Source organism: Carcharhinus amblyrhynchos, unplaced genomic scaffold (assembly GCF_965287045.1).
Source record: "Carcharhinus amblyrhynchos unplaced genomic scaffold, sCarAmb.v2.hapA scaffold_593, whole genome shotgun sequence".
Classification (NCBI taxonomy): Eukaryota; Metazoa; Chordata; class Chondrichthyes; order Carcharhiniformes; family Carcharhinidae; genus Carcharhinus; species Carcharhinus amblyrhynchos.
In genome coordinates, this window is record NW_027650333.1 from 1 (window position 1) to 105,180 (window position 105,180).

Here is a 105,180-nt window from a genome sequence, read left to right on the forward strand (position 1 = left end):
AAACAGGCCCTTCGGCCCAACGAACCCACGCCACCATTTTAACATTGTGAGTCCCCCTCTTCCACCCCTGACCCTTGTCTACGCTTATGGCACTCCACATTGGAAACCAGATTGAGGGGAGACTAATTTAGGGATAATTTGTTACACCAATCAGCCTAACAGCACATCTTTGGGGTGTGGGAGGAAACCAGAGCACCCGGAGAAAACCCACGCAAGCACGGGGAGAATGCGCAAACTCCCACAGACACCGGCCCAAATCCATGTGTCTGCACAGCAAACAGTGATAGTCACTGAGCTGTCGTCTTGCCCGTCAGATGGTCCAGTTTAGGCACACACTAACGACATGAAGCACTAGGCAACTCTCGAAGAAACATCCAAGGGCAGCCCTCGCACGACCCACCGCGTGTACGCCCCTCGTTGGACAACAAGGCGGACAGAGCTGCGTGCAGTTTGAAGAGGATGTGAATGTGAAGCTGGGGTCGGGGCAAAGGAGGCGAAGGGGAGACGTGAAGAAGGTGGACAAGGTAGCTACTTGGAGTACTGTGCGCAGTTCTGGTTGCCTCACTACAGGAAGGATGTGGAAGCTATTGAGAGGGAGCAGAGGAGATTTACAAGGATGTTGCCTGGATTGGGAGGCATGCCTTATGAAGATAGGTTGAGGGAGCTGGGTCTCTTCTCCCTGGAGAGACGAAGGATGAGAGGCGACCTGATAGGGGTTTGTAAAACGTTGAGAGGAATAGATAGGGCAGATTCTTGGAGGCTATTTCCCAGGTCGCTACGAGAGGACACAGGTTTGAGGTTAGATGGCCTACTCCTGCTGCTATTTCTTATGTTCTTATATCCACTTCAGATCAGCCATGATCTTATTGAATGGCGGGGCAGGCTCGAAGGGCTAGATGGCCGACTCCTGCTCCTGTTTCTTATGCTCTTAGGTGCTGGGGAGCAGGTACAGAGGAGATGTCAGGGGTAAGTTTTTCACTCAGAGGGTGGTGAGTGAGCTGCCATCGATGGTGGTAGAGCGCTGGGGGGTCTTTTTAAAGACTTCTGAATGAGTATATGGGATCTAACGGGAGTGGGAGTTACGGATATGGCCCTGGTAGGTATGGATGTGATCGGCACAACTCGTGGGCCGAAGGGCCTGTTTGTGCTGTAGTGTTCTACGATATCGACGAGGTACAGCTCGGTCAGAGACAGCTGGAGTCTCTCCTCACCGTCTCCATCTTCATCCAGTTCCACAAAGACATGGTCCATGACAAAGCTCAGGAGCTCAGAGACCAGAGCAACATCAGCGGTGAAGACCAGGGGCTGCAACTCATCATGGCCGTCTTTCGTCATCTGCGAGCTGAAGACCACCAGCAGGTCGCAGAGCAGGACAAAGGACTGTGGCAGAATCGGACAGAACAGGATGGTTAACGAGTTACAACCCCCACCGACCTCCCCCACCCCTGTATCAGCGCTCTGCGCGCAGCATCATCACCCCTCGACCAGAGAACACAACGGTAACTGATCCCAGCACACACAGTGTCCCAGTGTGCACACAACCATTCCACCCAGCGAGAGAAACCGCAACCCCCCCCCGCCCAGTGTCCCGAGCCACCCAGCGCCCCCCTCCAGCCTGCCGCACTGAGACCCCTCCCCCGACCGCCCGAGGCCACCACCCACTCCCCCCCCCCACCATCCGGAGGCTTCCCCCGACCGCCCCGAGGCCCCCACCCCACCCATCCCGAGCTTCCTGCTGTCCCAAACCCCTCCCAGCCGCCCCATGCACCTCCCCTCCGTCGCCCTGAGGCCTCCCACCTTCTGTCCTCAGCACCCTACCCCACCCACCCCCCCCCATCCCAAGGCTCACCCCACAGTCACCTTGCAGATTTTCAGGCTGGCACTGACCGTCCCCTACTCGCCGCCTGACCATCCTCACTCACAGGGTACACAGTCTCCTGGACGGGCTTTAATTCCCCCTCTCTCTTGTGCTCACCTCCGCTGAAGGCACTGACTCTTGGGGAACGGTTCCACAGCTGTGTGTTCCCCGAGGGTATGTGGTGGGTGGAGGGGCAGTCAGTGGGGGAGCTGACGGGTTGCGGGGAGAGGGGTGGGTGCGGTTGGTGCTGGTCAGCGGAGGTGGCTGGAATTCCGCCGGCGCACTGGGCTCACGCTCACTCACCTGCTCCCTCACACTCCTGCTGGCGTTAGACAGGCCGTGCTGACACATGGCCAGCACCGTGTTCCTCTGCTTCCTCAGTCTGATCAGCTGCTCCTGCACACGTCAAAGAGTCAGAGTGAGTCAAATCGCCACCAATCCCAATGGCATCCCTTCACAGCACCCCCCCACACTTCCAGGACAGGTACAGCACGGGGTTAGATACAGAGTAAAGCTCCCTCTACACTGTCCCCCCATCAAACACTCCCAGGACAGGTACAGCACAGGGTTAGATACAGAGTAAAGCTCCCTCTACACTGTCCCCCCATCAAACACTCCCAGGACAGGTACAGCACAGGGTTAGATACAGAGTAAAGTTCCCTCTACACTGTCCCCCCATCAAACACTCCCAGGACAGGTACAGCACGGGGTTAGATACAGAGTAAAACTCCCTCTACACACTCCAAGGACAGGTACAGCACACAGTTAAGTGCTGGTGTGCCAAAGGGTGATAATGTCTCTCCCATTCAGCACCCAGCCAGCTGACAGCTCTGCTGGCACACAATCCCAAACTGTGCGGCAGGAAACCCCTGTTCAGAAACTCCTTCGCTTTGCACCCCACCAGCAGTTTAACCGAGGCTGCCGTGTGGCATGGAGTGTTTGCAGCCATTCCGGAGGCCCCAGCCAACAGGATCCACCCACATTACCTTGGTTCCTGGATACTCGGAGATGACGGCCAGTCTCCAGAGAATATGAAAGTGAACACAGAGCAGTGCTTGAATAACAATCTGAGGATCAAGAGGAAAGGAATGAGGGTTACACACAACGTCTTCACAAAGCACCCTTTCCACTTGTGTCACAGCTTGGTATGGCTCCAGCCCTGCCCAAGACTGCAAGAAAATGCAAAGGGGCACGAACGAAGCCAAGTCCATTTTGCACACCAGCTTCCCGTCCATTGACTCTGTCTGCATTCTCTCCTGCCTTGGAAAAGCAGTCAACATAATTAAGGATACAATGCAGCCTTGGCATACTCTCTTCCACTTTCTTCGGCTCAACGAAAGAAATAGGAGCAGGAGTCGGCCATCTAGCCCTTCGAGCCTGCCCCGCCATTCAATAAGATCATGGCTGATCTGAGAGTGGATCAGTTCCACTTTCCCGCTTTCTCCCCTTAATTCCCCTGTCTATCAGAAACCTATCTACCCGTGACTTCAATATATTCAGCGAGGCAGCCTCCACCACTTCAACGGGCAGAGAATTCCAGAGACTCACCACCCTTTGAGTGAAGAAGTTCCTCCTCAACTCCGATCTAAACTGCACCCCCCCACTATCTTGAGGCTGTGCCCTCTAGTCCTGCTGTCCTTTCTAAGCGGGAAGAATCTCTCTCTACCTCGAGAACAGCTTCTTCCCTGCTGCCATCAGACTTCTGAAAGACTCATATATAAAGGACCTACCTTACAATAAATTGACCTTTCTCTACACCCTCGCCACGACTGTAACATCCTCAGCACTTTCTCCTTCTCTTCTGTGTGGGGAATACGCATTGCCCGAACAGCGCGCAGGAGACAATGCTTTTCACTCTATATTAATAGGGTGGCATGGTGACACTGCTGGCCCACAGTGCCAGGGACCCGGCTCGGGTCACTGTGTGTGCGGAGTTTGCACGTTCTCCCCGTGTCGGCATGGGTTCCCCCCCTCCCCCGGGTGGTCCGGTTTCCTCCCATAGTCTGAAAGACGTGCTATCTGACTACCTAAATACTTGAAGCAGTTTGTAGATAGTCCAAACAGGGAAGGGGCAGCACTGGACCTGGTACTGGGGAATGAGCCCAGTCAGGTGGTCCATGTTTCAGTAGGGGAGCAGTTCGGGAACAGTGACCACAACTCAGTAAATTTTAAGGTACTGATGGATAAGTGTAAGGTGTTAAATCGGGGGAAGGCTGATTACAACAATATTAGGCAGGAACTGAAGAACGTAGATTGGGGGCAGATGTTTGAGGACAAATCAACATCTGGCATGTGGGAGGCTTTCAAGTGTAAGCTGATAGGGATTCAGGAACAGCACATTCCTATAAGGACGAAGGATAAGTATGGCAAGTTTGGGGAATGTTGGATCACGAAAGATATTGTGAGCTTGGTCAAAGAGAAAAAGGAAGCATTTGTCAAAGCTAGGAGGCTGGAAACACATGAAGCAAGTGTGGAATACAAGGAAAGTGGAAAGAAACTTAAGCAAGGAGTAAAAAGGGGGGTCATGAAAAAGCATTGGCCAGCAGGATTCAGGAAAATCCCAAGGCTTTTTATCCATATATAGAGAGAGCAAGAAGGTAGCCAGGGAGAAGGTCAGCCCACTCGAGGACAAGGGAGGGAAATCGATGCGTGGGGGGATTTCCTTCACTAAAGGAACCACATGGGTTTTTCCGACAATGGTTTCACGGTCATCAGTAGATTGTGAATTCTGGATATAATTATTTATTTACTAATTATTTATCTATCCCTACTTATGGAATTCAAATTCCACCATCTGCCACAGCAGGATTCGAACCCAGGTCCCCAGAGTTTCTGGATTAATAACCTGGCGATAATATCATTAGGCCATCGCTCCCCCCACTCCCAAAACCGGGTTACCCCTGATCTACCTGTTCCGGGATCTCTCCTGTGTCAATCCCTCGTTCCAGGATACGGCAGCAATTGTCGAATAACTCCCACCTGGTGAGGTCGTGGGCACTGTGCAGGAGAGAAGACAAGGCAGCTGATGATACCAGGCCTCACCTGGGCAGCCAACACCAACTTACTGTTAAATATTACCACACCCCCGACACCCTCCCCCCACCTCCGCCCCAGGGATCAGGATAGATGAATGGCTTGATCGTCTAGGAAGCGTGAAGGAGCTCTGGGAAGGAGACAAGACCAGGGTGAGGGCTGAGGGAGGGAAATCGCAGAGCTCAAGGATCCAGGCAGCTGAAGGCACGGCCACCAACGGCGGAATGATTTAAATCGGGTCGGCACAGGGTCTTCTGGACGTTCGTGAGCAAGGGGAGGGGGGGCTGAGGGGGCGTAGCAGGGGTGGTGCTGGAGGTGAGGGAAGGGGCTTGCCTCGGGGACAGTTGGGGGTGGGGGGGGGGGGAAGGGGCTTGCCTCGGGGACAGTCGTTGGTGGGGGGCGGTGGGGGCTTGCCTCAGGGACATTCAGTGTTGATGATAGCCAGGTGAGGGGACACTGAATGGTGACACTCACTTGTACAGGGCAGCCAGTCTCTTCAGTGATGTGGCCACGGTGTACAAATTATTCTCATCTGTCTCTCCCACCTGTAACCACAGAGAAACATCAACCAAAGCCATCGGAGCACAGTGACTCAAACCAACCCCAATTCTCCCCTCCCCGAGACAGCCCCTCCCTTCCCGAACGTCCCCCCCTCCGCCACCCCGCAACTCCCCGAGCCCCCTCCGTGGCCCCCACTCCCTCCCCGAGCACCCCCCCACTCCCCTCAAAGAGCACACGGCTCCCTAACCCCGACATGCCCTCTCACAGCTCCCAGCGCCAACCTCGCGACTCCCCAGCCCACAGCTTCCCCAGTGTAAAGCTCTTGTGGGTGGTGAACAGGAGGAGGTTGTAGAGACGCGGTAGGGAGGTGAAGTCTCTGTCAGACTCTGGGGAAACTCTCCTCCCTGTGTGTGTGTGTGTGTGTGTGTGTGTGTGTGTGTGTATATATATATATATATATATATATACATACATACAGTGTGTGAGAGAGACAGTGTGGGTGTTTGTGTGTCTGTATGCATGTTTGAGGGCTGAGAGAGTTGGTCTGTTCTGTGTGCATGTGAGAGAGACAAAGTGTGTGTGTATCTGAGTGCGCGCGCGAGCGTCTGAGTGCGCGCACGAGCGAGCGTGTGTCTGTGTAGTCGTGGGCAGACTGACCTCGTGCAGCAGCTCCTCCACAGACTGAGTGAATATCTCCACCAGCGTGTCGACGAACTGGCTGCGGGCAATGTCCACCCGGTTACGGATGGTGTAGTCCTCGTTACACAGGGTGTAGTAGGCCCGGCTACAGGCCTCCAAAACCTCCATTTCCGTGTGCTTCTCCACAATATCCCGGATCTGCTTCAGGAGGAGGTCCAAATACTGCCAACACACACCAGAGAGAGAGAGAGATGAGGGAGAGGGACACAAGAGAGAGTCTGAGAGAGAGAGAGGCCAGCTTGGGAGGGGAGGGGTGGTCACAGGGCCCAAACAGAGAATCATAGAGAATCACTAATCCCTCTAACCTACACATCCCTGGACACTAAGGGGCAATTTCTTAACACGGCCAATCAACCTAACCCGCACGTCTCTGGACTGTGGGAGGAAACTGGAGGAAACCCACGCAGACACGAGGAGAATGTGCAAACTCCACACAGACAGTGACCCGAGGCCGGGAATCGAACCCAGGACCCTGGAGCTGTGAAGCAGCAGTGCTAACCACTGTGCCACCGTGAGGTGGGGGAAGGAGGACCACCACAGGGGGGAGTGTGGGCCTGGGGAGGAGCACACACGCAAAAAATAGCGCGGGGAGGGGACAGAGAGGGTCGAGAGAAACTGGACTTGCCACATAAACACAATGGCTACAGGAGTAGGTCAGAGGGGAGGAATACTCCAGCGAGCTCACCTCAGCAGGTGATCAAGAAGGCGAATGGGATGCTGGCCTTCACAGCGAGGGGGATAGAATATAAAAGCAGGGAGGTCTTGCTGCAACTGTACAGGGCACTGGTGAGGCCGCAGCTGGAGTACTGTGTGCAGTTTTGGTTGCCGCACTTACGCAAGGATATATTGGCCTTGGAGAGAGTACAGAGGAGGTTCACTAGGCTGATACCAGAGATGAGGGGGTTGGACTATGAAGAGAGGCTGAATAGACTGGGTCTGTACTCGTTGGAGTTTAGAAGGATGAGGGGGGGGATCTTATAGAGACGTATAAGATAATGAAGGGGATGGATAGGGTAGAACATAGAATAGAACATAGAACATTACAGCGCAGAACAGGCCCTTCGGCCCACGATGTTGCGCCGACCAGTTAAAAAAAACAATGACCCACTAACCTAAACCAATCCCTTTTCGTCCATAAACCTATCCACAGATCTCTTAAACGCCCCCAAACTAGGCGCATTTACAACCTCAGAAGGCAGGGCATTCCAATCCCTCACCACCCTCTGGGTAAAGAACCTACCCCTGACATCCGTCCTATAACTACCCCCCCCTTAATTTAAAGCCATGCCCCCTCATGCTAGATTTCTCCATCAGAGGAAAAAGGCTATCACTGTCCACCCTATCTAAACCTCTAATCATCTTATATGTTTCAATAAGATCCCCTCTTAGCCACCTTCTTTCTAGCGAAAACAATCCCAAATCCCTCAGTCTCTCCTCAAAAGACCTCCCCTCCATACCAGGCAACATCCTGGTAAACCTCCTCCGCACCCTCTCCAAAGCCTCCACATCCTTCCTGTAATGTGGGGACCAGAACTGCACACAGTACTCCAAGTGCGGCCGCACCAGAGTTGTGTACAGTTGCAACATGACGCTGCGACTCCCAAATTCAATCCCCCTACCAATAAACGCCAAGACACCGTATGCCTCCTTAACAACCCTATCTACTTGATTCCCAACTTTCAGGGATCTATGTACACATACACCTAGATCCCTCTGTTCATCCACACTATTCAAAGAGGTAGAGAGATTCTTCCCGCTTAGAAAGGACAGCAGGACTAGAGGGCACAGCCTCAAGATAAGTGGGGGGGGCAGTTTAGATCGGAGTTGAGGAGGAACTTCTTCACTCAAAGGGTGGTGAATCTCTGGAATTCTCTGCCCGTTGAAGTGGTGGAGGCTACCTCGCTGAATATATTTAAGTCACGGGTAGATAGGTTTCTGATAGACAGGGGAATTAAGGGGAGAAAGTGGGAAAGTGGAACTGATCCACTATCAGATCAGCCATGATCTTATTGAATGGGGGGGCAGGCTCGAAGGGCTAGATGGCCAACTCCTGCTCCTATTTCTTATGTTACGTTCCTGACTCCCCCCCGCCAAAGCCTGTCCACTATCTTCAAGACACAAGTTAGGGGTGTGATGGAATACTTGCCCTGGATGGGGGCAGCTCCAACAGCACTCAAGAAGCTCAAGACCACCCAGGACAAAGCAGCCCCCACTTGATTGGCCCCCCATCCACAAACATCCACTCCCTCCACCGCCAACGCTCAGTAGCAGCCGTCTGTACCATCTACAAGATGCACCAAAGATCGTTAGACAGCACCTTCCAAACCCACGACCGTTTCCATCCAGAAGGACAAGGGCAGCAGATACATGGGGAACACCACCCCATGCAAGTTCCCCTCACCACCCCGACTTGGAAATATAATCGGCCGTTCCTTCACAGTCTCTGGGTCAAAATCCTGGAATTCCCTCCCTCACGGCATTGTGGGTCAGCACGCGGACTGCAGCCATTCAGGAAGGCAGCTCATCACCACCTTCTCAAGGGGCAACCAGGGATGGGCAATAAATACTGACATAGCCAGCGCTGCTCAGGTCCCACAAATGAATAAATAAAAAAATAGGGAGCGAGAGAGCCAGAGGGCGAGGGAGAGCCAGAGGGCGAGGGAGAGCCAGAGGGCGAGGGAGAGCCAGAGGGCGAGGGAGAAGTAGAGAGAGAGCGCCAGAGGGCGAGGGAGAAGTAGAGAGAGAGCGCCAGAGGGCGAGGGAGAAGTAGAGAGAGAGCGCCAGAGGGCGAGGGAGAAGTAGAGAGAGAGCGCCAGAGGGCGAGGGAGAAGTAGAGAGAGAGCCAGAGGACGAGGGGGTGGCGTGAGGAGAGAGAGAGAGCCAGAGGGCGAGGGGGTGGGGTGGAGGGGAGAGACAGAGAGAGAGCCAGAGGGTGAGGGAGGAAAGGGGAGGGAGGGAGGGAGAGACAGACAGACAGACAGACAGACAGACAGACAGAGGGCAAGGGGAGGAGCGGAGATAGAGCGAGAGAAAGACACAGAGACCCGAAGGACAAGGTTGGGGGGAGGGAGAGAGAGAGACAGACAGACAGACAGACAGACAGACAGAGAGAGAGACACACACAGAGGGCGAGGTAGATAGAGAGAGAGAGAGAGAGAGAGAGAGAGAGAGAGAGAAAAAGAGACCGACCCAGAGGGCAAGGTATATAGAGAGAGAGAGAGAGAGAGAGAGAGAGGTGGGGGGGGGGAGAGAGAGAGAATGATGGGGTCAGAGAGAGAGAGACCCAGAGGGCGAGGGAGACAGAGAGAGAGGAGAGACCCAGGTTGCATGTTGTGTGGACAGGATCGCTAAGAGTAGAGGGATACATGGGAGGTGTGAAAGCGCCTGGGATGAGAGGGCTATCCTACTCTCCATCCCTCCCACACCCAGTCTCACCTTCTCCAGCCGCCTGCTGCAATAGATGTCCAGGTCGAAGAAAGTGGGAATCTGCAGCAGGTTCGAGACTTTCTCAGCATCCGCAGAGTACTGGAAAAGAACAAGGAGAGGCAGCAGCAGTCAGTGTCTCCACAGTGCTTCAGCAAGCAAGTAATGTCTTCTGTAACTTTACCCTGGCCACCTCCTTACTTCACCCACCCACCAATCCATATATACCCTGCACTCGCCTCGAGACAAACATAACCAATTCTTGGGAGGGGCCCAAAGCAGTGGGGAAACAGAAGAGCAGTTTGAGGGCAGCACAGGAGTTAAAGAGACCACATTAAGAACATAAGAAATAGGTGCAGGAGTCGGCCATCTAGCCCTTCGAGTCTACCCCGCCATTCAATAAGATCATGGCTGATCCGATAGTGGATCAGTTCCACTTTCCCGCTTTCTCCCCTTAATTCCCCTGTCTATCAGAAACCTATCTACCCGTGACTTAAATATATTTAGCGAGGCAGCCTCCACCACTTCAATGGGCAGAGAATTCCAGAGATTCACCACCCTTTGAGTGAAGAAGTTCCTCCTCAACTCTGATATAAACCCCCCTTATCCTGAGGCTGTGCCCTCTAGTCCTGCTGTCCTTTCTAAGCAGGAAGAATCTCTCTACCTCTACCCTATCCATCCCCTTCATTATCTTATACTTTATCTTTAAGTAGTAAAGGCAATGTTTAAACCTAATACCAGACAGGTCAGGCAAAAGCAAGACAGAGAGCAAGGGAAGCCCAGATTAAACTGGTGAGAGGGCATGGGGATCCAAGGGGCCTTGTGGATCCAGAACTGGCTTGCCTGCAGAAGGCAGAGAGTGATTGTGGATGGGTCTTTTTCTGCATGGAGGTCGTTCACCAGTGGAGTGCCCCAGGGATCTGTTCTAGGACCCTTGCTGTTTGTCATTTTCATAAATGACCTAGATGAGGAAGTGGAGGGATGGGTTAGTAAGTTCACCGACGATACGAAGGTTGGTGGTGGTGTGGTCTGGAGGGATGTCAGAAGTTGCAGCGTGACATAGATAGATAGACTGGGCGGAGAAGTGGCAGATGGACTTCAACGCGGATAAATGTGTCGTGGTCCATTTTGGCAGGAAGGAATACAATATCAAGGGTAGGAGTGTTAGCTGTGCTGAGGAGCAGAAGGATCTTGGGGTCCAGGTCCACAGGACTCTTAAATCAGCCTCACAGGTGGAGGATGTGATCAAGAAGGCGTATGGTGTACTGGCCTTCATTAATCGAGGGACTGAGTTTAGGAGTCGGGAGGTAATGCTGCAACTTTATAAGACCCTTGTCAGGCCCCACTTGGAGTACTGTGCGCAGTTCTGGTCGCCTCATTACAGGAAGGATGTGGAAGCTATTGAAAGGGTACAAAGGAGATTTACAAGGATGTTGCCTGGATTGGGAGGCATGCCTTATGAAGATAGGTCGAGGGAGCTCAGTCTCTTCTCCCTGGAGAGACGAAGGTTGAGAGGCGACCTGGTAGCAAGAGGCCTGACGGGCAAGGCAGGTGAACTCAGGGCATGGATGGGTACATGGGACTGGGATATTATAGCAATTACTGAAACATGGCTAAGGGAGGGATAGGACTGGCAGCTCAATGTTCCAGAGTACAGATGCTGTAGGAAAGAAAGGACAGGAGGTAAGAGAAGAGGGGAGAATTGCATTTTTGATTAGGGAAAACATCATGGCTGTACGAGAGGGGATAAATCTGAGGGTTCGCCCACTGAGTGTATATGGGCAGAACTGAGAAATAAGGAGGAGGAAATAAGAACATAAGAAATAGGAGCAGGAGTAGGCCATCTAGCCCTTCGAGCCTGCCCCGCCATTCAATAAGATCATGGCTGATCTGTCGTGGATCAGTTCCACATTCCCGCCCTCTCCCCATAACCCTTAATCCCCTTGCCTATCAAAAACCTATCTGCCTGTGACTTAAAAATATTTAGCAAGGTAGCCCCCACCACTTCAACGGGCAGAGAATTCCAGAGATTCACCACCCTTTGAGTGAAGAAGTTCCTCCTCAACTCCGTTCTAAACTGCCCCCCCCCCCTTTATCTTGAGGCTGTGCCCTCTAGTCCTGCTGTCCTTTCTGATCGCGAAGAATCTCTCTACCTCTACCCTATCCATCCCCTTCATTATCTTATAAGTCTCAATGAGATCTCCCCTCAATGAAATCACTTTTATAGGGTTGTACTATAGGCTCCCAAATAGTCAGCGGGAAATTGAGGAGCAAATATGTAAGGAGATTATAGACAGCTCCAAGAAAAATAGGGTGGTGATAGTCGGGGATTTTAACTTTCCCAACATTGACTGGGACAGCCATAGTATTAGAGGGTCGGATGGAGAGAAATTTGTTGAGTGTATTCAGGAGGAATTTCTCATTCCGTATGTGGATGGCCCGACTAGACAGGGGACAAAACCTGACCTCCTCTTGGGAAATCAGGAAGAGGCAGGGTGAGAGAAGTGTTAGTGAGGGATCACTCTGGACCATTAGTTTTAAGATAGCAATGGAGATTGATAGGTCTAGCCCAAAAGTTAAAATTCTAAATTGGGACAAGGCCAATTTTGATGGGATCAGGCAGGAACTTTCAAACGTTAACTGGGGGAGTCTGTGGGAAGGTAAAGGAACATCTGGTAAGTGGGAGGCTTTCAAAAGTGTGTTAACCAGGGTTCAGGGTAAACACATCCCTCTTAGAGTGAAGGGCAAGGCTGGCAGAAGTAGGAACCCTGGAAGACTCGGGATATTGAGGCCCGGGTCAAGAAGAAGCAGGAGGCACATGACATGTATAGGCAACTGGGATCAAGTGGATCCCTTGAAGAGTAGGGAATGTTGGAGTACTTCTGATGGCGGATCGCGATCCCGGCTTTTAACGGTAAGAGTCCTGCTGGGACAGCCGCGATCGCACGAGTAACTTCAAAGACAGGGATGCCGGTACTGCTGCAGAAGGGTTAGGAATCGTGACCGTGTGTCACGACTGCAGCTGCCAGCTGGACTGTGAATCCTGATTAAATCTGGGGCTGTATCACGACCAAGGAAGGAAGACCCGGAGCTCTGTCAGGAACTGGAACTTGGAATCGTAATTGAGACTAAGACTCACGATGGATAAATGCCCACTTGTGTTCTATGAGCAGTCTGGTAGTCCCAGCTTCTCCCCAAATTCTGGAAGAGAGAGAGATCTGGACAGGCTGAGCGAGTGGGCGAGGAGCTGGCAGATGGAGTATAACGTTAGCAAGTGCGAGGTTATCCACTTTGGTAGAAATAATAGTAGGAGGGATTACTATTTTAAAAGGCGAAAAGCTGCAGCATGCTATGGTGCAGAGGGACCTGGGCATCCTTGTGCACGAGTCGCAAAAACCCAGTCTGCAGGTGCAGCAGGTGATCAAGAAGGCGAATGGGATGCTGGCCTTTATAGCGAGGGGGATAGAATATAAAAGCAGGGAGGTCTTGCTGCAACTGTACAGGGCACTGGTGAGGCCGCAGCTGGAGTACTGTGTGCAGTTTTGGTCGCCGCACTTACGCAAGGATATATTGGCCTTGGAGGGAGTGCAGAGGAGGTTCACTTGGCTGATACCGGAGATGAGGGGGTTGGACTATGAAGAGAGACTAAATAGACTGGGTCTGTACTCGTTGGAGTTTAGAAGGATGAGGGGGAGATCTTATAGAGACGTATAAGATAATGAAGGGGATGGATAGGGTAGAGGTAGAGAGATTCTTCCCCTTTAGAAAGGACAGCAGGGCTAGGACTAGGGGGCACAGCCTCAAGATAAGTGGGGGGGGGGGGGTGCAGTTTAGATCAGAGTTGAGGAAGAACTTCTTCACTCAAAGGGTGGTGAATCTCTGGAATTCTCTGCCCGTTGAAGTGGTGGAGGCTGCCTCGCTGAATATATTTAAGTCACGGGTAGATAGGTTTCTGATAGACAGGGGAATTAAGGGGAGAAAGCGGGAAAGTGGAACTGATCCACTATCAGATCAGCCATGATCTTTTTGAATGGCGGGGCAGGCTCAAAGGGCTAGATGGCCGACTCCTGCTCCTATTTCTTATGTTCTTATGAAAAGATGCGAGAGTTTTGAAATAAAATCCACTCTATTTAACAGTCTGAGGTATTATTTTACTTACAACAGTAGGGGAGTCTAAAACGAGAGTGCACATGTTTAAGGTGAGAGGGGAGAGATACAAAAGTGCCCAGAGGGGCACTTTTTTTTTCCCCACACAGACGGAGGTGAGTGTCTGGGATAGGCAGCCAGAAGTGGTAGTGGACGGGGGGATACAATTTTGTCTTTTAAAAAGCATTTAAGGGTAAGATGGGAATTGAGCCAAATGCGGGCAACTGGGATTAGTTTAGTGGTTAAAGGAAAAGTTGAACGTTGGACCCTTAGAGGATGAGGGGGGATTTAGTGGTGGGGGATGAGGAAATGGCTGAGGCCTTGAATAACTTTTTTGTTTTGGTCTTCACGGAGGAGGACGTGAATAGTTTGCCGGGTGTTAGCGATGGAAAGATGGTAGGAGTGGAGGGCCTGAATGACATTATTGTTACTAGAGAGGCAGTGCTCGACAGACTGGAGGGACTGATTGTGGACAAGTCCCCAGGACCGGATGGAATGCATCCGAGGGTTCTGAAAGAAATGGCGGAGGTGATAGTGGATGCCTTGGTGGTTATTTTCCAAACGTCGCTGGATTCCGGGGAAGTGCCGGAAGATTGGAAAACGGCTAATGTTATGCTGTTGCTTAAGAAGGGTGGCAGGCAAAAGGCAGGGAATTATAAGCCGGTTAGTTTAATGTCTGTTGTAGGTAAAACGTTAGAATCCGTGATCAAGGAGGAAATAGCGAGGCATCTTGAGGGGAATTGCTTGATAGAGCAGACGCAGCATGGTTTCGTTAAGGGGAAGTCGTGTCTGACAAATTTATTGGAGTTCTATGAGGATGTGTCTAGGGTGGTGGATAGAGGAGAGCCGGTGGATGTGGTCTTTCTTGATTTTCAGAAGGTGTTTGATAAGGTGCCGCACAAGAGGTTGTTACATAAGGTTGGGGGGCATGGAGTTGGGGGTAGGGTGTTAGCGTGGATAGGGGATTGGCTGTCAAATAGGAGGCAGAGAGTGGGGGTCAATGGGTGCTATTCGGATTGGCGGTTGGTGACTAGTGGAGTGCCCCAGGGGTCGGTGCTGGGGCCTCAGCTATTTACCATTTATATAGATGATCTGGAGGAGGGAGCTGAGTGTAGGGTGTCGAAATTTGCTGATGACACCAAGATTGGTGGAACGGCAAATTGTGCGGAGGGTGTGGAGAGTCTGCAGAGGGATCTAGATAGGCTGGGCGAATGGGCCAAGAAATGGCAAATGGAATTTAATGTTGGCAAGTGTGAAGTTGTCCACTTTGGTAGGAATAATGGTAGGAAGGACTATTACTTACACGGCGAAAAACTGCAGCAGGCAACGGTGCAGAGGGACCTCGGGGTCCTTGTGCATGAGTCGCAAAAACCCATCCTGCAGGTGTAGCAGGTGGTCAGGAAGGCAAATGGGATGCTGGCCTTCATAGCGAGGGGGATTGAATATAAAAGTAGGGAAGTCTTGCTGCAACTGTATAGGGCACTGGTGAGGCCGCAGCTGGAGTACTGTGTGCAGTTTTGGTTGCCGCACTTACGCAAGGATATTTTGGCCTTGGAGGGAGTGCAGAGGAGGTTCACTAGGCTGATTCCGGAGTTGAGGGGGTTGAGCTATGAGGAGAGGCTGAATAAACTAGGCTTGTACTCGTTAGAGTTTAGAAGAATGAGGGGAGATCTCATTGAGACGTATAAGATGATGAATGGGATGGATAGGATAGAGGTGGAGAGGCTCTTCCCGCTCAGAAAGGACAGTAGGACTAGAGGGCACAGCCTCAAGATAAAGGGGGGACGGTTTAGAACGGAGTTGAGGAGGAACTTCTTCACTCAAAGGGTGGTGAATCTCTGGAATTCTCTGCCCGTTGAAGTGGTGGAGGCTGCCTCGCTAAATATATTTAAGACACGTGTTATTGGGTTTTTGATAGGCAAGGGGATTAAGGGTTATGGGGAGAGGGCGGGAATGTGGAACTGAGACAGGACAGATCAGCCATGATCTTATTGAATGGCGGGGCAGGCTCGAGGGGCTGGATGGCCGACTCCTGCTCCTATTTCTTATGTAAAAGGAAGTTGGGCCGAAAGGCCTGTTTCCATGCTGTAAACCTCTCTGACTCTTATTAATCAGTAACTGTGGAAAATACCCCCATGCCCCTGGCAAGGAGCTGTGGGTAATGCCCCCTCCTCCCCGTACCTTGGCCAGGAGCTGTGGGTAATGTTCCCCCCCCCCCCACCCCGGCCAGCAGCTGTGGGTAATGCCCCGCCCCCCCCCCCCCCCCCCCCGTACCTTGGCCAGGAGCTGTGGGTAATGCCCCCCCCTCCCCGTACCTTGGCCAGGAGCTGTGGGTAATGCCCCCCCCGTCCCCGTACCTTGGCCAGGAGCTGTGGGATGATAACGATGAAATGTTCCGACAGTTTGACCCTGTCGTCCATTTGTTGCTTTCGTTCTTTTGCCGTCAGCAGCTGTTTTAACACAAGACAAAGATTTCAGCGTCACCCCTGACCCTTCAAGGCCAGTAACCTGACCCCACCCCACCCCCAATCACCTGACCCCATCACACTGACCTCTCACCCCCAATCACCTGACCCATCACACTGAGCTCACCCCCAGTCACCTGACCCCCTCACACTGACCTCTCACCCCCAATCACCTGATCCCCTCACACTGCGCTCACCCCCAGTCACCTGACCCATCATACTGACCTCTCACCCCCAAATTGCCTGACCCATCATACTGACCTCTCACCCCAGCATTACCTGACCTTCACCCTTTATCCACAGGGTCACCTGATCCAAATGACCCTGACCTCTCACCCCAGGGTGGCCCTGACCCACACTCTTGACCCCCTTGCCTCTAATCCACAGGGTTACCTGACTCCTTACCCTCAGAGCTACCTGACCCACATAACACTGACACGTTACCCTCAGGGTTAACTGACCGCTCACCTGAAGGTTACCTGATACACATCACTGTTCCACCTCAGACGCTGTTGCCTCTTTTCACCTCCCCCCCCCCCCCCCACCCCTGCAACCCCATCCCCACCATTGACCGCCGAGGTTCCTGGACCAACCTGCCCCCCCAACACCCCCCGAAAGCTCTAACTCTTCCAGCCCAAGTCTCCTGCTGTTCCCAGACTGGGAGGGAATTGCGGGATACCTGGGGAATGTGGAATTACCTTCTTCCCGGAAACCCTGCCAACGGGTGGGTAACCCTCCACTGCCTGCCTCATCGAACACACTATCAGTTCAATCAGAGCACTCTCCTCTTGGTCACTGAGTCCTACAACACAGAAAGCACACAGTGAGGAAGCAGCTTCCCATCCACACAACAGCCTGTCCCACATTCCCACACACGCCACCCTCCTGGGCATTGAAGGGTATCGATAGAGTAAACAGTGGTAAGCTTTTTCCTAGGTTGGAAACGCACATTACGAGGGGCCACGGGATTAGGGTTGGGGGGGTGGTGGGGAGCGAGGTATAATTCGGATATTAGAGGGAGGTTTTTCACACAGAGGGTAGTGGGGGTATGGAATGCTCTGCCAAGCAAGGTGGTGGAGGCAGGCACACTGGAGTTGTTTAAGAGTTACTTAGACAGGCACACGAGCAGGATGGAGATGGAGGGATATAGGAGAATGTTTTAAATAAAGGTTCAGGAGCCTTGGGACGTCCCTGGGAATGTGTAAGTATGTGGAACGATACTGACGTTTTTCTCTTTTAATCCACAGGTGATTCAGTCTGCCTTGTTGTCCAACGAGGGGCATACACGCAATGGGTCGTACAAGGGCTGCTCTTGGATATTTCAAGAATAGCCGAGTACTTCACGTCATTAGTGTACGCTTAAACTGGACAAGATGCTGGGCACCACGACAGCTCAGTGACTATCACTGTTTGCTGTGCAGACACATGGATTTGGGCCAGTGTCTGTGGGAGTTTGCGCATTCTCCCCGTGCTTGCGTGGGTTTTCTCCGGGTGCTCCGGTTTCCTCCCACACCCCAAAGATGTGCTGTTAGGCTGATTGGTGTAACAAATTGTCCCTAAATTAGTTTTCCCGCAATGTGGAGTGCCGTAAGAATAGACAAGAGTCATGGGTGGAGAGAGGACTCAATGTTAAAAGGGGCGGCACGGGCTCGTTGGGCCGAAGGGCCTGTTTCACGGGCTGTTTTGTTCTTTGTATCCACCCTAACTCTGTGTAGCCCAGAAGCACTAACGGCTGAAATGGGGCAGAGTGGTTCGCACTGAGGCCTCAGCGCCAGGGACTCGTTCGATCCCCGACTTAGGCTGCTGTCTGTGTGGAGTCTACACGTTCTCCCTGTGTCTGCGTGGGTTTCCTCCGGGTGCCTCCAGTTTCCTCCCACAGTCCGAAAGACGTGCATTGGTCATGTTAAATTCTCCCTCAAGGTAGCCAAACAGGTGCCAGAGTGTGCCCACTAGGGGATTTTCACAGTAACTTCATCGCAGTGTTAATGCAAGCCTATTTGTGATGGTAATAAATAAATTTAAAATAGATGTTTTGGGCCGTGAGGTTTGCCCAGTCACGGGTCTCATTCCCGCTGCGGTACACAAACGGAAAAGCAGGCTGCACCATGACACCAGCGAGGTCCCACCCTGTGCCCACGCGGGGAACTCACCCTCCTCATCTTCTCCAATCTCTTCCAGAAGCAACTCTGTCATCCCTTCCCAATCCTTCAGCACCGAGCCAGCATGGTCCCACAGACTGTCCACCAGATACGCACAGTGCTCGTGGAGCTGGGGAGAAAAAAAAACAAAATCGGAGAACCAAAACAGAAATGGGAACAGTGTTCAAGGCAAGGAGGCGGAGGGAGACCGAGAGGGAGGGGGACCGAGAGGGGAAAGGGGGACATGCGTGTGAGACACAGAAGGGGGAAGAGAGAGAGAGTGTGAGTGAGAGTGTGGGGGGTCAAGGTGGCACAGTGGTCAGCACTGTACATAATCTGCATGTTCTCCCTGCGTCTGTGTGGGTTTCCTCTGGGTGTCCCAGTTTCCTCCCACCATCCAAAAGATGTGCAGGTTAGATGGATTGGACTGGACGTGGCAAATTATCCCCTATCGTCCAAAGATGTGTAGGTTGGGCGGATTATCGCGGGAGAACGAGAGAGAGAGCAGGTTAGGTGGTATGTGCGGTGGAATCTGGAGCTCAGTGCCTGGAAGAGTGGTGGAGGCGGGAACCCTCACAACATTTTGACGTGCATTAGAAACACGGCAGCACACAGGGCCACGGACCAAGTGCTGGAAAACGGTAAGATGCTTGATGGGCCAAGCAGCCTGTGCTGTGAAACACAATGACTCTGATCAAGACCCACCTCACTCTCTAAGAAAAAGGTGAGCAGCAGCTTAATGAACTCTCCATTCACACTGCGCTTCCCCCGCTCCTTCGCCACAGCCTCCTCACGTTCGGCATCATAATGTCTCAGCAACCTGACAGAGAGAGAGAGAAACAACAGCGGGTCACAACACACTGACACACACACAGGCATCAGGGGTTAGCACAGCACAAATCACTTCAGATCCAACAGTCGATCCAGCCACTATCATCATCATCATGAGGAGGAGGAGGAGGAGGAGGAGGAGGAGAAGAATCACACACACCGCCCCCCCACTCCCCCACCAAATCCTGCCACTGCTGCCGTTCAACAAGTTCATGGTAATCTGACTGCGGCCCTCAGCTCCACTTTCCTTCCTACGTCTCTGGGCCAGCAGTGAGCAAGCAGCAGCAGCAGCACCCCTCGGGGGGGGGGGGTTCCGTGCACGGCCTGGCCAGGCGTTTTGTTTACCGCTGGCCACGTGCGGGGTGCCGCGTTCCGCCGAATCCCGCCCCGTGTCTTTCCTCCTCCTCCTTATGTTCTCCCGTCCCTGGCTGAAGTGATTCGCGCCAACAATCGAGGGCGAGTGAAGTGAGGTGCGAGCTGATTGCTCACAGCATTGGAGTGCAAGAACCGCACGCGCTCCCTCTGTGTCCAAAGCCTCAACATTTCTCGTCTCTTTCCCGGCAGAAGTTGACGGCGGTTCTATTAATATATGGAAATGACCCCACGTTGTCTAATTCTGAAATACTCAGCGTGTATTAAACGTATTTAATCTTATTCGTGGGGTCCTGGTCAGCGAACAAACCCAATTTCCATCACTGAGATGAAGAAGGGTCGCTTACGCGGCCTCCCCCCCCGCTCACTGACCGAGATTGCCGTTTGACTCAGATCAATCAAACTCTGTCTGCCCGCGTCTGGAAACTGCTCAACAACTCTGCCTCTGGGGTAAAAAAAGAGAGAGATCTACAGTCTCACAACCCTCCAAAAATAAACATCTCCTCATCTCAGTCTTCAGTGGAAACCCATCCTTTCTAAACAGCTTCCCCGGCTCGAGGTGAAACGTCCTCTCGACATCAGGAGCTCGCTAGGTTGGGCCTGTACTCAGCGGAGATTAGAAGAACGAGAGGTGACCTTATCGAGACACTCTGGCAGAAATAATAGTAGGAGGGATTATTATTTTAAAAGGGTGAAAAGCTGCAGCATGCTACGGTGCAGAGGGACCTGGGCGTCCTTGTGCCTTGGTCACTGAGACAGTGGGACGGCGGCGCGGGCTCGTTGGGCTGAGGGGCCTGTTTCCCGTGCTGTGTTGTTCTTTGTCTTTGTTAGTCGCAAAAACCCAGTCTGCAGGTGCAGCAGGTGATCAGGAAGGCGAATGGGATGCTGGCCTTTATAGCGAGGGGGTTAGAATATAAAAGCAGGGAGGTCTTGCTGCAACATGTTCGCCTCCACCACCACCGACAGCAGCCGATTCCACTCACTCCCCACCCTCAGTGAAAAACTTACCCCTGACATCTCCTCTGTCCCTGCTCCCCAGCACCTTAAACCTGTGTCCTCCCATAGCGACCATTTCAGCCCTGGGAAATAGCCTCTGAGAATCCACCCTATCCCTTTCAATGTTTTATAAACCCCTATCAGGTCGTCTCTCAACCTTCGTCTCTCCAGGGAAAAGAGACCGAGCTCCCTCAACCTAAGGCATGCCTCCTAATCCAGGCAACACCCTTGTAAATCTCCTCTGCACCCTCTCAATAGCTTCCACATCCTTCCTGTAGTGAGGCGACCAGAACTGCGCACAGTACTCCAAGTGGGGTCTGACAAGGGTCTTATAAAGTTGTACAGTCTGAAAGACGTGCTGGTTAGCTGCATTGGGCCGCGCTGAATTCACCCTCAGCGTAACCCAAACAGGCGCCAGAGTGTGGGCGACGGTGGGGGGGGCTTTTCACAGTAACTTCATTGCGGCATTAATGTAAGCCGACTTATGACAAATACACTTCAAGACTTCGAGCGAACTGCCTCTCACGGGCACCGAACCAGCGAGTTAACAAAGAGCTCGGTTCCTACTTACTTGACGTGGACAAAATGTCCGGCAGCCGCTGCGGTAGGCCGGTGAGAGGCGTAGACCAGGGGGTAGACACACTCGCACTCTTCGCTGCCCAACACGTCCTCAGAATTCCTACAGAGGGAGGGAGTCACACAAAGAACGACCGGTATTTACACGGCACCTTCAAAGACCCCAGAGCGTCTCGAACCACCGTCCCTCCCCCTGCCTCGACGAGCCACAAGCCCCTTATGAGAAACAGGAGCAGGAGTCGGCCATCTAGCCCCTCGAGCCTGCCCCGCCATTCAATAAGATCATGGCTGATCTGATAGTGGATCAGTTCCACTTTCCCGCTTTCTCCCCTTAATTCCCCTGTCTATCAGAAACCTATCTACCCGGGACTTCAATATATTCAGCGAGGCAGCCTCCACCACTTCAACGGGCAGAGAATTCCAGAGACTCACCACCCTTTGAGTGAAGAAGTTCCTCCTCAACTCCGATCTAAACTGACACCCCCCACCCCGCTTATCAAGGGGCAGCTGCTTCCGTGACTCAGGAAGCGAGGGGCAGCCAATTCGCGCACAGCAAGATCCCGCTAACAAGCAGGTCGCCCGTACCTCGGGGTGCGGCTGGAGGGCTCAGTAGTATATCCAGGCTGGGGTCTGCACCTTCACGTAAAGGCCCTGTGGGATACCAAACCAAACAAACACAGGAGGCGAGGACCCGCATCGCCTCTCCCCACAGACGGCCTCCTCCCACAAGAGCAGTACACCGCACCGGGAGCGTGGGCCGAGACTGCGCTCTCAGGTCTCCGAGAGGGACTTGAACCCACCTCCGTCGGACGGGAGGGAGTATCAGAAAGATACCCTGGAACTCCCCTCCCTAACGGCCCTGTGGCGGTACCTACACCAGTGCCTTGTGGGAAATTTTGGTCTTGGCAATGCACGCTGGTCTCGCCAGTGCTGCCCACCCCCCCAACAAGGCCCCCGTAAAGCCGTAAAACTAAAAAGAGCTCACTGCAAAATGAGAGTCAGAAGGGTGACGGCTTCCACGGCGACATCGTAATCCACGTCTAGGACCATGGAGACCATTCGATCCTGAACGCAGGGCACAAACACCAGATGTCAAACGAGATGTCACAGCACAGCAGGTCACAACCCTGACTGGCACACAGTCAACATCCTCCACCACCCTCCCCCCAACCCAAACCAGTGTGCCCAGGCACCCACCCAATTCCCCTCCTCCTGTCCCCCCAAACTGGCACGCAGACACCTGCCCCAACTGGTACGCAGTCACTCCCCTCCCCCCTCCGCTGGCATGCAGGCACCCACCCCGACTGACACGCAGTCCACCAACCCCCAACACGGCACGCAGACACTCGCCCTGTCTGGCACACAGGGGCAACCTCACCCCCCACCTCCCCCACCCCCCACCACAAAACTGTCATGCAGCCACACTCCTCCCACACCACCCCCCCACCCCACCCTGCAAACCAGCACGCAGAAACCGCGCCCCCCCCACGACCCCCCCCCCCCCAAATCCCCACACGAAAAATTGGCAGGCAGACACTGACCCTGACCAGCGATCGCGTTCCTGATGAAAGGGGCTAAGCTGCAATGGTCCGGGCATTACTGTTTTGCCAGCGGGGAGGCAGGCGCAGAGAGAGGGAGGCAGGCAGGCGCAGAGAGAGGGAGGCAGGCAGGCGCAGAGAGAGGGAGGCAGGCAGGCGCAGAGAGAGGGAGGCAGGCAGGCGCAGAGAGAGGGAGGCAGGCAGGCGCAGAGAGAGGGAGGCAGGCAGGCGCAGAGAGAGGGAGGCAGGCAGGCGCAGAGAGAGGGAGGCAGGCAGGCGCAGAGAGAGGGAGGCAGGCAGGCGCAGAGAGAGGGAGGCAGGCAGGCGCAGAGAGAGGGAGGCAGGCAGGCGCAGAGAGAGGGAGGCAGGCAGGCGCAGAGAGAGGGAGGCAGGCAGGCGCAGAGAGAGGGAGGCAGGCAGGCGCAGAGAGAGGGAGGCAGGCAGGCGCAGAGAGAGGGAGGCAGGCAGGCGCAGAGAGAGGGAGGCAGGCAGGCGCAGAGAGAGGGAGGCAGGCAGGCGCAGAGAGAGGGAGGCAGGCAGGCGCAGAGAGAGGGAGGCAGGCAGGCGCAGAGAGAGGGAGGCAGGCAGGCGCAGAGAGAGGGAGGCAGGCAGGCGCAGAGAGAGGGAGGCAGGCAGGCGCAGAGAGAGGGAGGCAGGCAGGCGCAGAGAGAGGGAGGCAGGCAGGCGCAGAGAGAGGGAGGCAGGCAGGCGCAGAGAGAGGGAGGCAGGCAGGCGCAGAGAGAGGGAGGCAGGCAGGCGCAGAGAGAGGGAGGCAGGCAGGCGCAGAGAGAGGGAGGCAGGCAGGCGCAGAGAGAGGGAGGCAGGCAGGCGCAGAGAGAGGGAGGCAGGCAGGCGCAGAGAGAGGGAGGCAGGCAGGCGCAGAGAGAGGGAGGCAGGCAGGCGCAGAGAGAGGGAGGCAGGCAGGCGCAGAGAGAGGGAGGCAGGCAGGCGCAGAGAGAGGGAGGCAGGCAGGCGCAGAGAGAGGGAGGCAGGCAGGCGCAGAGAGAGGGAGGCAGGCAGGCGCAGAGAGAGGGAGGCAGGCAGGCGCAGAGAGAGGGAGGCAGGCAGGCGCAGAGAGAGGGAGGCAGGCAGGCGCAGAGAGAGGGAGGCAGGCAGGCGCAGAGAGAGGGAGGCAGGCAGGCGCAGAGAGAGGGAGGCAGGCAGGCGCAGAGAGAGGGAGGCAGGCAGGCGCAGAGAGAGGGAGGCAGGCAGGCGCAGAGAGAGGGAGGCAGGCAGGCGCAGAGAGAGGGAGGCAGGCAGGCGCAGAGAGAGGGAGGCAGGCAGGCGCAGAGAGAGGGAGGCAGGCAGGCGCAGAGAGAGGGAGGCAGGCAGGCGCAGAGAGAGGGAGGCAGGCAGGCGCAGAGAGAGGGAGGCAGGCAGGCGCAGAGAGAGGGAGGCAGGCAGGCGCAGAGAGAGGGAGGCAGGCAGGCGCAGAGAGAGGGAGGCAGGCAGGCGCAGAGAGAGGGAGGCAGGCAGGCGCAGAGAGAGGGAGGCAGGCAGGCGCAGAGAGAGGGAGGCAGGCAGGCGCAGAGAGAGGGAGGCAGGCAGGCGCAGAGAGAGGGAGGCAGGCAGGCGCAGAGAGAGGGAGGCAGGCAGGCGCAGAGAGAGGGAGGCAGGCAGGCGCAGAGAGAGGGAGGCAGGCAGGCGCAGAGAGAGGGAGGCAGGCAGGCGCAGAGAGAGGGAGGCAGGCAGGCGCAGAGAGAGGGAGGCAGGCAGGCGCAGAGAGAGGGAGGCAGGCAGGCGCAGAGAGAGGGAGGCAGGCAGGCGCAGAGAGAGGGAGGCAGGCAGGCGCAGAGAGAGGGAGGCAGGCAGGCGCAGAGAGAGGGAGGCAGGCAGGCGCAGAGAGAGGGAGGCAGGCAGGCGCAGAGAGAGGGAGGCAGGCAGGCGCAGAGAGAGGGAGGCAGGCAGGCGCAGAGAGAGGGAGGCAGGCAGGCGCAGAGAGAGGGAGGCAGGCAGGCGCAGAGAGAGGGAGGCAGGCAGGCGCAGAGAGAGGGAGGCAGGCAGGCGCAGAGAGAGGGAGGCAGGCAGGCGCAGAGAGAGGGAGGCAGGCGCAGAGAGAGGGAGGCAGGCGCAGAGAGAGGGAGACACATTTACCTTGAATCGGTTGGTGAAAAGCTCTAGCTTCTGGACGATCTCTTTGCTTTCGTACAGGCGTTGAAGAGACTTCAAACATTTCAGCCTCACTTCCCGTTGCTGAAAGAGAGAGACAGGGGGGTGGTCAATTGTGGGGGGGGGGGGGGAGGGGAGGGGATGGTTAAAACTAGAATTCAATTCTCAGTCAGTGTGCGTTTCCCCCACCAACTTCCTAATGCAGACAGGAGAGAGGGTGGTGAGAAAAGTTGTGGCGTTTCACTGAAGGGGGTCACACACGACAAATGGGATTTAATGGGATTGGGATTCCATGATCTCCAGCTGCGGCCTCACCAGCACCCTGTACAGTTGCAGCAAGACCTCCCTGCTTTTATATTCTATCCCCCTATAAAGGCCAGCGTCCCATTCGCCTTCTTGATCACCTGCTGCACCTGCAGACTGGGTTTTTGTGACTCGTGCACAAGGACGCCCAGGTCCCTCTGCACCATAGCATGCTGCAGCTTTTCACCCTTTAAATAGTAATCCCTCCTACTATTATTCCTGCCAAAGTGGATAACCTCAGACTTGCTAACCCACACAGTCCCTCTCCCCGGTGTGTGTGTGTGTGTGTGTGTGTGTGTGCGATCATCCCCGCGGTGTCAGTACCTTGTCATGTAGCATCCAGCCGACGTACTTCAGATAGCTGTCGTTGAGGAAGGAGTCGCTGTAGCTCTTCATCCACACACCAATCTCCTCCATACAGAGAGCCCGGATCTCCGCAATCAAATCCCTGCCGACAGCGTGAAAGATCAGACCGGTGGGAAGGCACAGCTCGGCACACACTCCTCACCGAGGCTTTGCCCGGGAGGGCGTCACCGGCACACACACCCACGACAGTGAGACATGAGCATTCACACGAGAAGGCACAACGAGGCTCGCATGCACTCCTCACCGACACTTCACCCGGGAGGGCGTCACCGGCACACACTCGCGACATGGGAAGGCACAGCGAGGCTCAGCTCGGCACGAGCTCCTCACCGGCACATCGCCCTGCACACACTCGCCGCAGTGTCAAACACACGCACGTGACACACACGCACGCACGCACGACAGCTCCCTACCCCAGGATCACAATCCCATGCGCGGGACTCACCGATAACGGTGGACAAACACTCCTTTGAAGATCGCGTTCATCATGTTCTCGATCTCTTCCTGGTTCTGTTGGAGCTGCGTTGGGAAACAAGTGGTTTAAAAATTTTTAAAAAACAAGGAGGAGGAGCTCAAACCACCAGGCAACGAGGGCAGGGAGTTAGGGTTAGGGTCCTGCAGCCTGTCAATCCAAAGAGAACCACCCCCCCCCCGTCCCCCAACTCCCTCCTCCCCTCACGTCCCCTTGGGGCGATGTCACTGCCCGAGTTACAAAGAACAAAGAATAACACAGCACGGGAAACAGGCCCTTCGGCCCAACGAGCCCACGCCGCCATTTTAACATTGTGAGTTCCCTCTTCCACCCCTGACCCTTGCCTACGCTTATGGCACTCCACATTGGAAACCAGATTGAGGGGAGAATAATTTAGGGACAATTTGTTACACCAATCAGCCTAACAGCACATCTTTGGGGTGTGGGAGGAAACCGGAGCACCCGGAGAAAACCCACGTAAGCACGGGGAGAATGCGCAAACTCCCACAGACACCGGCCCAAATCCATGTGTCTGCACAGCAATCAGCGATAGTCACTGAGCTGTCGTGTTGCCCGTCAGCTGGTCCAGTTTAAGCGTACACTAACGACATGAAGTACTAGGCTACTCTTGAAACATCCAAGAGCAGCCCTCGCACGACCCATCGCGTGTGTGCCCCTCGTTGGACAACAAGGCGGGCCGAAGCACCTGTGGATTAAAAGAGAAATTTTAATTCAAAGACATGTAGATTTGCCATGGTTTATTTGAGATTTTTGTGAGTAAAGTATATTTTTGGAAAAAAGGTGGTTCGGGAAAGGCCACGCTGTAAGGCCTTTTAACAGAGGCAGAGCGAGGGCCCGGGAGCTGCAGAACACCCTCGACCTGCGTAACCATGCGCCAATCTGAGAAATAACGGCACACAGTAAATTTTCGAGGCACGTATATAGTTTTAAGTTTTGAAATGTTATGACTGTAATTTGTATAGAACTGTAAAAAGGTTTAATTCTGCACTGTTTGCAATTCATAGACATGTAGATTTGCAATGGTTTATTTGAGATTTTTTTGAATAAAGTTTCTAAGATGTAGGTTTATAAGAAGTTGTCTACCTGATATGTTGCAGGAAAGGATGTCCCGAAGCATGGTACATTGGGGAGACCATGCAGACGCTACGACAACGGATGAATGAACATCGCTCGACAATCACCAGGCAAGACTGTTCCCTTCCTGTCGGCGAACACTTCAGCGGTCACGGGCATTCAGCCTCTGACCTCTGGGTAAGCATTCTCCAAGGTGGCCTTCATGACACACGACAGCGCAGAGTCGCTGAGCAGAGACTGATAGCCAAGTTCCACACACACCAGGACGGCCTCACCCGGGGCCTTGGGTTCATGTCGCACTATCTGTAACCCCCCGTGACTTGCCTGGGTTTGTAAAACCTCACTTACTGTCCTGTCTGGAGACAATACACATCTCTTTAACCTGTGCTGAGTGCTCCTTCCACTCACACTGTAGGTATCTTTAAGACTTGAACAGCAGGTTAGGTGTAAACATTCACATTCTAATCAGTAATCTGTAAACTCTCTGTGCTGTTATATGCTCTGGCTGAGGCCAGAACTCTCCATTCACCTGACGAAGGGACAGAGCCCTGAAAGCTTGTGAGTTTACTATCAAATAAACCGGTTGGACTTAAACCTGGTGTTGTCAGACTTCTTACTGTATTTACCCCAGTCCAACACCGGCATCTCCGCATTGTAAGTTTTTCACTCAGGGGGTGGTGGGTAAGTGGAATCAGATGCCGTCGGTGGTGGTAGAGGCACTGGGGGTCTTTTAAAAGACTTCTGGATGAGTATATGGGATCTAACGGGATTGGGAGTTACAGATGGTTCTATGGCCCTGGTAGGTATGGATGTGATCAGTACAACTTGTGGGCCGAAGGGCCTGTTTGTGCTGAAGTGTTTTACGGTCTAAAGTATATTTTTGGGAAAACAAAAATTGCTGTGGAGGGAACACGCAGGCAGGCAGTGGCCCACAGAGTACCCACGCACACCCCACAGCCCACACGGTCACACCAGGCCTCCCCCCACCACCCCCCCCTCACCTCCTTGCGTTTGTGCAGCAACATCTCCAACCGATCATTGGCACGTTTCCCCGCCGCTTTGTTCCGCTCAGTGTCGTACTGACGCTGGAGGTTCTCCTGATGCACGTTCAGGTTCAAGGCCACGTCCACCAGGGCAGTCATCAGTTTCATCGCTGCAGACACCAAAAAACATAACCAGGCGTCAAGACAGAGGAGAGCAGGACAACCGAGAAAATCCCCACTACGAGAGAGAGAGAGAGAGAGAGAGAGAGAAAAAGAGAGAGAGAGAGAGAAAAAGAGAGAGAGAGAGAGAAAAAGAGAGAGAGAGAGAGAGAAAAGAGAGAGAGAGAGAGAGAAAAAGAGAGAGAGAAAAAAAGAGAGAGAGAGAGAAAAAAAGAGAGAGAGAGAGAAAAAAAGAGAGAGAGAGAGAAAAAAAGAGAGAGAGAGAAAAAAAGAGAGAAAAAAAGAGAGAGAGAGAAAAAAAGAGAGAGAGAGAGAGCGCGCGCCCAGGAACCGGCCTCCCTCCTCACCCCCCCAAGAAAGTAGCATCCAGGAAAGCCACACTCAGCACCTGCGCTTCCGCTGAGATTACCAGACAAAAGTTTAAAGCTTAAGCGTATTTATTAGTGTCACAAGTAGGCTTGCATTAACACTGCAATGAAGTTACTGTGAAAAGCCCCTAACCGCCACACTCCGGCGCCTAACGCTGCGGGGGAGAATTTAGCACGGCCAATGCACCCTAACCCACACGTCTTTCATAGACTCATAGAACCCTACAGAGCAGAAAGAGGCCCTTCAGCCCATCGAGTCTGTACCGAACACAATCCCACCCAGGCCCTACCCCACCCCATATCCCTACATATTATACCCACTAATCCCTCTAACCTATGCATTCCCGGAAACTAAGGGACAATTTCATCGCACGGCCAATCAACCCTAACCCGCACATCTTTTGGACTGTGGGAGGAAACCAGAGCACCCGGAGGAAACCCACGCAGAGACAAGGAGAATGTGCAGACTCCGCACAGGCAGCGGCCCTGAGCTGGGAACCGAACCCGGGTCCCCGGTGCTGCGAAGCAGCAGCGCTAACCCACCGTGTCGCTCAACCCAGACATCAGAGGACGCCGTTAGACTCACCGGCCAGTGTGCTGGTGTGTCTGAATGCTCGCACTTGGGAATCAGAGAGCCCAGTCAGCAGGGAGATCAACGTGTCCATCATGTATTCATCGTAGATGATGTTGTACTGACACTGACGCACCAGCACGGCAACAAACTCGCAGAAATTCTGCCGGAACTTCTTCCACACGGGCCCCGTCATCGACAGAGGGTAGTCGCCACTGTCCTGAAGGAGGGCAGAAGAAATTACATCAGAGAACGCACTTGGCAAGTTCGTTATGCAGTTTAAAAACAAACTATACTCGTCCCTTCCCAACCATGGAACGTAAGACTGGAAACACGACACAAATGAAACATCCCCCCCACCTCAAACCTGTGACATCCTTTGTAATTGACACTTCCACCCTGGGGGGGGCACCCTCTGACTATTCTCCCTGTCTGTGCCTCTCACCATTTTGTAGACCAGGTCGCCCCCTCAGCCTCCGTCTTTCCGGTGAAAACAATCCCAGTTTGTCCAACCTCTCCTCATGGCCAACACCCTCCAAACCAGACAACATCCCGGGGAACCTTCTCCGCACTCTCTCTCTCCAAAGGTTCCAAGTCCTTCTGGTCGTCTGGTGACCAGAACTGCAGGCAATACTCCCAATGCGGTCTAACCAGGGTTTTATACAGCTGCAACCTGATTTCCCAACTCTTGTACTCAACACCCTGGCCAATGAAGACAAGCGTGCCATCTGCCTACTTAATTACCTTGGCCACCTGAACTACGGACCTGCATGCCCAGATCCCTCTGTATCATGTTCCTAAGGGTTCTGCCATTTACAGTATAATTCACACCTAAATTTGATCTTCCAAAATGCATCACCTCTCATTTGTTTGGATTAAACTCCATCTTCCACTTGTGCCCAAGTCTCCAATCTATCTATATAAGAACATAAGAAATAGGAGCAGGAGTCGGCCATCTAGTCCCTCGAGCCTGCCCCGCCATTCAATAAGATCATGGCTGATCTGATAGTGGATCAGTTCTACTTTCCCGCTTTGTCCCCTTAATTCCCCTGTCTGTCAGAAACCTATCTACCCGTGTCTTAAATATATTCAGCGAGGTAGCCTCCACCACTTCAACGGGCAGAGGATTCCAGAGACTCACCACCCTTTGAGTGACCTCTAGTCCTGCTGTCCTTTCTAAGCAGGAAGAATCTCTCTACCTCTACCCTATCTATCCCCTTCATTATCTTATACATCTCTATAAGATCCCCCCTCATCCTTCTAAACTCCAACGAGTACAGCCCCAGTCTATTTAGTCTCTCTTCATAGTCCAATCGCCTCATCTCTGGTATGCAGTGAACCTCCTCTGCACTCCCTCCAAGGCCAAAATATCCTTCCACAAGTGCGGCGGCCAAAACTGCACACAGCACTCCAGCTGCGGCCTCACCAGTGCCCTGTACAGTTGCAGCAAGACCACCCTGCTTTTATATTCTATCCCCCTCGCTATAAAGGCCAGCATGCCATTCGCACATCCTGTTGCATCCTCTGACAATCCATGGTGCTATCAGCAACTCTACCAATCCTTGTGTCATCCGCAAATTTACTAATCAGACCATCTATATTTTCCTCCAGATCGTTCATATAAACACTACAAATAACAGAGGTCCCAGCACTGATCCCTGTGGAACACCACTAGCAAAAAGTCTGACAACACCAGGTTTTAGTCCAACCTATTTATTTGATAATATACTCGCAAGCTAAACTAAAACCTGGTGTTGTCAGACTTTTTACTGTGTTTACACCAGTCCAACGCCGGCATACCCACATCATGAACACCACTAGCTACAGACCTCCGTTCTGAAAAACACCCTTCCACTGCTACTCTTGTCTTCTATGACCAAGTCTCACAACACCAGGTTAAAGTCTAACAGGTTTATTTGGTAGCAAACGCCACAAGTTTTCAGAGTGCTGCTCGTCCGAGCACTGCTCCTTAACTGCCAGTTTCCAGGTGCAATTTTACAACTCACCTGTTTCGTCCTGGACCACAATGTCCCTAAACATGTTAAACAAACATCCCCTCCGGACAAGCTCTCCGTACACACAGGATCTGCTCAGATGAGGAGGATTGTGACAGACGCTGAAAGATGTCCTCATAAGAACAGGATATGGCGCTCTACTCATCGGTCAACAGTTCCGACGCGCCACAGAGAAAAACCGCACTGATCTCGTTGGAAGACAAACTCAGGACACAGTGGACAGAGTACCCTTCGTCGTCCAGTACTTCCCCAGAGTGGAGAAGCTACGACATCTTCTCCGGAGTCTTCAACATGTCATTGATGAAGATGAATGTCTCGCCAAGGGCATTCCCACACCCCCACTTCTTGCCTTCAAACAACCGTGCAACCTCAAACAGACCGTTGTCCACAGCAAACTACCCAGTCTTCAGGAGAACAGTGACCACGACACCACACAACCCTGCCACAGCAACCTCTGCAAGACATGCCAGATCATCGACATGGATGCCATCATCTCACGTGAGAACACCATCCACCAGGTACAAGGTACATGCTCTTGCAACTCGGCCAACATTGTCTACCTGATACACTGCAGGAAAGGATGTCCCGAGGCATGGTACATTGGGGAGACCGTGCAGATGCTACAACAATAGATGAATGAACACCGCTCGACAATCACCAGGCAAGACTGTTCCCTTCCTGTTGGGGAACACTTCAGCGGTCACAGGCGTTCGGCCTCTGATCTTCGGGTCAACATTCTCCGAGGCGGCCTTCACGACACACGACAGCACAGAATCGCTGAGCAGAAACTGATAGCCAAGTTCCGCACACATAGGACGTCCCCAACCGGGATCTTGGGTTCATGTCACACTATCTGTAACCCCCATGACTTGCCTGGGTTTGTAAAATCTCACTAACTGTCCTGTCTGGAGACATTACACATCTCTTTAACCTGTGCTTCATGTTCTCTCCACTCACATTGTCTGCACCTTTAAGACTTGATTAGTTGTAAAGACACGCATTCTGACACGTTATTCTATAAATTGAGTTTGTGTCTTTATATGCCCTGTTTGTGAACAGAGCTCCCACTCACCTGATGAAGGGGCAGCGCGCCGAAAGCTAGTAGTGTTTGCTACCAGATAAACCTGTTGGACTTTAACCTGGTGTTGTGAGACTTCTTACTGTGTTTACCCCAGTCCAACGCCCCACATCTCCACTTCTGTGACCAAGCCAGTTCTGTATCTATCTAGCCAGCCCGCCCCCAAATCCCATTCTTGGCACTTGTCAGCCCAAGTCTGGGTATTGTCCACGTCTTTCTGTATTTGAATATGGACCTGCATCAGTACCTGAGGATTTGTGAATGGTGCTGAACATTCTTCGCTGATGACTACACATCCCCACTTCAGACCTTAAAGAACAGGGAGCAGGAGTCGGCCACGTGGCCCCTCGAGCCTGCTCCGCCATTCAATAAGATCATTTAGAACGGAGTTGAGGAGGAACTTCTTCACTCAAAGGGTGGTGAATCTCTGGAATTCTCTGCCCGTTGAAGTGGTGGAGGCTACCTCGCTCAATATTTTTAAGTCATAGGCAGATAGGTTTTTGATAGGCAAGGGGGTTAAGGGTTATGGGGAGAGGGCGGGAATGTGGAACTGAGACACGACAGATCAGCCATGATCTTATTGAATGGCGGGGCAGGCTCGAGGGGCTAGGTGGCCTACTCCTGCTCCTATTTCTTATGTTCTTATGTAAGATCTTGGCTGATCTTTTCATGGACTCAGCTCCACTTTCCATAACCCTTAATTCCTTTACTGTTCAAAAAAATTATCTATCCTTGCCTTAAAAACATTCAGTGAGGGAGCCTCAACTGGGCAGGGAATTCCACAGATTCACAACCCTTTGTGTGAAGAAGTTCCTCCTCAACTCAGTCCAAAATCTGCTCCCCCTTATTTTGAGGCCATGCCCCCTAGTTCTAGTTTCACCCGCCAGTGGAAACAACTTCCCTGCTTCTATCTTATCTATTCCCTTCATCATCTTGTACGTTTCTATAAGATCTTCCCTCATTCTTCTGTATTCCAATAGTATAGCCCCAGTCTACCCTCACAATCCAACCCTCTCAACTCTGGAATCAACCTAGTGAATCTCCTCTGCACCCCCTCCAGTGCCAGTCTATCCTTTCCCAAGTAAGGAAACCAAAACTGTACACAGTACTCCAGGTGTGGCCTCACCAGCACCTTATACAGCTGTGACATAACCTCGCTGTTTTTAAACTCCATCCCTCTAGCAATGAGGAACAAAATTCCACGTGCCTCCTTAATTACCTGCATGACGGAGGAAGGCGATCGATGAAGCAGCTGGAGACTGTTGGGCCCCAGTCCATGCAGCTGCCTTGGATCCACATGCAACACATTACAGCGCAGAACAGGCCCTTCGGCCCACGATGTTGCGCCGACCAGTTACAAAAACAATGACCCACTAGCCTATACCAATCCCTTTTCGTCCATAAACCTATCCAGAGATCTCTTAAACGCCCCCAAACTAGATGCATCTACAACTGCAGCAGGCAGGGCATTCCAATCCCTCACCACCCGCTGGGTAAAGAACCTACCCCTGACATCCGTCCTGTAGCTACCCCCCCTTAATTTAAAGTCATGCCCCCTCGTGCTAGCTTTCTCCATCCGAGGAAAAAGGCTATCACTATCCACCCTATCTAAACCCCTAATCATCTTATATGTTTCAATAAGATCCCCTCTTAGCCGCCTTCTTCCCAACGAAAACAACCCTAGATCCCTCAGTCTCTCCTCATAGGACCTCCCCACCATACCAGGCAACATCCTAGTAAACCTCCTCTGCACCCTCTCCAACGCCTCCACATCCTTCTTGTAATGCGGGGACCAGAACTGCACACAGTACTCCAAGTGCGGCCGCACTAGAGTAGTGTACAGTTGCAACATTACACTGCGACTCCTAAATTCAATCCCCCTACCAATAAACGCCAAGACACCGTACGCCTTCTTGACAACCTTATCTACTTGATTCCCAACTTTCAGGGATCTATGTACACACACACCTAGATCCCTCTGTTCATCCACACTATTCAAAGTCCTCCCGTTAGCCCTATACTCGACACATCTGTTGCTCCTACCAAAGTGAATTACCTCACACTTCTCCGCATTAAATTCCATCCGCCACCTCTCGGCCCAGCTCTGCAACCTATCTAAGTCTCCCTGCAGACTATGACACCCTTCCTCACAATCTACCACACCTCCAACTTTGGTGTCATCAGCAAATTTACTAATCCACCCAACTATACCCTCATCCAGATCATTAATAAAAATTACAAACAACAGTGGCCCCAAAACAGATCCCTGAGGCACACCACTCGTAACTGCACTCCATGATGAATATTTACCATCCACCACCACCCTCTGTCTCCTATCTGATAGCCAATTCCTGATCCAACTTCCTAGATTACCCACAATCCCATACATCTGCATTTTCTGCAGAAGCCTACCATGGTGAACCTTATCGAACGCCTTACTAAAATCCATGTATACCACGTCAACTGCCTTACCCCCATCCACCTCTTTGGTCACCTTCTCAAAAAACTCAATAAGGTTAGTAAGGCACGACCTACCTGCTACAAAACCATGCTGACTATTTCTAATCAATTCATTACACTCCAAATAACTATAAATCCTATCCCTAATAATTTTTTCTAAAACCTTGCCCACAACAGAAGTAAGACTCACCGGTCTATAATTCCCGGCAAAGTCTCTGTTCCCCTTCTTAAACAATGGGACAACATTCGCTATCCTCCAATCCTCCGGGACTACACCAGAGACCAATGACGACCTGAAGATCTGAGCCAGAGGCTCTGCAATCACCTCTCTAGCCTCCCAGAGAATCCTAGGGTAGATCCCATCCGGACCAGGGGACTTATCTATTTTCAGCCCCTCAAGAATTTCCAGCACATCCTCTTTATCAACCGTAATACTTTCTATTTTACACCCCTGCGACCCAATGTCCTCCTCAGCTATATTCATGTCCCCCTGCGTGAACACCGAAGAGAAATATTGGTTCAATACTTCTCCAATCTCTTCCGGTTCCACACACAACTTCCCCCTGCTGTCTGTAACTGGCCCTAATCTTGCCCTGACCAACCTTCTGTTCTTGATATACTTATAGAACGCCTTAGGATTCTCCTTAATCCTATCAGCCAAAGTCTTCTCATGTCCTCTTTTAGCCCTTCTCAACTCACTCTTCAACTCCCTCCTAGCCAATCTAAAGCTTTCTAGTGTACTATCTGAGCCCTCCAATCTCATCCGAACATAAGCCTCCTTTTTCTTTTTAACCATCGACTCAACTCTTTTAGTGCACCACGGTTCCCTAGATCTACCAAATCCACCATGCCTGACAGGGACATACCTATCAAGGACTCGCAGTAGCTGCTCCTTGAAAAAATTCCACATTTCAGATGTTCCCAGTCCCTGCAATCCCCTAATCCAATCCATGCTTCCTAATTCACTCCTGATAGCCTCATAATCGCCCTTACCCCAGCTAAAATTGCTGACCCGAGGTTCACGCCTATCTCTTCCCATCACTAAGGTGAACGTAACCGAATTGTGGTCACTATCACCAAAATGCACACCAACTTCCAAGTCTAGCACCTGGTCTGGCTCATTTCCCAGCACCAAATCCAATATAGCCTCACCTCTAGTTATAGTTATATATATATATATATAGTTATCTAGTTATAGCCTTGGATCCACATGCAACATACCTTTGACTAGCACCATTAACACCTGCTCTACATCCTCAAGCCCAGACCATGGCACTCTGGCGAACAGTTAAAAAACCAGCCGCAAACCAGGCAGCCGGAATTCCCCTTCATACCTCGTCAAATTCCTCGGTCATCTTCCGGATTATTTCCGCATTCTGCAGCTTCTGGAACATCTCCGAGGTCACCACGCCTGCAGTAATAGAAAAGCCATAGGATGAGGGAGCCAGGGGAGTCTGAATCACTACAACCCTTCCCTCCGCCACACTAGACACAACATCCAACAAGAGGCTGCCACTCTGACCCTCTAGCCTGGTAGATTCGACAGAATGCCACCCCTCAAGCCTTCCGTACAAGAATAGAGGCCATTCAGCCCCCCCCGAGCATGTTACGCAGGAACAGGAGGAAACCATGCAGCAACTTGTGCCTGTCACACAAGAACAAGAGGCCACTCAACCCCGCCGTGTTGTCTGCCAGTTGCCAGGTAGGGTTAAAAGGTATTACCCGAGCCTGGACAGAGTGGGAGTGGAGAGATCCAGTTATCAACATGGGTACTAATGATACAGGTAGGATAAAGAGCACCTGTTAAAGGATAAAGAGGACATAAGAAATAGGAGCAAGAGTCGGCCATCTAGCCCTTCGAGCCTGCCCTGCCATTCAATAAGATCATGGCTGATCTGATAGTGGATCAGTTCCACTTTCCCGCTTTCTCCCCTTAATTCCCCTGTCTATCAGAAACCTATCTACCAGTGACTTCAATATATTTAGCGAGGCAGCCTCCACCACTTCAATGGGCAGAGAATTCCAGAGATTCACCACCCTTTGAGTGAAGAAGTTCCTCCTCAACTCCAATCTAAACTGCAGCACCCCCCCCTTATCTTGAGGCTGTGCCCTCCAGTCCTGCTATCCTTTCTAAGCGGGAAGAATCTCTCTACCTCTACCCTATCCATCCCCTTCATTATCTTATACGTCTCTATGAGATCCCCCCTCATCCTTCTAAACTCCAACGATACAGACCCAGTCTATTGAGCCTCTTTTCATAGTCCAACCCCCTCATCTCCGGTATCAGCCTAGTGAACCTCCTCTGCACTCCCTCCAAGGCCAATATATCCTTGCGCAAGTGTGGTGACCAAAACTGCACACAGTACTCCAGCTGCGGCCTCACCAGTGCCCTGTACAGTTGCAGCAAGATCTCCCTACTTTAATATTCTATCCCCCTCGCTATAAAGGCCAGCATCCCATTCGCCTTCTTGATCACCTGCTGCACCTGCAGACTGGGTTTTTGCGACTCGTGCACAAGGACCCCCAGGTCCCTCTGCACCATAGCACGCTGCAGCTTTTCGTCCTTTAAATAGTAATCCCTCCTACTATTATTTCTACCAAAGTGGATAACCTCACACTTGCTAACATTGTACTCCATCGGCCAGGTCCTCGCCACTCGCTCAGCCTATCCAGGTCCCTCTGCAGACTCTCCACACCCTCCACACAATTTGCTTTTCCACTCATCTTTGTGTCATCAGCAAATTTCGTCACCCTACACTCAGCCCCCTCCTCCAGATCATCTATATAAATGGTAAATAGCTGAGGCCCCAGCACTGATCCCTACAGCACTCCACTAGTCACCAACTGCCAACCAGAAAAGCACCCATTGATTCCAACTTTCTGCCTCCTATTAGACAGCCAATCCTCTATCCATGCTAACACCTTACCCCCAACTCCGTGCCCCCTAACCTTCTGCAGCAACCTTTTGTGAGGCACCTTATCAAACGCCTTTTGGAAATTCACGTCCCTCTGGGGCAGCATGGTCACACAGTGGTTAGCATTGCTGCCTCGCAGTGCCAGGGACCCGGGTTTGATACCTGGCTTGGATCACTGTCTGTGCGGAGTCTGCACGTTCTCCCCATGTTTGCGTGAGTTTCCTCTGGGTGCTCCAGTTTCCTCCCACAGTCCGAAAGACGTGCTGGTTAGGGTGTATTGGCCGTGCTAAAATTCTCCCTCGGTGTACCCAGACAGGCGCCAGAGTGTGGTGACTAGGGGATTCTGACAGTAACTTCATCGCAGTGTGAACGTACTTGTATCTAATAAATAATAAACTTTACTTTTAAAGCAGTTCCTCCTCATCTCAGTGTTAAATCTACCGTCTCTCAGCCTATACCTGTGACCTCTTGTTCGAGATTGCCCCACAGGGGGAAACATTTGGTCTACATTTACTTCACCAATCCCTTTTAGAATTTTATATCCCTCGTTCGGATCCCCTCTCATCCTTCTAAACTCCAGCGGGCACAAGCCCAATCTCTCCTTGCACAACCGACCCTTTCAACCCCGGAATCGAGCAAGAAATATTTGGGATATAGTCCGGCTTGGGGTTACCCTGACAGTGGGGAAGTCACACCGCAACCGTACAGGGAGCGGTGAAGCCACATCAGGAGCGCTGTATACAGTTTTGGTCTCCTTGCTCGAGAAGGGAGATAAGTCTTATCAGGAAAAGTTCAGCAGTTTTACGTTGGCGTTAAGGAGAACGAGAGGGGACCTTATTGAAATGTTGAAAGATTCTGAGGGGCGGTGGTGGGGCTTGGTAGACTCTGAAAGGACGTTTCCCCTTGTGGGGGGAACCCATTACTTGGGGGGGTGGCACAGTTTAAAAAGCAAGTCCACTTATGACGGAGATGAGGAGGAATTTCTTCCCTCAGGAGGGCTATTACTGTCTAGAATTGTCTTCCAGGGAGAAACTGGGTGTCAAATATGTTCATGGTTGAGGTTGACGTATTTTTTTGATCGAGAAGGTAGCTGGGGGTTATGGGGAGGGGGTGTGTGGCTCGACGGGCTGACTGGCCTACTCCTGCTCCCGTTTCTGGTCAGTATTCAGCTCCCGAGCTGCTCTGCGCCCAGGCACGAACCGCCGCCGCCTCTGCCCCGCTCACCTTTACACCCGCAGCAGTGAATGAAGAAGTTGAGCAGTTCCAGTAGGCCAGCCTCTCTGTCCAACTTGTAAACCTCCAGCCACTCATCGACCAGCGTCTAACGAAGGGAGACAGGTCAGTCACGCCCACTGCAGGGGGGCCAGGGCACTCACTACATCCTACCCCCCCCCCCCCCCACACACACAAACAGCAGGGGGCCGGTGCACTTACTACACCCTCCCCCCCCCCCCCCCCCGACTCCACACACACACACACCCATCCACCCACAGAGGGGCCAGTGCACTCACTATACCCTCCTCCCCCACACCCACCGCCCTGCCCCCCCGCCTCACAAACACACACAGTGAGGCTGGTGCACTCACTATACTTGCCCCCCCCAACACACACACACACACACACACACACACACACACACACACACACACACACACACACACACACCACAGTGGGCTGGTGCAGTCACTGTACCCTCCTCCCCCACACACACCACCTCCCCCACCGCCCACCTCCCCACACACACCCACCCACCGTGGGGCCGGCGCACTCACTACATCCTCCTCCCTTACACCCTCTCCTCCCCATCCCTGTCCTTCCTCCCTCCCCACACACACGGGTCAGTCACACCCACAGCAGGATCTGTGGGCTCCCTATATCCTCCCCACCCACCCGACACATGCGCACACACTGAAACATGTCAGTCACACCCACAGCAGGACTGCTGCACTCTCGATATCCTACACCCCACACCCTGCAGCATCCCCCCCCCATACACACACACACACTGAAACGTGTCAGTCACACTCACCGAGTCACTGCGTACACCGAGTGGGGGCTCTTCCTCCTTTACCGTCTTTCCAGCCCCAGGCAACGTCCCTGATTCACAAATCGCTCTTGATCAAACCCCCCGCCACCCCCCCCCACACACACAACGTAAATCTTCCCACAGCGCCACGTAATCAAACACTGATCAGTGCTCACACCCACTGCCATTCCCCCGCCCCCGGATGTGGGGCACTGACCTGCATGGCACTCTTTCCCAGTTTCACTGCCTCAAACAGGTTGTTGCCGTCGCCACCGCCTTCCTTCTGTTGCTCTGGCCCGGCATCTTTCGCGCTCGCTGCCTGTCGCACTTTCCTGGGCGGCTGGGAAGAGAAAGGCTCTTTATAAAAAACGAAAAAGAGTGTGAAATCTCCCAGCGTCTTGCCCCCACGCCAAAGCCAGCAGCACTCACTGCCGCTCCAACGTGACCCAGGGGCAGCAGGAACAAAAAGAACAAAATCAGCCCGGGAAATAGGCCCTTCGGCCCAACCAGCCCGCGCCGCCATCTCAACACCACCAGTCCCCCTCTCCACCCATGACCCTTATCTAATGTTTTATGGCCATCCACATTGAGGGAAGACTAACTTAGGGACAATTTGCTACACCAATCAGCCTAACAGCACATCTTTGGGGTGTGGGAGGAAACCGGAGCACCCGGAGAAAACCCACGCAAGCGCGGGGAGAATGCGCAAACTCCCACAGACACCGGCCCAAATCCATGCGTCTGCACAGCAATCAGCGATAGTCACTGAGCTGTCGTGTTGCCCAGTATCTGGTCCAGTTCAGGCACACACTAACGACATGAAGCACTAGACCAATCTCGAACATTCAAGAGCAGCCCAAGTACGACCCATCGCGTGTATGCCCCTTGTTGGACAACAAGGCGGACCAACTTAAAACCCGTGAATGAAAAGAGAAAAAAAAATTATTATCATACCACCCATTTACCTTACCAGGGACGCCCCAATGCTAATGAGCCCTATTTAAAACAATCTCCTATATCCCTCCATCTCCATCCCACTCATGTGCCTGCCTAAGTTACTCTTAAACAACTCCAGCGTGCTTGCCTCCACCACTTTACTTGGCAGAGCATTCCATACCCCCCACTACCCTCTGTGTGAAAAACCTCTCTCTTGGACTAGGCAGACCAGGAGCAAATCGAGGCTCCAGGACAAGGCCTGCACCCTTTATCATTCGCTTCTTCTTTTTATTTAACCCTCTAAGGGGGTGCGGAGGTGGGCTGGGCCAAATCTAATTGCCCCCTAACTGTCTTGCTTGGCCATTGATTTATTGATGTCTTTTCTTTTACACCCACAGGTGACTCGGCCCGCCTTGTTGTCCAACAAGGGGGCACACACGCGGTGGGTCGTGCGAGGGCTGCTCTTGGATGTTTCGAGAGTGCTTCACGTCGTCAGTGTAGGCTTAAACTGGGCCAGCTGACGGACAACACGCCAGCTCAGTGACTATCACTGATTGCTGTGCAGACACATGGATTTGGGCTGGTATCCGTGGGGAGTTTGCGCATTCTCCCCGTACTTGCGTGGGTTTTCTCCAGGTGCTCCGGTTTCCTCCCACACCCCAAGGATGTGCTATTAGGCTGATTGGTGTAACAAATTGTCCCTAAATTTGTCTACGCCTATTGGGCGTAGTTGGGCCGGACGGCCTGTTTCCCGAGCTGTGTGTTGTTCTTTGTACTCTAGCTGCAGTCCAACCAAAACTTTATAAAATTTTGTTCATTTCAGAGGGGCAGTTTAGAGTTAATCGCATTGCATAAGAACATCAGAACGTAAGAAATAGGAGCAGGAGTCGGCCATCTAGCCCTTCAAGCCTGCCCCGCCATTCAATAAGATCATGGCTGATCTGTCGTGGCTCAGTTCCACTTTCCCGCTTTCTCCCCATAACCCTTAATCCCCATGCCTATCAAAAACCCATCAACCCGCGTCTTAAATATATTGAGCGAGGTAGCCTCCACCACCTCAACAGGCAGAGAATTCCAGAGATTCACCACCCTTTGAGTGAAGAAGTTCCTCCTCAACTCCGTTCTAAACTGTCCCCCCCACTTTATCTTGAGGCTGTGCCCTCTAGTCCTACTGTCCTTTCTGAGCGGGAAGAGTCTCTCCACCTCTATCCTATCCATCCCATTCATCAACTTATATGTCTCAATGAGATCTCCCCTCATTCTTCTAAACTCTAACGAGTACAAGCCTAGTTTATTCAGCCTCTCCTCATAGTTCAACCCCCTCAACTCCGGTATCAGCCTAGTAAACCTCCTCTGCACTCCCTCCAAGGCCAAAATATCCTTGCGTAAGTGCGGCGACCAAAATTGCTGTGGCTCTGGGGTCGTACGGAGGCCACACCAGGTTAAGGACGGCAAATTTCCCTTGGCTAGTCTTTGGTAACAAATGGCTGACGGTTACCACGGTCGCCGGGTTAGTCATTCATTAGCCGGATTTAAATTCCGCCGGTCACCGTGGCGGGATTTGGACCCATGCCCCCGACAGCATTAAGCTGGGTCTTTCCTTCTCGAGCGCCACCCCCATTCCACCGGTCCAGGATCTCTGGATCGATTAGCTTTCCACAGTGTGAAAGCACGACAACCAGTTTCCTCAACAACACCTCCTTTCCTGCCGACCAATACAGCTGTCCCAACTCTGATTGGCCTCCAATCCTTCCATAGCCGTGAGGTGTCCTGCACTCACTGAAGCCAAGTTAAAGGCAATGGGGGGAATGGGGTGGGAGGAGAGATGGACAGAGAGCAGCACAAGGCTCACTTTAAGAGGTCAGTCTTAAGAACATAAGAAATAGGAGCAGGAGTCGGCCATCTAGCCCTTCGAGCCTGCCCCGCCATTCAATAAGATCATGGCTGATCTGAAGTGGATCAGTTCCACTTTCCCGCTTTCTCCCCTTAATTCCCCTGTCTATCAGAAACCTATCTACCCGTGACTTAAATATATTCAGTGAGGCAGCCTCCACCACTTCAACAGGCAGAGAATTCCAGAGATTCACCACCCTTTGAGTGAAGAAGTTCCTCCTCAACTCCGAGTTAAACTGCCCCCCCACCTTATCTTGAGGCTGTGCCCTCTAGTCCTGCTGTCCTTCTGAGCAGGAAGAATCTCTCTACCTCTACCCTATCCATCCCCTTCATTATCTTATACGTCTCTATAAGATCCCCCCTCATCCTTCTAAACTCCAACGAGTACAGACCCAGTCTATTCAATCTCTCTTCGTAGTCCAACCCCCTCAACTCCGGTATCAGCCTAGTGAACCTCCTCTGCACTCCCTCCAAGGCCAAAATATCCTTTCGCAAGTGTGGCGACCAAAACTGCACACAGTACTCCAGCTGCGGCCTCACCAGTGCCCTGTACAGTTACAGCAAGACCTCCCTGCTTTTATATTCAATCCCCCTCGCTATAAAGGCCAACATCCCATTTGCCTTCCTGACCACCTGCTGCACCTGCAGACTGGGTTTTTGCGATTCGTGCACAAGGACCCCAGGTCCCTCTGCACCGTAGCACGCTGAAGCTTTTCACCTTTTAAATCGTAATCCCTCCTACTATTATTTCTGCCAAAGTGGATAACCTCACACTTGCTAACATTATACTCCATCTGCCAGGTCCTCGCCCACTCACTCAGCCTATCCAGATCCCTCTGCAGACTTTCCACACCCTCCACGCAATTTGCTTTTCCACTCATCTTCGTGTCATCAGCAAATTTCGTTACCCTACACTCAGCCCCCTCCTCCAGATCATCTATATAAACGGTAAATAGCTGAGGCCCCAGCACCAATCCCTGCGGCACTCCACTAGTCACCAACCGCCAATCCGAATAGCACCCATTGATATTGATAGCAACCCGTTGGGTTGGGTGGGAGGTGTCTTCTTCAAGGCACCTCCCATGAAACCCCACCCCCCGGCACTCACCTGCGCCACACTCTTCCTGCTGCTCGCCGACCGCTTACTGGATTCCAGATCGCTGTCCGAGTGCATGGACCTGTTCTCTTTGTCAGCCGTCTGGTTGTTCTCCGCCAGCACCTGCCTCGGTCTCCGGGAGAGCTTGGGGGGGGGACAGGAATGGCAGAGGGGAGTTTAATTCAGACAAACGCGAGGTGATGCATTTTGGTCGCTTGAACCAGGGCAGGACTTACTCAGTTAATGGTAGGGTGGTAATCCACAGGTCCACCTTGTTGTCTAACAAGGAGCATACATGCGGTGGGTCGTGCGTGGGCTGCTCTTGGATGTTTCGAGAGTAGCCTAGTGCTTCACATCATTTCTGTCCGCTTAAACTGGACCAGATGCTGGGCAACACGACAGCTCAGTGACTATCACTGTTTGCTGTGCAGAGACATGGATTTGGGCCGGTGTCTGTGGGAGTTTGCGCATTCTCCCCGTGCTTGCGTGGGTCTTCTCCGGTTTCCTCCCACACCCCAAAGATGTGCTCTTAGGCTGACTGGTGTAACAAATTGTCCCCAAATTAGTCTCCCCTCAATCTGGTTTCCAATGTGGAGTGCCATAAGCGTAGACAAGGGTCAGGGGTGGAAGAGGGAACTCACAATGTTAAAATGGCGGCGTGGGCTCGTTGGGCCGAAGGGCCTGTTTCCCGTGCTGTGTTATTCTTTGTTCTTGGCGTTGGAGAAAGTTACAGAACAAAGATCTCGGAGTACAGGTTTACAGCTCCTTGAAAGCGGAATCACAGGTGGACAGAGTGGTGAAGAAGGCATTCGGCATGCTTGGTTTCATCGGTCAGAACATTGAATACAGGAGTTGGGACGTCTTGTTGAAGTTGTACAAGACATTGGTAAGGCCACACTTGGAATACAGTGTACAGTTCTGGTCACCCTATTATAGAAAGGATATTATTAAACTAGAAAGAGTGCAGAAAAGATTTACTAGGATGCTCCTGGAAATTGATGGGTTGAGTTATAAGGAGAGGCTGGATAGACTGAGACTTTTTTCTCTGGAGCGTAGGAAGCTGAGGGGTGATCTTATAGAGGTCTATAAAATAATGAGGGGCACAGATCAGCTAGATAGTCAATATCTTTTCCCAAAGGTAGGGGAGTCTAAAATTAGACGGCATAGGTTTAAGGTGAGAGGGGAGAGATACAAAAGGGTCCAGAGGGGCAATTTTTTCACACAGAGGGTGGTGAGTGTCTGGAACGAGCTGCCAGAGGCAGTGATGGAGGTGGGTTCAATTTTTTTTTCTTTTTAAAAGGCAGCATACAAAGAGGCCCTCCGGCCCACCACCTTGTCCATACTGGTGTTTCCTCCTCCTCATTGTCCCCTCCCACCAACATATCTGTTCATATGCTCCCCCCCGCCTCAATAAGAACATAAGAAGTAGGAGCAGGAGTCGGCCATCTAGCCCTTCGAGCCTGCCCCACCATTCAATAAGATCGTGGCTGATCTGAAGTGGATCAGTTCCACTTTCCCGCTTTCTCCCCTTAATTCCCCTATCTACCCGTGACTTAAATATATTCAGCACGGCAGCCTCCACCACTCCAACGGGCAGAGAATTCCAGAGATTCACCACCCTTTGAGTGAAAAAGTTCCTCCTCAATTCCATTCTAAACCACCCCCCCTTATCTTGAGGCTGTGCCCTCTAGTCCTGCTATCCTTTCTAAACGGGAAGAATCTCACTCCCTCTACCCTATCCATCCCTTTCATTATCTTACACGTCTCTATAAGATCCCCCCTCATCCTTCTAAACTCCAATGAGTACAGACCCAGTCTATTCAGTCTCTCTTCATAGTCCAACCCCTTCATCTCCGGTATCAGCCGAGTGAACCTCCTCTGCACTCCCTCCAAGGCCAAAATATCCTTCCGCAAGTGTGGTGACCAAAACTGCACACAGTACTCCAGCTGCAGCCTCACCAGTGCCCTGTACAGTTGCATCAATCACTTAGCCAGCGTCCTCTGAAATGTTCCTAAGCTACTCATCACAGCCATTCCCTACGGGGAATGAAGATGTGCAGGTTAGGGTGGATTGTCCATGGTAACTGTATGGACAGTTGCAACTGTATAGGGCACTGGTGAGGCCGCAGCTGGAGTACTGTGTGCAGTTTTGGTCGTCGCACTTGCGCAAGGATATTTTGGCCTTGGAGGGAGTGCAGAGGAGGTTTACTAGGCTGATACCGGAGTTGAGGGGGTTGAACTACGAGGAGAGGCTGAATAAACTAGGCTTGTACTCGTTAGAGTTTAGAAGAATGAGGGGAGATCTCATTGAGACGTATAAGATGATGAATGGGATGGATAGGATAGAGGTGGAGAGGCTCTTCCCGCTCAGAAAGGATGGTAGGACTGGAGGGCGCAGCCTCAAGATAAGGGGGGAGCAGTTTAGAACGGAGTTGAGAAGGAACTTCTTCACTCAAAGAGTGGTGAATCTCTGGAATTCTCTGCCCGTTGAAGTGGTAGAGGCTACCTCGCTCAATATATTTAAGACGCGGGTTGATGGGTTTTTGATAAGCGAGGGGATTAAGGGTTATGGGGAGAGGGCGGGAAAGTGGAACTGAGCCATGACAGATCAGCCATGATCTTATTGAATGGCGGGGCAGCCTCGAAGGGCTAGATGGCCGACTCCTGCTCCTATTTCATATGTTCTTATGTTCTTAAACTGACCCTTAGTTTTCAAAGATGTGATGGTTAGATGTATTGTCCATGGTAAATGCACGGGGTTATATGGGGGAAGGGGGGGGTGGGGGGCCTGGATAAGATGCTCTTTCGGAGAGTCGATGCAGACTCAATGGGCCAAACGGTGGTCTTCTGCGCTGATGGGATTCTATGAAGTCAGAAGGAGGGTGCAGATAAAGGGGAGGGGGAAAGAGTTCAATACTGAGAAGGGCTGCGACAGGGGGGCATCGAGAAGCTTGCCAGATAAGGGAAAATAAAAACGAAAACACATTTTGGGAAGATTTTTTTTAAAATTTTGTTCGAGGTATGTGGGCGTCATATACGCTGGGCAGCACGTATTGCCCATCCCAGAGTGCCCTGGAATTGAGTGGCTTGGTAAGCCATTTCCACCTGGAGTCACATGGAGGCCAGACCTGGTCAGGATGGCGATCTGTCGGTAAACCAGGCTGCAGCACCTGCTGAGAAAGCAGGAGGATAATTGATCCGATAAAGGGGAGTGTTTGCTTTAGTCTGAGGGAATGCATTTTGTGACGTTGGTGTACCTTTAATTGTGGGATTGTGTTCGGTGCAGACGCGATGGGCCGAAGGGCCTCTTTCTGCACTGTAAGGTTCGATGGTTTGAGAATTTTTTGGGGGAAAATCTCTGCAGTTTGTAAGCTGCTCTTCTGGTTTCACTGTGGCATGAGCTGTCTGCTACACATCCTTTTATTGCTGCTTCAATGGTTTGAATGGGGTTTTGTTTATTTTTATTCTGGGCCTCAGGGTGCCTGCTGGGCATTTGTTTTATGGCCCTGCGTTGCTGGGGAGGGAGGGGGGGGGATGGAAGAATGATTGACAGGTCAGGAGTTCTTTCATTTTCAGTTCACTCTTCTGATACCGGAGATGAGGGGGTTGGACTATGAAGAGAGGCTGAATAGACTAGGCTTGTACTCGTTAGAGTTTAGAAGAATGAGGGGAGATCTCATTGAGACGTATAAGATGATGAATGGGATGGATAGGATAGAGGTGGAGAGGCTCTTCCCACTCAGAAAGGACAGCAGGACTAGAGGGCACAGCCTCAAGATAAGGTGGGGGGGTGGTTTAGAATGGAGTTGAGGAGGAACTTCTTCACTCAAAAGGTGGTGAATCTCTGGAATTCTCTGCCCGTTGAAGTGGTGGAGGCTACCTCGCTAAATATATTTAAGACACGGGTTGATGCGTTTTTGATAGGCAAGGGGATTAAGGGTTATGGTGAGAGGGAGGGAATGTGGAACTGAGACACGACAGATCAGCCATGATCTTATTGAATGGCGGGGCAGGCTCGAGGGGCTAGATGGCCGATTCCTGCTCCTATTTCTTATGTAATATAGAGAGAGAGGGTAGCAGGGGCAGACAGGGAGGGGAGTGGTGATGGTGGAGGGGAATGATCTATCGAGGCACAGCGTGCATGCAATGGGTCACATGCACCCCCCCCAACCCCCCGGGTGGCGTGATGGCACAGTGGTTAGCGCTGCTACCTCACAGCGCCACGGATGCAGGTTTGCTTCCCGGGTTGGGTCACTGTCCGTGCAGAGTCTGCACAACCTCCCCACGTCTGCATGGGTTTCCTCTGGGTTCTTCCCACAGTCCGAAAGACGCACTGGTGCACCGTCCATGCTAAATTGTCCCTCAGTGTAATCCGAACGAGTGCCAGAGCGTGAGAACGAGGGGGATTTTCACAGTAACTTCACTGCAGTGTAAATGTTAAGCCGGCTTGGGACTAATAAATAAACCTTTCTCCACGCCGTGATGGTTCTAACTAATGGAAACAATGTCCTCCACTCACCTCCTCTTGGTCTGGCACTCACCTGAGCTGTGCTTTTAGACCGTGCGGCGCTCACAACCAGGCTACTGGCGTCCTGGTTACTGTCCAGCTTTGCTATTCCTGTCTCCTTCCCCAGGTTCTGGTTACTCTCGGTCAGCACTCGCCTGGGCCTCCTGGAGAGCTGGCAACACACAGGGGAGGGGCTATGAGTATGTGGGGCTGGAGGAGTGGATGCGTTACACATGGGGTGGCACAACGATGTGGGGAGGAAGGGTGTGGGTAGACACGGAAGGACGCACTATGTCCTGACAGGTTTATAAGAAATAGGAGCAGGAGTTGGCCATCTAGCCCCTTTGAGCCTACCCCGCCATTCAATAAGATCATGGCTGATCTGATAGTGGATCAGTTCCACTTTCCCGCTTTCTCCCCTTAATTCCCCTGTCTATCAGAAACCTATCTACCCGTGACTTCAAAATATTCAGCGAGGTAGCCTCCACCACTTCAACGGGCAGGGAATTCCAGAGACTCACCACCCTTTGAGTGAAGAACATAGAACATAGAACACTACAGCACAAACAGGCCCTTCGGCCCACGAGTTGTGCCGATCACATCAACACCTACCAACCTACAGACCTATCTATAACCCTCAATCTCATTAAACCCCATATACTCATCCAGAAGTCTTTTAAAAGACCCCAGCGAGTTCGCCTCCACCACCACTGACGGCAGCCGATTCCATTCACTCACCACCCTCTGAGTGAAAAACTTACCCCTAACATCACTTCTGAACCTCCCTCCCCGCACCTTAAATCTGTGTCCTCTCGTAGCAACCATTTCAACCTGGGGAAATAGCCTCTGAGAGTCCACCCTATCTATTCCTCTCAACATTTTGTAAACTTCTATCAGGTCGCCTCTCAACCTTCGTCTCTCCAGGGAAAAGAGTCCCAGCTCCCTCAACCTAACTTCATAAGGCATGCCTCCCAGTCCAGGCAACATCCTTGTAAATCTCCTCTGTACCCTTTCAATAGCTTCTACATCTTTCCTATAGTGAGGCGACCAGAACTGCGCACAATACTCTAAATGAAGCCTGACAAGGGTCTTATAAAGTTGCAGCATTACCTCCTGACTCCTAAGCTCAATCCCTCGATTAATGAAGGCCAGTACACCATACGCCTTCTTGACCACCTCCTCCACCTGCGAGGCCGATTTAAGAGTCCTGTGGACCTGGACCCCAAGATCCTTCTGCTCTTCAACACTACTCAGACTTCTGCCCTTGATAGTGTACTCGTTCATCCCGTTGGTTCTGCCAAAATGGACGACTACACATTTATCTGCGTTGAAGTCCATCTGCCACTTCTCCGCCCAGTCCTGCATCCTATCTATGTCCTGCTGCAACTTTTGCCATCCTTCCAGACCATCCACAACACGACCAACCTTCGTGTCATCAGCGAACTTACTTACCCATCCCTCCACTTCCTCATCCAGGTCATTTATGAAAATGACAAACAACAAGGGTCCCAGAACAGATCCTTGAGGCACTCCGCTGGTGACTGACCTCCATTCAGAAAAAGCCCCATCCACAACCACTCTCTGCCTTCTGCAGGCAAGCCAGTTCTGGATCCACAAGGCCAAAGGCCCTTGGATCCCATGCCCTCTCACCTTCTCAAGAAGTCTTGCATGGGGGACCTTATCAAACACCTTGCTGAAGTCCATGTACACTACGTCCACGGCACTTCCTTCGTCAACGTGTTCAGTCACATTATCGAAGAACTCAACTAGGCTTGTAAGGCACGACCTGCCCTTGACAAATCCATGCTGACTATTCCTGATCATGTCAAACCTCTCCAAATGTTCGTAAATCTTGTCCCTCAGAAGCCTCTCCATCAGCTTACCAACCACTGAGGTTAGACTCACCGGTCGGTAATTTCCCGGGCTATCTCTGTTCCCTTTCTTGAAAATAGGAACTACATCCGCAATCCTCCAATCCTCCGGAACCTCTCCTGTCTCCATTGATGACGCAAAGATCATCGCCAGGGGCTCTGCAATCTCTTCCCTCGCCTCCCACAGTATCCTGGGGTACATCCCATCTGGTCCCGGCGACTTATCTACCTTGATGGAATTCAAAAGTTCCAACACATCCTCCTCCTTAATATTCACGTACTCAATCCTTTCCATCTGCTGGAAATCCATAACAAAATCTCCCAGATCGGCTTCCACTGTGAATACTGAGGCGAAGTACTCGTTAAGCACCTCTGCCATTTCTTCTGGTTCCACACAAACCTTTCCCCCCTCACCTTTTATAGGTCCTATCCCTTCTCTTCTTATCCTTTTACCTTTCACATATTTATAGAAGGCCTTGGGATTCTCCTTAATCTTACCCGCCAAGGTCTTCTCATGACCCCTTCTGGCTCTCCTAATTTCCCTTTTAAGTTCCTTCCTACAGTCCTTATACTCCTCAAGATCTTTAACCTCTCCTAATTCCCTGAACCTCTTGTACACCTTCCTTTTCCTCCTGACTAGGTTCAACACAGCCTTTGTGCACCACGGTTCCCTCGACCTACCATAAGAACATAAGAACATAAGAACATAAGAAATAGGAGCAGGAGTAGGCCATCTGGCCCTTCGAGCCTGCCCCGCCATTCAATAAGATCATGGCTGATCTGTCGTGGCTCAGTTCCACTTTCCCGCCCTCTCCCCATAACCCTTAATCCCCTCTCTTATCAAAAACCCATCAACCCGCTTCTTAAAAATATTTAGCGAGGCAGCCTCCACCACTTCAACGGGCAGAGAATTCCAGAGATTCACCACCCTTTGAGTGAAGAAGTTCCTCCTCAACTCCGTTCTGAACCGCCCCCCCTTTATCTTGAGGCTGTGCCCCCTAGTCCTACTGTCTTTTTTGAGCGGGAAGAGTCTTTCCACCTCTATCCTATCCATCCCATTCATCATCTTATACGTCTCAATGAGATCTCCCCTCATTCTTCTAAACTCTAACGAGTACAAGCCCAGTTTATTCAGCCTCTCCTCATAGCTCAACCCCCTCAACTCCGGTATCAGCCTAGTAAACCTCCTCTGCACTCCCTCCAGGGCCAAAATATCCTTGCGCAGGTGCGGCGCCCAAAACTGCACACAGTACTCCAGCTGCGGCTGGAGTAAACCCCCTTGTCTCATCGGAACGTTGTCATTCAGAGCTCCAGACACACATTCCTTGAATATCTGCCACCTTCCTTCAGTACTTTTCCCTAAGAACGCCTCCTTCCAGTTTATTTGTCCAAGTAACTTCCTGACTTCTTCGTATCTCCCCTTACCCCAGACAAACACCTTCCTAGCCTGCCTGATCCTATCTCGTTCCAACGCAATTGTGAAGGAGATAGAATTATGGTCACCATTTCCAAGATGCTCTCCTACCGAAAGATCCATCACCTGCCCTGGTTCATTCGCCAGTACCAGGTCAAGTACAGCCTCTCCCCTCGTAGGCTTATCCACATACTGTGTCAGGAAACCTTCCTGAACACACCTAACAAACTCCTCCCCATCCAAACCCCTTACCCTAGGGATATTCCAGTCGATGTTTGGGAAATTGAAGTCTCCCATCACGACAACTCTGTTGTTAAGTTCCTCCTCAACTCCAAAGACCTCCCTGCTTTTATATTCTATCCCCCTCGCTATGAAGGCCAGCATCCCATTCGCCTTCTTGACCACCTGCAGACTGGGTTTTTGCGACTCGTGCACAAGGACCCCCAGGTCCCTCTGCACCGTAGCATGCTGCAGCTTTTCGCCCTTTTAAATAATAATCCCTCCTACTATTATTTCTGAGAGTGGTTTAGATTCCACTCTCAACTCCTTCAACTCTTCCCCAACACCAATAGTTCACAGGCCCCTGGACGCCTTGTACAGGATGAGGCACACAAACAGACCATATCATTTACTCACCCCATGGGAGGAGGGAATAGGAGATAAACATGAACACCAGCAGCAGCTGTGGGATGTAGGGGTTAGCTCAGGTTAGAAACCAGCATCCTGTAACGGGCAACATCAGCCTGGTGTACAGAGGTTCCCTGAGGAACACAGTCACCGCAGTGGGAGAACTGTCACACTGGAATCTATAATCCAGGATTAAAGCAGTCCCACATTCGAACTCTGAATGGATGAAGGTGGCACTGAGACGTGTGGTGGGAGGGAGCGCCGCGCCGCCAGAGGGTCGGCGACGAGGGAGCGCCGCGCCGCCAGAGGGTCGGCGACGAGGGAGCGCCGCGCCGCCAGAGGGTCGGCGACGAGGGAGCGCCGCGCGCGCCAGAGGGTCGGCGACGAGGGAGCGCCGCGCGCGCCAGAGGGTCGGCGACGAGGGAGCGCCGCGCGCGCCAGAGGGTCGGCGACGAGGGAGCGCCGCGCGCGCCAGAGGGTCGGCGACGAGGGAGCGCCGCGCGCGCCAGAGGGTCGGCGACGAGGGAGCGCCGCGCGCGCCAGAGGGTCGGCGACGAGGGAGCGCCGCGCCGCCAGAGGGTCGGCGACGAGGGAGCGCCGCGCCGCCAGAGGGTCGGCGACGAGGGAGCGCCGCGCGCGCCAGAGGGTCGGCGACGAGGGAGCGCCGCGCCGCCAGAGAGTCGGCGACGAGGGAGCGCCGCGCGCGCCAGAGGGTCGGCGACGAGGGAGCGCCGCGCGCGCCAGAGGGTCGGCGACGAGGGAGCGCCGCGCGTGCCAGAGGGTCGGCGACGAGGGAGCGCCGCGCGCGCCAGAGGGTCGGCGACGAGGGAGCGCCGCGCGCGCCAGAGGGTCGGCGACGAGGGAGCGCCGCGCCGCCAGAGGGTCGGCGACGAGGGAGCGCCGCGCCGCCAGAGGGTCGGCGACGAGGGAGCGCCGCGCCGCCAGAGGGTCGGCGACGAGGGAGCGCCGCGCCGCCAGAGGGTCGGCGACGAGGGAGCGCCGCGCCGCCAGAGGGTCGGCGACGAGGGAGCGCCGCGCGCGCCAGAGGGTCGGCGACGAGGGAGCGCCGCGCGCGCCAGAGGGTCGGCGACGAGGGAGCGCCGCACCACCAGAGGGTCGGCGACGAGGGAGCGCCGTGCCGCCAGAGGGTCCAGCTTTTAACTCAGACATGCACCAGCCGATGTGAACATACAAAGCTCCCTGGCTGGTATTTGAAAGGCGGCAGAGTCTCCGGTATCTCACGTACTGCTGGAAAAGGCTGATTGCTTGCCACGCCCCCATATCATACTTCCCGACAAATAGCAAGGCATTAAGTTGCTTTGATTTGCTGGGAAGGGCCTCTGGGGGCTCCGAGTCTTTCACCGAAACGTGCCGCTGAGTCAGCACCACACACTCTCACCCACCTGCGAGACACCCTTTGCCAGGCTCACTGGCTGAGCGACGGGGCTGGCCTCCTGCTGCTTGCCTCGATTCCGCTTCTGCACGGCCACCTTCCCCTCCACCAGCTCACGCCTCGGCCTCTTGGGTTGCTGCGATTACATCCAGACCACAGGGAGCACGTTATTGCCAGGCATTTCACTGGTCAGCCCCTGTCACAGTGTCCCTCCACCACCACCAGCGGTAGTGGGATTCAAACCCGGTGGGGGGCCCCCAGAGCATTCCCTGGACTGGTGATTCCAGTGACAATGTCATTAAATCGCACAGCTCCTGCATCTGTTCACACCATCTACACTTCCTGCCATCTCATAGAACATCCCAGCGCAGTCCAGGCCCTCCGGCCCTCGGTGTGGCCCCAACCAGTGGAACCAATCTAATGACCCTCTAACCTAAACTATTCCAATCTTATCCATATGCCTATCCACTGACCATTTGAATGCCCTTAAAGTTGGCGAGTCCACAACTGCTGCAGGCAGGGCATTCCACGCCCTTACTACCCTCTGAGTAAAGAACCTACCTCTGACATCCGTCCTATAATTACCACCCCTTAATTTAAAGCTGTGTCCCCTCGTGTTAACCATCACCATCCGGGGAAAAAGGCTCTCACTGTCCACCCTATCTAACCCTCTGATCATCTTGTATGCCTCAATTAGGTCACCTCTTAACCTTCTCTCCAATGAAAATAATCTCAAGTCCCTCAGCCTTTCCTCATAAGACCTTCCCACCATACCAGGCAACATCCTGGTAAACCTCCTCTGCACCCTTTCCAATGCCTCCACATCTTTCTTATAATGCGGCGACCAGAACTGTACGCAATACTCCAAGTGCGGCTGCACCAGAGTTCTGTACAGTTGTAACATGACCTCACGGCTCCGAAATTCAATCCCTCTCCTAATAAAAGCTAACACACCGTACGCCTTCTTAACAACCTTATCAACCTGGGTGCCAACTTTCATGGATCGATGCACATGCGCCCCGAGATCTCTCTGCTCGTCAACACTACCAAGAGTCCTTCCATTAGCCCTATATTCTCGGAAAAGCAGCCAACATCATCACAGACCCTGTGCATTCTGGACATACTCTCTTCCACCTTCGGGGTAGCACAGTGGGTTAGCAACTGCTGCCTCACAGCACCAGGGACCTGGCTCGGGTCACTGTCTGTGTGGAGTCTGCACATTCTCCCCGTGTCTGCGTGGGTTTCCTCCGGGTGCTCCGGTTTCCTCCCACAGTCCAAAGATGTGCGGGTTAGGTTGATTGACCAAAAATTGCCCCTTAGTGTCATGGGGTGGGGGGGGGGAGAGGGGGGACATGGAACCCTACAGAGCAGAGAGAGGCCCTTCGGCCCATCGAGTCTGCACCGAACACAATCCCACCTAGGCCCTACCTCCATATCCCTACGTATTACACCCACTAATCCCTCTAACCTACACATCCCTGGATACGAAGGGACAATTTCTTAGCACAGCCAATCAACCTAACCCGCACATCTTTGGACTGTGGGAGGAAACCCACGCAGACACGGGGAGAATGTGCAATCTCCACACAGACAACAACCCCAAGCCGGGAATCGAACCCAGGACCCTGGAGCTGTGAAGCAGCAGTGCTAATCACTGCGCTACCGTGCCGCCCAAAAGCTAGGGTAAATGCATGGGGATACTGGGACCGGGCCTGGCCTGGGGTATATGGTCAGTGCAGACTCAATGGGCTGAATGGCCTCCTTCTCTTTTAATCCACGAGTGCTTTGGTTCGCCTCGTTGTCCAACAATTGGCATACACGCGCTGGGTCATGCGAGGGCTGCTCTTGGTTGTTTTGAGAGTAGCCTAGTGCTTCATGTTATAAGAAACATAAGAACATAAGAAATAGGAGCAGGAGTCGGCCATCTAGCCCTTCGAGCCTGCCCCGCCATTCAATAAGATCGTGGCTGATCTGATAGTGAATCAGTTACACTTTCCCGCTTTCTCCCCATAACCCTTAATCCCTTAAACCTGTGACTTAAATATATTTAGCGAGGCAGCCTCCACCACTTCAACGGGCAGAGAATTCCAGAGATTCACCACCCTTTGAGTGAAGAAGTTCCTGCGCTGTAATGTTCTATGTTCTATGTTCAACTCCGTTCTAAACCGCACCCCCCTTATCTTGAGGCTGTGCCCTCTAGTCCTGCTGTCCTTTCTGAGCGGGAAGAACCTCTCCACCTCTATCCTATCCATCCCTTTCGTCATCTTATACGTCTCAATGAGATCTCCCCTCATCCTTCTAAACTCTAACGAGTACAAGCCCAGTCTATTCAGCCTCTCCTCATAGCTCAACCCCCTCAACTCCGGTATCAGCCTAGTGAACCTCCTCTGCACTCCCTCCAAGGCCAAAATATCCTTGCGCAAGTGCGGCAACCAAAACTGCACACAGTACTCCAGCTGCAGCCTCACCAGTTGCAGCAAGACCTCCCTACTTTTATATTCAATCCCCCTCGCTATTAAGGCCAGCATCCCATTCACCTTCCTGGCCACCTGCTGCACCTGCAGACTGGGTTTTTGCAACTCATGCACAAGGACCCCCAGGTCCCTCTGCATCGTAGCATGCTGCAGCTTTTCGCCCTGTAAGTAGTAGTCCTTCCTACTATTATTCCTACCAAAGTGGACAACCTCACACTTGCCAACATTGTATTCCATCTGCCAGGTCCTCGCCCACTCGCTCAGCCTATCTAGATCCCTCTGCAGACTTTCCACACAATTTGTTTTCTCACTTATCTTTGTGTCATCGGCAAATTGCGACACCTTACACTCAGCTCCCTCCTCTAGATCATCTATATAAATGGTAAATAGCTGAGGCCCCAGCACCGATCCCTGCGGCACTCCACTAGTCACCAACTGCCACCCATTGACACCCACTCTCTGCCTCCTATTTGACAGCCAATCCCCCCTTCCCAAACAGATGAGAGCAAGTGCGAGACGGCAATGGGAGGGGAGGGGGTACAAGCTGCCGCTAACCAGGTTTACCAGGATGTTGCCTGGTATGGTGGGAAGGTCTTATGAGGAAAGGCTGAGGGACTTGAGGTTGTTTTCGTTAGAGAGAAGGTTACGAGGTGACCTAATTGAGGCATACAAGATGATCAGAGGGTTAGATAGGGTGGACAGTGAGAGCCTTTTTCCTCGGATGGTGATGGCTAACACGAGGGGACACAGCTTTAAATTAAGGGGTGGTAATTATAGGACGGATGTCAGAGGTAGGTTCTTTACTCAGAGGGTAGTAAGGGCGTGGAATGCCCTGCCTGCAGCAGTTGTGGACTTGCCAACTTTAAGGGCGTTCAAATGGTCAGTGGATAGACATATGGATAACATTGGAATAGTTTAGGTTAGAGGGTCATTAGATTGGTTCCGCTGGTCGGGGCAACATCGAGGGCCGGAGGGCCTGTACTGCGCTGGAACGTCCCATGTTCTAACTCCATTTTCCAGTGCTGTTGATTATTAAATCGAATGCACTGGATGTTGGGCGTTACGGTGCAAGGGTCTGACGGCAAACCGAAGGCACAGAATGTGATCCCATTTATCTTTTGTTTGATCTGATTTATTATTGTGACATGTATTAACATATAGTGAAAAGTATTGTTTCTTGCGCGCTTTACAGGCAAAGCAGACCGTTCATAGAGAAGGAAAAGCAGAATGTAGTGTTACAGTCACAGCTAGGGTGTGGAGAAAGACCAGCTTAGAGAAGGAGAGGAGAGAGTGGGGAATGTAGTGTTACAGTCACAGCGAGGGTGTAGATAGAGATCAACTTAATGCGAGGTAGGTCCATTCAAAAGTCTGACAGCAGCAGGGAAGAAACTGTTCTTGAGTCGGTCAGTACATGACCTCAGACTTTTGCATCTTTTCCCAATGGAGTAAGGTGGAAGAGAGAATGTCCGGGGTGTATGAGGTCCTTAATTATGCCGGCTGCTTTTCCCCGAGGCAGCAGGAAGTGTAGACAGAGTCAGTGGATGGGAGGCTGGTTTGCATGGTGGATTGGGGCTACATTCACCATCCTTTTGTAGTTCCTTGCGGTCTTGGGCAGAGCAGGAGCCCAGACCAAGCTGTTATACAACCCAGAAAGAATGCTTTCTATGGTGCTGTTATCAGACAACAAATTTGATGAAACTGGGCACACAATATGGAAGCAGGCTAAAGTTACACTCAGAGCCTCTCCACTAAAAAATCACAAAGTAACAGACACTGATCAGCAGGCAAGAGCATGCTTTTAGAATGCAAATGAAGGCTCGCACACAAGGGAAGCTGGACAGGATGGCACCTACAGGAACTAAATTAAAAAACACATCCCCACCCCATCAAAATCAGCACTTCTAAACCAGTCAAACAACCCATGGAGACACCTAAAAATTAGCATGGCTAAGGAAACGTCAAACTCTTTGAGATCAATCACACACCCGTTGTTCAAACCCCGGAGATTCTAGACCATTAATAACCAGACAAAAACGATTAACACACACTTAAAACAATCGCCCCAACACTCGAAAACATCGAGACAGGATGGCTAAGGTTGAATATTGTACATAAAGTATTAGCATTTGAATCGCGTACTGCACCGACGTTCAGGTATAACTGTAGCCCATTGAGGGGGGGGGGTTCTTTAGAGCGCTTTCAGGACAGTTCGATTGTATGTCCTGACTGCGCTTCTCTGTCGACGTAAAAGAAAATAAAGCTGTGCCATTATTGAACTGCACCCTGGGTCCGTAGTGGTCGTTTCGCCCACAGCGCGTCTGTTAAAGTTGGGTGAGAAACATTCCCAAACTCTCCGTTCAAAATTCTTTTAAGCTGTCGGGCCGGAAGTCTCACACAACGCCCACCCAGAGCGGAGAGCCCCCCCCCCCTCCACCGCCCCCGTGAGCTGCCACACTTACCGGGGCCGTGCGCGGGGCAGAGGCCGACTGTTTCTTCCCCTTCTTCAGGGTGTCCTCGAAATCGCTTCCGCTGTCCGACTCCGATTCACTCGTCACGTCGCTGGGAAGAAAGCAGGAGGCGTGTTAGATCCCCGAGGGATTGTTGGGTGGAGGCAACGCTTGGTCTGAAACGAGGGCGAGACGTAGAGGCAGGAGGTGAGAGGGGACACTGGGTCGCCCAGCTCTCCCGGGGAAGGGAATTCAAAATAAATGCAGACACGGGGGAGAACGGTTTCCTCCCACACCCCAAAGATGTGCTCTTAGGCTGATTGGTGTAACGAATTGTCCCTAAATTAGTCTCCCCTCAATCTGGTTTCCGATGTGGAGTACCATAAGCGTAGACAAGGGTCACGGGTGGAAGAGGGGACGCACAGTGTTAAAATGGCAGCGCAGGCTCGTTGGGCCAAAGGGCCTGTTTCCCGCGCTGTGTCGTTCCCTGTAACGTGCAGACTCCATACAGACAGCGACCCAAGCCGGGAATCGAGCACGGGTCCCTGGCGCCGGGAAGCTAACCGCTATGCCACCCTGCCGTCCCACTTCAAGGCGATGTGCCTTACAAGGATAGGTCGAGGGAGCTTGGTCTCTTCTCCCTGGAGAGACGAAGGATGAGAGGGGACCTGATAGAGGTTTATAAAATGTTGAGAGGAATAGATAGCCTCTGAGAATCCACCCTATTTCCCAGGGCTGAAATGGTCACTACGAGAGGACACAGGTTTAAGGTGATGGGGAGCAAGTACAGAGGAGATGTCAGGGGTAAGTTTTTCACTCAGAGGGTGGTGAGTGAGCTGCTGTCGGTGGTGGTAGAGGCGCTGGGGGGTCTTTTAAAAGACTTCTGGATGAGTATATGGGATTTAATGGGATTGGGAGTTACAGGTAGTTCTATGGCCCTGGTAGGTATGGATGTGATCGGCGCAACTTGTGGGCTGAAGGGCCTGTTTGTGCTGTAGTGTTCGATGGTCTAATTACAGGGTAAGAGTGCGGGCTAACAATTTGGGTAGGGATAATCTTAGAGTGCGAGATCAGAAACCCCAAAGTACATTATGAAGTTAGACTTGATCCCAGCTGTCAAATATTTGGCATTAGTGTGAAGACCAGAAGCCACAGGAGCAGAACTAGGACTCTCGGCCCATCAAGTCTGCTCCGCCATTCAATCCTGGGGGATACTTTCCTCATTCCCTGAAGGCTGTGCTACCTGACTTTTAAAGTTAGGGAACACACAGTTTAGGAGTCTGTCTCAGACGCAGAGAATTGTGTCTATTCGGCACAGTGGGTCAGCGCTGCTGCTTCACAGCTCCAGGGACCTGGGTTCGATTCCCGGCCTCGGGTCACTGTCTGTGTGGAGACTGCACATTCTCCTCGTGTCTGCATGGGTTTCCTCCCACAGTCCAAAAGATGTGTGGGTTCAGTGGATTGGCCATGCTAAATTGCCCCTCAGTGTCAAAGGGACAGCAGGGTGAATACATGGATTTACAAGACTAGGGCTGGATTGTTGTCAGTGCAGGCTCGATGGACCAAATGGCCATCTACATAAGAAATAGGAGCAGGAGTCGGCCATCTAGCCCTTCGAGCCTGCCCCGCCATTCAATAAGATCATGGCTGATCTGATAGTGGATCAGTTCCACTTTCCCGCTTTCTCCCCTTAATTCCCCTGTCTATCAGAAACCTATCTACCCGTGACTTCAATATATTCAGTGAGGCAGCCTCCACCACTTCAACGGACAGAGAATTCCAGAGATTCACCACCCTTTGAGTGAAGAAGTTCCTCCTCAACTCCAATCTAAACTGCAGCACCCCCCCCACCCCTTATCTTGAGGCTGTGCCCTCTAGTCCTGCTGTCCTTTCTGAGCAGGAAGAATCTCTCTACCTCTAACCTATCCATCCCCTTCATTATCTTATACGTCTCTATAAGATCCCCCCTCATCCTTCTAAACTCCAACGAGTACAGACCCAGTCTATTCAATCTCTCTTCAAAAGCTAACCCCCTCATCTCCGGTATCAGCCTAGTGAACCTCCTCTGCACTCCCTCCAAGGCCAAAATATCCTTGTGCAAGTGCGGCAACCAAAACTGCACACAGTACTCCAGCTGCGGCCTCACCAGCGCCCTGTACAGTTGCAGCAAGACCTCCCTACTTTTATATTCTATCCCCCTCACTATAAAGGCCAGCATCCCATTCGCCTTCCTGATCACCTGCAGGCTGGGTTTTTGCGACTCGTGCACAAGGACCCCCAGGTCCCTCTGCACTGTAGCATGCTGCAGCTTTTCACCCTTTTAAATAATAATCCCTCCTACTATTATTCCTGCCAAAGTGGATAACCTCACACTTGCTAACATTATACTCCATCTGCCAGGTCGCTCAGCCTGTCCAGATCCCTCTGCAGACTTTCCACACCCTCCACGCAATTCGCTTTTCCACTCAACTTTGTGTCATCAGCAAATTTCGTCACCCTACAAAAAGGGTACCCTACGGAAAGGGTATTCAGGACTCTTAGGGGAGAGGGAGATCAACCCCAAGTTATAGGTCATGTGGGGACGCATGACATAGGGAGGTTAAGGGAAGGGGATATTAAGCAGAGATTTATGGAGTTGGGGTGGAAACTAAAGGCCAAGTCTGATAGAGTGGTTATCTCCGGACTCTTGCCTGTGCCACGGGATAGTTTAGAGAGGAATAGAGAGGGGGAAAGTTTGAACTCGTGGCTTAGGGGATGGTGCAGGAGGGAGGGGTTCAGGTACTTGAGCAATTGGGGCTCGTTCTGGGGAAGGTGGGACCTCTATAAGAGTGATGGTCTACACCTGAATCAGAGGGGGACCAATATCCTGGGGGGTAAATTTGCTAAGGCTATGCAGGGAGGTTTAAACTGATTCGGAGGGGGGGTGGGATCCTGAGTAGAGGGGGTGAAAGTGAGGGGGGCATAGATGGGGACTGCAATGCACGGCATCGTGGGGGTGGGGCGGAGCAGGGTTTGAAATGTGTATACTTTAATGCGAGGAGTATTCGCAATAAAGTGGATGAACTTGCAGCGTGGATCAGTACCTGGGACTTCGATGTTGTGGCCATTTCAGAGACATGGATAGAGCAGGGTCAGGAATGGTTGTTGCAGGTCCCGGGGTTCAAATGCTTTAGTCGGAGTAGAGAAGGAGGTAGAGGGGGGGAGGGGTAGCATTATTGGTCAAGGACTGTATCACAGTGTCAGAGAGGAAGTTTGATGAGGACTTGTCTGTTGAGGTGGTATGGGCGGAGATTAGAAATAGGAGAGGAGAGGTCACCCTGTTGGGAGTCTTTTATAGACCTAAAAGTCCTAGAGAGGTTGAGGAAAGGATTGCTGAGACGATCCTGGTTAGGAGTGAAAGTAATAGGGTAATTGTTATGGGGGCCTTTAACTTTACTAATATTGATTGGAATTGCTATAGCTCTAGCTCGTTAGAGGGGTCAGTTTTTGTACAAAGCGTGCAGGAGGGTTTTTTGAGTCAGTATGTAGATAAGCCAACTAGAGGTGAGGCTATATTGGATTTGGTGCTGGGAAATGAGCCAGACCAGGTGCTAGACTTGGAAGTTGGTGTGCATTTTGGTGATAGTGACCACAATTCGGTTACGTTCACCTTAGTGATGGAAAGGGATAGACATGAACCTCGGGCCAGTAGTTTTAGCTGGGGGAAGGGTAATTATGAGGCCATTAGGAGAGAATTAGGAAGCATAGGTTGGACTAGGAGATTACAGGGACTGGGAACGTCCGAAATGTGGAGTTTTTTCAAGGAGCAGCTACTGCGAGTCTGTGATAGGTATGTCCCTGTCAGGCAAGGAGGAATTGGTAGGGCTAGGGAACCGTGGTGCACTAAAAAAGTTGATTCGTTGGTTAAAAAGAAAAAGGAGGCTTATGTTCGGATGAGACTTGAGGACTCGGGTAGTGCACTAGAAAACTTTAGATTGGCTAGGAGGGAGTTGAAGAGTGAGTTAAGAAGGGCTAAAAGAGGACATGAGAAGACTTTGGCTGATAGGATTAAGGAGAATCCTAAGGCGTTCTATAGGTATGTCAAGAACAGAAGGTTGGTTAGGGCAAGATTAGGGCCAGTTATAGACAGCAGTGGGAAGTTATGTGTGGAACCGGAAGAGATTGGAGAGGCATTGAACCAATATTTCTCTTCGGTGTTCACGCAGGGGGACAAGAATATAGCTGAGGAGGACACTGGGTTGCAGGGGAGTAGAATAGACAGAATTACAGTTGATAAGGAGGATGTGCTGGATATTCTTGAGGGATTGAAAATAGATAAATCCCCTGGTCCGGATGGGATTTACCCTAGGATTCTCTGGGAGGCAAGAGAAGTGATTGCAGAGCCTCTGGCTCTGATCTTCAGGTCGTCGTTGGCCTCTGGTATAGTACCGGAAGATTGGAGGTTAGCGAATGTTGTCCCATTGTTTAAGAAGGGGAACAGAGACTTCCCCGGGAATTATAGACCGGTGAGTCTCACTTCTGTTGTGGGCAAGGTTTTAGAAAAAATTATTAGGGATAGGATTTATAGTTATTTGGAGAGTAATGAATTGATTGGAGATAGTCAGCATGGTTTTGTAGCGGGTAGGTCGTGCCTTACTAACCTTATTGAGTTTTTTGAAAAAGTGACCAAAGAGGTGGATGGGGGTAAGGCAGTTGACGTGGTATATATGGATTTTAGCAAGGCGTTTGATAAGGTTCACCATGGTAGGCTTCTGCAGAAAATGCAGATGTATGGGATTGAGGGTAATCTAGGAAATTGGATCAGGAATTGGCTAGCAGATAGGAGACAGAGGGTGGCGGTTGACGGTAAATATTCGTCATGGAGTTCGGTTACGAGTGGTGTGCCTCAGGGATCTGTTTTGGGGCCACTGCTGTTTGTAATTTTTATTAATGATCTGGATGAGGGTATAGTTGGGTGGATTAGTAAATTTGCTGATGACACCAAAGTCGGAGGTGTGGTAGATTGTGAGGAAGGGTGTCATAGTTTGCAGGAAGACTTGGACAGGTTGCAGAGCTGGGCCGAGAGGTGGCGGATGGAGTTTAATGCGGAGAAGTGTGAGGTAATTCACTTTGGTAGGAATAACAGATGCGTTGAGTATAGGGCTAACGGGAGGACTTTGAATAGTGTGGATGAACAGAGGGATCTAGGTGTATGTGTACATAGATCCCTGAAAGTTGGGAATCAAGTAGATAGGATTGTTAAGAAGGCATACGGTGTCTTGGCATTTATTGGTAGGGGGATTGAATTTAGGAGTCGCAGCGTCATGTTGCAACTGTACACAACTCTGGTGCGGCCGCACTTGGAGTACTGTGTGCAGTTCTGGTCCCCACATTACAGGAAGGATGTGGAGGCTTTGGAGAGGGTGCAGAGGAGGTTTACCAGGATGTTGCCTGGTATGGAGGGGAGGTCCTATGAGGAGAGACTGAGGGATTTGGGGTTGTTTTCGCTGGAAAGAAGGCAGCTAAGAGGGGATCTTATTGAAACATATAAGATGATTAGAGGTTTAGATAGGGTGGACAGTGATAGCCTTTTTCCTCGGATGGAGAAAGCTAGCACGAGGGGGCATGGCTTTAAATTAAGGGGGGGGTAGTTATAGGACGGATGTCAGGGGTAGGTTCTTTACCCAGAGGGTGGTGAGGGATTGGAATGCCCTGCCTGCTGCGGTTGTAAATGCGCCTAGCTTGGGGGCGTTTAAGAGATCCGTGGATAGGTTTATGGACGAAAAGGGATTGGTTTAGGTTAGTGGGTCATTGTTTTTTAACTGGTCGGCGCAACATCGTGGGCCGAAGGGCCTGTTCTGCGCTGTAATGTTCTATGTTCTACACTCAGCCCCCTCCTCCAGATCATCTATATAAATGGTAAATAGCTGAGGCCCCAGCACCGACCCCTGGGGCACTCCACTAGTCACCAACCGCCAACCAGAATAGCACCCATTGATACCAATTCTCTGCTTCCTATTAGACAGCCAATCTTCTATCCACGCTAAATGTAAATGGGTATAGTATGATAATAATGTTTTTTCTCTTTTCATTCACAGGTTTTAAGTCGGTCCACCTCGTGTCCAACGAGGGGCATACACGCGATGGGTCGTACTGGGGCTGTTCTTGGTTGTTCGAGATTGGCCTAGTGCTTCATGTCATTAGTGTGCGCCTAAACTGGACAAGATACTGGGCAAGACGACAGCTCAGTGACTATCACTGCTTGCTGTGCAGACACATGGATTTGGGCCGGTGTCTGTGGGAGTTTGCGCATTCTCCCCGTGCTTGCGTGGGTTTTCTCCGGGTGCTCCAGTTTCCTCCCACACCTCAAAGATGTGCTGTCAGGCTGATTGGCAGGAATAAATTGTCCCTAAATCAGTTTCCCTCAATCTGGATGGCCATAAAACATTAGACAGGGGTCGTGGGTAGAGGTAGACTGGTGGTGTTGAGATGGCGGTGCAGGCTCGTTGGGCCGAAGGGCCTGTTTCCTGGGCTGATTTTCGTTCTTTGTTCTTCATAACACCTTACCCCCAACTCCGTGCACCCTAACCATCTGCAGCAACCTTTTGTGAGGCACCTTATCGAACGCCTTTTGGAAATCTGAAAACACCACATCCACCGGTCCTGCACAGAAGGAATTCTAGGGTTTGATGAAGTAACGAAAGCATCGATGAGGGTCGTAGCAGAGTCACCAGGAACCGAGGTGGGGGGGTGGGGGGGGGGAGTGGGGTGAAGAGAACAGTTTTGGTCGCCGCACTTGCGCAAGGATAGTCTGGCCTTGGAGGGAGTGCAGAGGAGGTTCACCAGGCTGATACCGGAGTTGAGGGGGTTGAACTATGAGGAGAGGCTGAATAAACTAGGCTTGTACTCGTCAGAGTTTAGAAGAATGAGGGGAGATCTCATTGAGACATATAAGATGATGAAAGGGATGGATAGGATAGAGGTGGAGAGGCTTTTCCGGCTCAGAAAGGACAGTAGGACTAGAGGGCACAGCCTCAAGATAAGAAGTGGGGGGGGGGGGGGCGCTGCAGTTTAGAACGGAGTTGAGGAGGAACTTCTTCACTCAAAGGGTGGTGAATCTCTGGAATTCTCTGCCTGTTGAAGTGGTGGAGGCTGCCTCGCTGAATATATTTAAGTCCCGGGTAGATAGGTTTCTGATAGACAGGGGAATTAAGGGGAGAAAGCGGGAAAGTGGAACTGATCCACTATCAGATCAGCCATGATCTTATTGAATGGCGGGGCAGGCTCGAAGGGCTAGATGGCCGACTCCTGCTCCTATTTCTTATGTTCTTATGTTCAAATCGGGGCGGAGGCTGAAAACAATGCCGCTGCGGTGATGATGTCCAGATACTCGGTCTACTTCCTCCAACAGCACCACAGGGTCTCTGCCAGTCACTTGAACAGGCTAATATGGGGGGGAGGTCTTCCGTTTCCCCAGTGACAGTGTGAGGGAGGGAGCAAGGCTGACCGGGAGTGAGGCAAGCTGAGGTGAAGCTATTCAGCTTGTGGTGTGGGGTGGGGGGTGCGGGGAGCGGGGCGCCTCAGGGAAAGAGCGCAAACCCCCCACCACCCCTCCAGATATTGTGACCGAACCCACACCCACCGCCTCTCCCACTTACTCAGAATCCGAATCCTGTCCCCCGCCCAGCAGCAACAGCTCTGCCACCTGGTCTCCACGGAAATAGGTGGGGCTGGAATACTGTGACCTCGGCAGCTCCGAAATGCTCAGGGGAGACATGGCGACCCCCGTCTCGGAGCCGGGGGAGACCCTCCTCGACCTCAGCACCGGCATGACTGTGAGATCTGCAAAACAAAGAGGGAGTCAGAGTCAGTGGCACAGAAACAAGGCGAAGGGAGGGCTAGGTTCTCTCTGTCTGTCACAAGCTGTCCCCGCGGAGTTTAGAAGGATGAGGGGGGATCTTATAGAGACGTATAAGATAATGAAGGGGATGGATAGGGTAGAGGTAGAGAGATTCTTCCTGCTCCGAAAGGACAGCAGGACTAGAGGGCACAGCCTCAAGATAAGGGGGGAGCAGTTTAGATCAGAGTTGAGGAGGAACTTCTTCACTCAAAGGGTGGTGAATCTCTGGAATTCTCTGCCCGTTGAAGTGGTGGAGGCTGCCTCGCTGAATATATTGAAGTCACGGGTAGATAGGTTTCTGATAGACAGGGGAATTAAGGGGAGAAAGCGGGAAAGTGGAACTGATCCACTATCAGATCAGCCATGATCTTATTGAATGGCAGGGCAGGCTCGAAGGGCTAGATGGCTGACTCCTGCTCCTATTTCTTATGTTCTCATGTTTCTTATGTTCTCATGTATCTCCCGCTCTCTCTCTCTCTCTCTCCCCATCTCACTCCCACTCCGTCCACTGTCATGCTGCCGCTCCCAATCCCTCCACCTCATAAGAACATAAGAAATAGGAGCAGGAGTCGGCCATCTAGCCCTTCGAGCCTGCCCCGCCATTCAATAAGATCATGACTGACCTGAAGTGGATCAGTTCCACTTTCCCGCTTTCTCCCCTTAATTCCCCTGTCTATCAGAAACCTATCTACCCGTGACTTCAATATATTCAGCGAGGCAGCCTCCACCACTTCAACGGGCAGAGAATTCCAGAGATTCACCACCCTTTGAGTGAAGAAGTTCCTCCTCAACTCCTAAACTGCTCCCCTCCCCACTTATCTTGAGGCTGTGTCCTCTAGTCCTGCTATCCTTTCTGAGCGGGAAGAATCTCTCTACCTCTACCCTATCCATCCCCTTCATTATCTTATACGTCTCTATAAGATCCCCCCTCATCCTTCTAAACTCCAACGAGTACAGACCCAGTCTATTCAATCTCTCTTCACAAGCCAACCCCCTCATCTCCAGTATCAGCCTGGTGAACCTTCTTCCTGAACACCCTCCTCCCCATCCCCCACCTGCGACCTTCCAATTTCCCCCCCTTCCAGCCCACCCCCCCCACCTCACTCCCAATCCCCCCTGACCCACCTCCTCCACACTGATACCCATCTCCCTCCCCAGCCACCCCACCCTCCCCATCGCCCTCCGGACCCCCTCCTCCCAGGCTCCCTCCCGATCATCCCCTTTACTTTTCAACAGGATTTTTCACTGTATATTCATAACTGTCACCGTAATAAACCAAATCCCGCTCCCAATCCACCATCTATTTCATACCCACTCATCACTTCTCCAGTGTCTCTCTGTCTGTCTTGCACACTCGCCATCCCCCTGCTATATATTTAGATATAAATACTATATTTTTACCCTCACTGCTCGCCTCTCTCTCTGTGTACATTATATGATATATTTTATATTTAGATATATGTATTATATTTTTACCCTCACTGTTCCCCTCTCTCTGTGTATATTATATTATATTGTATATGTATTTTGTATATATATATATTTATATATTATATATTTACCTGACTCACTGTGTCCCCTCTCTCTCAGTGTATATTTTATATATATATTTATGTATTATATATTTACCTGACTCACTGCGTCCCCTCTCTCTCGGTGTATATTATATTTTATATATATATTTATATATTATATATTTACCTGACTCACTGTCTCCCCTCTCTCTGTGTATATTATATTTTATATATATATTTATATATTATATATTTACCTGACTCACTGTGTCCCCTCTCTCTCTCGGTGTATATTATATTTTATATATATATTTATATATTATATATTTACCTGACTCACTGTGTCCTCTCTCTCTCGGTGTATATTATATTTTATATATATAGTTATATATTTATATATTATATATTTACCTGACTCACTGTCTCTCTCTCGGTGTATATTATATTTTATATATATATTTATATATTATATATTTATATATTATATATTTACCTGACTCACTGTGTCCCCTCTCTCTCGGTGTATATTATATTTTATATATATATTTATATATTATATATTTACCTGACTCACTGTGTCCCCTCTCTCTCGGTGTATATTATATTTTATATATATATTTATATATTATATATTTACCTGACTCACTGTGTCCTCTCTCTCTCGGTGTATATTATATTTTATATATATATTTATATATTATATATTTACCTGACTCACTGTGTCCTCTCTCTCTCGGTGTATATTATATTTTATATATATATTTATATATTATATATTTACCTGACTCACTGTCTCTCTCTCTCGGTGTATATTATGTTTTATATATATATTTATATATTATATATTTACCTGACTCACTGTGTCCTCTCTCTCTCGGTGTATATTATATTTTATATATATATTTATATATTATATATTTACCTGACTCACTGTCTCCCCTCTCTCTCGGTGTATATTATATTTTATATATATATTTATATATTTACCTGACTCACTGTCTCTCTCTCTCGGTGTATATTATATTTTATATATATATTTATATATTATATATTTACCTGACTCACTGTCTCTCTCTCTCGGTGTATATTATATTTTATATATATATAGTTATATATTTATATATTATATATTTACCTGACTCACTGTGTCCCCTCTCTCTCGGTGTATATTATATTTTATATATATATTTATATATTATATATTTACCTGACTCACTGTGTCCTCTCTCTCTCGGTGTATACTATATTTTATATATATATATATAGTTATATATTTATATATTATATATTTACCTGACTCACTGTGTCCCCTCTCTCTCGGTGTATATTATATTTTATATATATATAGTTATATATATATAGTTATATATTTATATATTATATATTTACCTGACTCACTGTGTCCCCTCTCTCTCGGTGTATATTATATTTTATATATATATTTATATATTATATATTTACCTGACTCACTGTGTCCCCTCTCTCTCGGTGTATATTATATTTTATATATATATTTATATATTATATATTTACCTGACTCACTGTGTCCCCTCTCTCTCGGTGTATATTATATTTTATATATATATATATATATATATTATATATTTACCTGACTCACTGTCTCTCTCTCTCGGTGTATATTATATTTTATATATATATTTATATACTATATATTTACCTGACTCACTGTGTCCCCTCTCTCTCGGTGTATATTATATTTTATATATATATATTTATATATTATATATTTACCTGACTCACTGTGTCCCCTCTCTCTCGGTGTATATTATATTTTATATACATATAGTTATATATTTATATATTATATATTTACCTGACTCACTGTGTCCCCTCTCTCTCGGTGTATATTATATTTTATATATATATATTTATATATTATATATTTACCTGACTCACTGTGTCCCCTCTCTCTCGGTGTATATTATATTTTATATATATATAGTTATATATTTATATATTATATATTTACCTGACTCACTGTGTCCCCTCTCTCTCGGTGTATATTATATTTTATATATATATAGTTATATATTTATATATTATATATTTACCTGACTCACTGTGTCCCCTCTCTCTCGGTGTATATTATATTTTATATATATATAGTTATTTATTTATATATTATATATTTACCTGACTCACTGTGTCCTCTCTCTCGGTGTATATTATATTTTATATATATATATATATAGTTATATATTTATATATTATATATTTACCTGACTCACTGTGTCCCCTCTCTCTCGGTGTATATTATATTTTATATATATATTTATATATTATATATTTACCTGACTCACTGTGTCCCCTCTCTCTCGGTGTATATTAGATTTTATATATATATAGTTATATATTTATATATTATATATTTACCTGACTCACTGTCTCTCTCTCTCGGTGTATATTAGATTTTATATATATATATATATATATATATAGTTATATATTATATATTTACCTGACTCACTGTCTCTCTCTCTCGGTGTATATTAGATTTTATATATATATATATATATATAGTTATATATTATATATTTACCTGACTCACTGTGTCCTCTCTCGGTTTCTCTCCTTTTTGCCGCTCTCCGAATCTGGCGCCAAAACAATCGCACCGACGTCACCGCGTTTTGACGCAGCTCCGCCCCCTTCCCACCTCCGCTCTCGGGTTTTATCGGCTGCGGGGGTGATCGGCCACCATCTTTCCTCCTGGCAGTTTATCAGCTACAGCTGTTGTGCCGCCATCTTTCTGCCTGGCGGTTGCTCAGCTGCAGCTCTTGCGCCGCCATCTTGCCGCCTGGCAGTTGTCTGACGCCATCTTTACGCCTGGCTGCCGTGTCATCCAATTTGTGGAAGCCATCTTTTTGCCTGGCAATTTGCGTCCTCCAACTGTCTGACGCCGCCCGGCTGACGTGTACTCCAGCGTCTGAAGCCTTCTTTTTTTGCCTGGTCCTACTCCAGCTGGCTGCAGCCATCTTTTTGCCCGGCAGCCATGTGTTCCAGTTGAGTGAAGCCAACGTTTTGCCTTCCTGTAGGGCACTCCAGCTGAGTTCAGCCGTCTTTTTGCCTGGCAGCCGTGTCATCCTGCTGTCTGCAGCCATCTTTTTGCCTGGCAGCAGTGTACTTCCGTGGAGTGCAGCCATCTTTTTGCCTGGCAAATGCGTACTTCCGTCGAGTGCAGCCGTCTTGCTTTTTGCCTGGCTGTTGTGTTCACCATGTATCTGCGGCCATCTTTTTGCATGGCACTTCTTTCCTGCTTGGGTTGGGAGGCAGCACTGTCGCCATCTTTTTGACTGGCGGTAATTGAGCTACTTGCATTGGGGTGTTGGACTGGGGTAAACACATTAAGAAGTCTCACAACACCAGGTTTAAAGTTCAACAGATTTGCTCTGCAGCAAAAGCCACTGGCTTTGCTTCTTTATCAGATGATTTGGAGTTGTGTTCACAAACAGGGTATATAAAGATACAAACTCAATTCACATGAATAATAATTGCAATGTGAGTCTTCACAGCTAATCAAGTCTTAAAGATACCGACAATGTGAGTGGAAGGAGCACTGATCACAGGTTAAAGAGATGTGTATTGTCTCCAGACAGAACAATAAGTGAGGTTTTACAAACCCAGGCAAGTCATGGGGGTTACAGATAGTGCGACATGAACCCAAGATCCCTGTTGAGGCCGTCCTCGTGCATGTGGAACTTGGCTATCAGTCTCTGCTCAGCGACTCTGCGCTGTCGCGTGTCGTGAAGGCCGCCTTGGAGAATGCTTACCCGAAGGTCAGAGGCTGAATGCCCGTGACCACTGAAATGTTCTCCAACAGGAAGGGAACAGGTGATTGTCAAGCGGTTTTCATTCATCTGTTGATGTAGCGTCTGCATGATCTGCCCAATGTACCATGCCTCGGGATATCCTTTCCTGCAACATATCAGGTAGACAACGTTTACCTAGTTCCAACAGCATGTCCAGTGTACCTGCTGGATGGTGTTCTCACGTGAGATGATGGCATCCATGTCGATGATCTGGCATGTCTTGCAGAGGTTGCTGTGGCAGGGTTGTGTGGTGCCGTGGTCACTGTTCTCCTGGAGGCTGGGTAGTTGTGAGCAATAGGTAAAGATGCTGTTAACACATATATCTGTAAAGCATAGAGAAATAGCTTAAAGTTAAATAGATTGGATATAGTCAGGCACATTGATAACCCACTTTATGGAAACAACTGTGAGTTTAGTCACAAACATAGGACATAAGGTTCGATGCTGCTAACACAGCAATACTTAGGGATAATAAAAAGACTGCCTGTAATGCAGAGATAACATCAGAGATGTGATGTGCAGTGAAGCATACACCACATCCTGCAGGAATGTAAGAGGCCCACGTTATAAAAAGCAAATGGTCTGCAAGATGTGTTGTTTATACAACTAAGCATAAAAGGGGGAAGGGGTCACTGAGATAGTCGGGACAGCAGTGATTAAGTTGGCAAAGGATTGATTACTACCAATCTGAACTGGACATGTAACAGTATTGGATAAGATGGATGAGTTTGCTAATGCACTCTTGTGATAACAGGAGACATTGTTAGATGGGGAGTAGAGGGGATAGGAACTTAAGACACCTTGAGCCAATAGGAAAATGTCAACACATAGATGGGACAGGGACCACCAATTAGGAGAGAACATCACGTTGCAAAGCCATTACAATGCTTGTAAAAAAGGTATAAAATGTGCTGCAAATCTATGTGAGGTGTGCCTATTTCGCTAGACACCCGGTCTTGCAAGAACGTCAAATAAAATCTTGCTCCTTCAGAACTTGACTAAATTTTTTAACTGTGAATTGTGTTTCTCACAATTGGGGGCTCGTCCGGGATCCTAACATCCCTGGTAGGGGGGTTGCCGGTGACAACTGGGAAGACGCGTCCCGTTCCAAATTGAATGGTCCCAGGTGCTCATCGGTGGGCCTCTCTGCCACTGACTGTTGAGAATCCTAGGAAAGTTGTTCTGAACGAGTAAGTGGGATATGATAGGCACCGTCGTGTGGTCGGGCAACGCTGTGCACGGACCAAGGTAAGAAAAGTGACTTTTAAGTATTGCCTTGGCGACCGGGTCGTGGTCGGTAAACCATGGGAAGTGGGGGTAGTTGGAAGAAATCCCCCGGGAAAGGTGTCAGGATTGGGGCCCCAGGGAACATCCCTCCAGAAAGTCCGTTGGGAAGGATGTTGGAAGGTTGGAGCACTAGTAGCTGTACTAGGGATAAAAACAAGACGACAATGAGAGGATATTGTTGTCTTGTTTGGGTGAAAGAAGCAATCCGGAGTCCGTCTGTCTTCTGGCCAAAGTACGGATCGGAGGAGGATTGGGTTTGTCATATTCTTAATAAATATGTGAGATAGAAGCAGCCGGTGTCCCAGAAAGGAATTGACTATGCAAGTTGCTGGATAATGTTAATTTCGGGGCTGCGGGGGAGGTTATGTGATGAGGGAACAGAAAGAGTAGAGAGAAGTATGTCAGTGGAACTGGGAACCCTGACATAGGCTTTTACTGAGGTGCGGGGAGAACGCTAATAGTGGTTATGTATTTGGAATTGTGCATGACTATATGACTGTTTGAGAGAGAAAGGGATTTGTCACGACATGAGGCACCCGAATCAAACATGGTCAAATTTATTAGAGGCCAGTGAGCTCCCATCAGTAAAGGGTTAAAAAGAGACAAGCAGGCTGACTCTGTATGGTACAGAGAGAGAGAGAGAGAGAGAGGGTGTAACTGTGTAATTGAGACCCTCAGGTGATGTAATAGGTATAGCCAATCAAAGTGAATTGCTTTAAGTTTAATAAATTAGGTAGGGATCGGACAGAGATTTGAATTCTGCCAAGTGGGAAAGGTGGCATTATATTGCATCTTAAAGTTAACCATTTAGGCACACAGTAGATTTGATTTTGTACTTGCCTGTGTTGGTTACAAAGGTAGAGCTGTAGAAATAATTAAACATGTAGATTGCACATTAGAATGCTTTCAGTATTTCTTCGTGCATCTGTGCTCCAAGTGATGTTTTGTTTTATTGTACCAGAATTGTAAGAAGGTGCAAGGGTCTTGATTTAGTGAGGATACTTAATGGTGATAAAAATAAATCTTATTTTGGATTTTCTGAATCAGGCTTTAGTTAAATAAACTGCTGTACTTTGACTCACAATTAGTCTCAGAGGTATCTTTACCTACAAGAATTGGTGCTGAAACCTGGGTTCTGTTTACGGGTCCGGTTGAATGGCCACAACCGGAGCTCCGGAATAGATTACCGAATTTAAGGGAGTGAATCAAAGTACAGTAGGTGCTCATCTGTGATGAAAGAGTGTGAGAGTGTGTGAGAGGTCTGAGCTGAGCACGTGCAGATAAGGAGGTGTCTGTCTTTACACCCAGCCTTAGACCAGTTGTTAAGAGGGGTAGCCCCCTACGCGAAGCTCAGAAGTTTGAAGTGAGTGTAAAGGCTAGAAAAGGATGCCTGGGATGTGATGTTCAGATGAGAGTAAGAAAGAGTCTGTCTGAGAGATCGCCGGAGTAGAAGGGAAAGCCGGCTTAATAGTGTGAGCTTAAGGGTGTAAGCTCACGAGTGTAAGCGGTGGTACGGAGGGGACTGATCACCCCTGATAGGTATCACCGGACTGTGATAAGAGCGACCTAGGGGTGGGATCCATTTCACCCGCTAGATCAACAATGGAAATGATTGGGAAAAAAAAGGACAGAACTAAGATAATTGGAATTCTCTTAGTTTGAATTAATTAAACAGGTTTAAACTGGATTAATTGAACACATCTCAGTCTTGGGTAAAAAAAATTGGGCTGATGACAAGGAGAGAATTAAAACGTCAGAATCACAGATTAGAGAGTTAGAAAAGAGAAACCAAACAAAGAAAATAGCAGTATTGTTAATACATCAGTTAGCTGGACTAATTGAACAAGTAGTCACTTCCACTAAGAAGTGGAGTGGGGATAAAAAAAAATTCAGAAAATAGAAGGGTGGAGTGAGAAGCCACTTGATGAATTGTTAAGAGAAGCACAGAAGGTATTTGTGAAGAGAGATAATGAGACAGAGAAACAGAAGGCAAAGATAATGGTAGCGACCGTAGATGAGATTGTGAGAAAGAGGGTAAATCCCCTAACTGAGGAAAGGACACGAGGGTATCAGTATGTTGAACGGAAGGTGCGCGGAAGTAGAAAAGGTGGGGCAGTAAAAGGTGGGGTAACACAAAAAAACCCAAAAGGGGTGTTATCACTGTGGAATGGTTGGACATTTTAGAAGACAGTGCCCTGAATTACAAAGAGAAGAGAGGGTAGTCCCTCTCATGAGTATGGATGAAGATTAGGGAGGTCAGGGGTTCCTACCCCCGGGAATCCTTGATAAATCTGCAGGTGGGTCCCCAACAAGAAGATGCGGTGTTTCTGGTGGATACGGGGGCCACTAGATCCTCTCTGAATTTTATACCGAGAGGAATAAAGTTAATCGATAAAAATTAATGGTATCAGGAGTGAAAGGGGAAGGTTTTACAGTCCCCATGTTTGAACCGATTATGCTTAAATACCAGACTGAGCGGATAGAGGGTCAACTCTTATACATACCAGAAGTTGGCAGTAATTTATTAGGCAGAGACTTAATAATTAAATTGGGTTTGGCAATTGGAGTAGAAAAGAACCAATTAACAGTAACCATGGCAGTATTAACAGACGAACAGGAACAGCAAATAGACCCGATAGTCTGGGCAGGGGAGGGAAACCGAGGGGGATTAAACGTTCCTCCTCTGCAAATAAATTTAAAAAAAAAGGAGAGACGGTGTGTGTTAAGCAATACCCTATACCTTTGCAAGGAAAAAAAGGATTACAGCCAATAATTGAAGGATTGGTTAGAGATGGACTGTTAGAACCCTGCATGTCCCCTTATAATACCCCTATATTGCCTGTAAAGAAGCCTGAGGGAACGTACCGCCTGGTACAGGACCTAAGAGCCCTGAATCAGATAGTGCAGACACGACACTCCGTTGTCCCTAATCCTTATACTTTATTAAGCAAGATTCCTCCTGATCACGGATGGTTCAGTGTAGTGGACCTAAAAGATGCATTTTGGACATGCCCACTGGTGGAAGAAAGTCAAGACTTATTTGCTTTTGAGTGGGAAAATCCTATCACAGGACGGAAACAGCAGTTCAGGTGGACAGTGCTCCCACAGGGGTTCACAGAGTCCCCAAATCTTTTCGGTCAAGTCTTAGAGCAGGTGTTAGAAAGATTTAAAAAGCCTGATGAAATCACGTTACTACAATATGTAGATGACCTACTAGTAACAGGAGGAGGAAAGGAAAAGGTAATAGAAGCCACAAATAGCTTATTGAATTATCTGGGACAACAGGGATTCAGGGTGTCAAAGAAAAAGCTGCAGTACGTAGAGAAGGAAGTTAAATACCTTGGACACCTAATCAGTGAGGGAAGGAGAAGAATAGATCCAGAAAGAATACAAGGAATCCTAGATCTAAATGTACTACGGACTAAAAAAGAACTTAGGAGGTTCTTGGGATTAGTAGGATACTGTAGATTGTGGATCAAAGGGTACGCACAGAAAGCTAAACAACTATATTTGAAACTGTTAGAAGAAGAACCTAATGTTTTAGAGTGGACAGAGGATCTAAGCTGATAATAGAAACGAAACTCCCTTGGACTAAATGCTTACCAATAGCACTTTTGCATATTTGTACACCTCCTTGAAAGGATTTGGGTTTATCCCCCTATGAAATGCTATTTGGACTGCCTTATATGGGGGCAGTCGGGGAGTTACCGGTTCCTGAAATGAATGATCAATTTGTACAAATTATATTGAATAATGGAGGGACATGTGATGTGCGGTTCCTGTATGATGTGGGAACTGGTGGACCCCAGGGTCCTTCCCAGAGACCATGTCTGCAGTAAGTGCAGGTTGCTGGAGGAGCTCCAGCTCAAGGTGGATGAGCTGGCCTCTGAGCTACAGACACTGAGGCTCATCAGGGGGAGAGAGGGTGTCATTGTCAATGGGGTGCAAGTGACATCCACCCCCTCTAGACTGTCTAAATCTAAGGGTCAGGAACAAAATGGGGCTGCTGGGAGGAGGAAGGGGGGTGAGGAGCGGAGGCCTCAGCCTCTTAATCTGCATAACAGGTTTGAGGTTCTTGCTTCCACTCTGGAAGAGGACGAGGCAGGTGAGGTTGGTGAGCAAACTGCACACGGTACAGTGATGCAGCAGGACATAGGCAAAGAGAAGGGGAAAAGGAACGTAGTAGTGATTGGGGATAGTGGGGTGAAGGGTATTGACACTGTCCTTTGTCACAATGACAAAGTGCACAGAAGGGTGTGTTGTCTGCCTGGTGCTCGGGTACAGGATGTCGCAGCTGGGCTGCAGAGGAATCTGGAGTGGGAGGGTGAGAACCCAGTTGTGGTGGTACATGTGGGTGCCAGCGACGTAGGCAAAGTGCGGACTGAGGATCTGGGGAGGGAGTATGAGAAGCTGGGAATGGAATTAAAAAGTAGAACCGACAAGGTGGTCTTCTCTGGGCTACTGCCTGAACCGAGTGCAGACGGGCGTAGGGTTGACAGGATAAAGGAAGTGAATGGGTGGCTCAGAGATTGGTGTGGGAGGAATGGGTTCGAATTTATGGGGCATTGGCACCAGTATTGGGGTAGGTGGGACTTGTTCGGGCGGGATGGGGTTGGTCTGAATCGTGCTGGGACCAGAGTGCTGGCGAATCGAGTAAAGAGGACTGTAGACAGGGCTTTAAACTAATTAGGGGGGGGGAGGGTGCGAGGGTAGGTGATGTTAGGAGGTCTACAGTTAAGGATAGGGTACAGGTAAGGGAAGAGGCTGAGGATGTCCCAAGTGGTGGCGTTACGGCAAATAGGGTCCAGAAGAAGGCTGGGATGAAAGCGCTTTATCTGAATGCACGAAGCATTCGGAATAAAGTGGATGAGCTGGTGGCGCAGATCGACACAAATGGATACGATCTGGTGGCCATTACAGAGACGTGGCTGCAAGGTGACAGGGACTGGGAGATGAATGTACAGGGCTATCAAGTGTTTAGGAAGGATAGGCAGGAGGAAAGAGGGGGTGGCGTAGCTCTGCTGATTAAGGATAGCATCACGGTGGTAGCAAGGGATGATATCGGAGCCAAAGAGCAGAAAGTGGAATCGTTGTGGGTGGAGATTAGGAACAGCAAAGGGAGGAAGACGCTGGTGGGTGTCGTCTATAGGCCCCCGAATAATGATCTGGAGGTGGGGCGGGCTGTTAACGCGCAAATAAGTGCGGCGTGCAGGAATGGAACGGCAGTAGTTATGGGGGATTTCAATCTGCATATTGATTGGTCGACCCATGTTGGACGAGGTGGGCTCGAGGAGGAGTTCTTGGAATGCTGCCGGGATAGTTTCCTGGAACAGTGTGTGTTGGAGCCGACGAGGGAGCGAGCTATCTTGGATCTGGTGCTATGTAATGAGGCGGGTAGAATTAGGGACCTTGAGGTGAAGGATCCTCTTGGAGAGAGTGATCATTGTATGGTGGAGTTTCTGTTGCAGATGGAGGAGGAGAAAGTGGGTTCCCGGACACGTGTCCTTTGTTTGAATAGAGGGGAGTATGGTAGGATGAGAGAAGAATTGGCGAATGTGGACTGGGGGAGCGCGTTGGAAGGTAGGTCTGCTGAGGAGCAGTGGAGGATCTTTAAGGAGATCTTTCTTGGTGCTCAGCAGAAATTTATTCCGATGGTTAAAAAGGACAGTAGGAAGAGAGGTAATAAGCCGTGGATAACGAAGGAGGTGAAGGAAAGTGTTAAATTAAAAGCGGAGGAATTTAGAGTAGCTAAGAGCAGTGGGCGAGAAGAGGATTGGGAGAGGTTTAAATGTCAACAAAGATTGACAAAAAAGTTGATAAAGGAGGGTAGAAGAAGCTATGAAGCTGGGCTAGCGCTTAATATAAAAAAGGATAGCAAGAGTTTTTATAAATATATAAAAAGGAAGAGGCTGGCTAGGGTGAACGTTGGTCCCTTAGCGGATGAGAAAGGGGACCTAGTGGTAGGGGATGGGGATATGGCTAAGGTCTTGAATAACTTTTTTGTTTCTGTCTTCACGGAGGAGGACGTGAATAATTTGCCGGGTGTTAGCGATGGAAAGGTGGTAGGACTGGAGGGTCTTAATGACATTACTGTTACTAGAGAGGTGGTGCTCGACAGACTGGAGGGGCTGATTGTGGACAAGTCCCCAGGACCGGATGGAATGCATCCGAGGGTTCTGAAAGAAATGGCGGAGGTGATAGTGGATGCCTTGGTGGTTATTTTCCAGACGTCGCTGGATTCCGGGGAAGTGCCGGAGGATTGGAAAACGGCTAATGTTACGCCGTTGTTTAAGAAGGGTGCCAGGCAAAAGGCGGGGAATTATAGGCCGGTTAGTTTAACGTCTGTGGTAGGTAAAATGTTAGAATCCGTCATTAAGGAGGAAATTGCGAGGCATCTTGAAGGGAATTGCTTGATAGGGCAGACACAACACGGTTTCATTAAAGGGAAGTCGTGTCTGACAAATTTACTGGAGTTCTATGAGGATGTGTCTAGGGCGGTGGATAGAGGAGAGCCGGTGGATGTGGTCTTTCTGGATTTTCAGAAGGCGTTTGATAAGGTACCTCACAAGAGGTTACTGCAGAAGGTCAGAGGACATGGAGTTGGGGGTAGGGTGTTAGCGTGGATAGAGGATTGGTTGTCAAATAGGAGGCAGAGAGTGGGGGTCAATGGGTGCTATTCGGATTGGCGGTTGGTGACTAGTGGGGTGCCCCAGGGGTCGGTGCTGGGGCCTCAGCTATTTACCATTTATATAGATGATCTGGAGGAGGGAACCGAGTGCAGGGTGTCGAAATTTGCTGATGACACCAAGATTGGGGGAAAGGCAAATTGTGCGGAGGGTGTGGAGAGTCTGCAGAAGGATCTAGATAGGCTGGGCGAATGGGCCAGGAAATGGCAAATGGAATTTAATGTTGGCAAGTGTGAGGTGGTCCACTTTGGTAGGAAGAATGGTAGGAAGGACTATTACTTACGTGGCGAAAAACTGCAGCAGGCGACGGTGCAGAGGGACCTCGGGGTCCTTGTGCATGAGTCGCAAAAACCCAGCCTGCAGGTGCAGCAGGTGGTCAGGAAGGCGAATGGGATGCTGGCCTTCATAGCGAGGGGGATTGAATATAAAAGTAGGGAGGTCTTGCTGCAGCTGTATAGGGCATTGGTGAGGCCGCAGCTGGAGTACTGTGTGCAGTTTTGGGCGCCGCACCTGCGCAAGGATATTTTGGCCTTGGAGGGAGTGCAGAGGAGGTTTACTAGGCTGATACCGGAGTTGAGGGGGTTGAGCTATGAGGAGAGGCTGAATAAACTAGGCTTGTACTCGTTAGAGTTTAGAAGAATGAGGGGAGATCTCATTGAGACGTATAAGATGATGAATGGGATGGATAGGATAGAGGTGGAAAGACTCTTCCCGCTCAAAAAAGACAGTAGGACTAGGGGGCACAGCCTCAAGATAAAGGGGGGGCGGTTCAGAACGGAGTTGAGGAGGAACTTCTTCACTCAAAGGGTGGTGAATCTCTGGAATTCTCTGCCCGTTGAAGTGGTGGAGGCTGCCTCGCTAAATATTTTTAAGAAGCGGGTTGATGGGTTTTTGATAAGAGAAGGGATTAAGGGTTATGGGGAGAGGGCGGGAAAGTGGAACTGAGCCACGACAGATCAGCCATGATCTTATTGAATGGCGGGGCAGGCTCGAAGGGCCAGATGGCCTACTTCTGCTCCTATTTCTTATGTTCTTATGTTATGTTCTTAAAGAAATATATACTGGGCCTGTCCTCCTCGATATCTTCCCTTAGGAAACAAGGATTATTGTCGCAGACTCCAGCCCTCGACTTCACGGTACATACAATACGACCGGGAGATCGGGTCCTGGTAAAGTCATGGAAAGAAACTAAGCTGCAACCGGAATGGGAGGAACCATATCAAGCACTCCTAACAACTGAGACAGCAATCAGGACTGCTGAAAAGGGGTGGACACATCATACTAGAATCAAAAGGACTGGTAAAACCTCCAGATAATTCCGACACGTGGAAGGTCGAACGAACTGAAGAACCTTTAAAGCTGAAATTTAAAAGACTCTAAATAATCAATTTCTAGTAGCGGCGTGAGCGCGGGAAAGAAACTGTTTTGAATAAGTTCTCTCCTAAAAGGTAACGAGAAAGGGATAGAATGGAAGGGGTAACCTGGATAATGCCTTCCTTCCTCTTGTCTCAGAAAGTACTTACAAGTTTGGGATATAATTCAGATAAATTAGAAAAGGAAAGGAAAAATACTATCAGCTCAATTACAATTCTGGATCTCCCTACAACACAGGTGGTAGAAACTGACCTATGTTCTTTGGTAGTGTGTGGAGATCTGGTGAGCCAGCAAAAATATTTGGTGGAATCCTTACAATTTTATACTGATGGAAAGTATCCTTGGGGTAGACTTCCTTCCATAATATCCCTTCATCAGAAATATATGCAGTCCAGATCAGAATGTTTAGACAAGAAATGCAATCCTATATATATAAAACAATAAAAGGGACCAAATGGACCGAAAAAAAAATAAACGGCCCAGTTCTAGATCCTAAGAACCTCTCCCGGTACTCCATAGCTGGTGGACCCTTCCTTACGGTTAACTGGACCAGAGACTATCAACTGCACCAGGCAGTATTTGGAATTAGGGTAAAGGAGGGAGGAAAAGATAGTAAATTGAAATGTTGTTTCCGAATCTATGTAGATAAAAATTTAAAAACACCCGACCGGAATGACAAGATTCCCCAAAATGACCCAAGGGCAGTAAGAGTGGTCGAAGTAAACAACCTAAAACAAACCCTTGAAATAGAGACTGGGTATGAGGAGACTAATGCCTGGGTAGAATGGGTCAAATACACTGTAAAAAGCTTAAATAAAAGCAATTGCTATGCCTGTGCATCTGGGAAGCCAGTGGCCCAAATAGTACCCTTCCCTCTGGGATGGAAACGCGACAGAAGAGATATGGAGTGCATGTTAGCCCTGTATCAAGAAAAGGAAGCATGGGGCAACCCGAACTGCACATCCCTATCCCTGATGTTCCCTCCTGTGGAAGCAAAGAACTTAAAAACTCCCCCTCAGTTTCTCACTGCCGTTGTGAATCACACTTCATGTGTGAACCGACAAAGGGCAGAGTTAACTCATAATATGGGGGAGTTAGAATCATGCTCAGAGGTCAGGAGCATTACAGAGAACGGAATGGGAGGGAACTATTCATCATTGAAAATCCCCAGAGCAGATATATGGTGGTATTGTGGAGGAAGGGTACTGAGGCCAACTCTACCCCCCCAGTGGAAAGGTACATGTGCAATTGTCCAATTGGCTATACCATTTACCTTGGCATTTGAAGAATCAAAAAGGATCAGGAAAAACAAGAGATCAGTGATAGGAATTTATTTTGATGAAAAGATATATCTAGATCCCATAGGAGTGCCTCGGGGAGTCCCAGATGAATTTAAAGCTCGGAATCAGATTACAGCTGGGTTTGAATCCTTGTTTTGGTGGGTGACAATAAATAAGAATGTGGATTGGATAAATTATATATATTATAACCAACAGAGATTCATTAACTATACCAGGGATGCTGTCAGGGGGTTGGTGGAACAACTAGACGCCACTAGTAGAATGGCGTGGGAAAATAGGATGGCCTTAGATATGACGTTAGCAGAAAAAGGAGGTGTATGTGTAATGTTGGGGGGAAAGTGTTGTACCTTTATCCCAAATAATACGGCTCCTGATGGCTCTATAACCCGAACCTTACGAGGACTAACAACCTTAGCAGAGGAAATAGCAGAAAACTCTGGGGTAAACAACGTATTCACTGACTGGTTAGAATCCTGGTTTGGAAAATGGAAAGGAATGGTAGTGTCAGTACTAACTTCCTTAATAATAATGACAGGGATATTGATAACCGTGGGATGTTGCATAATCCCCTGTGTAAGGGGACTGGTCCAAAGGCTTATTGAAACAACACTAACAAAGAAAATGTCTACGGTAGATCATGGAGAGAGAATGAATTTATTGAAAATTGGAAATGAACTGGATGATGAAGTAGATAAAATAGCGGAACAAATGCTCCGGGAATTTGAAATGTGAGGATGGATGGATGTGTTAACAGCAAGTTAAAAAGAAAAGGGGGTAGTTGTGAGCAATAGGTAAAGATGCTGTTAACACATATATCTGTAAAGCATAGAGAAATAGCTTAAAGTTAAATAGATTGGATATAGTCAGGCACATTGATAACCCACTTTATGGAAACAACTGTGAGTTTAGTCACAAACATAGGACATAAGGTTCGATGCTGCTAACACAGTAATAATTAGGGATAATAAAAAGACTGCCTGTAATGCAGAGATAACATCAGAGATGTGATGTGCAGTGAAGCATACACCACATCCTGCAGGAATGTAAGAGGCCCACGTTATAAAAAGCAAATGGTCTGCAAGATGTGTTGTTTATACAACTAAACATAAAAGGGGGAAGGGGTCACTGAGATAGTCGGGACAGCAGTGATTAAGTTGGCAAAGGATTGATTACTACCAATCTGAACTGGACATGTAACAGTATTGGATAAGATGGATGAGTTTGCTAATGCACTCTTGTGATAACAGGAGACATTGTTAGATGGGGAGTAGAGGGGATAGGAACTTAAGACACCTTGAGCCAATAGGAAAATGTCAACACATAGATGGGACAGGGACCACCAATTAGGAGAGAACATCACGTTGCAAAGCCATTACAATGCTTGTAAAAAAGGTATAAAATGTGCTGCAAATCTATGTGAGGTGTGCCTATTTCGCTAGACACCCGGTCTTGCAAGAACGTCAAATAAAATCTTGCTCCTTCAGAACTTGACTTGACTAAATTGTTTAACTGTGAGCTGTGTTTCTCACAGTAGTTTGCTGCCACACTCTGGTGCCTGTTTGGGTACACTGTGGGAGAACTTAGCACGGCCAATACACCCTAACCAGTACGTTTTTCAGACTGTGAGAGGAAACCCACGCAGATACAGAAAGAATGTGCACAGACAGTGACCCAAGCCAGGAATTGAACCCAGATCCCTGGCGCTGTGAGGCAGCATTTAATAATCCTTCATATTCAGTCAGTGTAAATGTCCTTTCAAATTATATCTGTATTCCATCCCTTAGGGCAGTACGGTGGTAGTTAGCATGGCTCCTTCACAGCGCCGGAGATCTGGGTTTGATTTCCGCCTGTGTGGAGTCATGGAAACCATAGAATTCCTACAGTGCAGAAAGAGGCCATTCGGCCCATCAAGTCTGCACCGACCACATTCCCATCCAGGCCCCATCCCCACACATGTACCCACTAATCCCTCTGACCCACGCATCCCAGAACACCGATGGGCAATCTTTTAGCCTGGCCAATCCACCCTAACCTGCACATCTTCGGGCTGTGGGAAACCAGAGGAAACCCACGCAGACATGGCGAGAATGTGGACAATCCACACAGTGGAGTCTGCACGTTCTCCCCGTGTCTGCGTGGGTTTCCTCCAGCTTCCTCCCACAGACTGAAAGCCACGCTGGGAAGGGTGCATTAACCATACACCCGAACCTCTCCCTCCGTGTACCCGAACAGGCACAGGAGTGTGGGGGCTAGGGGAATTTCACAGTCACTTCATTGCAGTGGCAATGTCAGTCTACTTGTGAAACTGATCAATAAACTTTACCACTAACTACCCTGTCAGTGCAAAACTCCCTTTGAAACTAAAGTGGAAGCACCCATTGACTGTAAACCCACCCACTGACAAGGAGAGTCACGCCCATAAGCTCCCTCCTTCCCCATTGATCCTGCCAGTACCCAAAATGGCGGAGAGCATGGCCAGCATGCCAAAGACGGCGCTGCGAATTGCCATTACCCAAGATGGCGGAGACAATGCCCAGTAGGGCCAAGAAGACTTTGTTTTGCCTGTACCAAAGATGGCGGAGAACCTGGCGAGCAGGCGATAGGCGGCACTGCGCACTGCCAGTACCAAAGATGGCGGAGACAACGGCCAGTAGGCCAAAGACTAAGCTTTGTATAGCCAGTAGCAAAGATGGCCGAGAACATTGACAGAAGGCCAAAGCTGGCGCAGCGCACTGCCAGCACCAACGATGGCGGAGAGCACGACAAGTTTGCCAAAGGTGGCGCAGCGTACTGCCATGAGCAAAGATGGCGGAGACAACGCCCGGCAGGCCAACGATAGCGCAAGCGTATGGCCAGCAGCAAAGCACGACCAGTAATAAAGATGGAGGGGGGAAGTGCGTCATCGCCGACATGAAAAGTTGACCGCTGAACCGGATGGGAAAGGAGGTGGGAGTCAAAATGGAGGCGATTGTCAACGAGAACATCTCCCCGGAGGATCTGCTGGTAATAACAGGGTTATATATAATATAATATATATAAAAATATATATATATCTATATACAGAGACAGAGAGATTGATAATGGGAACATCTCCCCGGAGGATCTGCTGGTAATAACAGGGTTATATATAATATAATATATATAAAAATATATATACATCTATATACAGAGACAGAGAGATTGATAATGGGAACATCTCCCCGGAGGATCTGCTGGTAATAACAGGGTTATATATAATATAATATATAAAAATATATATACATCTATATACAGAGAGAGAGGGATTGTTAATAGGAACATCTCCCCAGGGGATCTACTGGTAATAACAGGGTTATATATAATATTATATATAAAAATATATATACATCTATATACAGAGAGAGGGACACGGAGAGAGAGAGAGAGAGATTGTTAATGGGAACATCTCCCCAGGGGATCTACTGATAATAACAGGGTTATATATAGTATAAAATATATATATATATCTATATACAGAGAGAGAGGGGGACAGAGGGAGTGAGAGAGATTGTTAATGGGAACATCTCCCCAGAGGATCTACTGGTAATAACAGAGTTATATATAACATAATATATATAAAAATATATATATATATCTATATACAGAGAGAGAGAGAGATTGTTAATGGGAACATCTTCCCGGGGGATCTACTGGTAATAACAGGGTTATATATAATATAATATATATAAAAATATATATACATCTATATACAGAGAGAGAGAGAGGGACAGGGAGAGAGAAAGATTGTTAATGGGAACATCTCCCCAGAGGATCTACTGGTAATAACAGGGTTATATATAATATAGTATATATAAAAATATATATATATCTGTATACAGAGACAGATTGTTAATGGGAACATCTCCCTGGAGGATCTACCGGTAATAACAGGGTTATATACAATATAATATACATAAAAATATATATATCTATATACAGAGAGAGAGATTGTTAATGGGAACATCTCCCCGGGGGATCTACTGGTAATAACAGGGTTATATACAATATAATATATATAAAAATATGTATGTCTATATACAGAGAAAGAGAAACAGAGAGAGAGATTGTTAATGGGAACATCTCCCCGGTGGATCTACTGGTAATAACAGGGTTATATATAATATAGTATATACAGAGAGGGGGGGAGAGAGAGTGAGAGGGAGGGGGGCATGGTCGGGGGAGAGAGAGAAAGGGAGAGGCGGGGGTGGGTGGGAGAGCGTGCAAGAGCGGGAAGAGAGAGTGGGCGGGCTTGGGGGAGGGAGAGAGAGAGAGGTGTGGAGGGAGGAATGGGGGGGAAGGGGTGGCACAGAGTGGGTGAGAGAGGTGAAGGGGCATGACGGAGGGTGAGAGACAGGTCTAGGGGAGGGAGTGAGAGAGGGGGAAAGGTGGATGAGGGAGGGTGAGAGACGGGTCGAGCGGAGGGAGTGAGACGGGAAAGGTGGATGAGGGAGGGTGAGAGACAGGTCTCGGGGGGGGGGGGGGAATGGGGCTGAGGGAGGGGGAAAGGGGGCGAGGGAGGGGGAAAGGTGGGCGAGGGAGGGGGAAAGGTGGGCGAGGGAGGGGAAAGGTGGGCGAGGGGGGGAAAGGTGGGCGAGGGGGGGGAAAGGTGGGGAGGGCGAGGGAGGGGGAAAGGTGGGCGAGGGGGGGAAAGTGGGCGAGGGGGGAAAGGTGGGCGAGGGCGAGGGGGGTGAAAGGTGGGCGAGGGCGAGGGGGGGAAAGGTGGGCGAGGGCGAGGGGGGAAAGGTGGGCGAGGGCGAGGGGGGAGGGGCGGGAGGGGGGGAAAGGTGGGCGAGGGGGGGAAAGGTGGGCGAGGGGGGAAAGGTGGGCGAGGGGGGAAAGGTGGGCGAGGGGGGAAAGGTGGGCGAGGGGGGGAAAGGTGGGCGAGGGGGGGAAAGGTGGGCGAGGGCGAGGGGGGGGGGAAAGGTGGGCGAGGGGGGAAAGGTGGGCGAGGGGGGGAAAGGTGGGCGAGGGCGAGGGGGGGAAAGGTGGGCGAGGGGGGAAAGGTGGGCGAGGGCGAGGGGGGAAAGGTGGGCGAGGGCGAGGGGGGGAAAGGTGGGCGAGGGCGAGGGGGGAAAGGTGGGCGAGGGCGAGGGGGGGAAAGGTGGGCGAGGGCGAGGGGGGGAAAGGTGGGCGAGGGCGAGGGGGGGAAAGGTGGGCGAGGGCGAGGGGGGAAAGGTGGGGCGAGGGCGAGGGGGGAAAGGTGGGCGAGGGCGAGGGGGGGAAAGGTGGGCGAGGGCGAGGGGGGGAAAGGTGGGCGAGGGCGAGGGGGGGAAGGTGGGCGAGGGCGAGGGGGGGAAAGGTGGGCGAGGGCGAGGGGGGAAAGGTGGGCGAGGGCGAGGGGGGGAAAGGTGGGCGAGGGCGAGGGGGGGAAGGTGGGCGAGGGCGAGGGGGGAAAGGTGGGCGAGGGCGAGGGGGGAAAGGTGGGCGAGGGCGAGGGGGGGAAAGGTGGGCGAGGGCGAGGGGGGGAAAGGTGGGCGAGGGCGGAGGGGGGGGAAAGGTGGGCGAGGGCGAGGGGGGGAAAGGTGGGCGAGGGCGAGGGGGGGAAAGGTGGGCGAGGGCGAGGGGGGAAAGGTGGGCGAGGGCGAGGGGGGAAAGGTGGGCGAGGGCGAGGGGGGGAAAGGTGGGCGAGGGCGAGGGGGGGAAAGGTGGGCGAGGGCGAGGGGGGGAAAGGTGGGCGAGGGCGAGGGGGAAAGGTGGGCGAGGGCGAGGGGGGGAAAGGTGGGCGAGGGCGAGGGGGGGAAAGGTGGGCGAGGGCGAGGGGGGGAAAGGTGGGCGAGGGCGAGGGGGGGAAAGGTGGGCGAGGGCGAGGGGGGGAAAGGTGGGCGAGGGCGAGGGGGGGAAAGGTGGGCGAGGGCGAGGGGGGGAAAGGTGGGCGAGGGCGAGGGGGGAAAGGTGGGCGTGGGCGAGGGAGGGGGAAAGGTGGGCGAGGGAGGGGGAAAGGTGGGCGAGGGAGGGGGGGGGAAAGGTGGGCGAGGGCGAGGGGGGGGAAAGGTGGGCGAGGGCGAGGGGGGGGAAAGGTGGGCGAGGGCGAGGGGGGGGGAAAGGTGGGCGAGGGCGAGGGGGGGGAAAGGTGGGCGAGGGGGGGGAAAGGTGGGCGAGGGGGGGGGAAAGGTGGGCGAGGGAGGGGGGGGGAAAGGTGGGCGAGGGAGGGGGGGGAAAGGTGGGCGAGGGAGGGGGGGGGAAAGGTGGGCGAGGGAGGGGGGGGGAAAGGTGGGCGAGGGAGGGGGGGGAAAGGGTGGGCGAGGGGGGGGGAAAGGTGGGCGAGGGAGGGGAAAGGTGGGCGAGGGAGGGGGAAAGGTGGGCGAGGGAGGGAGGGGGAGGGGGAAAGGTGGGCGAGGAGGGGGGGAGGGGAAAGGTGGGAGGGGGAGGGGGAAAGGTGGGTCTCGGGGAGTGGAGGGAGATGGGGAAAGGGAGGGTGAGAGACGGGTCTAGGGGATCGGGGGGGTGAGAGACGGGTTCTAGGGGATTGGGGGGGGCGGTGAGAGACAGGTCTCGGGGAGCCGGAAGCGGGGGGGTGAGAGTTTGTTTTGACGGTGTTCTCGTGGTGTATCGACAGAAGTTTGAACGGAAATACAATGCGGAGCTGAAGCAGGGTTCCCTATCCAAGGCCACCCAGTTTGAGTACGCCTGGTGCCTGATTCGCAGTAAATACTCAGCTGATATCGTCAAAGGAGTTGTTATACTGGAGGGTGAGTAACACTGGGGGCAGTGAGTAACACTGTGGGGGGGTGAGTAACACTGTGGGGGTGAGTAACACTGTGGGGGGGTGAGTAACACTGTGGGGGGGTGAGTAACACTGTGGGGGGGTGAGTAACACTGTGGGGGGGTGAGTAACACTGTGGGGGGGTGAGTAACACTGTGGGGGGGTGAGTAACACTGGGGGCAGTGAGGAACACTGTGGGGGGGTTGAGTAACACTGGGGGCAGTGAGTAACACGGTGGGGGGGGTGAGTAACACTGTGGGGGGTGGGGGGTGAGTGAGTAACACTGGGGGGGGTGAGTGAGTAACACTGGGGGGTGGGGGGTGAGTGAGTAACACTGGGGGGGGGGGTGAGTGAGTAACACTGGGGGGTGGGGGGTGAGTGAGTAACACGGTGGGGGGTGAGTGAGTAACACCCAGATCACACCCCCCTCGTACTGGAGGGTGAGTCATTAGGAACACAGTAGGGTCTGGGGAGTGTGGGAGGGGGCAGAGTGGTGTCAGGGGAAGGAGCTAGTGGTGTTGGTGGCGGGGGAGGAGCAGGGAGGGGTGTGTTGGAATGGGCTCCGGGGAGGGGAGTGGGTCTGGGTGGGAGGGGGGTGGGGAGGTGCGGTCGCTTTCGGAGTGGGGTCCGCAGGGAGGGGGAGGGGATCGGAGCAGGGTCCGGATGGAGGGTGTCGGGGAGGGGGGGGACACAGAGTGAAGTCCAAAGGGAGTTTATGGTGGGGGTCAGTTGGGTGGGCTGGGGGGGTGTTTTGTATGGTATCCGTGAAGATTCTGTGGGGTATTGGAAACATTGTTTCACCCAGTGGGATCTGGGGATGGGGAACGTCCTGTCCAGGGAGGGAGTGGGGGGTTGGGGGATGGGGAACGTCCTGTCCAGAGAGAGAGTGGGGGCCTGGGGATGGGGAACGTCCTGTCCAGGGAGAGAGTGGGGGTTTGGGGATGGGGAACGTCCTGTCCAGGGAGGGAGTGGGGGGTTGGGGATGGGGAACGTCCTGTCCAGGAGAGAGTGGGGGGTTGGGGATGGGGAACGTCCTGTCCAGAGAGAGAGTGGGGGCCTGGGGATGGGGAACGTCCTGTCCAGGAGAGAGTGGGGGTTTGGGGATGGGGAACGTCCTGTCCAGGGAGGGAGTGGGGGGTTGGGGGATGGGGAACGTCCTGTCCAGGGAGGGAGTGGGGGGTTGGGGATGGGGAACGTCCTGTCCAGGGAGGGAGTGGGGGGCTGGGATGGGGAACGTCCTGTCCAGGAGAGAGTGGGGGTTGGGGATGGGGAACGTCCTGTCCAGAGAGAGAGTGGGGGCCTGGGGATGGGGAACGTCCTGTCCAGGGAGGGAGTGGGGGGCTGGGGATGGGGAACGTCCTGTCCAGGGAGGGAGTGGGGGGTTGGGGATGGGGAACGTCCTGTCCAGAGAGAGAGTGGGGGCCTGGGGATGGGGAACGTCCTGTCCAGGGAGGGAGTGGGGGGTTGGGGATGGGGAACGTCCTGTCCAGGGAGAGAGTGGTGGGTTGGGGATGGGGAACGTCCTGTCCAGGGAGGGAGTGGGGGGTTGGGGATGGGGAACGTCCTGTCCAGGGAGGGAGTGGGGGGCTGGGGATGGGAACGTCCTGTCCAGGGAGGGAGTGGGGGGCTGGGATGGGGAACGTCCTGTCCAGGGAGGGAGTGGGGGGTTGGGGATGGGGAACGTCCTGTCCAGAGAGAGAGTGGGGGCCTGGGGATGGGGAACGTCCTGTCCAGGGAGGGAGTGGGGGGTTGGGGATGGGGAACGTCCTGTCCAGGGAGGGAGTGGGGGGTTGGGGATGGGGAACGTCCTGTCCAGGGAGGGAGTGGGGGGCTGGGGATGGGGAACGTCCTGTCCAGGGAGAGAGTGGGGGTTTGGGGATGGGGAACGTCCTGTCCAGGGAGGGAGTGGGGGGTTGGGGATGGGGAACGTCCTGTCCAGGGGAGGGAGTGGGGGGCTGGGGATGGGGAACGTCCTGTCCAGGGAGGGAGTGGGGGGTTGGGGATGGGGAACGTCCTGTCCAGGGAGGGAGTGGGGGGTTGGGGATGGGGAACGTCCTGTCCAGGGAGGGAGTGGGGGGCTGGGGATGGGGAATGTCCTGTCCAGGGAGGGAGTGGGGGGTTGGGGATGGGGAAACGTCCTGTCCAGGGAGGGAGTGGGGGTTGGGGATGGGGAAACGTCCTGTCCAGGGAGGGAGTGGGGGGTTGGGGATGGGGAAACGTCCTGTCCAGGGAGGGAGTGGGGGGCTGGGAATGGGGAACGTCCTGTCCAGGGAGGGAGTGGGGGGTTGGGGATGGGGAACGTCCTGTCCAGGGAGGGAGTGGGGGATGGGGAACGTCCTGTCCAGGGAGGGAGTGGGGGATGGGGAACGTCCTGTCCAGGGAGGGAGTGGGGGATGGGGAACGTCCTGTCCAGGGAGGGAGTGGGGGGTGGGAAATCTGAGAAGCTTTAAAAACCTGTGGATCTGGGAATGTGCCCGTGTTGGGGGAATGGGGTGGGAGTTACTGATGGTGCCGAGCGGTTTGGGGGTTGTTGGGGGGGGGGGGGTGCCGTCTGACTCTCCGACTGACTTTGATTCTGCAATTCTCTCTCTTGCCTCGTTCCCTCTGCCTCGGCACTGCTCCCTCCCCCTCCGTGAACAGAGTTGTACCCCACTGCCTCAAAGGAAGAGCAGCGTGATTATATCTTCTACCTGGCCGTGGGGAATTACCGGCTCAAGGTCAGTGTGTGAAATATCCAGCTCCCCGCCCGGAAAATTCACCCACCGGCGGGGGGGGGGGGGCGGGGGGGGGGAGGGGGGGGGGGCGGGGGGGGAGGGGGGGGGGGGGGGAGGGGGGGAGGGGGGGGGGGGAGAGGGGGGCGGGGGGGGGGGGGGAGGGGGGGGGAGAGGGGGGCGGGGGGGGGGAGAGGGGGGCGGGGGGGGGGGGGAGGGGGGGGAGGGGGGGGGAGAGGGGGGGCGGGGGGGGGGGAGGGGGGAGAGGGGGGCGGGGGGGGGGGAGGGGGGGAGGGGGGGGGGGGAGAGGGGGCGGGGGGGGGGGGGAGAGGGGGGCGGGGGGGGGGGGAGGGGGGGAGGGGGGGGGAGAGGGGGCGGGGGGGGGGGGAGGGGGGAGAGGGGGCGGGGGGGGGGGGGGAGGGGGGGGAGGGGGGGGGGGGAGAGGGGGGCGGGGGGGGGGGGAGAGGGGGCGGGGGGGGGAGAGGGGGCGGGGGGGGAGGGGGGGGAGAGGGGGGCGGGAGGGGGGGGGGAGAGGGGGGCGGGGGGGGGGGGAGGGGGGGGGGGAGAGGGGGCGGGGGGGGGGAGAGGGGGGCGGGGAGGGGGGGAGAGGGGGGCGGGGGGGGGGGAGAGGGGGGCGGGGGGGGGAGGGGCTGGGGGGAGAGGGGGGCGGGGGGGGGGAGGGGCTGGGGGGAGAGGGGGGCGGGGGGGGGGGAGAGGGGGGCGGGGGGGGAGGGGCTGGGGGGAGAGGGGGGCGGGGGGGGGGGGAGGGGCTGGGGGGAGAGGGGGGCGGGGGGGGGGGGAGGGGGCGGGGGGGAAGGGGGAGGGGGGTGGGGGGGGAGAGGGGGCGGGGGGGGGAGAGGGGGAGAGGGGGGGCGGGGGGGGAGAGGGGGAGGGGGGAGAGGGGGGGCGGGGGGGGGGAGAGGGGGAGGGGGGGCGGGGGGGGAGAGGGGGAGGGGGGGTGGGGGGAGAGGGGGGCGGGGGGGTGGGGGGGGAGAGGGGGAGGGGGGGGAGAGGGGGAGAGGGGGGCCGGGGGGGGAGAGGGGGAGGGGGGGTGGAGGGGGGAGGGGGGGAGGGGGGGGGGGAGGGGAGGGGGGAGGAAGGGGGGGAGCGGCTCCTTCACCCCACTGTGGGGGGGGGGGGGGATCCGGCTGGGGTGACGGGGTGTGGGGGGGGGATCCGGCTGGATTGGCTGCTCCTCCCCCCTCCCCCCCAGTATCCGGCTGTGACGGGTTTCCCCCCCCCCCCCAGTATCCGGCTGTGACAGGTTTCCCCCCCCAGTATCCGGCTGTGACGGGTTTCCCCCTCCCCCCCCCCCCCAGTATCCGGCTGTAACGGGTTTCCCCCCCCCCCCCCCGGATCTGGCTGTGACGGGTTTCTGTATATTTCAGGAATACGAGAAAGCTCTGAAGTTTATCCGGACCATGTTAAAGAACGAACCAACCAATCAGCAAGGCCTGGAGCTGGAGAAACTCATCGATAAAAAGATGCAGCGAGGTGAGGGGGCGAGGGGCACTGGGGGGGTGGGGGGGGGAGAGCACCAGGGGCGAGGGGCACCGGGGGGGGGGGGGGGGGAGCACCAGGGGCGAGGGGCACCGGGGGGGGGGGGGGGGGGGGGGGGAGCACCAGGGGCGAGGGGCACCGGTGGGGCGGGGGGGAGAGCGCCGGGGGCGAGGGGCACCGGTGGGGCGGGGGGGAGAGTGCCGGGGGGGCGAGGGGCACCGGTGTGGGGGTGGGGAGAGCACCGGGGGCGAGGGGCACCGGTGTGGGGGTGGGGAAGAGCACCGGGGGCGAGGGGCACCGGTGGGTCGGGGGGAGAGCACCGGGGGCGAGGGGCACCGGTGGGTCGGGGGGAGAGCACCGGGGGCGAGGGGCACCGGTGGGTCGGGGGGAGAGCACCGGGGGCGAGGGGCACCGGTGGGTCGGGGGGGAGAGCACCTTGGGCGAGGGGCACCGGTGGGTCGGGGGGAGAGCACCGGGGGCGAGGGGCACCGGTGGGTCGGGGGGGAGAGCACCGGGGGCGAGGGGCACCGGTGGGTCGGGGGGAGAGCACCGGGGGCGAGGGGCACCGGTGGGTCGGGGGGAGAGCACCGGGGGCGAGGGGCACCGGTGGGTCGGGGGGGAGAGCACCGGGGGCGAGGGGCACCGGTGGGTCGGGGGGAGAGCACCGGGGGCGAGGGGCACCGGTTGGGGGGGGGGAGAGCACCGGGGGCGAGGGGAGGGGGGTGGGCGAGCACCAGGGGCGAGGGGGGGTTGGGTGAGGGGGGGGCGAGCGGGGTGGGTGAGGGGGGCGGGCCACCGGGGTTGAGGGGGGGTTGGGTGAGGGGGGTGGGTGAGCACCGGGGCGAGTGGGGTGGGTGAGGAGGGGGCAGGGGCAGTGGGGTGAGGGGTGGGGCGCCTCTATCGAGTGCCCCTGAGCCTCATTGAGCCTCCTGCTTGCAAGTTGGGGGGCAGGGTGTGGGGAATGCACCATCACAAGATCCCCTCCCCCCGCCACGAGGCCGCGGTGCTGACCCGCCACGAGGCCGCGGTGCTGACCCGCCACGAGGCTGCGGTGCTGACCCACTGTTTCTTGGTCTTCACAGACGGGTTGCTGGGAATGGCTATCGTTGGCGGTGCCATCGTTGGACTGGCGGGAATGGCAGGACTGATCGGATTAGCAGTCAGCAAGGGAAAGTCGTGACCCTTGGCCGCGGAGATTGCACCGATTCAGTCGCTGAAGTTTAATCAGTGTCTCCGACTTTAACACAGAAACCAAATCCGGATGATGTGCCTGACACCAGCGTTGTGTGTCCAAGCCTGGAGGACTATGATGGTGGTTCTAATATTCTAATATTCGCTCTCCAAACTACTGAGAAATTCCCAATCAAACTGGACTAATCATTGTACATACTGCTTTCTAAATAATAAACACCAGAGGTAACTGCTGAGTTTGGGCAAATGTGTCCGTGTGAGAATCTCCCTCCCCTCCAATCAAACACTCCCAGGACAGGTACGGCACGGGGTTAGATACAGAGTAAAGCTCCCTCTACACTGTCCCCCCATCAAACACTCCCAGGACAGGGACAGCACGGGGTTAGATACAGAGTAAAGCTCCCTCTGCAGAGTGAAAGGTTTGGAGGAATGGGCATAGGTGGTATTGTTAACTGAGAGATCACAGAGATTGCCCTTTCATCTTGTTGAGTCTCTATGCTGACCCTATGGTAGAGCGATCATCCTTCTCACTTCACTGCCCTGTCACCCTCCTACTCCAGTTTAGTTTCTGTTGCCTGTATAATCCTCTTCCAGATCCGAGCAGAGTCAGCCTCTGCTAGGCTCTCGGGCAGTGCATCCCAGATCCTAACCACTCTCCGCTTTCAGAGGATTTCCTCGTGCTGTCCTTACTCCTTTCACCCCTCACCTTAGCTCTGTGCCCTCGCGTTTTGAATCCTTCCACCAATGGGAACAGTGTCTCCCTCTCGACCCTGTCCAGAACCCTTCGTAATTTCCAACACCTTATCAAACCTCTTCTTAACCTCCCCTAAAGAGGTCGGCCCTCAGTGTCCCCAAGCTATCCACTGAACTGGACTTCCTCATCCCTAGAACCATTCTCATGGATCATTTTTGCACCATGGCGAACTTTGACCCAGAAGCAGTAATGAATATTGGTCATTTTAAGATGTATAGGAAATCTGCAGTTGGTTTTAAGCATGTTCGGAAACAGCTATTAAGAGTTGCAACAGTTGTATAATTAATGTTGGTCCGTTTGACTTGTGACCCTTGACCTGGAAGCAGTACCCACAAGGCGGAAGTTAAGGCACCGTGTGACCAATTGGCAATGGAAAACTGAAGACATTCAGCACATAGATGCAGACACACAGAAGACAAGTGGAAAGTTGCTGATGTAAAGAGCAAAGCAGCTGCAGAGGGGGAGAACAGAGAAGGCACATTTGTGAGGAGTTGTGTGTCACTCAAGGGAACAGAAAGCGGAAGACAGCGTTAGAATAAATGATGGCGATTGAGACAGTTCCACTAATACCCATCGTTTTTGTTTTTGCCAGAGCTGATTTAATGAAGTTTATTAAATGAGACAGAGTCCCGAAAGGATCTGGATCATCAAAGCTGTTGTTAATGCTAGCTGAGGAAGTCGGTTTCAGGTGACAACTTGTCCAGGGAACTGGGAAAGAGCGGTATTAAACGTTCAGATCTCTGAGTGAGAATGTGGAGTTGGCCAGACTGTGAGATTGGTGTCACGTTGTGTGGGGAGTGATGTGAATGCTTGTGATTTTTTTGTTGCATTTGTTAATTCAATGTGTGATTTATCGGTCGTTACTAACTGTGATTTCCCCCCCGTTAATTCATGTGTAATTTACCTAGATTCTAATTCTGGTTAAAGCTATGAAAAGTCAAATCTTGTTTGCAAGTTTTTTTTGTTTAATTTGGGGGTTATTTTCGTTCTGGGGGGATTCTTCCAAAGCCTACTTGCCCCGTTCCAATAACACATTCGCTCGGAGTTGATCGCGTTGTGGTCCAAACGGGAATTTGTAACGGCTCTTCGCAAGTTCCTTCCTCTTAGAGAACCGTAACATCCCGGTAGTGCAGAGGGAGGCCATTCTGCCCATCGAGGCAGCACTGACTCTCTGAAAGAGCATCCTATTAGGGTCTCCCCTCTGCCCGATCCCCGTAACTATGGCCCCGTTTGCTATGGCCAGTCTACCGAACCGATACATCTTTGGACTGCGAGGGATAATCCACCTAACCAGCACAACCTTGGACACTAAGGGACAATTTAGCACGGCCAATCCACCCTAACCTACACATCTTTGGACACTGAAGGACAATTTAGCATGGCCAATCCACCCTAACCTACACATCTTTGGACACTGAGGGACAATTTAGCACGGCCAATCCACCCTAACCTACACATCTTTGGACACTGAGGGACAATTTAGCACGGCCAATCCACCCTAACCTACACATCTTTGGACATAAGAACATAAGAAATAGGAGCAGGAGTCGGCCATCCAGCCCCTCAAGCCTGCCCCGCCATTCAATAAGATCATGGCTGATCTGCCGTGGCTCAGTTCCACATTCCCGCCCTCTCCCCATAACCCTTAATCCCCTCGCTTATCAGAAACCCATCAACCCACGTCTTAAAATATTCAGCGAGGCAGCCTCCACCACTTCAACGGGCAGAGAATTCCAGATATTCACCACCCTTTGAGTGAAGAAGTCCTCAACTCCGTTCTAAACCGCACCCGCACCCCCCCCCCCCCCCTTTATCTTGAGGCTGTGCCCTCTAGTCCTACTGTCCTTTCTGAGCAGGAAGAGCCTCTCCACCTCTATCCTATCCATCCCATTCATCATCTTATACGTCTCAATGAGATCTCCCCCTCATTCTTCTAAACTCTAACGAGTACAAGCCTAGTTTATTCAGCCTCTCCTCATAGCTCAACCCCCTCAACTCCGGCATCACTAAGGGCAATTTAGCATGGCGAATCCACCCTAACCTACACATCTTTGGACACTAAGGGACAATTTAGCATAGCCAATACACCCTAACCTACACATCTTTGGACACTAAGGGACAATTTTAGCATAGCCAATACACCCTAACCTACACATCTTTGGACACTAAGGGACAATTTAGCATGGCCAATCCACCTAACCCGCACAACTGTGTACATGCTACGGTGCAGAGGGACCTAGGGGTCCTTGTGCACGAGTCACAAAAACCCAGTCTGCAGGTGCAGCAAGAAGGCGAATGGATGCTGGCCTTCACAGTGAGGGGGATAGAATATAAAAGCAGGAAGGTCTTGCTGCAACTGTACAGGGCACTGGTGAGGCCGCAGCTGGAGTACTGTGTGCAGTTTTGGTCGCCGCACTTGCGCAAGGATATATTGGCCTTGGAGGGAGTGCAGAGGAGGTTCACTAGGCTGATACCGGAGATGAGGGGGTTGGACTATGAAGAGAGACTAAATAGACTGGGTCTGTACTCGTTGGAGTTTAGAAGGATGAGGGGGGATCTTATAGAGACGTATAAGATAATGAAGGGGATGGATAGGGTAGAGATAGAGAGATTCTTCCCGCTCAGAAAGGACAGCAGGACTAGAGGCACAGCCTCAAGATAAAGGGGGGGCGGAGTTTAGATCGGAGTTGAGGAGGAACTTCTTCACTCAAAGGGTGGTGAATCTCTGGAATTCTCTGCCCGTTGAAGTGGTGGAGGCTGCCTCGCTAAATATATTGAAGTCACGGGTAGATAGGTTTCTGATAGACAGGGAATTAAGGGGAGAAAGCGGGAAAGTGGAACTGATCCACTATCAGATCAGCCATGATCTTATTGAATGGCGGGGCAGGCTCGAAGGGCTAGATGGCCGACTCCTGCTCCTATTTCTATGTTCTTATGAAGGGACAATTTAGCCTGGCCAATCCACCCTAACCTACACATCTTTGGATACTATGGGGAAATTAACATGTTCAATTCTCCTCTCATCCACGTCTTGCGACACTAAAAGAAATTTAGCCTGGCCAATCCACCTAATCTGTGCCTTTTTTAGATACTTAAGGGAGAATTTAGCGCAGGCAAGCCACCAACCTGTACATCTTTGGACTGTGGGAACAAACTGGAGGAAATCCACGCAGATGTAGGTCAAAGGGCAGACAGAATTTTGGGAATTACAAACAGAGCACTGTGGCACAGTGGTTAGCACTGCTGCCTCGTCAGCGCCAGAGACCGGGGTTCGATTCCCGAATTGGGTCACTGTGGGGAGTCTGCATGTTCTCCCCATGTCTGCGTGGGTTTCCTCCGGGTGCTCCGGTTTCTTCCCAGAGTGTGAACGACGTGCTGGTTCGGGTATTAAATTCTCCCTCAGTGGAACCAAAAGGACAGAGTGAACCCAGCCAGGCCTGTGACACTGAATCCCCAAAGGACAGAGTGAACCCAGCCAGGCCTGTGACACTGAATCCCCAAAGGACAGAGTGAACCCAGCCAGGCCTGTGACACTGAATCCCCAAAGGACAGAGTGAACCCAGCCAGGCCTGTGACACTGAATCCCCAAAGGACAGAGTGAACCCAGCCAGCCTGTGACACTGAATCCAAAGGACAGAGCGAACCCAGCCAGGCCTGTGACACTGAATCCCCAAAGGACAGAGCGAACCCAGCCAGGCCTGTGACACTGAATCCCCAAAGGACAGAGCGAACCCAGCCAGGCCTGTGACACTGAATCCCCAAAGGACAGAGCGAACCCAGCCAGGCTGTGACACTGAATCCCCAAAGGACAGAGCGAACCCAGCCAGGCCTGTGACACTGAATCCCCAAAGGACAGAGCGAACCCAGCCAGGCCTGTGACACTGAATCCCCAAAGGACAGAGCGAACCCAGCCAGGCCTGTGACACTGAATCCCCAAAGGACAGAGCGAACCCAGCCAGGCCTGTGACACTGAATCCCCAAAGGACAGAGCGAACCCAGCCAGGCCTGTGACACTGAATCCCCAAAGGACAGAGCGAACCCAGCCAGGCCTGTGACACTGAATCCCCAAGGACAGAGCGAACCCAGCCAGGCCTGTGACACTGATCCCAAAGGACAGAGCGAACCCAGCCAGGCCTGTGACACTGAATCCCCAAAGGACAGAGCGAACCAGCCAGGCCTGTGACACTGAATCCCCAAAGGACAGAGCGAACCCAGCCAGGCCTGTGACACTGAATCCCCAAAGGACAGAGCGAACCCAGCCAGGCCTGTGACACTGAATCCCCAAAGGACAGAGCGAACCCAGCCAGGCCTGTGACACTGAATCCCCAAAGGACAGAGCGAACCCAGCCAGGCCTGTGACACTGAATCCCCAAAGGACAGAGCGAACCCAGCCCAGGCCTGTGGACAACTGAATCCCCAAAGGACAGAGCGAACCCAGCCAGGCCTGTGACACTGAATCCCCAAAGGACAGAGCGAACCCAGCCAGGCCTGTGACACTGAATCCCCAAAGGACAGAGCGAACCCAGCCAGGCCTGTGACACTGAATCCCCAAAGGACAGAGCGAACCCAGCCAGGCTGTGACACTGAACCCCAAAGGACAGAGCGAACCCAGCCAGGCCGAGGACAGCACAGGAAACAGGCCATTCGGCCCTCCAATCCCACACCACCCATTTTAACGCTCAGTGAGTGCCTTATTCAAGTCTTTCATCGATCATCGACATTTTTGTCTACCTCTAGTGAACTCCACAGTAAAGGGGGTGGAAATTTCGGGAATTAGATGTATGCCAGATTAGGGGAGATCCAATTCAGGGACAATTTTATCAACACCAAAATTTGATGGAGGCTGATCGGAAACTGTGAATTCCAGGAACGTCCTGAGGCTCTTGATCCTCAACTAGAACATTCTTTTATATCCCTCCATCTCCAACCCGCTCATGTGCCTATCCAGGTAAGCCTTAAACAACTCCAGCATGTTGCCTCCACCACCTTACTTGGCAGAGCATTCCATACCCCACTACCCTCTGTGTGAAAAATCTCCCTCTAATATCCGAATTATACCTCGCCCCCTCACCCTAAGCCCGTGACCCCTCGGGATTTTTGTATCCAACCTGGGAAAGAGCTTCCCACTGTTCACTCTATCTACCCTTCATGATCTTATGCACCACCTTAGGTCTCCCCTCATTCTCCATCTTTCAAAGGAAAAGAGCCCAATTTTGTCCAATCTTTCCTCATACCCCAGTCCTTCCACACCAGGCAACATCCTGGTAAACCCCCTCTGCACTCTCTCCAGAGTCTCCACGTCCTTCCAGGTAGTAAGGTGATCAGAACTGGATGCAGTACTCCAAATGCAGCCTAACCAACGTTCTGTATAACTGCAACATTAGACCCCAGCTCTTATATTCTATACCCCTTCCTATAAAGGCTAACATACCATAGGCTTTCTTCACCACACTCTCCACTTGCACTGCCACCTTCAAAGACTTGTGCACTTGCACCCCCAGGTCTCGCTGTGTTTCTATTCTCTTAATGGTGCTACCATTTATTTTATAACTCCCCCCTACATTATTCCAGCCAAATGCATCACCTCACATTTATCCGGATTAAATTCATCTGCCATTTCACCGCCCAATTGAGGGTTGAGGGACGGTGAGGGTTGAGGGACGGTGAGGGTGAGGGGGGGTGAGGGACGGTGAGGGCTGAGGGGGGGTGAGGGACGGTGAGGCTGAGGGACGGTGAGGGATGCTGAGGGGTGAGGGGCGGTGAGGGCTGAGGGGGAGTGAGGGACGGTGAGGCTGAGGGACGGTGAGGCTGAGGGGCGGTGAGGGACGTGAGGGGGGTGAGGGACGCTGAGGGATCGGACGCTGAGGGACGGTGAGGGCTGAGGGGGTGAGGGACGGTGAGGGCTGAGGGACGGTGGAGGGACGGTGAGGGCTGAGGGGGGTGAGGGATGCTGAGGGCTGAGGGACGGTGAGGGCTGAGGGTGGTGAGGGATGCTGAGGGGTGAGGGACAGTGAGGGCTTAGGGGACGGTGATGTGATGTGGATTGGCCATGCTAAATTGTCCCTTAGTGTCCAAAGATGTGTAGTTTCAGTTCACTCTGTACTTTGGGATTGAGTATGTGTCTGTGAGTGTGTATATGTGTGTGTGTGACTGTGTGGTGAGTGTGTGGGTGAGAGTGTCTGACTGTTTGTTTGTAGTGTGTGACTGTGCATGTATGTGTGTGAATATTTGTGAGACCCCTATAAGATACCAATGCCCCCGTCAATAAGGAGTGTCCCCCCTCCTGTCTAATTCCCCCCTCCCCCAGTCTAACTCTCCCCCCCCCCTCCCCCAGTCTAACTCCTCCCCCCCCCCTCCCCCAGTCTAACTCTCCCCCCCCTCCCCCAGTCTAACTCTCTCCCCCCCCTCCCAGTCTAACTCTCTCCCCCCCTCCCCCAGTCTAACTCTCCCCCCCCTCCCCCAGTCTAACTCTCCCCCCCCTCCCCCAGTCTAACTCTCCCCCCCCTCCCCCAGTCTAACTCTCCCCCCCCCTCCCCCAGTCTAACTCTCCCACCCCCCACCCCCCCCCCCCCAGTCTAAGTCTGATTGCCTCCCCCCATTTACCCCCCGCGATCACTATTTGTTACGGGACTGTTGTAATGTTTGATTTTGCTTTTGCAGTTAAAACTATCGTTTCCCCCTCAGCAACCAGACAAAAGCACGGAGTGGGTTCAAGGTGATTTATTGACAAGTTTAGCACGACAGGACCCTGGCAGTAGGGGAGGCAGAATTCAAAATACACACACGCAGTTATAGTTTCAGATTAGCAGATATCAGTTAAGATCGGGGATTTATCCCACAGTTACAGCATTCACATATTAAAACCACTCAGAACCTCCGTGACAGCACTGTGCCTTTAAGGGAAGCGTTCTTCCTGTGTTTCCCTGCTTGTTTTTTTAAAACAGCTCCTGGTGTTTTCTTGTTGCCCCTGATGTCTGAGCGATGTTCTCCGTGTGTCACTGAAGCTCTATATTAGATATCTTGTGTATTTCTAATCGGCCTAATGCAGTGTCCTTGTGTGTTAGGGTCCTGTTGGATTTGTTGGGTGGTGCGCTATTGAAGATCACGTGCTGGCTTCGGGCAGTATTTCCACACACACACACACACACACACACACACACACCCCCCCCCCCCCCCCCCCACCGGGAAATCCAACGATTTAGTTTCATTTTTGTCAGAAGCTGTTTGGGCTACAGACTGAAAGCAGCGTTTTCTCTCTCTCTCTCTGTTCCCAGTCCCGGGAATCCTGCTGTCGATGGTTTACTAGCTAGAGCTGGAGGCAAGCGGTGTCTCGCTCTGTGTCTCTGTCTGTCTCTCTCTGTCTCTGTCTGTCTGTCTGCCTGCCTCTCTCTGTCTCTGTGTCTGCCGCACAAGAGGTTATTACAGAAGGTAAGGGGGCATGGAGTTGGGGGTAGGGTGTTAGCGTGGATAGAGGACTGGTTGTCAAATAGGAGGCAGAGAGTGGGGGTCAACGGGTGCTATTCGGATTGGCGGTTGGTGACTAGTGGAGTGCCCCAGGGGTCGGTGCTGGGGCCTCAGCTATTTACCATTTTATAGATGATCTGGAGGAGGGAACCGAGTGTATGGTGTCGAAATTTGCTGATGACACCAAAATTGGGGGAACGGCAAATTGTGCGGAGGGTGTGGAGAGTCTGCAGAAGGATCTAGATAGGCTGGGCGAATGGGCCAGGAAATGGCAAATGGAATTTAGTGTTGGCAAGTGTGAGGTGGTCCACTTTGGTAGGAATAATGGTAGGAAGGACTATTACTTACGTGGCGAAAAACTGCAGCAGGCGACGGTGCAGAGGGACCTCGGGGTCCTTGTGCATGAGTCGCAAAAACCCAGCTTGCAGGTGCAGCAGGTGGTCAGGAAGGCGAATGGGATGCTGGCCTTCATAGCGAGGGGATTGAATATAAAAGTAGGGAGGTCTTGCTGCGGCTGTATAGGGCATTGGTGAGGCCGCAGCTGGAGTACTGTGTGCAGTTTTGGTCGCCGCACTTACGCAAGGATATTTTGGCCTTGGAGGGAGTGCAGAGGAGGTTTACTAGGCTGATACCGGAGTTGAGGGGGTTGAACTATGAGGAGAAGGCTGAATAAACTAGGCTTGTACTCGTTAGAGTTTAGAAGAATGAGGGGAGAATCTCATTGGAGACGTATAAGATGATGAATGGGATGGATAGGATAGAGGTGGAGAGGCTCTTCCCGCTCAGAAAGGACAGTAGGACTAGAGGGCACAGCCTCAAGATAAAGGGGGGGCGGTTTAGAACGGAGTTGAGGAGGAACTTCTTCACTCAAAGGGTGGTGAATCTCTGGAATTCTCTGACCGTTGAAGTGGTGGAGGCTGCCTCGCTAAATATTTTTAAGACGCGGGTGATGGGTTTTTGATAAGCAAGGGGATTAAGGGTTATGGGGAGAGGGCGGGAAAGTGGAACTGAGCCACGACAGATCAGCCATGATCTTATTGAATGGCGGGGCAGGCTCGAGGGCTAGATAGCCTACTCCTCCTAGTTCTTACGTTCGCTGTCGCTGCCTCTGTCTCTCTCTCCGCTGCCTCTGTCTCTCTCTCTCGCTGTCTCTGTCTCTCTCACTGTCTCTGTCTCTCTCTCGCTGTCTTTGTCTCTCTCTCTCTCGCTGTCTCTGTCTCTCTCTCTCTCGCTGTCTCTGTCTGTCTCTCTCTCTCGCTGTCTCTGTCTGTCTCTCTCTCGCTGTCTCTGTCTGTCTCTCTCTCGCTGTCTCTGTCTCTCTCTCTCTCGCTGTCTCTGTCTCTCTCTCTCTCTCTCGCTGTCTCTGTCTCTCTCTCTCTCTCTGTCTCTGTCTGTCTCTCTCTCTCTCGCTGTCTCTGTCTCTCTCTCTCTCGCTGTCTCTGTCTGTCTCTCTCTCGCTGTCTCTGTCTGTCTCTCTCTCGCTGTCTCTGTCTGTCTCTCTCTCGCTGTCTCTGTCTGTCTCTCTCTCTCTCTGTCTCTGCTCTCTCTCTCTCTCTCGCTGTCTCTGTCTCTTCTCTCTCTCTCTCGCGCTGTCTCTGTCTGTCTCTCTCTCGCTGTCTCTGTCTCTCTCTCTCTCTCTCGCTGTCTCTGTCTCTCTCTCCTCGCTGTCTCTGTCTCTCTCTCTCTCTCGCTGTCTCTGTCTCTCTCTCTCTCGCTGTCTCTGTCTGGCTCTGTCTCCCTCTCTCTCGCTGTCTCTGTCTGGCTCTCTCTCCCTCTCTCTCGCTGTCTCTGTCTGGCTCTCTCTCTCTCTCTCGCTGTCTCTGTCTGTCTCTCTCTCTCTGCTGTCTCTGTCTGTCTCTCTCTCTCTCGCTGTCTCTGTCTGTCTCTCTCTCGCTGTCTCTGTCTGTCTCTCTCTCGCTGTCTCTGTCTGTCTCTCTCTCTCGCTGTCTCTGTCTGTCTCTCTCTCTTCGCTGTCTCTGTCTCTCTCTCTCTCTCTCGCTGTCTCTGTCTCTCTCTCTCTCTCTCGCTGTCTCTGTCTCTCTCTCTCTCTCTCGCTGTCTCTGTCTCTCTCTCTCTCTCTCTCGCTGTCTCTGTCTCTCTCTCTCTCGCTGTCTCTGTCTGCTCTCTCTCCCTCTCTCTCCGCTGTCTCTGTCTGTCTCTCTCTCTCTCTCTCGCTGTCTCTGTCTGTCTGTTCTCTCTCGCTGTCTGTCTGTCTGTCTGTCTGCTCTCTCTCGCTGTCTCTGTCTGTCTCTCTCTCGCTGTCTCTGTCTCTCTCTCTCTCGCTGTCTCTGTCTGTCTCTCTCTCGCTGTCTCTGTCTGGCTCTGTCTGTCTCTCTGTCTGGCTTCCTCTGTCTCCCTCTCTCTCGCTGTCTCTGTCTGTCTCTCTCTCCCTCTCTCGCTGTCTCTGTCTGTCTCTCTCTCCCTCTCTCTCGCTGTCTCTGTCTGTCTCTCTCTCTCTCTCTCGCTGTCTCTGTCTGTCTCTCTCTCTCTCTCTCGCTGTCTCTGTCTGTCTGTCTCTCTCTCTCGCTGTCTCTGTCTGTCTCTCTCGCTGTCTCTGTCTGTCTCTCTCTCGCTGTCTCTGTCTGTCTCTCTCTCGCTGTCTCTGTCTGTCTCTGTCTCTCTCTCTCTCTCGCCGTCTCTGTCTGTCTCTGTCTCTCTCTCGCTGTCTCTGTCTCTCTCTCTCGCTGTCTCTGTCTCTCTCTCTCGCTGTCTCTGTCTCTCTCTCTCGCTGTCTCTGTCTCTCTCTCTCTCCGCTGTCTCTGTCTCTCTCTCTCTCTCTCTCTCGCTGTCTCTGTC

At 51.9% G+C, this 105,180-nt stretch overlaps 2 protein-coding genes across 2 annotated transcripts; one reads left to right on the plus strand and one right to left on the minus strand.

The window, feature by feature from the left end:
- Nucleotides 1-796: 796 nt before the first annotated feature.
- LOC145339659 (cohesin subunit SA-1-like) lies at nucleotides 797-70,382 on the minus strand. The gene is made up of 27 exons (XM_080184173.1): nucleotides 70,129-70,382; nucleotides 65,813-65,996; nucleotides 58,188-58,287; nucleotides 53,265-53,390; nucleotides 47,984-48,121; nucleotides 43,455-43,586; nucleotides 39,735-39,857; nucleotides 38,716-38,812; nucleotides 35,911-35,987; nucleotides 29,039-29,243; nucleotides 27,923-28,074; nucleotides 25,800-25,873; nucleotides 25,313-25,436; nucleotides 24,671-24,769; nucleotides 22,024-22,103; nucleotides 21,034-21,141; nucleotides 18,969-19,083; nucleotides 18,276-18,393; nucleotides 16,824-16,927; nucleotides 16,018-16,110; nucleotides 9,527-9,616; nucleotides 6,050-6,253; nucleotides 5,366-5,436; nucleotides 4,768-4,855; nucleotides 2,845-2,925; nucleotides 2,162-2,254; nucleotides 797-1,380 (listed from the first exon to the last, which is right to left on the minus strand). Exons 2-27 carry the CDS (start codon nucleotides 65,983-65,985, stop codon nucleotides 976-978), a joined length of 3,270 nt encoding a protein of 1,089 aa, XP_080040299.1. The 5' UTR covers nucleotides 65,986-65,996; nucleotides 70,129-70,382; the 3' UTR covers nucleotides 797-975.
- Nucleotides 70,383-84,979: 14,597 nt separating this feature from the next.
- fis1 (fission, mitochondrial 1) lies at nucleotides 84,980-94,400 on the plus strand. The gene is made up of 5 exons (XM_080184172.1): nucleotides 84,980-85,046; nucleotides 88,618-88,750; nucleotides 91,405-91,481; nucleotides 92,864-92,969; nucleotides 94,058-94,400. Exons 1-5 carry the CDS (start codon nucleotides 85,002-85,004, stop codon nucleotides 94,153-94,155), a joined length of 459 nt encoding a protein of 152 aa, XP_080040298.1. The 5' UTR covers nucleotides 84,980-85,001; the 3' UTR covers nucleotides 94,156-94,400.
- The last annotated feature ends 10,780 nt before the right edge of the window (nucleotides 94,401-105,180 follow it).

Coding starts and splice junctions, on each gene's coding strand:
- fis1 (XM_080184172.1), top strand. CDS start 85,002: ATGGAGGCGATTGTCAACGAGAACATCTCCCCGGAGGATCTGCTG. Junction 88,751..91,404: donor AGGAGTTGTTATACTGGAGG/GTGAGTAACACT, acceptor CTCCGTGAACAG/AGTTGTACCCCACTGCCTCA. Junction 91,482..92,863: donor TGGGGAATTACCGGCTCAAG/GTCAGTGTGTGA, acceptor TGTATATTTCAG/GAATACGAGAAAGCTCTGAA.
- LOC145339659 (XM_080184173.1), bottom strand. CDS start 65,985: ATGCCGGTGCTGAGGTCGAGGAGGGTCTCCCCCGGCTCCGAGACGGGG. Junction 43,587..47,983: donor GGTCTAAAAGCACAGCTCAG/GTGAGTGCCAGA, acceptor CCCCCCCCCAAG/CTCTCCCGGAGACCGAGGCA. Junction 18,394..18,968: donor CCTTTTTCTTAGAGAGTGAG/GTGGGTCTTGAT, acceptor TTTTCTCCCCAG/CTCCACGAGCACTGTGCGTA.